The sequence below is a fragment of the Equus przewalskii genome, chromosome 21 (assembly GCF_037783145.1).
Source record: "Equus przewalskii isolate Varuska chromosome 21, EquPr2, whole genome shotgun sequence".
Lineage (NCBI taxonomy): Eukaryota > Metazoa > Chordata > Mammalia > Perissodactyla > Equidae > Equus > Equus przewalskii.
In genome coordinates this window covers 1,543,233-1,687,411 of record NC_091851.1, presented here as the reverse complement: position 1 = coordinate 1,687,411, position 144,179 = coordinate 1,543,233, and positions in this window count along the sequence as shown.

The window sequence follows — 144,179 nt, the reverse complement described above, 5'->3', positions numbered from 1 at the left end:
GAACCTGTAGTTGGAGTCAAGCTGGAGTATCGGACCTGTGTCCTTTCATTTTTATGCTTCTTGAAGATTTTACTACAGTTACTTATTCAAAGTGTGTATGTGTGTGTGTGAGAGAGAAGAGACATAATGGTCAAATGAGCCAACTGTTCCTTAGAAATAGTTCTGGATCTGATGATATCAGGATGGTAGCCTGTTTTGAACTGTGTGTGGGAAAAGTTCTATAGGTATTAAATAAAACTGAGCAGCAGTCCACCCATTTTGCCCGATTTTTAGTATTCTTATCTTTCCTTTTCGGTCACATAGGAGAGTTTGAGCGTCTCAAATGGGTTAACAATGGAAATCTTTTCTCAGGTTTGTATTCTCATGAAGAGATCTGAGTCCCTCATGCCTGACCTCAAGTCTCTGGCACCATTTCTGTGCCCACGCTGCTAAGGACACGAAGGTTGTTTAGAAGCCGTCAGGAACACGCCTGTCTGGTGTGCAGATGCCTGAACAGCTAGAGGTTGGGGGCTGGCCCGGGCTGAGGTGTGCCCTTCAGCAGCAGGAAGTGCATCTGACACCTGAGCTGTTCAATGGAGAGAGTGCTGGTGCCCGGGCAAGGGTGACCCTGTTCCATCCGGGAGCGGGATTCAGGTAACTGATGGGTTTGGGACAGCTGTCTCGGAGGGGACCACCAGCCAGATCCTGTGCAGATGCCTGAGAAGGAGGATCTGACCCCTGCAAACCTTGGGCTCGCACTGCATCTACAAGAACCAAGGGTCAAGAGGACCAGATTGGATTATGAAACATTGCTGCTTTCACTGTCTGGCTCCAAAGAACCCCACTGGCTCTTAAGGAATTAGATTTGGGCTTTTGCAAGATTCCATCCAGTCTTAACGTAGAAAAGTCTATTTTGCTGAACTATTTAGAATCAGGCAAGATATTTTAAAACTTTATTTTGTACACTTATTTTTCACCTTTACCCAAGAAAAAGTCAAATTGAACAGGAAGGAAAAGTTGAAGTGTTTGAGACTTTTCAGGGAGCCTGAGTCCTCTATTGAAGAGAAGGCAGCGGGGTCACTGTGCTACTAGACATCTGATTTCAGCAGCCCCGAGACCACTTAGACTACCAAGCTCTCGGTTGTTAAGATGTTTCTAGAATGTTCCTGGTGTTTGACTAACTTCCAAAAAGCAAGAGGGTCTGGACCTTCTGCTGCAGAGGCACACACTTTAATCTTCGAGTGATGGCCCGACCACCCTTGACAAATATGCCAAATGACATGGGAGCTTCTGCAGTTAGTGAACGAGCAGGGAGGCACAACATGCACAATTTTAGAGAAAACTGTTTATGGAGAGTAAAACTCAGATGGTAGATGGCCTTTGTTTTCAAGGGAGTTTCAACACAGGATCAAACGGGGTTTATGACTCCACTGTAACAAAGAGTACTTAATAATCACAACAGCATCTCCACTGTCCAGTCAGTCATTCAGATCTAAAGATGCAGATATTTCTATCAGTCTAAATATTTGCCAAATTAATCTGAATGCTTGGCCTTATCTTTCCACTTTTGTGGAAGTATTTTGCATAGTGTAGATTTGTTCTCTGAGTGTGTACGTGGTGCTCTGGACGCAGCTTATAGCGGGCAAATATGGACCATCTGTTGTACACATTTCCCTGGGTTTTTATGACAACGACATCAGGAATATGGTTCTCTCTTTGCCAAGATGAAGCTGTACCCCGGCCAGTTGGGCCAGTTGGGATCAACAGCTGGTAAATGGTGTACTACCTCCCAAGGCCACAGTCCACTTGCCAGGGAACATTGTGGCCAGATGCACACATTCTGTATCATGACGAGGGTGGGGGCTACCTGAGTGTATCCAGACATCAAAAGTGTCCTTCTATGATTTGTGCATTTCAGCCACAGTGTGTGATGGTAGCTAATGCCATTACCCAAGAATTTTATCCTCATGGTAAGACATTATTTCTGCTCAGCTTTATTCCAATGATTTGAAATAAAGTTTAAAAACTCATCAAAGTTAAATATTTTTTGAGGAAAATTAGCCCTGAGCTAACTGCTGCCAATCCTTCTCTTTTTGATGAGGAAGACTGGCCCATGCCCATCTTCCTCCACTTTATATGTGGGACGCCTACCACAGCATGGCTTGCCAAGCAGCAGCATGACTGAACCCTGGATCCTAAGCGGTGAACCCTGGACCTCCGAAGCAGAACGTGTGCACTTCACCGCTGCACCACGGGGCTGGCCCTCAAAGCTAAATATTTTTTAATGAGGTGATGACAGCTAGACAAGCAGAGTAGGGGCTAGAAAAGACAGAGCAAAAGTCACGGATGGGGTCAGTTCACAGAGGGCCTGAGACCTGCTCAATTACTAGAGATGGGCTAAACATTTGACTCTAAGCTTTCTAGTAAGAACGCAATAGGAACAACATCCACTCCAGGGGCCTCGGCGTCTGAGAGAAGTAAACCAGACAGGTGCTTAGGGAAAGCCCAGTTATTCCCAGTACCGAATTTAGAGAGAAAGTTTTCTTCTGAGCCCTCATAAAGAAGGCACTCTGTGATGTAGAGAACAGCATAACCTCCATTCCTAGGCCAGTTTTATAGGGCTAAATCTCCTAAACTCTTTTAATATAGGACATAACACCAAGCAGTAAAAATATGAAATTGACGGGGGAGGGGGAGGAATTGGCTGTGTTTGGAAACTAATGTGATCACTGGTTTTCTGTGTTCTGACTTAATCTAGGGTTTTAAGGAATCTAGAGGAAAGTCAGGATGGAAGCTTTCCATCAGTTTTTTCTTACAGCTCAATCTCTGAAATACTTGGCGTGGTAGGGAGAAGGCAGTTGAATTGGCCTTCACGGCTTCCCCACAGAGCCACATGCTTCATGGCTGGACCACCTGGGCATGCTGCTAGGAAGAGTCCTGACAAATTCTGGAGGCAGGGACATTTCCCAGAGATGGTTTATTTGGCTCGAGCCCTGCAATCAGCTGTTTCATATAATTTGAGGGAGTTGACCACAAGCAGATGCGCATAAAGCTGGAAAGAGCAAGATTCCAGCCATCCACTGGGGTTGGCTCACCCTTCATGTAACCATTCCCCAGAATCCACTCCCTCTTAGCCAAACTCATGTCTTCCTTCATGCATGCACCTGAGCGATTTTATTAGTCAACAAGAAGATTATAATTAACACCTCATACTTTACAAAACTCGAGGAAATCCTTTTCAATGTTTGCTTCTGTTTTCATCTCGCCAACCTGGCTCAGACCAATCTGATTTCTTTGGCCTTCCTTCCTTGTTTACTTTGCATTTTTTTGGTTTCTTTTTGTTGTGGTCACTGGGTAATTTAGGTAAAGTGTACTAGTCCTTATCACACTTGGTGCTAGGGAAATGAATCTCATGATTTCTGGGTTTGGGGGTAGGATTTTACATTATGAATCATCCAATGATTGGAGGCAAGAGGAACAGTCTCTCCTTCAGGGCCTCTGGAGACGGGGTTTAGATGGTTCTCAGGGAGTAGCCTGTCACCAACGGAGCCTGCAGCTCTTCCTTCATTTGACTGTTTTCAGCTGTGGTAGATTGCAAAAACAGCCCCAGTTCCGTGCACCTCCTCTCATCAAAGGGCAAGGTCTGGTTCTCCATCCATTGACCCTGGGTTGGTCTTACGACTGGCTTTGGCCAATAGAAGTCAGTGCAAGTGACAGGGTACCAGCCACAAACCTGGACTGCAACAGGCTTGGCATGTTTCCTCTCTTCCCTTTAGAAACATACTGAATCGTCACGTGAACAAGCCCAGGTTAACCCATGGGAGAATGCAGCCCGGTCACCCCCATCACCCCAGCTGACAGCCAACCACTGGACTGGTGGCTGAGGTCATTCTAGACCAGCCAAATTCCAGCCAATATGTCAGCAGACCTCAGACACCTACGTGAACCCAGCTAAGATCAGCTAAGCCTCGACAGGTCAGCAGAAGTGTTCAGAGCACGTAGACTCATGAGCAATAATAAATCCTTATTGTTTTAAGTCACTACATTGTGGGAAGGTTTGTTGTGAAGCAAAAGTGAACTGATAAATCTTCTCACTTTAATGAGGATGCTAGCAGCTACAAGGGAACTCTGCCCAGGGTAACATTATTTAGTCTCAGAATTAACTAATTTGATTGCAAGCGACAGAAATCTAATAAAACCTGGCTTACTCAAAAAGTGGAATCTATTGGTTGCTAGAACCAAGCCACAGCAAGTTCAACAGTGCAGCTGGGACTCGCGGAGGACTGAAGCCAGGAATTGAGCTCCATGTGAGTTTGCTCTTTCAGATCCAAAGTAGTAAAGTACGATGGAGACCCCTTTAGAAAACAAACATGAAAGAGAAAGATGAATCCAGGGTATTTTTACTGTATGTTTTTGGACAGGGAGAGTGAGGTTAATGGTAAGACTTTTTTGTATTTTCCTGTCTCCCTGGAGTAATGCGGCTGCTCCTGGTTCTGCGCTCTGGGAAGATTCCCCTTGCCTCATGACCTTTAGGGCCATGTGTGAGCAGAATGGGGCAGACTTCACCTCTTGGGGGCTCACAGTGGAACTTGTCATCCTTTTTGGCTGCCTGGCATCTGAACTACCTCCCTCAACTTTGAGGATCCTCTACCTACGGCAGCGGAATCTGGCCTCCCTTATTTAAATGGAAAAAAACAGATGTCACTTTCCCAGCCTCCTCTGCAGTGAGGACACAGTCGTGTGACCTGGTCTCTGTGCCAGATCTGGCACAGCATCACTTCTACCATATTTTATTGTTCAAAGCAATCAGAGTCCCCTCAGATTCAAGGCAAGATAACCCCAAATTCCCAGTGGGAGGAATGTCAAAGAATTCATGGCATCTCTAATCTTCTACACGGTGACACAGTTAGAGTCCCAAGAGAACAACCTGGTATCTGTTGTCTCAATTGGGGTTTCCGCAGAAGCAGACCCTGAGGCAAGGATTGTGAGCACAGCGGCATCTGTAGAAACACCACTAGGGAAGTGAGATGCAGAAAGGAAGGAACCTAGGTACACTATCAAGCAGGTGACTGAGTGTGGGTGACAGGGGCTCATGCGGGCAGAGAACTCAGGGACAACACGTGCAGCAAAAATGCATTATACCAAAGAGGGGTGAGGGAACCGAGAGTACGCACTACTCTCACAGGTGTTACCTCCCTGGCACTCCGGGCCTGCCCTGCGCGTGTGTTCCGAGAAGACTTGGGGAGACGTCTGGTGCAGGTCTGCAGGCTTAGAGCTGGGGCTGTGGGTGGGCAGCACTCGGCTGGGGAGTGTTGAGGGGCCATGAGTCGGGCACTGGCCACAGCTGCATCCTCTCCAATTCCACAAATGATTGTTTCTGTAGCAGTCAGAATGTTTTGGTTGTAATATCCAGACCCAAACCCAGGCTAGCTTAGGATAAAAATGGGGGTGTATTGTCTTATGTGTCCAAACCACAGGAAGGGAAGAGACAGAGCCAGGGTTCAGGGATAGCTGGGTCCAGGAAGCAATCAGTGTCAGGCCTCTCACCCCTCCTGTCTCTCATTTCTGTTTTTCTCTGCATTTTAGCATCACTCTCAGATCCCTTTCTCCACAATATAGAGATATGATGGAGGGTGTCTTTGGGGCTTGTATGATCCAAGTATTGTTACCATGGAGGAATTTTAAGTTCCAATTTAAAATGTTCTGTGGAAGAACTCCAACTGACACAGCGTGACTCCCTTGCCTGGCCCTGGAATCAGTCGATGGTGGGGGTGGGGGTCAGGGTGTTATGAGTGATGGTTTTCCTTGGAACCAAGCTGTTGGAGTGGATTTGGAGGTACCATTTCCAAAAATAGACAAGCTACTTCTACCAGGAGTGGGAACAGTGCTGATCAGTCGAACTTTTTCCTCTAGACTAATGGCTTGTGAGGAAACGTTTCTCAAACCCTGGTGAGTCACATCAGACCTTCCAGCCATTGTCTGTAGGGCTTCCTTATGCAGAAGCAGAGTGCTGTCTCATGGAGAAGTAGAGTGAGTAAGAACTCAACATGATCCAAGAGAGAATACGCGCTTGAGAAGATGGTCCGTTCATTGATAAGGGGCAAGGGTCTTCTCAGCCATTTCATCTTCCACCTTCCCCACCCTCAAAGACAGCACGCTGTAGCAACAAAGGACTATCTATGAAGTAAAAGTGTGAAGACAGTGTGGAATTCTCTGCTGGAGGAGCAGGTCGTTTGTGAGGAGGAAATCTAAGTAAGGCCCTGCCTTTGCCCTGACCCCCTGTAGAGATTCCTGGGTGGGCCTCCTGGCTCACAACAGTCCTTGCCTCTTTCAGCAATGCCTCCATGAGCTCCCCATGGTGGCAATCATGGCTGTTCTGCACCATGTGGCATCTCAGTCTGTAGCCAGTTGATCCAGGAATGGACACATTAGCCGAGCGGGGACTATTAGATTCTCTTTCCTAGGAAATCTGAATTTTGAATCTGAGCAAGATAGAAACTGAAAGTGGTTGCAGTTGTTGAAGTCAACATGCATCTCAGCTAAGCATTTCCATTTCGTATTGACAAAACAATATGGTTTTTAGTGAACAAAATCCTGATCCAAGCCAGCATGCTGGGGAGAAATGATCGTTCACCCAACTTCTAGGTCTGGGTCTCTGGAGTGAAGGGGATGCTGGGTATTTCTGAAGAAGGATGCTGCAAAGGCAGAGAAGAATAATCAGACAGGTTGAAGGAAACCAGTAAGGATGTAGGGACAATGAAACAAAATGGAAGAGATTATTGAGACTTAGAAAGAAAAGCTAGATAATGTTTCATGCTGCTGAGGATTCAAGTAAATTGAGGACTGAATGGTTACCATTGGTCACTGGTGACTTGATCAAGAGATGGTCTGCTCCATGGATACCTGCACTGTCCTGTCCCTACCAGCACTGTGCTTGTTCAGTGGGCTTGTGCACAAAGCTGTGGTGGCAAGCACAGCCTGTAGGACTGGGCTCCACAGGCTGCATTTCCCTTCACCTGGATATCAGTCCCGAATTTCTATTTGCCAGTCACAGCAAGCTAATCTGAGCTGGACCTTTGGCACAGTAATTCAAGAGGACTGTCTGTTCTTTGTGCCTCTCTCTGAGACCTGCCATAATTCCCAGGGGTGGCCCCCAGCAGCCTTGCTGGAGCAGCGTGACTCTTCTGGGTTGGTTGTGTGACCCAGGCTTAGCCTATAACCTGCTCTTCAGCAGAGATTGTAATATGAGGAACTGAGAGATGCAGGCGCTGGAGGCAGCTGGAGCCGAGCGAAGCTGATGGCAGCCTTCCAGAGAAGGTTTATGTTTCCTGCTGAGCCTCCTGGCTGCTCTCTGTCTCACTGCTGGATGGCCAGTCCTTCCTCAACTCATGAGGTACCCAGTTACCTTCTCACAAATTCCATTTGATGCTTAGTTTCTGCTCACGTTAAGTAGTTGGTTCCTATTGGCTGCCGACAAAAGAACTTCAGTCGTTACATCTACTTGCCGTGTTACCTGTAATTACAGCATTTTCAGCCATTTGCCTTTAGCCACAAGAGGAAAGGAAGAAGAGAGGGGTGATGGGTGAGAGTGTTTAGGGGGGACTACCAGCTCCTGGATTCAAATATCTAGAGTATTCTCAGTTTGCAGCAGCAAGGCCCAACCTAACCTCTCTGGGCGTCTGAAGCAACCCTAAGTCACTCAGCACAATCAGATGCTCTGTTTCTAACCGGCACTCGATCCTGCAAAGCTTGGTGTCAGCAGGAGGTCAGCGGGATTTAAGGGTTTTAGCAGAACTCTGGAGCTTTAAGATTTTGAACTTCAGAAATTCCACTCATTTCTGACCTTCTAAAAGGAATATCCAACTGTTTAGTAAAGCAAATTAAGTTCTGGTCTTCAGATGCTTCTCTTCAGTGAGAAGGGTTTCTCTTAACCATTTTGCTCGAGTTGCTTCAAGTGCAGGACTGTAGTGTCCCAGGGCTGTACAGCTAGATGACAAATCAGCCTAATGGAGGGCTCTACATTCCCCTGGGGCTGGGCTGGGTGGCAGCACGAAGCCCACGGGGCTCCCCAGCAGCCTTCAGGGGCTCTGCTTGTCTTCACTCCTTGTCTGCAGGTCAAGCCCAGGGGATGTGAAGCCCCTGCTTTTCATGGGGACTTGTGAGATGCAAGAGCAGCTCCAGCAAATGCTGGCCTTTTGGCTGAAGCCTCTGCAGCTGACTGTTCTGCTAGAGCATGGGATGGATCCCTCTGAGGCCATCCTCATCCTTAGAACCACCAGAATGCCCAGGACGTCAGACAGGTGGTGCCTCCCTCAGATCATCCAGAGCAGACCCCTGCTTGACTGCGGGGAGGGTGGGCCCAGGCCTGCACGAATTACCTGGGGCTGCAGCTCGTTAGTGGTGCCTCACAGCTGGAATCTGGCTGTCCCCATCGCTATCTTTCTCCTCCTGCACCTTGCCTGCCACGGAGATGTTGGCGCCACGGGACAAGGGAGTGGGGTGAGAGTGGAAAAGAGAGTTCCTTATTCCTCTCCACTCTGTGTGAATTGATATATCCAGCCACGCCCCCACCTCCCAATGATAGGGGCTTGATGACGTCACTGGTCACTTTAAGCCAATATTTTCATTTGTGCAGATTTCACTCTTTTAACTGGATGTCTACATATATTGTTTAGACTTGAGCAGCCTTCGCTCGGAGGCTGGCACTGGGCTCGAGCCATCCACAGATGCCTCCTCTCCCACCCCCTGGCTCTAGGCCGTGAGATAAGCACTCGATCCTCATTGGGAGGTGAGGAAAATGAGTCTAAAGAGTTTAAGAAATGCACGTGTGGACACTCACCTGACAAAATCCCCTGATTTGGAGTCCACCCCTGGAGACAGGTGTACCAACAAGTGAGATCTGGCAGGGACACAGGAGAAAGGCAGGTCTCTATGTGGGAACCAGCGTAGAGACGTTCCCCCAGGGGAGCAGTCCATGCCAATGCCCTGCAGCAAGAAGGGGCGTGGCCCACCCCAGGAACGGGAGAAAGCTTGTGGAGTGAACCCCAGTGAGCCAGACACTAGGGTGGAGAAGAAGAAAAGTAGCCAGTAGCTGTCCAGGTAGGTCCCACAGGCGTGACAAGGACTTTGCCTCTGTCTTAAGAGCCAAGAGTAGCCACCTGCACCCCAGAGGATGCTGCTTCCCCTGCAGCCCCCTCAGGCTGAACGCATTTCTCCTACAGCCCTGTTAGCACCTGAACCTGGCATGGTGAGACTCTCCTGCTCCTCACTGCCACTTCCGGACTTTCTCCCTCCTTTTCCTGAAAATCCCAGCCCTGAGGCTCAGACAAGATGAACCAGCTGCTGCCCCTCTGGCAGTAGTTGTCTCTAGACTCCCCCGGGGCTGTTTTCCTTCATTCCTGGGATTGCGGCTTCCCAACACCCCATGTCTTCATGTGGGGTATCCACTTGAAGAGGTTCTCCAGCGCCCTGGCCTGGCGGGTCCTGACTGCCTCTCATCACGTGGCCTTGTCTTATACCCACCTCAGCCACCCGTGTCCACAGTCCTGCCCTAAACCTTGTCATTCACAATACATGGAAACTTCCATCAACTTGCTCAGAGGATCCCACATCCCACCACCACCTCCTATCTTGATACAATTTATTTTAATAGTTGCAGATAAAAATCTTGTGCAAACATCAAAAAATAAATTGCAGACACGCAGGACACGGTAGATTTGGCCAAATAGAAAATCAAAATGATGCAAGCCAAGGTAAGTAAAGGTTGTATTAATGGAAATCTTCAGTGTTGGAGCAAAGAAAAGAATCCTCCTGTGACTACACTGGAGAACTCGGTTAAAGTAGTGTGTCCACTTCCTGGTGAGTTTTTAAGAGGACAGTGGTCTTCATGGGTGTTGGGAGAGATGGTCTAAAACCTTTGTGACATCAAGGATACCAACTGGGTGGGGTAAGTTTATCCTGGAAAGATGAAGTCTTAGCGTTGATGTCGATTCTGAGAGTGTTGGCTTGTTATTGTTAAAAAATGCTATTCATGACCAGCCCACTTCTCACTAAAAATCCAGATTTCTGACATCTTTTCAGAAAAACCCGAAAATTTGGCAGTGTTGGTTAGTTTTGCCTGATGGCTACCGCGGGGTGAAGCTGACAGTGGCCTGCCCTGCAGGACAAGCACGTGCTCTCTGGTCACTGCAGTCCTACCACATGGCCCACCCCCACCACTGCCCAAGCCACTCCTGCATAGAGCGGGGTGTGAAGTGAATCACCTCCGGCTGAGGGCAGCAAAGTTGCTTTCAGGGGAGGGGGAGTGGACGTGCATTCACATTATTCCAGATCTACAAGGTCACCCAAAGAGGTTATTTAATGCTAACTCAGGAAGGCGTTTCAGAGAAGCAGGGCACTCTAACAAAGGGATGGGCTAGCTTGGGAGAGAGTGAGCTCCCCATCCTGAGCCTGGAGCTATGCCTGCTTGGGCTGTTGTGGCGGAGCTCTGCTTTAGGCAATGATTGGGACTGTGACTTTTCCACTCTGGAGTCCCAGGCTCTGCCATCTTGTCTTGCATCCTGGCCCAGCAGTGTCGAAGCAGCCCTCTGAATGCAGCCACGACAGCAGCCATGACTCTCTCCTAGTTGGGTCTAGAGACTGTTAGATCTGACCAACTGTGCTGGCTGGCATTTGGCCCTTTGAGCTTCAGAGAAAAAGCCATAATTACCTAGGCAAAGATGATCGTGTAATTATCCAATTTGCTGGCACGGCAGGGTGTGATGCAAATGCTTCTATGATGTCAAGCCGGGTCCATAGAAACGGAAGCCTCGAGCCAGCAACAGGAGGTGGCATTTTTCACACAAGTTTGGTCAGGAGCAGTGGCGTTGACTCAAGGCAGAGAAGCAGGATATGGGAAACTCTAGGAGAAACCATTGGAAACCACCGCTATGGTCTGTTTCCGCTATGGTCTGTTTCCACGGTCTGCTTTGGGCAAAAGTGCTTTGCCTACTTTATTGGTTTTTAATGAATTAAACTTTTGTCTTTGTTGCTCTTCTCTAAACTTTGTTTCTATTCATTGAGTTCTGCCTTTCTCTTTATTACGTCTTTTCTTAAAATTCCCTTGAGCTTAACCTGTACCCTCTTCCTCATTTAAGCTGACTTCTCTGTCTACCAATGTCCCCCATGGACCAGCGTCTGTGCCACATGGCTGCCTGCCCCCTCTTAATGGATGACTCTTTCTGAAATCAAGCTCTTTACGTGTGCAGTGGGCTCCCACCCCCTCACTGGCTCAGGGACACCATACCAGCAACACTTCCCTGACTCTCTCATGTCTCCTTCTCCCCTCTCTGTCCCCACTCCACAGCATACAAGCATGCAGTTTTTTCTCCCATGTTAGAAACTCTCTTGATCCCATTACCTCCCCAGCCACCACCACCCAGTTCTCTGACCCTTACAGTCAAAGCGTTGTCTAAACACACTGTCTCCAATCCCCCTCCTTCCATTTTCTCTTAAATCCACTCCAATCCAGTGTTCATACCCTCAATCCCACCAAAGCTGCTCTCCTCAAGGTTACCATTTATGGCCACTCTGCAAAATATGATGGCCAATGCCCAGTTCCCACCTTCTGGAAGTTCCTGCCATGTTTGTGCTGTGTCTGAGCCAGTCGCTGGTGGTTATAAATGAATATTCCCTTGTCCGAGGAGTTTACGGGAAGAAGCGTAGCCAAGAAAGCTACAGACCACTTCTTGCTTACTAAATACACATTTATTCTCATAACAAACCAAGCAGTAGATAAAGCAATGAGGGTGAATTAGCAGCCAAGCCATCATGTGAGTTAGCTGGGCACAAAGGACAGCAATAACCTCACCCCAGGATTTGGTCACTCCGTCAGGCGCTCGACGGCCCCCAGCCTCCTGGCTAGCCACACTGATATATAAGTGACCTCCACTGGCCAATGTCTTCACCCAGTCTCCTCAAGGGGACACCTTTCAGTCCACACGTCCTGTGGTCTGCTGCTTGCCTCCACCCTCTAGAGAGATGTGGGGACACCAAGGTTTATCTGGATATTTTGGTGGCAGGCTGAGTTTTTATGCTAAGGGTCTGGTGTGTTTGATAAACCTGCCATTCTACTGGTTCAGGGCTACCTCGTTCCTATCAGTGTTTTCACACTCCCAGGAAACAAGGATGTGTTTTCCACAAACACGTTGCCGCTCCAGGTTTTGACATCTCAGCAGGTGTATATCTTTTATGTCCAGGGAACCATATGTCCATGAGAGCCAAGGGGACGTATACAAACAACATGCGCTCACCAGCTCTGAGGTTTACAATGTGTTTAGGAAGGCACAGGGGTGGCACTGGGGTCACACACAGATGCACGGTAAGTTGGAGGGTGAGGAATCCTTCACATGGTCCATAGTTTGTATCACCATTGACTCCATCCACCAGTCCCTCCCCGGAAACAGTTTCCTCCCTTGCTCTCTGGGGGGCGCACTCTCCCGCTTCTCTCTTGCCCCACTGTGGGCTTGGGCTCAGTCTCCTTTGCCCATTCTCCCTCACCAACTCGGCCTTTTAGTGATGCAGCGCCCAGGGCTCAGTCTTGAGTCGCCTCCCTGATCTGAGTGTTCTCACTGTGTTGCCCGTTGCTTCCAGCTCTTCACTGTACCTGTCGTCTGTCTATTGTTTCCTCCCGATTATGACTCTCCAGCCAGGACCTCTTCTCTGAGTTCCCGACTCGTACATTCAGCTACTCAGTATGGCCATCTGCTATGTCCGGCGTGAGCTCCTGACCTCTTCCCAGCCCCTCCCCGCACTGCCAGCCCAATGGTTCCCTTCTCCGGTGAATGGCGATTCCACCCTTGTGGCGGCTGAAATGTTGGAATGATCGGCTACGTCTCTTCTTTCCCTCACCCGTAGCCACTCTGTAGCAAATCTAGGGCCTCCCCTTATGACTCAGATCCAGATTCTCTTTGCTCCTCAGCGCCTCTACCGCTCCCACCCAGGGCCAGACAGCAGCATCTCTTTCAGGGGTGCCCGCTAGTGCCTCCTGGCTGGTCTCTCTGCACCACTTACCACTGTCCCCTCCCAAGCCATTCCAGTGTGATCTTTTAAAAGTGTAAATGTAAATTGTATGAGTTTTCTCCTCTGTTCAAAACCCCAGTTTCAGGTAAACTAACGATCCCCCACCTCCTCCCACCAGGTCACTCCCCACCTTCCCTCCCGCCCCCTTTCACTCTCTGCTGCAGCCACACGGCTCCCTCTGAGGTGCTGTCCTGGCTCCTGTCCTCTCCGTCACAGCGCTTGGCTCCTCAGTTACCTTCCTGCACCATCTTTCCTTCCCATTTTCCTCTGCATGGATTCTTCCACAGCCCTCGCCTTCCAGTGCCCCATGTGACTCAACGAGTGATGTACCTATCCTGTCAGTCATCCCCACTGCAAGGTCAGCTCCACAGGGCAGGGATTTTTATCTTTTTCCCCTCATTTCTGTATCCCCGAGGAAGTGGCAGTGTCAGGCATAAATACTCAAAAATATGGACTGAATGAATGAGGGACGTGCTTAGCTGTCTGGTGTGTTCCTTTCAAGTCTTGGTTTGTGCTTGAACATGTTGCCAATTGGTGTGAAAGCTGTGTCTTTTAGAAGCCAGTGTTCACATTCATGTATGACCACTCATCCCTTGGAATATGGTTTAGAGAGAACACTGGTTTCTGTGCAAAGTGTCCCGGTGTGAACTGGGTGATTTGATGGTGAACGCCAAATGCCCAAGTGGTTCTCTACCAACTGACGAGAAACTACGTACGAAAGTTCATACTAGATTTTAGCCTCTTTTCTTTCAGTCATATGTGAAAGCAAAACCAGTTTACTTAGGCAGACAAAATCCGAAACCCAAGCATGTTTTCTTCTGCTGGCTTCCAGTGTAGTGCTTGGTAATCACTCGTCTTATGGGTTGAGGACTTCAGGAGACCTCTCTAAGTCCCCGGCGAGCCAGGAGCTTACTTAGCATGGCAGACGGCCTCTGGAATGTGGGTTTGGGGCTAGTAACAACGCGTGGCTGCCTGTCCCAGGCTGCTGGCTCCATTTCTGGACTATTGATAAAGTCGACATGCTGTGGTTGCACCTTGGATTTGTGAGAGCACAGGGCCAGGTGTCTTGCACGGCATCCCAGTCATCTGGGGCTCAGGTGTGCATCCCAGGGACGGGGGGCTGATGGACTCACCATGCAGTCAACATAGTCCAGCGAGTGACTCGGATGCAGAGTACCACCATGGACGACACTATGGACGTGCCATGAGCCCTGTGTGTGGCCTTCCTTTGCCTTGATGATTGGGGTGCAGGGACTGCCTAAGCCAGTGGGGGCCGCTACACACTGCTGATTTTCAGTGTGAGAATTCTGGTGTCTCCAAACTTTTCTGATCATGTGACCTCACCGATAGTAGTTATAAACACGTGTATGTGTTTATATATGTGCACGTGTACACGTACAAATTTACTAATATTTATATTTTAAAACATATAGGAATAGGTGATGAATATGACATGAAGGACTTTTTAAACATTTATTTATCAACAGTACAAATTTTTAGTAATGATAATACTTCAGTGAGAGCAATAGGAACAAATATGCTTCAAAAATTTTGAAAATTGTTTTTTAACATTTTGTAATATAGCAGTCTGAGAGTATACTTTACACTGATTTATTTTGATATTTGGTTTCAAAGGCTCTGATAGCAGACAAAAATACCTTACAGATGTAAAATCTTCCTAAGCACTCTAAATCCTAATATTCATTTTCAATGCCATCTACCTATTATGCAAAGATGTTTCCTTTGCTGTAAATTTCTATCTTTCCTGTTGTTTTTAGTGAATGACTTCGTAACCCCGCAGAATGTTTTCATTTGGAAGACTTATTTTACAAATTTTCATAGCATGCAGATGAGAGCAATATTGAGATGATATGCTTCTATTGTTCTTAATAACATTACATAGCAATGAAAATATTGTCAAATATTCATTTTCACAATGCTGTCTCCATAGGGTGGGTTTCTCTTAAAGGATAGCTTCTTTCCCCCTCATTGTCATAACACTGCCTTCACCTGGAAGGCATGGATTGCGTATGTAGAGTTTACTAGGGAGCGCATTGCTGGGAGCTGGCCAGTTTGCTGTTCTTTTTCATGACAAAGCCCCTCAGCGAGGGGAACCTGTGGGGAGGGCAGGCTTCTCCTGTCCCGTTGGGTATCTGCCAGGTTGAGGAAACCCAAGCTTCAGCCCCACATGCTGTGGGGCTGGACCACAGCGTCCTCTGGAGGGTCCCCAGTGCCCCCATCTCTTCTCTCCAGCTGGGGAGAGGAGAAAGCTGTGAATGGATGAGACAGTGCAGTTTTGAGTTAGCTTGGACTGGACCTTTTTGTGCCTAAAAATGAGTCTGATGTAATAACTGAAAGTGATGTGGATTAAGGCTGCCCCAGCTAGAGAAGCCCAAGGTGACCTGGCCTACGTGCCAAACTATACGACCCAGTGGACTTTTTTTATGGTATGAATTAGGACTGCCCCAGAGAGAGAAGCCCGGGGCATCCTCACCTGCATGCCGATCTATATGGCCAGATTCGTATCTAAAGTTACATGACCGCACAATAACCAGACCCCATCTGCAGTGAAATCATTTAATGACTTTTTACATCATCTTTTCTTTTCTCCAGTAAAAATAAGTCATGTACCCATGCGTTATAAAATTAGCCCTAACCCTCAACTCGGGGCAGCAGCAGCTGCTCTGCCTGCCCATGGGCCCTGTCCCCATGCCAGTGGGGGCAGCAGAAGCGGCGGCAGCAGAAGCTCTGACTGCCCATGGGTCCTGTCCCCATGCTATTCCACACTATTCTCTAAATAAAAGAGCACTACTGCCAGATCTTGAGAGTCTAAGAAATCTTTCTTTCGACTCCTCGGCTCACCGACCCCGCATCAAAAGTAACAGGAAAACTAGTGGAATGTCTAGAATTTCAGTCAAGGGATGAGAAGGGGAAACTGACAAAGCATGGTTGAAGGCAGAAATTAGAGAAAAACAAAGAAATTTCCCATGGGGTCCCCACAGCATCCACCCTGTTAAATATACCAATTATAACCCCAAGTTCTGTTGCATATTTATTTTATGTCAACAGAGTCACAGAGAATGCTCTTTTCCCAAAATCATTTTTCACGACAACATCCCAGTGATTCAGATCCCTGTGGTTTGAACACTAGACTCTAAGAATCATTGTCTTGGAAGTTCAGGAATGTCTCAGAAACCAGTGAAATAATGCCCTCTGAGTTTCAGCAGCTTGTCCCTATCATGAGCTATGACAAAGCTGTTTGCGCTTCATAGAGTGCTCCTTGGGGCTCTAACAACTGAGACGCCCACTCTCCCATGATTTCACACTGCACCCTGAATCCTGGCCCCTAAAATATACTCATTCGCCCTCATGACAGGCAGTTGAGGGGGGGCGGGCTGAGGGACGGCCTAAGTTGATCAGCTCTCTCTGGGGCCAGCTGCAGGTTGCACGTCACTCTCACAGATGGACAAATGCGGAGTTAAATGGGTTGCCCACACAACTTTCTCAGGTTCTGTTTTCTCACTGAAATCAGTGCCTCCTTTGCCCTCTGCTTCTAACCTAGCCTGAGGATTTTAGGTTTTATCTTGAAACAGTTTTCCAAGCAATTTAAACATTTCTGCACTGCAGCTTCTCTCTCTGAAGCGCTGTAAACACTGAGCATATTGAGAAATGAAACAGTCCAGTACCCCACAGCAATGATTCCAGTGAAGTAAGACAGGCCAGATGTGCATTTTATGGAGGAACCACTCTGGAACAGCAAAGACGTGTGACTTGCTGGTGACATGGCAATTCAGGACTGATTTGGGGGGCTAGTGCTACATTCACTAATGCCCCTCGTACCCTAATCTCAAGCAGCCTCAGGAATAACTTAATTTTGCATGTTTAAGCCCAAATTAAAAGCAGGTTCTTCAGTCATCTTGCCTCCTCCACTAGGCTGGCATCTCTCTGCTGCATTGCCACTTGAGCAGTCTTCGAGATTGGAAAGAGACAAGTTGGTTGACCCTTTTCCTTGAAAAGAATCTCCCCTCACTGTTTACTGACGTTTATTTTCTCCAGTGCCTTTTACACATGCACCTTCAATTTCACCAACGGGATACCGACCCTGATATCAGTTTTCCTACATTAAACCCAGCATATATGGGGTTAAAACTAAAACACTCTTTCCCTGCTTATTCTCTGGCTTCCTGGCTCCAGAATCCACTATCCTCCGTGGAGACAGATACCACCAAGGACAAGCACCTGAATTCATTATCTCCTCCCCACAAAGAGATACAGGCTGGTGGGAAAGATGCTGACCAGCAAGGTCACGGGCTCCCTCCTCTCTGCAAGTTGTCTCAAGGCCAAAGACAGGCTGGTGGGAAAGCTCCAACCAGCAAGGCCATAAGCTCCCCACCCACCTAAAACTGCAAATAAAAACCCTTCCTTTTAGCTTTTTGGGGAGTTTGGGATTTCAGCATTAGCTGCCCTCTCTCCTTGCTCAGTGCTGTGCAATAATAAAATTCCTACTTTCTTCCAGTACACCTGGTGTCAGAGATTGGCTTGCTATGCGAGTGAGTGAACTCACTTAGGGTCCGATATCAATGAGATGCTCTTTTTTCCCAGTGCTGTCATGGATGGACACACCCGCACACACACACACACACACACACTCTTTGTATACTCTAAGGTTTTGAGGTGAGGAGAGAAGTTTTGAGCAAAGGTGCATTCTGAGATCCCAACCCAAACCCTTCTCATTTTCTGTAAATCTTTCCTGCAAATCCCTTCTGAATCATATCCTCTCTGCCCCAGACAAGGACAGTCAGTGCATCACTGGCCACGGCTCATTGAGCACCACTGGCCAATTATCCGTGTAAAGGTGTAAAGCATTGCATCAATTACATGGTCGGCGTCTGGAGGCCAGAGACCTGGTCTTCTTGCCCCTTCACACTTCCCTCAGCTCTGGGCAATGCTGCAGGTGTTGTAGTTTCTCGGTAACATTTGTCAGGGACATTTTGACCTACCTTTGGGATAGAAGGCATTTCACTTGTTGACAATCTCTTCTTTACACATTCTAGTCTCTTCCTTTCTGTTTTCATGGACTCTCAAAGGAGTGGATTCCTCTTTGAGCAAAGAGGCTGATATCTACTGAGACTTAATCTTTGTCAGGCGCTGGGCTGAGCAAGCTACATTCATTGACTTATTTAATCTTCAGAATAACCCTATAATGTGTACATGACTTTTAATAAGAATGTGAAGGCTTTGACTTGCCCAAAGGCACACAGCTGATAAGAAACAGAGACAGGTCTCCAAGCTAGAGTTGCTGGACACCAAGGTCTTTGCCTTTGAGCCGCTATACTGTGTATGGCAGCTTAAGTTTTTCTGGTGTTTTTCCTTCCTATTCCCTGACTCTATGCCTGCTTAGTAGTGGGTGGCACCCTATTAAACAATAGATATTAGCGAGATGAAAATGCAGCCAATAGAATGCCATTTTCATAGAGTCTGTTTAGGCATAGCTAATGGATGCTCTGTGGAGTCAAGGTAAGTTTTCAAAGCATGATCCTACCCACTAGGGAATATATTTATTGCGTGCATCAACCAGATGCTATTTTCTGTTGCAGACTCTCTTGGTGCCCCATCCACAGGACTCTGGTATTTGCTATTCCCATGCACATAGCCCAGATGGACTCTGCTGCTGTCACCTGCCACTTTTCGCCTGTGGGCAGGTGTAAGCCCCCTGGCCTCATAAGGGTGGGCCAGCACGTCAGTCCAGCCGGGAGCAGCCCTCAACCAGTGGCTGACAAGGATTAATGAGTAAGGACACCACTTCTCCTGACCATCATTTGGGATAATGTGCAAGTCTGCATTGTCTCCCAGGGGTCCCCAGAAGGACTGTCATCCTTCCCTTAGTAAGGACCCTTCTCATCCCTTATATCCCTTACTCCTGCATCCCAACAGTGCCTCCTGGGGTCACTGCCTGCACTTATATCCTTCAGCACATGCTCATGGGAGCCCAGCCTGAGACACCAGTTCCTGAGACAGGACAGGGCCACACGACAGTGTTTGGACTGTCAGCAGAAGCAATGAAAGCACACCAGCTTTATCGTGTCTATGTGGGCATCCAGAGCAGTCAACTTCAAGCCTCTGACAGGACAGGCTGGGATACTATCCAGTGAAGAGAAGTGGTCTGGGGCATGCAGGGGGGACCTGGATTAATTTCACAGGAACCAGAGTGGAAAAGAGGGTTCAGGACCAGGTGGGGCTCCAAATTCTTGAATGAAGAGAGTCTCTCTCTTAACCCCCTCCTTTTCCTCCTCTCTCTGTGTCTCTGTCTCCTTGTCTCTCTCTCTGTCTCTCTTTCTCTCTGTTTATCTTTCTCTCTCTCTGTCTCTCTGTTTCTCTCTCTCTGTCTCTGGATTTGTGGGTTTATTTATCTTCATTGTAAGTACCCACACTACTTCATTTTATCTTACATGGGCTATTATGCATTTAGATTCTTTATTTTCCTCTCCCTTAAAACAAATAATATTAGATTACAGTAATGATAGTGTGTTTCTAATAAAGGAAGACAGATGAGACAATTTTCAACATGCAGAGGCTGCAGCGAACATCTGTTGTCTCCTCTCCCCAGGGCCCTTGGCCCTTGTTCTGTCTCGCCATCTGCATTAACATGTTTCTTAGGCTGCTCAAGAAAGCACTTTGGTGCTCCTTATGAAACCCAGAGAAGGTAATCCTACTTTGTTAAACGCTGCTAATACACACCCATAATTTTGGCATAATTTAGTACCTGGCACGTTGAATTCCATTTTCCTTTGAACTGACTGTGCTATAATCACATTTGATGCAGGTCTGTGCGTCCTAATTATTCTGTGTTTCTAGTGATTTTGTTTCACCATTCACGAATACTGGGTCTGGATCAAATTCATTCTGAGGTTGAAATGTTTTAATTATTTAGAAAGTCAGTGTAATTCGTGAGTTATCTAAACAGTGCTTACCAGTGGGCATCCTTCCAACAGGAAGCCATAAAGTCAGTTCTTTAAAATCTTTGGGCAAAGGAGAAATTACAACCAAAGAAAACATCTAGTGATAAAGCAGAACTGTTTGGCAATGTCAAAAATTCAGGTATGGAACTGCCACCTTGTCTCTCACGAGGATGTGACCTTAAGCAAATCATGCCACGTTTCTGGGTCTTGTTCCCTCAACAGTGAAAAGAGGATATTGGAAAATTCTAAGGCCTGCTCAACTCCGTAAACTCATGATTTTTCAAAGCTCCTTCAAACTCAACCATGCCTCTTTTGGGAAACCCTCGAGATCTTCCTTCCTTCTTTAAGGGTACTTAAAATTCCAAGATAGAACACTGTTGATTCCCGACAGAGCTGCTCAAGGCCAGCTTCTCAGGAAGGACGCCTCTCTGCGTTTGGCCACGCCCCGGGTGTGAGATTCAGGCCAGGCTGCTACCCGGTGCTTCCACATCTGCGCATCTGGACAGGATGAAGGCACGGGGCCAGTGCGGGCTCACTCTTGTTTCCGGAGGACGGCCGTCCAGCCTGCTCACCCTGGTCCTGCTGCCATGGCGAGGCAGGAGGTATTCTGGGGACGCTGGCGGGGTTGCACCGAAGGCAACAAGACACATGATGGGGGTTGAACAAATGTGTTTCTGACTTTACTTTTTTGTTTTGAGCCTCCTTTCGGGGGCTGGCTTTGAAAAAGAACGAGTGCTCTAGAATCTTTGGTTCTAGCAAACGCCGAGAGCGACCATTTCACTTAAGAGTACGCTTCGAGAAGGAAAGCTGAGCCAGAGGGCAAGTCCTGCTGCCCCTCAGCTGGCCGGAGGCTCCTCGCTTAGGGCTGGGCTCCCAGAGCCTCCACCGCTGAGGGCAGCGAGTGTCTCTACAGCAATCCCACCTCTGACGGAAGAGAGGACGGCTCTCGGAGGAAGTTTGCCCTGGGCCGGGTCATGCTTCATTCAGTGGCGCATCACAAATTACTCAGAACAGTGGAACTATGAATTCAGTGTTCAAACAGCTGCTGTGGGTGGAAAAGAAAGGGGTTCATCACACTTCGGGTTTCTTCCTTCTCCTCAGCTTGTCAGAGGATTGCGTGATGTGTAACAAAGCCCAGAGCTCCGGTGGCGGCAGCCTCCGTGCTCCCTGTAAGTCTTTGATGAGGGTGCCAGAGGCCTGGATATTGTTAAAAAACAAAATCTGACTGAGTAAATTTGAAGATTTGTGAATTGGGCAGCATCTCATCTGGCAAGCAGAGAGACACCTGGAGGGGTTACACAGCACGGAAGGCTTTTATAGTAAGGAGGGCGGGATAGGGAAAGAAGTCATTGGCAAGGATAAATGAAAGTTCATTGGAGGACAGTAAAAGTTCCCCTCATGACGGCTTCTCATTGGCTGAGCTGTGGCATTTTTGATCGGCTGGACTTGTTGCTGGGCAAGAAGGAAGTCTTTCTTCCTCCTGCTCGAGTAGCAAAGTAGTCGCATTTCCTGTTTAAGAGTGCAAAGTGTGTCTCTTCCTGTTGGGGTCTGTGACTGATGTCTTCTTGTTTGGGATAATTGATGATGAGTGGTAGGGCATTCTTCACTCCAATTTTGTTTGAGGTTTCCTTTATTAATTTTAACATTTTCCCATTTTTGATCAAGATCTTTCTCTGTAAACATCACTAATCAAGAGTTAGGTTTTCAGGGGCCAGCCTGGTGGCAGTTAAGTTGGTGGTTAAGTTTGCATGCTCCACTTTGGTGGCCAGGGGTCATGGGTTCAGATCCCAGGTGTGGACCTACACACTGCTCTCATCAAGCCATGCTGTGGAAGCATCCAACATACAAAATAGAAGCAGATTGCCACAGTTGTTAGCCCAGGGACAATCCTCCCCACCAAAAAAAGCAAAAAACAGGTTTTCCAATTTGGTAGCCTTTTCTCCTAGGTGCCAGGAAAGTCTGCTCCTGGGTGTCGTGTCCCAGGTCAAAGAAAAAGTGCATGGACCGGGAACCACTTGGGGCCACATTTGAGTAACAAGGAAGGGTAGTAGGGAGAACTCTCAAGCATTTCTTGTTCAAAGTCTATATTCAGTTAAGGTCATAAGCATTGGAAATCATCTCAAAGTACTGAGTTAGCATCACTTTATTAGGCACGTTATTTTTACAAAGGTTCATCAAGCAACAGATACAGAACTTAACAAGTGTACAGAGCAGAATTAAAAACAACCTAACAAACCCAGTTTGTAAGATGTTTCTAAACCACCTTACCTGAAGGTAACCAGCTAAATAGATCAAAAGATCATGAATCATGAGGTGAAATTTGTTGTAGCCAATGTACCTGTTCCCTAAGTTAATGTCATTGAGCTCCCACTTCTCCAGAGGCGTTTATCCCTGCACAGTAGGAGGTGTTTTCTGTCGCACAGATACCTCCTTGCTCAGCAGGCAGATAATCAGGGGATGCACTGTTATTCAAAACTATTTTAGGAAATGAGTCAAGTGATCGTTGTTGGACTGAGACTGCTTTGGCTGGGAATTGGCCAACTGTCCTACTGTTCGGGAGGGGCTTCTGATCAGTTGTTCACTGGCGTTTACTCCAGTCCAGGGAGAGAAAGCTCTTCTTGTGGAGGCAAACCCAGAATCACACACATCTCCTGGAAGTTCTCATTTAAGGCAGTTATAGAGGTTTGGTGGGACTGATCAATGGGAGGCTTCCGTTTTGTTGTGGAGAGAGAATAGAATAGTGAATACAGCAAGGGCATGCTGTCCTTTTATTCTCTAGCAGTCAAGGCAGTGGGTTGTCCAGGCATAAAGGCCAGTACCAAAACCTCCACATATAAAGAGGGTTTCCTCTTTCACAGTAGATTGGGAAATGCAGACAGGGGCACTGTCCTTCCAAGAAAGAGAGGGAGAAAATGAAGTAAGAAAAAATAGTAGGAAAGGGTGTAGAGGCCTGGTCAAGTTATCCTGGGACAGCTGTCTCCTTCAGATGCTGTCTGCTTCGCTTCCTGGAAATCTGAAATTTTAGGTCACCGGGTGGTGTGCAGGTCCGGTTGAGTTTGGTGCCTTCTTTAAGTGCAACACATGAATCCCAGAGTCCACTCTCCGGAGTTGGCAGCACAAGGCTTAGTTAACAGTGCCTGATAGGAGCGGTGATATGTCCAAGTAGTTTGCAAGGCTTTTGTTAAGGCTCCAGAGATTTGCCCAATGAAGTGAATGCCTCAGTCACTGGAGATTGTGGAAGGTATACCCCTATTGGGAAACACATTCTCTAATAGTTTCTTTGCCACCGTGAGGGCATTAGCCTTGTAACAGGGAAAGGCTTCAACCCATCTGGAAAACGTACATACAGTAACAAGAACATATTGATAACTCTTGCTAAGTTGCAGCTGAAGGAAGTCCAGCTGCAGGTGTTCAAAGAGTCCAGAGGGAGGAGATCGGAGGCCTCTAGAGACAACAATACTTTTCCTAGGATTATGGACCTAGCAGGTCAGACATTGCTGGTAGACTTTTTGCAGTTTTTCAGAAGTCTCTCCAGCAATGTTGATTCATAATTTGAGTCATCTTAAATGCACTATGGTGGGTAAAAGAATGCAAAAATTAAAAAATGGGGTTTGCCAGGGAGCAGCCATCTTGGGTTTCCTGTAGCCCTGAGTATTCATTTAATTTACAGCTGTTGTTTGCCCATCCTAATTTCTCTGACTCAGGAGCAGACTGTTGCCATGTTACAAGGACATGGAGATGACAAAAGTCTGGCAATGAGGGGTTATTTATTGCAGAAGCAGAATGGGCTTCATTCACAGGTGCCACAATCTTTATAGATTCTATTGCTGCTGCCTTTGCGTGAAAATCAGCTGGACATTTTCCTGATACTCAGATTCAGTCCTTTTAGTGTGAATCTCAGTTTTGATGACAGACCCAGTTCAGCTTTATGAGTTTTCTTTCTATGAATTTTTTTGAAGATGAAGCATCTTTGCAAAAACATGAGAGTAACAAAATTTGTAAGAAAGTAAATGACAAAGACTTAAAAAAATAATTCATTATAATGAAATAGACAAAGGAGTTTGGCCATTTCTGTGACATACAACATTTTAAGATAAACTAGAATTATGACTGATAACATTATACCAGGACATATCTGGATTTTAGGAACTTCACACAACTCTTAGAACACTTAACTGCCTATTCAGACACAGTGTACAAAAGAATTCCAATCTTAGCCAGTCCTGACCATATATAAAATTCCTTTCTTATATTATTTACAGTAGTTTTAATTACATATGCTAGAATTTTTAAACCTTAGAAATCATTAATTTCTAGTGAAAACTAAGAAGTACGCAGTTATGAACTGTCTTCTATATTAACATTCTGTGGATTGACAGACATAAATACTTTTTATAATTTATAGAAATATGTGCTTTTTCATAGTAAAATTCTAAGCATGACGCAAGACATGTTTACTAATAGACCTGATTTTATCTTTGGCTTCTCTGCAAGAAGAAGTCCAAAGTAGATAAACCTATGTTCAGGAATTAATTTTCAATATTTTGTCTTATTAGGGAAGGATCAAGATATTCAATAAGTCTCTGTCATTTAATTTAACTTAGCAAAACTCTAAAGTTTCAAGTTGCCAAAAATATTTAGGAAACTTACTTGGAAAGTTTACCTAAAAAATCTTTTATTCTACTTAAATTTATTTGGTCTTAATAATTGGGTTTAGATTATTTATGAAAATTCCATCATATGAGTTATTTCTCTTGACAAATTTATGTGTAAGTAGAATAAAAGTATTATATTTAATGCTGATAATTCTAAAGACATGTATGTTTTAATTAAACCAACAAACTTAAACTAGCTTTTCTTTACTAAAGATTATCTTAGATCATGTGAACTTGAAAGAACATTTGGTTAAAATTTTTATTATTATTATTACTATTCCTGTGAACTCTAGAATGCACAATCCTACAAGCACTTGCCTTCAAGACAACTAAATAGAGCTCTTTTACAAATCAATTTTAGCAATACCATCTGGAGGTAGAAAAATGTCTCACATGTACAACATATATATATGGACATATGCACAAACACATGCGGAGATCTTACAGCTTTTGATTTTGCTAGTATTTGTGGAGAGGACATTTAAGGTTTTTTTATTAGCCCAATTTCCAAATATCTTCCCTCTTTCTGATGAGAAACACTTGCATTTCAAAGAATGTCTCTTAGGTCCTAGAGAAGATGAGGATAGAAAATTTATGTCACAAAGGCACAGATTAAATGCAGGACACTTTTATTTCCAGTGTCCTGATCTTTCTAAGCATTTTGAGAGAAATAGATGCGTTCTGGGGGACTGACAACAGGGTGGGTAAACTTTGAACTTCCAGAGCCACACCTCAGGCCACACCTCAAGTCTGGCAGAGATTTGCAAGACAAAGACAGCTGTTTCCAGTTCCCCAAATAACTGAATCATAGACAGATGACAAAGGCTGATCACCCCTTCCAATTACCTTGCCTCCAATTTGCTTCTTTCCCTCTGGTACATTGTTTTATTTTAGCACAAGGCAGAAGGCCAAATAAAAGTCCCATCGGGCTCTGAATATCAGTTTCCAATTTGGCCGAATTTCTGATCATAATGTTATTAAATCCTTTTCAATATCTTGTCAGGTTTCAGCCAGGATAAACAGTAAATATTTCTGGCAGATCAAATAACCCCATTAATTTTAATTTTTTTCCCCTTGGCTGTTTAAGGGCATAGCATAGCAGTTTTCCAAGGATTCCATCAGATCCGGCCAACTTTGGAGGGGCTCCTGTGGGGGCATCCCCTGGAGGTAGATGTGAGGGCATCTGAGAAGAATTTATATAGGACCGTTGAGGACAATCTCTTTTCCTTTGTCCCAGTTGATCACAATTGAGATGTCAATCTTTGGATCAGTGTTTTTTTCAAAGTTGGACCCCTGGAGTGTGCAATGCAGGAGGCCCAGGTGTTATTTTGGGTCTCCGCCCTTGGAGCTGTTGACCTTGCATCCTGTTAGCCTGGTGGATTTCTGTTTGCCATCTTGCTCCAGGGCCCTTTCAAAACACTCACAAAGTCATAAGCTCAGCCAGGGCTGTGGCCTCCCTACGTTTAGGAAATTCTTTGACTATGAGATCTCAGTTCAGTCTTTGATCAAAGGCTGCAGCCTCGGGTAGTTTTATTTTAAACAGCAACTGTTGTCTCTTCAGAGTAGAGAGGCAATACAGACAGAGAATTAGTAAAACATGAGTGCCCAGGCAGAAAAGACAGGACAGTAGAGTCACGCCCCTAGTCTCATCTGTCCTAGTCTTTTGTTTTAGGTACCTTTTGTCTCTTCAGTTTTTTATTAGCCTTTTGTAACGATAACGAAGCTATTCTGGAATCTTGAAGGCTTTTGTAAGCTTCTGCATACCAATTAAAGTAGGCATCCCATTCTCTCTGTCCAATTTGGGATCTTTTGCTCTCTAGTGTATTTCTTAAATGAACAATTTGTTCTAACTGGAACATTCCTCATAATGGCCATTGTAATTCTCAGACAATTTTAGGAAAATTTTGACATTTTTTCAGATAGCTACAGCTTGCGGAAGAATAGTTCTTACGCATAAAATAAGCAGAAGTGCTGCGTTCTCTTCCTTGGGTATAAAGGACCCATTTCTCTAGCCTTTGTCTACGCACAACAAGACAAACAAACCTGTGCACTTAACGTGTCAGCAGGAACCAAGAGATGTTACTACGTCCTGGCCGAAAGAAGGCGCTGTGAGCATCACCAACAATTCCCCTGGAAGCTTGGACTGGGGATAAGGACTGAACCAGGAAACTGCAAGGAATGGGGACGGCAAACTGATTCCAGACAAAACGGAGAACTGCAGCTGCCAACAACACTTCCCAGCGTGGAATCTGGGGGCTGAGTCCAAACAGAATCTGGGGACAGAATTAAGGGCTTGGGTTTTCCACTTAAAAATTGACAGTAATCAGGAGATGTTACCAGGTCCTGGGAATTGCGGTCTGAAATGAAGGCCCTGTAAAGGAAAGCCTGTAGATCAGGAGCCTGAACACAGAGGCAGCGGGGCTCAAATCGAGAAGAGCTTACAAATGCGCCTGGAAATGCTGAGAAAGGTGGAACTTGAAGAGGACACAGGCGCCACGCTTGTGTTTTGTTGTTGTCCCTGAATATCTTGGCAGTTTGCTTTGATTCTGTCACTGCTACCAACCTGTTAAAAATGAGATTCAGCTGAGCAGATTCGAAGATCTAATTGGCTTTATCAAACAAGCTATGAATCAGGCAGCATCTCATCTGGCAAGCAGAGAGGCTCTCAGAGGGCTTACAGCATGGAAGGCTTTCATAGTGAAGAGGGTGGGACAAGGAAAGGAAGCCATAGCAAGGATGGATGAAAGTTCACTGGAGGAAAATAGAAGTTCGGGTGACAACGGCTTCTCATTGGCTGAGCTGCAGTGCTTCTGTTGGCTGGACGTGTTGCTGGGCAAGAAGAAAGTCTCTATCCCTCCTGCTGGAGCAGTGAAGTAGTCGCACTTCCTGTTGGGGAGTTCGAGGTACGGCTCTTCCTGTTGGGGTCAGTGACTGATGCTTCTTCTTGTTGGGGGTCATTGATGACAAGCGGTAGGGCATGAGAGCTCCCTTTACAGGCCTTCCCTACTCCAATTTCAGTTGAAGTTTCCTTTCTTAATTTTAACAATACTTAGGGAATCTGGACTGTGAGTCCAGCTCTGTCATGGAACGTGTAAGTCTAGATGGTAGAATCAACCCAACAATTAGGGGACTGACAAATACAGGGATTTTCCTCATCTTCACAATGAACACATCTACACAATGTATTATGCTCCACAACTTTAGCATTAATCTGGCTCGAGGAGGGATCCCCATCACTGCCTGTGCTGCCATAGGGAGTGTCTACACTTCACCCCACAGTGGTGTGACAGCCATGGACAGGGGAGACCCTGGCCACCACCCACCACCATTGCCCACATGCCCTCCCTGTCAGCCTCTTGTGGATGTCTGACACCTGCAGGTGTCTGCGTGCTTTCCCAGAAGCCTGCTGCTTGCTTCCATGGAGGTACCAAGGGGCTATAAGACAACTTCTAACGTTAAGACCAACTTGACTCTTCTCCTGAAGATATTCCCCTCCACTTCCTTTCAGCAGCACCCTTGCATAACACGCTGTAGGTCTTCACCTGTGAGCCCGGCCTCTTCACCTGCCAGATGGCAGGGCTCTGGGCTGCAGGAAGAGCACCGTGCCTGTTAAGGTGAAACATGTCACTGCTGGGCCTGTGCTCTTTTTGTGGACAATGAAGAGACCAACTAAAACTCTTCTGAGCAACTGTTCTCTCATTTCTGCACAGGCAGACTCAGAGAAATCCTTTATGCAAGATGAGAATTTTTTTTTTGGTAAGGATGATTGGCCCTGAGCTGTCATCAAACATTTCTTTTCTGTCTTATTATTGATTATAAAGTAAATTTTGAGGGTCACATTTCAAAATCATTGATTTTAGTTTTAGTACAATTGATATGAGGGTATTCTCTCTGACATTAGATAGAAAAATGAATGGCTGATTTATATGACTCTTTATGACAATAAAACTTTTCAAGAACTTAAGAAAAAATAGTCATGTGTCTGTTTTCCACAGTAGGAAAACATGTAGCCACATCATTTAATAGGAGCATCAAATATTTAAGATATGTTTGGAAGATGTATATATATACACGCAGACACACACACACACAGACACACATATATTTAGAATGAGACAAAAGACATCTGTCTTTTGTTTAATGTTAATTTATGTTTTTTAAAGATTTTATTTTTTCCTTTTTCTCCCCAAAGCCCCCCAGTACATAGTTGTATATTCTTCGTTGTGGGTCCTTCTAGTTGTGGCATGTGGGACGCTGCCTCAGCGTGGTTTGATGAGCAGTGCCATGTCCGTGCCCAGGAATTGAACCAACGAAACACTGGGCCGCCTGCAGCGGAGCGCGCAAACTTAACCACTCGGCCATGGGGCCAGCACCCGCCCCTTTTAATTTTTTATCTGATAAGCTTGGAGATGATTCCCACTGACTGTGACTATAAAGGTTGTGTTTGGATTCAGATTTTTCTGGAAACATCCCACCTGGATGTCTATACTGAGCAACTGAAGGCTTATCAACATGAGATGCCTTTTCTACAACAGCAGGGAGGGGGTCAAAATGTGCCCATAATCACTTATTATTCTTGGTGATTTTCTCCCAAGAATGATTAATAAATGCAACAGTGGCCAGTTCGAGCCACTGAGTCTGAAACTCACTTCCTCCCTGTGTTAAGGATCTGTTTTAGAAACCCAGGACATGGTTTTTTATTTATTTATGTATTTATGTATTTATTTATTTATTTACTTATTTATTTTTTAAAGATTGGCACCTGAGCTAACAACTGTTGCCAATCTTTTTTTTTTTCCTGGTTTTTCTCCCCCAATCCGCCTAATACCTAATTGTATATTTTAGTTGTGGGTCCTTCTAGTTGTGGCATGTGGGACACCGCCTCAACGTGGCCTGATGAGTGGTGCCATGTCTGCGCCCAGGATCTGAACCAACAAAACCCTGGGCTACGAAAGCAGAGCACGCAAACTTAACCACTCGGCTACGGGGCCAGCCCCAGGACATGGTTTTAAGGGGGACAGAATAAAGTCTGGAAAGAACAGAATAGGAAGTAAGAGGCTGTAGATTTGGGGATGTGTAAATTATCTACTGAGGTAGTCTGAGAAAAAGCACATGTGTGAAGTAAATGAATAGACACAGGTTGTTAAATATTGGAGCCCACCCACCCAAGAACATGTGCAGGAATTGTGGGGCAGCCATGTGTTGTTACCTGGCATTTTGCATAACTTGTTCTTTTTGTTTTTAATAAAATGCACTGTAAGACTCAATAAAGACTCAATAAAGTTCTACTAAGCTGGTCTGAGTATAATAGAAATATGCAAAGAAAGCATTGTGGGTAGCAATTTGAATGTGAACTTCCTAGTGGATAATGTCTTGATGTCTCCAAATCTACCCAAATTATAAACGATAATTTTTGCCTCAAATTCCCAATCATCATTACCCCCTATCAGACAGCATCCAATCCAGACAAACTCGGCTTCCTGCCTCCCCAGATCACCAGCCTGGACCCCATCACAAGCTCCTCTAGGCGCCCTCTTACTGTAATGTGCAGGGCTCTCCATGGCCTTGGTCTCCTGAGCTGGAGCAGGTAATAAGTCTGACTCTGACCCCAGGTGTGGCCCTGGTGGTCTCTTCCTGGGACATGGTCAGCGTCAACCTGCAGTGACAGTTGGGCTGCCCAGGGTCAGAGGGGCGACTATCTCAGGAGAGAGGACCTGGGTGTGGTGAGGGGGACAGTGGGAGGAGGGAGTTAAAAGGTCAGGCAGAAGGATGCCCAGGCTGACTGCCATACCGTCGATGGTTAATATCCACCATGAGGAGGGGAGGGGGCACTCACAGCACTCCTTCCTATGCTGTCAAGTCTCCAAATGCCCACTGCCCGAAGAGAGTTTGATAATTATTTACTAACTGAATGAGCCATTGAATGAAAGAATTGGTCTTGCAGCCAAGGACTAATACCTGCTGAGGGTAACAGAGCTGGTACATGTCTCCTAGTCTAGCCTGGAAACCTTGCCTCCAAAGGGTCTCCTTTGGTTGGGTGGCATTCGGGAGCTCCTGATGTTTTCAAAGCCCCCAACGACCTCTGATGGGACCATCACTACGCCATGGTATGTCATTTCCCCAGGGATGCCACTGGGCAGTAAAACCAAATTCTACGTCTACAGACTGTCCATTTGGTCTTAGAAAGGCACAGGAAGATGGATCATATTCTACAGGATCTTAGGAGCTAACAGGAGAAGCGTAAAAACATCATCTCTGTCTCTTAGTGAGGGAAAACCATGTTGGGAAAAATTTATGGGATTTCTTATTACTTTTCTAAAGCTTATATCAAAATTTCTATTGATTTATTTGCTGTTCAAGTCGTGATGGAATCCATTGCTGGGGACATGTGGGGAAAAGAAGCCTGCATTTGCAGCTGGTGGAGACACGATTGTTCAGGTGTTTTCCAGTGTCTTTTAACTTATAGAAAAATCAATGACCCTGAAATTGCATGCCTAGGAATCCATACCATGGAGACTTACTAAATTTCAAAACTTACTAAAAAACTTCAATAATTAAAACAGTGTAGTACTGGCATAAAGACAGACATGTAGACCAATAGGATAGAATAGAGAGATAAACCCTCATATAAATGGTCAAATGATTTTCCACAAATGTGCAAAGATCATTCAATGGGGAAAGGACAGTCCTTTGAACAAATGGTGTTGGGAAAACTGGATATCCACATTTACTTCAAAAGAATGAAATTGGACCCTTGCCTTATACCACAAACAAAAATTAACTAAAAATTTAACTCAAAGACCTAAATCTAAGAGCTAAAACTATAAAACTATTAGAAGAAAGTAGAGAAAAACTTCATGACATTATATTTGGCAGTGATTTCTTAGATATAACATCAAGCACAGGCAACAAAAGAAAGCATAAATAAATTGTACTTCATCAAAATTAAAAACTTTTATGTATCAAAGGATGCTATCAACAGAGTCAAAAGACAACACACAGAATGGGAGAAATATTTGCAAATCATATATCTAATAAGTGATTAATATCCAGGATATATAAAGAACTCCTACAATTCAACATAACAAAAACAACCCAATTAAAAATGGTCCAAGGACTTGAATAGACATTTCTTCACAAGAGATATACAAATGACCAATAAGCACATGAAAAGATGTTCAACATTGCTAATTATTAGTGAGATGGGAATTAAAAAACAGTGAAATACCACTTCATACCCATTAGGATAGCTATTATAAAAAAATCAGAAAATAGTAAGTGTTGGCAAAGATGTAGAGAAATTGGAGCCCTTGTGCACTGCTGGTGGGAATATAAAACGGGGCAGTTGCTGTGGAAAACATTATGCCAGTTCCTTAAAAAATGAAACAGAATTGCCACATGATTCAACAATGCCACTTCTGAGTATATACACAAAAGAAGTGAAAGCAGGAACTTAACAGATATTTGTACACAAGCGTTCATAGGAGCATTATTCCCAGCAGCCAAAATATGAAAACAACTCAAATGTCTATTGACAGATGAATGGATAAACAAAATGTGGTATATACATATGATGGATTATTGTTCAGCCTTAAAAAGGAAGGAAATTATTTTTTTTTTTTTGAGGAAGACTAGCCGTGAGCTAACTGCTGCCAGTCCTCCTCTTTTTGCTGAGGAAGACTGGCCCCGAGCTAACATCCGTGCCCATCTTCCTCTACTTTATACATGGGACGCCTACCACAGCATGGCTTTTGCCAAGCGGTGCCGTGTCTGCACCCGGGATCTGAACCGGAGAACCACGGGCCACCAAGTGGAACACACCCACTTAACCGCTGCGCCACCAGGCGGCCAGGAAGGAAATTCTGACACATGCTGCAACATGGATGTACCTTGAGGACATTATGCAGAGTGAAATAAGCCAGTCACAAAAGGACAAATGCTGTATGATTCCACCTCTATGAAGGACCTAGAGAAGTCAGATTCATAGAGACAGAGAATGGAGTGGTGGATGCCAGGGGCTGGGGGAGGAGGAATGGGGAGTTATTGCTTAAACAGAACCGAGTTTCAGTTTGGGAAGATGAAAGCATTCTGGAGATGGTTGGTGGTGATGGGCACAACAACGTGAATGTGCTTAGTTCTACTGAACTGTGTACTTAAAAATGATTGAAATGGTAAATTTTATGTTACGTGTACTTTGTCACATTAAAGAACAATAGACAGAGAGGGATGCCTGGGCCCTGCGTGCCTTGAATCAGGACAGGGTCTGGGGGCAATGGGCTGCCTGCCGGAGACAATTGTTTTTATATATACAAGCTTGAGTGGTTTCATTTGCCATAACAAATCTTAATTCTTTTCATATCTTAGAAAATGGAAAGAGCAGCTTCTGTCCTGTGCGCAGGGCTACCAGGCACACAGACCTGCTGGGCAAGGGGCGTTCTTCCTCCTCTACTGCAGACGCCACTTTGGGAGCCTTCCTAACCCAGAGACTGACTTGTAGAGGAGGCTCCTTGCCAGGTGGACTCACCAGCTGAGGGCCGATTGCACAGCAGACGCCCCCGGTCTGGGCTGGTGGAGAATGAAGGCAGAGCAGGCAGTTCTCCATTCCTGCCCATAGAGACGGGCCCCGTGCGCCTGGCTGAGGGCATTCTCACCTCCACAAGACAGAGCAGCGTTCCCGGCGCTCACAGGCGAGAAGAGGGGGCCCCAGAGGTCCCAAAGCCTCCGGGAAGACAGACCCCACCATAACCGGCGATTAGATAAAGTGAGAGGAAAGTCCGAGGTTCGTGAATAGCTGGAGCAGAACGCAGCGCCATACACGTTCTGGGATGCCCTTTGGGAGAACCAGCCATCTGTGCTCCAAGCAGAAGGAGCCTTGGCAGGCGGGGCCGCGGACGGGAGAGCCATGGGAAGCCAACGGGACTGAGGCTGCAGGACCGGATAGAGTCACGTGGATTGAGATGGAAGGGGAAATCACTTAAATAAGAACAGCACGATGGGAGGCCAGGCGCTGAGAAGCGTGCTCTTGGTCAGGATGCTGTGACGAACAAGAACCACTCTGGGGAGAAGGATGGAATCAGGCCGTTGTCATGTAAGGACTTCTGGAAAAGCCGGACCCAAGGGGCCCCCTCAGACACTGGCGTGCCAGCTCCCTCTGTCTTGAGCTGAGAGTTTCCGAATGTGCTGAGAAGTCTAGCAGGAGGTTATCTCAGAATGTATAGAAAAAACAGCTTGAGGGTAAAAACTTTTAAAAAGATTTACTTAATTTCTAATAAGCTTTTATTTCGTTCTGCTCTTGCTTTATCCTTGCTATGGGTAACAACCAATTTAGAATAATTGTCCATAGTTATGAAATACAGTATTCAGTATCGAGGAAAAGGAAGCTACAAGGATATGAAAAAATATGGCATACATGTAAAAAGCTAAGATTTGAAAACATAAAGGTAACGATTATGCCTGGAAACTAAAAAGTGTTTCTCTCACTTGATTGGAATTCGTAAATTCTGAAATTAAAACAAAACTATAACCAGGAAAAAAGTCACATTTATTACAAAGTTCTCAGAGGCATAGTTTGCTTTCCCGTTATTCTGAGTACTGAGCAGGACATGATGTTAAGTTCCCACAGTGCAACATTGACAATGTTTTTCTTGATGTGAATTTTAAGAAATCGCATATTTTTTATGCTTCATGATCTGTCGGGTTTATAATTTCACACACAAACATTTGCCGATACTTTACATCCTGTTAGGTTCTGTGAGATGTACAAAGAAAGTGTAAGACTGTCACTTCCTCTCAAGAAGTTCAAAATTTAGAGAAGAAAAAAATCACAAATAAAACCCGGCAAGTTTGTTGGGGTGAGGACTTGGGCGGAGACCCCTCCCTGCACAGGCGCTTCTCTGGTGCCCACCCCACAAATCCCTCCTCCCAGACATCCACAGCCACCTCCAGGTTCCCAAAGCGCCCTGCGATATCCCTGGGCCCCTCCCCTCCCCTTCTTCCGTCACAGCCCCTGCGTCCCGGCTCCACCCTGACAACAGCACCGGCAGTTTTCTTCCCATCTTCCGCACTCTGGACTTATCACAGTGGGTACTTCCGAAGCCCATGGGTCTTGGCCGATACCCATTGCCTCAGCCAGGGGAAACCCTCAAGAGCATACAGGTAGAGACAGGTGACGGCTGGGGCCTGGGGAGGGCGCAAGCAAGCCCTATCCTACTCTCTGACAAGTGGATTTGGAAAGTTCATTTGGGCTGCAGTTTGTTGAAGGAGCTGCGTGAATGGAGGCTTGAGACATTCCAGGGATAAATACTGAAGAATACCCACAAAACCATCCCATCTAGGAACGGTGGTCTCCTTCCTTCTGAGCAACTGGAGCATGTGCAGAAATACCATTGTTTCAACGTGTTCTTGCTTTTCACTTCTGGGTACTGCACAAAGGTCTTCATAAATCCTGGATTCTCTTTTCCTAGTTTCCCAAAGTTTTAAAATTGTTTTTGTGTGTAACTTTTTATTTTCACACAATTCAAACTTTCATAAGAATGGCAAGAATAAAAGGAACTTCCACTGTTCCCGTTGCTCAGATTCACCCATTGTTTACATTCTGCTTCATTTGCTTTCTTATTCTCTCTCAATAAATATGGATTTACATATTCATATATTTTATGTATGAGATGTAAATGAATACGTATCTACAATGTATGAAACAAACATATTTACATCTCATGTAAATATATGTTCATTATATATCTATAAATGTTATCTCTATATAGATGAGCATGCGTATATACACACAATTTTTTCCCCTGAACCACTGGAGAGTGAGTTGGAGACTGTTTACTTCTAATGACTTCAGAGTGAAGCTCCTAAAAACAAGGGCGTTCTCTTACATAGATACAGTATTGTTATCAAAATCAGAAAACTTGATATTGGTACAATTATCTCATCCACAACTTGTTACATTTTTGGCCAGCTGCTGCCAATAACTGTATTAGTCTCCTATTGCTGCTGTAATAAATTACCACAAACTTAATGGCTTAAAACAACACAAATTTATTCTGTTACTCTTCTCGAGGTTGGAAGTCTAAAATCAAGATGTTGGCAGGATTTTGTTCCTTCTGGAGGCTTCAGGGGAGATTTCATTTCCTTGCCCTTTCCAGCTTCTAGAGGCTGCCTGCATTCCTTGGCTCCTGTGGGTGTCCTCATATCACGTCACCCTCTTGCTTCCATCATCACATGGCTTTCTCCACCTTTGAACTTCCTTCGCCTTCTTACAAGGACCCTTGTGATTATAGTTAGGACCCATCCAGGTAATCCAGGAGAATCTCCACCTCTCAAGATCCTTAACTTAATCACACCTGTAAACTCTCTTTTGCCACACGAGGTAACGTATTCACACGTTCTGGGATTAGAATGTAGACATCTTTGGGGCCATTATTCAGCCTACCAGAGAATCCTTTATAGCTATTTTTTCCTTCCAGATGCAGACTGCCATCCAGGATCCTGCGCTGCATTTTGTTGACATGTCTCTTTAGTCTCCTTTAATCTGGAACAGTTTCTTAGTTTTTCTTTCTATCTTTTGACCTTGACATCTTGAGAAGTACAGATCAGTTATTTTGTACCATGTCCCTCAATTTTTAAATTCTGGGTTCAAGGGAAAAAATTCCTAATATACTTATGCATCTTTAAAAGAGAAGGTGTAGAGAGTTTAGCAGATCTCAATGGGTGCCAAAACTCCAAAACTGTTTAAATCCATTGGAATGGGGAATAGTGGGACTTACTCAATATTGTATCTTAATCTGTGAATCTATATATATAAATAATATATATCATATCACTAGTATGTGTGGCAGTTTACAAAAATGGTGACAGATTCTCTCCTCTGTGCTTCCTTGCCATTACAGTGTGACTTTGCAGCTCCTCTTGTCACGAGGCAGAGTTTATTCCTCCACCCCTTGAGTCTGGGTTGGCCACGTGACCCGATTTGGCCAATGGAATATTACCTAGTGTGATGCGGGCAGAGGCTTGAAAAGTGCTTATTGCCTTGCTGCTCTTGGAATTCTTCGACTGCTGCCCTTTGAAGAAGCCTGGGCTGGTTTGTTGGATGATGAGAGACATACTGGCCAGTCACTCCTGTTGCCCTAGCCAATAGTGTGCCAGGCATGTGACCATCTAAGGCCACCCTGGCTTCTGTCCGCCAGCCAGAAAGCTGATGACAGTATGAGCTAGCCTAGTTGAGGCTGGCCAAGCCTATATGGACCAGAAGAACCACCCAGCTAACTCAGAGAGTCACAAGCTAAGTAATAGTTGTTTTACTAAATTTTGGGGTGGTTTGTTACACAGCAAAGCTAATTTATACAGCACGTGTAGTTTAATATTATGCATAATTTCTACTATAATCATGTTTTTTGGTTGAAGTGTAGAAAACCTTCTCTCTGAAAGACAGAGAGGAACAGTCTTAAAAGTTAAAATTGTTTTTAGCAGCTGAAGCAATAAGACTAATACACTTAAGTTTATCAAGGATAGCATGATTTCTTATTAAAATGAAATACTGTGGGTTCTGGTTTCTTTGTATGTAAAATGACTTTATATAACTACAACTTAAGGTGTATTAAAATTACAACTTAATGTCAAATAGGCGTTACTGTTCCGAGGTGTCCACCCATATTTGAGAGTCAGCTTCTGTAACCCTTTGGTGATCTGAAAATGCTGGCTAGTTGAGGGTTAATCTACTCCTTTTCTGCACCCACAACACCCCCTCCGTCCCTACTTTCCTCCACACACAGAGTTCTGTAGGGATGAGGGGCTCTTGTAGGAGTGAGGGGCTCTCTTGATAGCAGCTGGAGCTCCAGAAGCTGAAGCTGAGCCATGAGGTCCACTCTTCTCTCCCCTGGCTCAGCCATTTCCTCTCTGACCCTGGATCCATGTCTTCACTTTAATAATATTTCAATACTCCTTTCATGTCCATAGGTCATCCTTTTGACACGATGCACGGATTGTTTGTTGGAATCTATGGAAGCAATTCTTTTAGTTGGCATCTCCTCCTCCTCTTTCTTCTTCTCCTCTTCCTCATCTCCTCCTCTTCCTCCCGCTCCAAAATGTGGATTAATAAAACGACTTAATTCTCTGGCCTCAAAATTATTGAGATTGGATTAAGAATAATATGTCTAAAGTTTTAAGTGGCTACTATGTGTTAGTTGTTGCAAATCTACAGTCTCGTGTTTTTTATTTGTTGCACTATCCTTCTGTCTTCACACTCTGAGCCAAAAGATACCCAAAAAGTAAATATTTAACTCATACAATCATCTTTCCATCTATCCATCCTCCTTTCCTCAGTCCTACCACCTATCCATCCATCCCTCAGTCCCTCCCTCCTTCTTTCCTTCTCATTCCTTCCCTTCCTCTATCTGTCCATTTATTCCTCCCTACCCCTTCCTTCTTCCTTCTCTCTCCTTCTCTCCATCCATCCTTTCTTCCTCCTTCCTTCTCTCTCTTCCTCCATCTGTACATCTACGCACTCATCTATCTATCCATGCATGTGTTTGTGCATTCATCCATCTACATATTTCCGTCTATCAATTTTGATCACTATATACCTATATCTGTTATGTACACATACATATTTGAAACATTTTAATGTAAACACAGAAAGGAAGCATGTAGTTAAGAGCAGGATGCTGAATACAGACTGACTGGATTCAATGCCCGGCTTTGCCACATACAAGCATTATGATCTGGGAAACTTACCTGTACTCCATGTGCCTCAGTTTCCACATTTTTAGTATGGAGATAGTAATAATAACTACTCCATAAGTATTATATTCAATAGATTACTTTCAATAGATTAAGCCTTGATAAATTGTAAAATGCGTAGAATGATGACAGGCACATAATAAGTGCAATGGTGTTTGTTAAAATAATAGTTAAAAAATCTGATCTGGAAATGTACTTACCCATGATCTGGTGACAACCTGCCTGTTTCAGTTGTCTGCCCTTTTTGTTCATGTTTCGTTGCCCAGATTTGATCCACAGGTTCACAGGGGGCCTTTGCATTTTGCTGGAGGGAAGATGCAGACTAGATTGACTCTCCTCCCACCGTGTCTGCAGACAGATCTCTCTAGGGGACTCCTGGACAGTCACAGGTCCAGGGCCCCTAGCTAGGATCTTTGTTCTCATTCTTGTATCCTCTCCATCAAAAACCCCTGCCTGTGGGAAGGTCTGATGATCAGCACACCCCTTCCCAGCCTCCTGGATAAACTGTGAACTGGCAACTCTGACTGAACAGAGATGAAGCTTTCTGTGTGTACTCTCATACTCACGACTCTCTAACCTCATGAGGCACCAATGTGACACCTCATGCTGAAGAATGGGGCTATTAATATACCTGTCTTTAGTTTTCTTCTCTTGAAGTGAAAAGCTGTTAAAAGAAATAGTTCTTGATAAGGTTTATTACATACTTTGCTGGGAAATAGAATCTAAGAGGGTGGACTTTCAGGTCAGAGCTCCAGCGTACGGTAATGAAGGCTTCCATTCGGATGGGAGGACAGGCACTGGTGTGTTTCCTGGGAGGATGTAGGCAAAGCCCCGAGTCCTGTGCTCTCAGACGTGGATTATCACATTCAACGGCTAACCTGGCTCACACCTTACAGCTCTGTCTGTAACCCACGTGTGGGCCTAGGATGTCAGCAGTTCAATTTTTTTTTCATCAGGTTTATTGAGGTATAATTTGCATATAGTAATATCCCTTTTTAGTGTCTAGTTCTATGAGTTATGACAAATGCATTCCATCAGATAACCATGACTATGATCAAGACACAGAACATTTCCATCACCTGAGATAGTTCCCTTGTGCCCCTCCCTTCCTAGGCAATTTTTCTTCCACCCTCCTGCAAGCTGACAACTAGGGATCTGCTTTCTGTACCTATAGTTTTGTGTTTTCCAGAATGTCACATGAATAGTCCAGGAGCATTTCTAACAGCTGACCTGTCTAATAAATAGCATCACTGCTTTTTAAAATTACAGTGTCCACTGGTGCAGGCATGGGCATCTTTGCCTACCTCCAACACTCATGGGCTGATGTGGTTCAGCAAATATCCTTTTCTTCCTCTTAACAGACTTTCTGGGTTCAAACTCTAGTTACTCAATGGATTTACCTGTTCCAGGTACTTCATATACAACGAATCATACACCATGTGGCCTTTTGTGTCTGGTTCACTAACTCAGCATGACATTTTCAAGGTTCATTCATGTTGTAGCATATTTCAGCACTTTATTCCTTTCTATAGCTTATTAATAATCCATTGTATAGGTATGCCAGGTTTGGTTTATCTATTCTTCACTTGGTGGACATTTGAGTTATTTCAATTTTTGGCTATTATGAATGAAGTGGCTCTGAACATTTGTGTACAAGTTTTTGTGTGGGTATAAGTTTCAATTTTTATATATCTATATCTATATCTATATCTATCTAGGAGTGGAATTCCTGGGTCATATGGCAACTCCACACAGTTATGTGCTGCCTAATGACATTTAAGTCAATGACAGACCACATATATGACAGTGGTTCCATAGGATCAGTGCCATAGAGCCTGGGTGTGTAGCAGGTTGTACTTATCTAGGCTTGTGTAAGTGCACTTTATGATGTTTGCACAATGACGGAATCATCTAATGATGCACTTCTTGGAATGCATCCCCATCAAGTGATGCACAACTATAGTGAACTTTTCGAGGAACTGACAAAATGTTTTCCAAAGCAGCTGCACCATTTTATATTCCTACCAGTAATGTAGGAAGGTTGCAATTTCTCTACACCCATTCCAACACCTGCAGCTTTCTATATTTTTGATTATATCCATCCTAGTGGCTATGATGTGGTATCTCATTGTAGTTTTAATTTGCAGTCGCCTAGTGACTGATGTTGATCACATTTTCATGTGCTTATTGGTCATTTGTATATTTTCCCTGTGGAAAATGTCTGTTCAGTTATTTGCTCATTTGAAAAATTGGAATATTTCTCTATTTATGGTTGAGTTGTAAGTGGTTTTCAGTCTGGATTCAATTCCCTTATCAGATACGTGGTTTGCAAGATTTTCTCCCATTCTATGGGTTATATTTTCTCTTTCTTGTAAGTGACTTTTGAAGCACCTGAGTTTTGAAAAGTTTAATTTATCTATTTCTTCTTTTGTTGTTTGTGCTTTTGCTATCATGTTTCAGAAACCATTGCCTCATCTAAGGTCATGAAGATCTACACCGATGTTTTGTTCTATTTTCTTCTAAGAGTTTTATATTATTAACCATTACATTTGGCTGTTTGATTCATTTTGAGTTAGTATTTTATATAGTGTAAGGTAGGAAGGATATCCTGAACGTGGATATCCAGTTGTCTCAGCACTGTCTGTTGAAAAAACATTTCTTTTCCTACTGAATAGTTTTGGCATTCTGGCCAAAAATCACCTGACCATAAATGTGAGAGTTTACTTCTGGTCTCTGAATTTATTTAATTTCTTTATATGTCTATCCTTTTGTCAGTACCATACTGTCTTGATTATAGTAGCTTTGTAGTAAGTTTTGAAATTGAGTCCTGCAACTTTATTCCTCTTCTGTCTAGTTGTTCTATCAAGTATTGAAAGGGGCATAGTGAAATCTCCAGCTATTGTTGAATTGTCTATTTCTCCCTTCAATTAAATCAGTTTTTGCTTTTTGTGTTTTGGGGCTGTGTTGTTTGGTGCATACATTTCTCGAATTATTATGCCTTCCTGATGGACTGAGACATTTATCAGTATAAAATGTCATTCTTTATAGTAACAATTTTTGTCTTAAAGTTTATTTTGTGCATTAGTACAGGCACTCCAATTCTCCTCTAGGTACTGTTTACATGGTGAATCCTTTTCTATTCTTCCATTTTCAAATGATTTATATATTTGAATCTAAAGTATATTGCTTCTAATTGAATTATTTTTTTCATTCATTATTTTGATGTCTGCCTTTTGATTAGAAAGTTTAATCATTTATATTTAATGCAATTACTGATAAGATAGGATTTACATCTGCCATTATGCTATTTTTTTCTGTATGTCTTATGTGTTTTTTGTTCCTTTATTCATCTATTTCTTTTTTTGTGTTAGATATTTTGTGATGTACCATTTTAATTTTCTTGTCACTTCTTTTTATGCAACTTGAGTTCTTTTTTCTTGCTGAGGAAGATTCGCCCTGAGCTAATGTCTGTGCCAATCTTCCTCTATTTTGTACGCAGGTCACTTCCACAGCACGACCCCTGGTGAGTGGTGTAAGTCTGTGCCTGGGAACTGAACCAAGGCTGCTGAAGCAGAGAGTACCGAACTTAACCACTAGGCCATTCGGCCAGCCCCTTGAATTATTTTCTTAATAGTTGCTCTTGGGATTAAAATCAGCATCTACTCTTATAACAATCTAATTCATATTAATACAACTTAATTTGAATAGTATACGAAAACTTTTCTCCTATATACCTCCATTCCCTCTTCTCTACTCTATGCTATTATTGTTACAGAAATTGTATCTTTATACATTATAAGCCAATCAATATAATTTTATAATTATTGTTTAATGTAGTTGTTTTTTTAAATCAAATAGAAAAAAAGCATTACAGGCAAAATTATATTTATACTTTCTTTTATATTTACCTATGTTGTTACCTTTGCTGGTGTTCTTTATTTCTTCATGTGTATTTGTTATTGTTCAGTATCATTTAATTTCAGCCTAAGGATTCCCTTTTAATACTTCCTATGAGACAGATACGCTAGTGACAGATTCCCTCAGTTTTTTTATTTTTTTAAATCTGAGTATGTATTAATTTCTCACTCATTTTTAAAAGACAGTTTTTCTGCATAAAGAATTCTTGGTTGACAGTTTTTTCCTTTGAGCGCTGTGGATATATCACCCCACAACCCTCTGGCCTCCATGGTTTCTGATGTGAAATCAGCCATGAATCTTACTGAGGATGCCCTATATGTGATGAATCACTTCTCTTTTCCTGCTCTTAGGACCCTCTGTCTTTGACTTTAGACAGTTTGATTATGATGTGTCTTGGTATGAATCTCTTTGAGTTTATCCTACTGAGAATTCATTGAGCTTCTTGGATGTGTAGAGCCATATTGTTCCTGAAATTTGGAAAGATTTTGGTCATTATTACTTCAAATGATGGTTGATAATCTTTCCAAAAGACTTCAACAGCCTTTTTGCTCCTTTTGCTCTCTCTTCTACTTCTGGGACTCCAAATATGTGTGTGCTAGTGTACTCAATAGTGTCCCACAGGTCTCTGTGGCTCTGTTTATTTTTTCTCATTGTTTTTTCTTTCTATTCCTCAGTCTGTGTAATTTCAACTTACCTATTTTCAAATTCACTGATTATTTCATCTGTCAGCTCACATCTGCTTGTGAATTCCTCCATGAAATTTTCATTTCAATTTTTCTGATTTTCAACTCCAGAATTACTATTTGATTCTTTTTTTTTTTTTTTTTTTTTACAATTTCTCTCTCTTTATTGACATTCTCTATTTAGTGAGACATAGTCTTCCTACTTTTATTTAGTTCTTTAGACCTGATTTCCCTCAGTTCTTTGAACTTATTTAAAATAGGTTATATAGTCTTATGGTAAGTCCAATACCTGGGCTTTTTGAAGAACAGTTTCTATTGATTGATTTTTTTTTTCTTGTGTGTGGGTCAGTTTCTCTTTTCTTGCTCTTTGCCTGTCTCACTTTTTCTTTTTTATGTTTAAAACTGGACATTTTAAATAACATCATGAAGTAACTCTGAAATCAGATTCCCCCTTCTCCAGGGTTTGTTTTTCTTCCTGTTATTGTTATTCCTGTCTGTTTGTTTAGTGGCTTTCCTGAACTAATTCAGTAAACTCTGTAATCTTTGTCATGTGTAGCCTCTGAGGTCTCTGCTCATTTAGCTTAGTGGTTAGCTAATGATTAGACAGATTTCTTCAAGTGCCATGAATCAATGAGTCTACCAGACTTTGCAGAATGACCCTATGTGGGTGTTGGGGCATCCCCTTCACACTCTGGCAGGGGACTTACAACTCTGCATTAGGCTTTACCTCATGGTTGCATATATTCTCAAAGTCAAAAGTCTGGAGTCCTCTCAGGTTTTTCCTGGGCATGTACACAGTCCTAAATATGTGCATAACCTTCTAGATTCCCCGGATGTGTTGAAGTTTTTCCAAATTCCTCCATAGATATCTCATTCCTCAGCTTTTCCTTTTAAGTTTTATGTTTAGCTTCTGGTTTGCCCCAACTATATCACCACCTCAGCCAGTGTTGATGTTAAATAGTTGCTGCCAATTGTTTTCAACAAACACTCTGGGGAAAAAGCTGTTCACAGGGAGTTAAGTCTGAGTCAGGTCAGGTAAAGACAAGCACTACAAGCTGGGATTTCCAGAGAACTGCCAGACCTGTCACATAATGATAGTTCTTTGGGGATGGGACTTTTGGGGAGCTCCAAAACCATTCTATCCCTGTCAGTCACACCTACTATGACTGCAAATCTGTTGGGTTTCAAGGCTACTGCAGAGCTGTGGAGAAGGGAATAGGCCAAGTTAAAATTCCCTAAGGATCACTGTTCTTAGCAATATTCAATTTTTTTTTTTGAAGAAACTCTCTTTGGATTTCTACAAGCCTTTGGTTAATTTATTGAATTCTGAAAGTTGATTTTGACAATTTTTGTAAGTGTTCACCTTGCTCTTATGGAGAAGCAGATTTTTGGAGGTCCTCGTTCATCTCATTGATGTCACTCCACTAATTTAATTGCATTGTCAGTGAAATAAGGATCACCATATCTGAGTTATCTGCACTTGCTTTTTAGGAAAGTCACACTGAAGAAGGCATGGAGGAAAGCTTTGTATATTGTATCTTTTTCAAAATCATCTTGAACCCACAACAATGGGTTTAAGGAGTTATGGTGTCCCTTTTGCCAGGAATCACTGGAGATACAGGGAAGTGTTGTGGTCCCTGCCCTTGTCTCTCAGAAGCACACAGCCTGTGAAAAAGATCTGTGAGGGGCCCCATCTATGGGCACAGAAAAGTCAAGAAAAATTCCTCATATGTTAGGGCAGTCATAACTCAACTCCTAAAGCCCTGGGTACTACAGAAAGAAGAGCTCTATCAGTCATTATTCTGAGATTTTTTTTTTTTACTTTGAGTATTTTTTAAAAATTACTTTGAGTCATTAGTGTGAGCCTTATTAGTCATTACTTTAAGATGACTTGAAAGAAAATAAATTTCTGTAGAAATAAAATGAGTAACAATTACAAAGATGATAGATCCTTTTAGTCCATCTTTTTCCTTGGAAAACCTTCTCCTTCAAATTTCTAAATAATTTTCATTTCTTATGTGATTTTTATACATTCTGGAGCAAATTTATTTTTTTCCAAAAATGCCTGCATTTATCAAAAGCTGTATCATTGCAAGTTTCCCGAAGAATGAGATTCAAGGAGATGCAATGTGTTGTTTCTCCCTTAACTTCTTTGTGGCCCATCTGGTGCATGATATTGAAACAAGGAAAAAAAAAATCACAAATGGAAGTGTGCAAATTAATGCTTCTTTGCTACCTTGGAAAGAAATACTTTAAATATTCTCTTTCCCATTCACTTCTGAGGAGGTTTTCATATCTGTTCTCTGAAACCATGGTTGTGTCCTCTGAATGGGCACCCAACAGTGGGATCCAGTTTCTAAGTTTCCTAGGTCTTTGGCATGAGTAGAGGGACTACCATGACTTCCTTTAAATGAAGACAGAATCAAGGAACAATGGTGCAGTTATGCCAAAACCTGTTCAGAGCATCAGAACAGACAGCCAGGGAGTTTTATTCATAGCCTCATTATTTTTAGGCTGCTTAATATTATTTTAATGGTGAGAATCAATGAGATTGTTCTACTTGTATTATCAACAGTGCGGAAAGAAGAATATTTTTAACATGAAGGTATGGTCATGGTGACTTCCTCAGGACACTTACCTGCCATTTGAAATGTGTCTATTTAAATAATTGACATAAATTGTGCACACTTCCTGGCACGGATGAGTCCTGAGGAGGAGAGAAGGAGACTAGGGCAAAGACGCTCTGACTTTGTGTGAAGTTCCTTTGTGAGCCTCTTTCTTTTCACTTAGGCTTTTTATCAAGAGCTCTTAAAATGCTAATGAATTCTTAAGCTCAGGGTGAACCAGCTGCTTAAATGCATCTATTTCTATTTTTACCTAAGGTACCGTGACAAGGAAAGAATCATACAGAAGCACATCTGTAGGTGCCATATCAAGTGGTTTGAGATCACAGAGAACCCCACTGGTGGCAGAGCCTCCCCATCTAGGGGCCATTTTGCTATGGTACGGCTCAGAGACTGATGATGCTGTTGGGGTCTGAGTGCTCATTTTCTTAGATCAGTAGAAAGCAATCAGTAACCTAGACTTTTCCACTTTTCCTAAGGATATACTTAGGAATATACATACATACATATATATATATATATATGTACGACATATATATATACACACACGCACACTAAATAATGCTGTCCTAAGAATTTACCTTGCTTTATGTAGTTATTTTGGCTTTCTGATCTTATCACCAAGAATATTATCTTTCTTATATAGGAAAGAAACTGTGTCAAGACTTCCCAGTAAGTACTTCTAAGGAAATAAGATGGGGAGTGAATGGAATGACAGGAAAATAACTCTCTGTTCCTCCATGGGCCAGCATCACCCATAATGATGTCACATGGGTCAGTGGACTTTATTATATCCTACTGGCAGTGAACACAGGCAGCTGTTTCCCTCATTTGTTCTGTGGCACAGAAAGGGATGCAAATAAAGGTATGTAGGAAATGTCTGACTCTTTAAGAGAATCAAGCTAAAACAGATACCTTAAGTGTCACTGTCAAGTCACATTGATGTGAAGCCTCAGTAGGGCCATCTTTGTGTGTGATGAAGAGAACATTTGAAGAGCAATGTACACCTTTTGTGTTATTTCGAGGTAATTCTAATTAAAGTGTCTCCTCATTGTCTTTGAATCTCTTTGATTCTGAAAGTACTTGAGGTAGAGTTGTTCATGCACATTCGTTCTTCCTTTGATTGATCAAATGTCTGTCGAGCACATACTATGGGCAACATGCCCAGGAGATGACCCCTACGTCCTATAAGATCCTAATCTAACTCACAGGCTGCATGTGAAACAAGCCACGCTGCTGCAAAGCCGCGTTTCAATGATATATGTGAAATGTGCTATGGGAAAGCAGGTAAAGGGCTCTTTTCATCTGGTGGACCTCATATTCAGGAAAGTCCTTATGGAGAATGAAGGAGAGAATGGGAACACATGTCTTTTCAGTCTGACAGTCTGGTGTAAATGAACTCACAGAAGTGAAAATGCAAGGGACGTTTGGGGAGTAACACATCTTCCCTGTGTTTGCAGGCACCTGAAAATTACCATCGGTGGCAGGTATTGGTCCCCATATGGATCAGAGTCAAGCCTAAAAAGATAGAGAAAGGCGAGGACAGCCTCCAGCCCCCTCCCATGATCGCCACCTCCTGATGTTTCTGTCCTTGTGCAGTCCCTACCCTCATGGAGTGACCTGCGACTTAATCCTAACCAGGAGAATGTGGCAAACTTGAAAGGCTCTACATGATTACAGACGTTAGAATAGAGCACCTGCTCGTTTTGAACAAGCAAGCTGCCAGGTTGTGGCTGCTTATGTTAGGAGGCCACTTGGCAAAGAACTTCTGCTGGCCCCTAAGAGCTGTGGGTGGCCTCTGGCTAACATCCAGCAAGAAACTGAAGCTCTTCATTCTGCAGCCTCCAGGGGCTGAACTCTGCTAACAACCTGAGCGAGCGGGCTTAGAGCAGATCGGAATGCAGCCCTGGCTGACACTCTGATTGCAGCTTTGCGTGATTGTAGCAAGAGGACCCAGCTAAATTGTGCCTGGACTCCAGACCCACATAACCTAAGACAATAAATATGTGTTTTAAATCTGCTAAGCGTGTGGAGATTTGTTATGCAACAATTGAAAAAGAATGTGTGGCCTCTCCCTTATTCCCCCAAGTAACTCCTTGCTAAGAAGACATTGACTACTAGCCTTTTCTCTCTCTCATTTATCTTCATGTGTAGCAGGAGTTCTGAGCAACATGGTTCCAGCAGCATTTTTCTCCTGAGATTCTTTTCAAACTTTAGTCTAGATAAAAAGTGAGGTGGGGGCCGGCCCGGTGGTGCAGTAGTTAAGTTTGCACGTTCCACTTCGGCAGCCCAGGGTTTGCCGGTTCGGATCCCAGGTGCAGACCTACACACCGCTTGGCAAGCCATGCTGTGGCAGGCATCCCACATATAAAGTAGAGGAAGATGGGCACTGATGTTAGCTCAGGGCCAGTCCTCCTCAGCAAAAAGAGGATTGTCAGCAGGTGTTAGCTCAGGGCTAATCTTCCTCAAAAAAAAAAAAAAGCGAGCTGTTTTCTTAAAATAAATGTTAGAAATCAATTCTTCCTGGACGCCTGGTGCAGGGAATGGGGCTTAGGTACACGTGCAGAAAGTTTATGTGCTCCTTCGGACCTGTGGTGTGAGCCATGGCTCAGCTCTCCACCCACAGCACTGACATGGCCCAAAGCTCCTGGCCTGGGCCCGTTCTCGCCGTCATTTTGATTGCTTCCACTATCTCTAAGGGTGAGGAGGCCTTTAGAGGCGGCACCCTGGGGCAGATGGATTGACCTTTTAGATTTCTGAAATGCGTACATCCCTCAGGTTTATTATAATATACGACCATCCAATTAAAGGTGAAAAGGAAAGACCCCAATGGGATGGTTTAGGCATTTCTAAGTTTTCAGCCTAATGTTCACTCATCACAGTGACCAGACGTTGGCCTCTTCCTACTTTCAGAGGAACAGAAGACACTCCTCTAATTCCAGCCCCTCTGGTTGGCTGTCATTTTACTTCATCATTACTTGGTAACTAACTCGGCTTCCGTTCTCCATTACTGGAATAATTTCCTTCTCCTCCATCAGTTCCTTGGGGGCTCAGGCAAATCCTTGCCTGAGGATTCGGCTTCAGATTGAAACTATTTTTGTTTGCTATCTCATGACCCCTGAACTGAGTCCCCTTCTCCAAGGCTGGGCCTGCTGGAATTTCAGAGCAAGTAGAGTATAGGAGAGGCAGTGGACCTCCAGTCAATGGTCTGAGTTTCTCCCTGGCTACTCTTTGATGCTCTGAATTTGGGCATGTTGCTTAATCTTTCCAAGCCTGGTTTTTTCATTTATAAACTGGGATAATCCTAATGATTATGAAAACAATAATAATAAACTCATGTCCGCATGCTTCACAGGCACAGGGTGAGATCCAAGTGTTTTGGAAGCTACCAAGTGGCATCCAACTGAAAAGCAAACTCCTGTCTTTTCTTCGTTTGGGGTCTTGGCAACTGAGACAAATTAAGCTCTTGCCTTTCTGCAGTTTGTTAGAAATAGACATACAGACTGAATGCCCGGGGAAATCATGCCCGGTGCTGTTGCTGGCTTCCTGGTTGTACGACTCAGCTGGGGAGCCTGAATTTTGATAAACTGATTGATCCAGTTTAGGGTCCAAATCAAGTGTCTTTATCACTGCTCAATCTTCCCAAGGGAGATGATGTTCTGACCTCAAATCACAGCAGGTACCAATGAACTAGCGTTTAGGACAATAAAGTCTCTAATGACTGTCCCTTTACCAGGACTCCTTAGATTGTGAGTTAGGAGAAAGCTAACACTATTAAATTGTTTCCTCTCTGAACTAATTTGCCCACTTCCAGAGCAATGAGGAAGTGCTCCCTACGTCTCCCCTTGTGTAGACTGTTTGATTTACGGCTCTTGGCATTTGGACTTTCTATGATTCTGTTCTGGAATTTTATTTCTCTCTTCTCTCTCTGTCCCTATTAACCTCGTGAGACACTTTTCTCACTTTGACCAAGCTTGGTGTGCATGTGTGTGTGTGTGTGTGTGTGTGTGTCTGGCTCCAGTTCAAGCTTTCTTCCCTCTGGTTGTTGCATTTATGGGCCAGGCATAGTTCTAAATGCCTAAACTCATTGCCCCATTTACTTATCTAAAGGCAAAGGCTATTAATGTCCTCATATTACAGGTAAGGAAATTGAAGCACAGAGAGGTTAGGGAAATGCCTGAGGTATCATAATTCATAAGTAGAAAGTCAGAATTCAAATTTGGGAGATGGAGTTGGGGCCCACATTCTTGACCATGTCTCCAGTGCTTATCAAACTTTGGTGAGCATCAGAATCCCCTGGAGTACTGGTTTTGCATTCGCTTGTTTTTGCATTTCTTTAATCCTTAAACATGTCAATGGAGCCACTGCAGGTGTGGGAAGGATGCTATTGAAAACACATCTTCATGGACACCCTGGGCCACCACAAAGGCATATTGGTATACACCTATAAACCATATACTTTAAAAGAAAAGCTTATGCATCTGTCTCTACGTGGTCTGTATTTCCCAGAGCTTGAGAACTATTGGCTTAAGAAAAGAGGTGTTAAAGAGGAGTCGTTCACTGGATACTTGTTAAAAATAGCAGGGAAGACTTTATTCAGGAGTATTGCAGTAGGGGAAAGGGATGGGACTCAACTCTGAATACCGCAAAAACAGCCGGGTCAACGGGTGGAAAATTACAAAGAGGAACTTGATTAGATATCAAGGGTAGAGGGAGGCGCCTGACCTGAGTTTGGTCAGAGGGGAGCCTTTGTAAGAAGAGAAAGAGGTGAGGGAGCCAAACCTGAGCAGGCGCAGCATATTTTCTGACAAATGGGCGTCTTCAACAGTTTTCAGTCCTGGGTTCAGGAAACCAGAGGCTATGCTAATTTACCTTAAGGAGCAGTGTAAAAAATTTTAGGTCAAGATTAATTTCAATGTGCTGTACAATAAATAAAGCAAAACTAACTTTTCCAGAGAAATCTTTTGAGACTGGTGGCAGGTGTGGTTTAATCAACCAAATAATAAGTAGTTAAAATTCCAAGAAAAGTTTGAAATGAGTAAGTAAGAGTGGAACTCAAAAGTGTGTGGAGGGATCAGACTGCAAGGGAGATGATGCCATCTGAGATACTGTGTCAAGCGAGACTCACTCCCAGGCTGTTTCCAGAGTCTTCTCATGAATAGTCTGAACAATACAGAAGAAATCACCTAATGTGATTTTTAGATAAGACCAATCTGGCCATGACGGCTGCTGCTTTGGGAAACTGAGCTGGCTTTCATGATGCCCCAGGGAGAAAACAGCATGAGGTCCAATCAAGAGAAATGACGTCTGATAGGCCTGCAGTGGAGGCTTGCCCTTGGGAGAGAACAATAAATCTCAAAATAACATTTGGCAGACAATGATCAGTTATATTGGAAGGAAAAGAAAGATGTGTGGGTCCTAACAGACCCCACACGTCACTGAGATCTCCCCAGCTTGTGCCGACAATGGATTTGATCTGGGGGACCAAGCATCCTGCCTCCCACTGCCTCCGGCCCAGGACCCTCAGCCTCTGGCTGCCTTTGCCGCAGACTGAGTTTGCTGGTGAGCAGACTCTGAGATGGAGTCTAGTGTGCAGATCATTGGTTAAGGAGCACCCTTAGGACTGACTCCTATGGAAAGGTGGAAGGAGAGGCAGAATAGGCAGATGGAGAAGTCAAGGCACAGGCTGACTCTAAAGGGAGCTCTGGAGCCCTTCAGAGTTGTGCTGAGTTAGGCCGGTGGCCTGACCTTCATTCTGCTCCATCAGTGCATCATTTGATATGGGTCCTGAGCAGGCCAAGCAACCCTGATATCGCTGACCCTAAAGGCATCTGTGGTGAGCACTCTTGGCAGTGGGCCACAGCCTTCATTGACTGGCGTCTGGAGGGGCCCCATGGTGTCCACCACGGCTCTCAAATCCCCCTACTTTCAAAGCTGAACTGAGCTCTGTCAACTCCAAATGCTACTTATGTCTGCAGTAGCAAGCTATCTGTTTTTAAATTTTCTCTGACATTTGCATGAATGTGAGTTGTGTCTGTTTCGTAGGCCCCTTCTCTTAGCTGGGGGGATACTGAAACATGATTTGTTTTCTTATCTGTTTCTCTCTCGTTGGACTGTACACTTCTTGGAGAATGGGGCTGGGTTTGTCCACGTGGATTCTCTCCATCTGGCACAGTGCCCGCTTGGTGGAGCGTGGACCCGTGAATCTATGTCTTTGTTAACTCCCCACACCCAGTGCTGGGTGAAGCTCCAGCTACGTGAGTGAAGTCCACGAATCCCTGTGACTGCCTGGAGGGGCCGGTGATGGATGTGCACAGAGGTACCCGCAGGGGCCAGCGACTTGGCTCATGCGAGAAGAGATGTCTGCAGGAATATGGATGACTTCTTACTGTGAGTCCTGGCTCAGGAGAACATTTTATCATGATCTACGAAATGCCCGCATAACAGGGAGGAAGTCTTGATTAATAAGTCACATAAAACAGAAACAATGAACATCAGCAGGGCCTTTCTTCAGTGCTGAAGAAGATAAAGCACTCTGAGCCTGCTTGCCAAGCAGTGTCTTCAGCCTGCAGGCTGGTCAAGCTGTGTTCAGACAGGTGATGGGCTGCCACGGTGGCGCCTTTGACAGACTCTCAGGCAAATGCATCTCTAGTTCAGAGTTAGGGAAATGACTCCTGCTGATGCCTCTTCACGGTTAAAGGCTGTGGTCCACACTTTGCATTTTCCCACAGACTTGAAGTTGGGGACTATTCCACCTCTTGGTAACGTAAGGCACACCTACAAAGCAGGACGAGGAATAACAAGTCTCCTGCGCGCCCCACCTGTGTCTGCCCCAAGGCCCCTTGTCTGCTTCCGGCGCTGCTCGTCTCACGCGGCCAGAGCATGTGAGTGTTCTGGTCCAGTCTCTTGTGCACCGGCTTTGGGGCTCCAGCTGTGTGGTGTGTGAAGTCCTGGCCAAACCTGTGCACAATACTGCTTGGCAGCTGTTGTCCTATTTCCGACCTTGACTGTGCTGGAAACGCCCGGAGTTCCTGATACCTGGGGTCATGGCATGGTCCGAAGCACCCATACAGCCAAGAGCTTTTCTTAGGCAAGGGGCACACTTAACTCGATCTGTATATCAAACACACACAGCATTTCTTGATCATCCTGTTAGTCCTACGTTCACCTGTCCTACTACAAAATGTGTGCAATGGTACACCCGAACCTTTCCCCTGCACACACCAGTGACAGGGTTTACCCTGGGAAAACATGGCACCGCTGTGTGTTCCTCAGGACCATGGTTTCTGACCTGCCCTGGTGAGGCTGTGCAGAGCCCCCATAACGTTCCTCACATTCCTCCTCCGGGGATGAGCAGGGCTTCTCAGAAGGCGACACTGCCCCATGTGGCCGTGAGAACCAATGACTTTATCCTTCCTGCTCATCCATCTGGTACTCCCACTTGGCCTTCCCATTCCCTGACCACAAGGGACCAGATAAATCTACATGAGGCACACAGAGTTTCAAAAGTTGTTAATTGTGGCCCATCTAAGTATAGAAAACTCTCTGCCATTTGGCATCTGTTAAGCAGAGTTTCTGTCAGTGAAGTCTTCTGTTTAGCAACCAACCAAGGATAATTGATGTTTAAATAATAACCCTGAGGACTGTGAAACTTCAAAGTGCATTATGAATTATCAGACAAGATTAATATTTCTATAATGTCGCTACAATTCATTTTTACCGAGCAGCACAAAGCAGAGAATAAAGATAAATGGGAAGAATTCTTAAGACACAAAGATTATGCTAATCATTAGATTCAAAGGTTTAGAATTGGAGAAGGGACTTTAGAATGAATCTTATGTAATTTTACAGATGGGGAAGTAACACTCACAGTTAGTTACAAAATAAAGCCAAGTTGGACCCCCGACTTCCAATGCTTTCTCTACAGTGATGCATGTATGTTACTCAATGAACTCTTCGTGGCAAACTTGTAGGGAGTCACATTTGCCCTCGGCATAGCTTTGGGTCCTCCTTCCCTCTTGTCCTTCTTTCAGCGATTGCCCAACTGGGCTGAAAAGGTCAGCTGGTGCATCCATTACTCTCAGAGTATCGATGACATAGAGCATGGTAGGGAAGGACAGGGCCTCGGAAGTCAGTCTCTCCAGCTGTGTGACTTTGGACGAATTATCAGCTTCCCTACATCTTAGAGGATTATTAGAAGCATCCAAACAGCTTAATATTTATAAAATAATTATAACAATGTTTGACATAGAGAATGATCCATATTAGTGGTAGTTCAATAAATACATCAAATTGCCAAGTGTTTACTTTCAAAATAAGAAGCTGGCAAGAAATGACTTTACATTATTTAATGACTATTGTGGTATGAATCCTGGCTTGAGTAGGGAAAACTTGGGGCCAGGGTGCCTTGTTAGCCACATCTCAACCACACCACCCTCTGGGTCCGGGGTGAGGACATTGGTGATGATGGTTTAATCGTGGGTTTTGCTAGAAAGAAGAAGAAATCACAAGAAGAATCACAACCATTGGAAGGTAGTCACTTTCCTGCCTGAAAACCCTCAAAGTGAAGCCAATCAATCGATGCCATCAATATGTGGTTGGAGGCGCCAGAGTAACTGTCCTCCTGTTGTTTGTTACGTGCAGATGTGATTCATAAAGTCCAAACAAGCGCATCTGGCAGTTTTCTTTGGGGCATTTGGATGGATGAGTGCCATCTTGGGGAAATTTTCTTTGTCCTAGTGGTGATTGAATATATGGGCCTACAGAACCTGTAAGTCATTGAAATTCTAAGAGGTTTGGCCAATATACATACATTTGGCAACTCTATTCTTCTGTGGGACACAATGGATAATAAACAACTTGATTATTATTTATAAAGAGTCTAAGCAATTTAATTAAGAACTGTGGGGTTTGGAGTTCAAACTTCCCAGAACTCTCATTAAATGCCCTTTTTCTATGCCAGTGATTACTCCTCCTGATGCCCACAGGTGCCTTTGGCATCAATTGATAAGATTAAGGTTCCTAGAAGATACACAAATCCACACCAGCTCATGGGCAAAGCCAGGGGCCCTGTCGAACTCCACCCATCACACACCCCATCCAATGCAATCATCCTATGTCACATGGAATATCGGTAATCACTCCCTTTGCTATCTTCCCTTTGAGAAATCATCCGTTCTGCTTGCTGCATTCAGAAGGATCTTTTCAAGAGGCAAATCCTATCTTGCCCTCAATCCCAGCCAGGCTCCCCCTCTCCTCTCACCTTGGCCTTCCCTGACCGTTGCTGTCCCTGCTGGTGCTGGTGTCCCCGTGCCCTCCTGACTGCCTGGTTGCCTCCATCAGATCTCAGCAAGCCTGCCCTGCTACCCAACCTCATCACCTGTGCTTCCTTCCAGATCTGGCTGCATTTGCCATTTTCCTTTGATTTAGGTGAAGGCATGAGTTCATCTCTCTTACTGGGCCAGAAGCCCCATAAAGGCAAGATTGCAGTCTGTTTCGTCAAAGCTTATAGCACTCTATTAGCGTGGGTTGAAAAGATGTAGGAATATGTATGAGTGTATCTATTTGAAGTAGGGTTATTGGACCCACTACGACTGACCTGGAAGGATAACATACAGGCAAACATTCTGTGCCGATGGAATTGGTTATGCTGGTGTCAGCGTGTGGAGTGTTCACTCTTCCACTTATATCTTGAGGCCTACTATTCTTTAGTTTTTTGTGTGAAGAAGATTGGCCCTGAGCTAACATCTGTTGCCAATCTTTCTCTTTTTGCTTGAGGAAGATTATTGCTGAGCTAACATCTGTGCCAATCTTCCTCTATTTTATGTGGGATGCTGCCACAGAGTGTCTTGATGAGCTGTGCTAGTCCGTGCCAGGGATCTGAACTTGTGAAACCTGGGCCGACAAAGTGGAGCACGCGAACTTAACCACCAGACCACCAGGCCACCCCGAGTCCTACTATTCTTTGCATCTTTAAATGCCAGCTAGAAGCCTCCTGATAAGGCTTCTCCTAAAAGGCTCCTGATAAGAGCACAGGTTCCTTCAGGAGCCAGAGGGCCTGGTTCACATCTCAGCCTTGTCACTTCTTGGCTGTGTGATCTTGGGCAGATTTTTCAACTTCTCTGTGCCTCAATTTCCATCTCTGTGAAAGGAAGATAATAGTATTTCTTACTTCATGGAGTTATTTGGAGAAAAATGTGTTAATACATATAAAACACTTAGAGATACCTGGCACAGACTTAGCACTCTGTAACTGCTTGCTATCGTTATTAGGACTTAGTAGTTCTTATTTAGCTTCTATTTAATCAGGCATGTTCCTTAGCTTTCTTCCTAGTGGTATTCTTTTTGAAGACATCTTGTATGTATATAAGATTTGTTCTTGGATCCAGTAGATAAACATATATCTCCTTACTTCTTGTAAGAGAAGGTTTGTCTGGAAGGTACCTGTGGTTCCTTCCGGCCCCAGGATGCGACAATTTCATGCCCTCCTCCACTGGAAGGTATTTTCACCACCCAGTCCCTCTAGTTCTCATTGACGTGAAATATAAAGAGGAGAGAGAGACATGACCCAGCCTGCCTCACTAGACGGCACGAGAGAAAGGAGCCACTCAGTGCTGAATTGGGAGATGGAGAACAGGGGCCCAGAGCGAGTTTGGAGAAGAAGGAGATATTTGTGGTGATGCTCATGAGGCTTAAGGCACAGTCCTTAGGAGGAGCCTTGGCTCACCTCACTAAGGAAAGTAGTTCTCCACACAGGCCACTGCTCCCACCAGGCGCTTGTGGATGCTTGTGAGGATCTAAGTGACCTTCTCCCTCATTGGACAAGGCTAGGGGCCCTGTCTGATTTTGGAGGTTCATTCCCTTCAAGGACTTTTTGTTAAATCTCAAAATAGGAGGTTTTGTTCCCAAAAGGTTAGCTGGGCTCTCCTTCCTAATTCGGGGCCAATATTTTGTGATGATGAAGAAGAAACAAAAACGATCCTTGAGGTTTTCTCTTACAAACCACCATGACGGAATAGACAAAAAAAGAATGCTAACAATGTTGATGATAGATGAGTGACTTCATCGGAGAACCGTTCCTGCTGCCATCGGGATGGCGGGCTGCCCAGCAGGACGGTCTGCTCCCGTGGCCAAACAGGCATGGCTCCCTTCCCTCTCTCTCTTCTTCTTCAGCTGACCAGGGGTGGAGGATGATGCTAAGACTTGTGATTCTCCTAGGTTGTCACTCAAAGTTTTCAAGGAGACCTATGTCCCCTGTCCTTTAAGAGGTCAAAAGGAAGTATAAATAAGAATAAAGACAGACTTTGGAAAGCATTTTCATTACTCGGTCCTGGAAAATTACATGACACAATTGTTTTAGGCCACACTAACTAGGGAAATTTGTGTTCAGAATAAAGTGACATTTCCTGATGTTTTCTACTAATAAGAACCACCTTGGAAGTTTGCTAAACAAGTGGTTTCTCACGTCCTTTCTCAGCAGATTCCAATTCCATTGCTCTGTGTGTAACCCAGGAACCTGAATTTTTATAAGCATCTCAATGATTCTTATGAACAAAAAATTCTGGAAAAATAGCAAAATGGGTTAATCTAACAGGAATGAAACAAATGCATTTATTATTATTTTTTCTCACTAAATTTTTTTTTATTATGGTCATAATAGCTTATAACATAGCAAGATTTCAGTTGTACATTATTGTTTGTCATACACTGTATAAGTGTGCCCCTTCACCCTTTGTGCCCACCCTCCACCCGCCTTCCCTTAATAACCACTAATTTATTCTCTTTGTCCGTAAGTGTGTTTATGTTCCACATATAAGTGAAATCATATGGTGTTTGTCTTTCTCTGTCTGGTTTATTTTGCTTAACGTGATGCCCTTCAGGTTCACCCATGTGGTTGCAAATGGGACGATTTTGTCCTTTTTTATGGCTGAGTAGTATTCTATTGTATATGTATATATATATATATATATATATATATATATATATATATATATATATATACACTACATCTTCTTTATCCAGTCATCGGTTGATGGGCACTTGGGTTGCTTCCATGTCTTGGCTATTGTGAATAATGCAGCAATGAACATAGGGGTGCATAAGGCTCTTTGAATTATTGATTTCCAGTTCTTTGGGTAAGTACTCAGTCATGAGATATCTGGGTCATGTGGTAGTTCTACTTTTAATTTTTTGAGAAACCTCCATACCGATTTCCATAGTGGCTGCACCAGTTTGCATTCCCACCAGCAGTGGATGAGGGTCCCTTTTCTCCACACCCTCTCCAACATTTGTTGTGTTTTGTCTTGGTGATTATAGCCATTCTAATGGGTATATGATGGTATTTCAGTGTAGCTTTGATTTGCATTTCCCTGGTGATTAGTGATGTTGAGCATCTTTTCATGTGCCTATTGGCCATCTGTGTATCTTCTTTGGAAAAATGTCTGTTCATATCTTCTGTCCACTTTTTGATTGGGTTGTTTGTTTTTTTTGTAGTTCATTTCTGTGAGCTCTTTATATATTATGGAGATTAACCCCTTGTCAGATATCTGATTTCCAAATATTTTCTCCCAGTTGGTGGGTTGTTTTTTCATTTTGATCTTTGTTTCCTTTGCCTTCCAGAGGCTCTTTAGTCTGATTAAGTCCCATTTGTTTATTTTTTCTTTTGTTTCTCTTGTCTGAGTAGATATGGTATTCGAAAAGATCCTTTTAGGTCTGATATCAGAATGTACCACCTACATTCTCTTCCAGAAGTTTTATGGTTTCAGGTCTTACCTTCAGGTCTTTGGTCCATTTTGAGTCTATTTTTGCGTGTGGGGAAAGATAACAGTCTACATTCATTCTTTTGCATGTGGCTGTCCAGTTTTCCCAGCACCGTTTATTAAAGAGGCTTTCCTTACTCCGTTGTGTGTTCTCGGCTCCTTTCTCAAAGATTAGCTGTCCATAGCTGTGTGGTTTTATTTCTGGGCTTTCAGTTCTGTTCCATTGATCTGTGTGCCTGTTCTTGTCCCAGTACCATGCTGTTTTGATTGCTATAGCTTTGTAGTATGTTTTGAAGCCAGGGATTGTGATGCTACCAGCTTTGTTCTTGTTTTTCGATCTTGCTTGGGCTATTTGGGGTCTTTTGTTGCCCCAGATGAATTTTAAGATTCTTTGTTCTATTTCCCTGAAGAATGTCATTAGGATTCTGATTGGGATTGCATTGAATCTGTAGATTGATTTGGGTAGTGTGGACATTTTAACTACATTTTCTTCGAATCCATGTGCAGGGAATATTTTTCCATTTCTTTATGTCATTCTCTATTTCTTTCAGTAATGTCTTATAGTTTTCATTGTATAGGCCTTTCACCTCCTTGGTTAAATTTATTCCTAGATATTTTATTCTTTTTGTTGCAATGGTAAATGGAACTATATTCTTGAGTTCTTGTTCTGTTAGTTCATTATTTCAGTATAGAAGTGCTACTGATTTTTGTAAGGTGACATTGTACCCTGCGACTTTGATGTAGTTGTTCATTATTTCTAATAGTTTTCCAATGGATTCTTTAGGGTTTTCTATATATAAAATTGTGTCGTCTGCCAACAGCAAGAGTTTCACTTCTTCAGTGCCTATTTGGATTCCTTTTATTTCTTTTTCTTGCCTAATTGCTCTGGCTAAAACCGTTAGTACTATGTTCAATAAGAGTGGTGAGAGTTGGCACCCTTGTCTTGTTCCTGTTCTCAGAGGGATGGTTTTCTGTTTTTTACCCATTGAGTATGATGTTGGCTGTGAGTTTGTCATATCTGGCCTTTATCATGTTGAGGTACTTTCCTTCTATACCCATTTTATTGAGGCATTTTTTACTATTAATGAATTTTATTTTTTAGAACAGTTTTAGGTTCCTGGCAAAACTGAGCAGAAAGTAGAGATATTTCCCATATACCTCCTACTCTTAAATGTGCATAGCCTCCTCCATCATCAATATCCCCCACCAGAGGGATAATTTGTTATAATCGAAGAACCTACACTGACACATCGTTTTCACCCAAAGTCTATAGTTTACAGTAGGGTTCGCTCTTGGTGTTGTGCATTCTATGGGTTTAGACAAATGTATAATGAAATATATCCACCATTGTAGTATCAAACAGAATGTTTTCCCTGCCCTAATAATCTTCTGTGCTTTGCCTATTCATCCTTTTCTCTTCTCCAACTCTTGGCAAACTTTAATCTTTTTACTGGCCCCATTGTTTTGCCTTCTTTGGAATGCCATATAGTTGGAATCATACGCAATGCAGCCTTTTCAGATTATCTTCCTTCACTTAGTAATATGCATTTACGTTTCCTCCTTGTCTTTTCATGGCTTGATAACTCATTTATTTTTATTTTTTAACCTTTTGACCCACTTCACCCAAGTCTCTCACCCTGCACCCCCTAGCCTCTGGCAACCACCAGTCCATTCTCTGCATCCATGAGCTTGAGTTTTTGTTTGTTTCTTTCTTTTTAGATTCTACACATAAGAGAGATCACATGGTACCTGTTTTTCTCTGTCTGCCTTGCTTCACTTAGCATAATGCCTTCCAGATCTGTCCGTGTTATCACAAGTGGCAAGATTTTATGGATGAATAATAGTCCATTGTATGTGTGTGTGTGTACATATATATATATCTCAATTTCTTTATCCATTCATTCATTGATGGACACTTAGGTTGTTTTCATATCTTGGCCATTGTAAATAGTGCTGCAATAAACATGAGGGTGCACACATCTTTTCAAGTTAGTATTTTCATTTTCTTTGGCTAAATACCCAGAAGTGGAATTGCTGGATCATATGGCAGTTCTATTTTTAATTGTTTAAGGAACATCCATACTGCTTTCCACAGTGGCTGCACCAGTTTACATTCCCACGAACAGTGCACAAGGATCCCCTTTTCTCCACATCCTCGCCAACAGTTGTTATTTCTTGTCTTTTTGATAATAGCTATTCTAACAGCTGTGAGGTGATATCTCATTTGGCACTAAATAATAATTCTATTGTCTAGATGTACTGGTTTATCTATCCATTCACCTACTTGATGAAGGACAGTCTTAGTTGCTCCCAAGTTTTGGCAATTATGAATAAAGCTGTGATAAACATCTGTGTGCAGGTTTTTTGCGGACATAAGTTTTTAATCTATTTGGGTAAATACCAAGGAGTGCAATTGCTGGAACATGTGGTAAACATATGTGTTGTCTTATAAGAAACCGCTAAACCGTCTTCCTACGTTACTGCACAATTTTGCATTCCCACCAACAATGAATGAGAGTCCCTGTTGCCCCCCATCTTTGTTAGTATTTGGTGTTGTATGGGTTTTAGATTTTGGCCATTCTAATAGGTGTGTAGTGGTTTCTCATTATGGTTTTAATTTGCTATTCTCTAATGATATATAACATCGAACATCTTTTCATATGTTTACTTGCCCATGTATATATCTTCTTTGATGAAGTGTTTGTTCAGGTCTGTTGCCCATTTTTTAATCTGGTTGTTGCTTTTCTTATTGTTGAGTTTTAGGAGTTCTTTATATATTTTGCATAACAGTCCTTTATCAGATATGTCTTTTGCAAATATTTTCTCCTTGTCTGTGGTTTGTCTCCTCATTCTCTTTACAGTGTCTTTTGAAGATCAAAAGTTTTTAATTTTAACAAACTCCAGTTCATCAGTTATTTGTTTCATGGATGGTGCTTTTGGTGCTGTATCTAAAAAGTCATTGCCATACTTAAGGTCAGCTTGGTTTTATCCTTTGTTATCTTCTAGGAGTTTTACAGTTTAACATTTCAAATTGAAGTCTATGATACATTTAAAGTTAATTTCTGTGAAGAATCTAAGGTCCACGTCTAGATTCATATTTTTGCATGTGGATGTCCAATTGTTCCAGTACCATCTGTTGAAAAGAATGTCTGTTTTTCCATTGTATTGCTTTTGCTTCCTTGTCAAAGATCAGTTGACCGTACTTACGTGGGTCTATTTCTCTATCCTATTCCATCGACCTATTTGTCCATTCTTTTGCCAATACACATTGTCTTTATTACCAATGCTCTTTTTAATTTAAGCAGAGAACCTATTAATGATTTATAGCAATCCTCAAATATTTGAGGTTTGGAGGTGTGGTATAAGTATTATACATGTTTTCTGTGGTCACAGTAGTTGGAAGCTAAGATAGATGGATACAAATTACAGAAAGAAGATAAACTACATACCCCTTTGTCCCACACTGTCATCCCAGTTTCACTATTAATCATTAGAGTTAAAATAAGGAAATTAGACAATACGTTAAATGGCAACACCTCTGCCATATCTGAGTCTGGTTCTGATGCTTGCTCTGTCTCTTCAAACTGTGTTTTTATCTTTTAGCATGTCTTGTAATGTATTGTTGAAAGTTGGACATGATGTGCTGGGTAACAGGAACTGAGATAAATTGGCCTTTAGTGTGAGTTGTTATATTTATCTGCTAGGGGTTAGGCTATGTTTATTGTTTGCTGTAGATGATGGTGTCAGAGACTAAAATTTCCTTGGATGTCCCTGTTTTTGTCTCCCTTGATGTCTTTGGGTTTCCCTAGAGACTTCTTCTTAAATAAGGTCTGAGGCCCACAGTTCTTTTAGTTGTATTGCCCTGTTATTATGCAGGAGCCCTATTGATGTGGTGATAAGTTTTAGGGAGGGGGAGCATTCTGCATTCTTATCATAGTCCTATGATTAGTGCTTTAGTGAACATGTGCCCTGTGCTGTGGCCTTCACAAGTGCTTCTTGGTCACTCTCCTCACATCCCACCTCCCCTTGGGTGAGACAGGAAGGCTGGAGGGGACTTGAGTTCAGTATTTTTCTTCCCCAGGTTGATTATGCCCTGATAAAACCGTTTTTCTTGAGGGAAGGCTTGTTCAGAAGAACAAGGTGCTATGGTATATTTCAAAATGCTTTTCCCCTCCCCCTGCCAGAAGCATGAGAAGAGTTTTCACCAATCTTCACTCTGAGAACCCAGTAGGACTCCCGGAGGTAAAACTCACAAAAATGTGGGGGCCCCCCAATGATGGGGTTCCCCCCACGCTTTTTAATTCTCAGGTTTGTCTTCACTGAACGTCCAGCAATTTGTCAATTACAGTTCAGGTTTCCCTACCCTGGTGCTGATTCTTACACAGTCTTCTGATGCTGGGCTTCAGCTCTGGTACGTTGTGATTCTCTGTATCTGCCTATTTCTTCAATTTGGGGGCAGTGGTTTGCCCTGTGACCTCAATTCTCTAATGTATTTAAGAAGAGTTGCTGATTTTCAGTTTGTTCCCCTGTTTTCTTGTTGTGAGGATGGAGTGATGACTTCTAAGCTCCTTGCATACTGGGCCAGAACTGTGTTTCTCAGACTTTCCTTGTTTTTGATGACCTTGATATTTTTGAGGACTATTGGTCAGACTTATTGTAGGTTGTCTAGCTAGTGTAATTTGTCTGATGTTTTTCTCATGATTAGGTTGGGTATGGGGGAAGAAAACCCCAAAGGCAAAGTACCTTTCTCGTCATGACATCATACTAGCAACATAATTTATGACTGTTGGTGTTGAACTTGATCAGCTGACTGAGGTTGTGTTTGTCAAGTATCTCCACTGTAAAGTCCTCCTCTGCTTTCCATACTGTCCTCTTTGAAAGGAAATCACCATACACAGCCCACACTCAGGGAGTGGAGAGTTATACTCCCCCTCCTTTAGGGTGGAGTGACTACATAAATTATTTGAAATTCATCTGCACGAGAGACTTGTCTCCTCTCTCCCAATTATTAATTTATTCAATCATTTATTATATATGCATGAACTTGTATTTATATTGTACCTTGAGTTTTAATCCAATACTACTTTGTTTTTTTGTTCAAATTGTTCTCTTTCGGTTGGCTGCTGTGCCCCTTTGAGCTACTCCCCATCATTGTGGTTTTTTGTTCATTTGTTTTTAGCACCTCTTTACTTTCTGGCACTACAAGATTTTCCAGGTTCATTTTGTAGATTTCCTGGCTCATTCCTAGGATCAGCCATTTGTCCGAGGCTCTCTGGTTCTTTTGGTGAGAATAGTATTGGAAACCAAGATCTGAGCACTGGGTGTACTCACTGCTACTGAAGCGTTATTTTTAGGCTCCTTTTTGGCTGACTGAGCAAGGAAATATATATGTGTATACTAACCCATATATAAATGCATAGCTATGCATACCTCTGTGTGTAAACATCTGTATCGAGACCAGTTCTTACTGAAGTCTCCAACTCTAATCTATTACCACACAGTGCCCCCTCTTGCCACTAATTTTTAATAACTTTTATATATTTAGAAGAAATACAAATTTTGAAAATAAAAAAGAAAAATCATATTTTATTTATATAGTTATATTTTTTACATTTCCATCATTTACATTCATGATGAAAATCTATCTAAGTTTTGTACATTTTGAATACAATTACATCTAACATATTAGTCTTTTAGAAAATTCTATCAATAGAACACAACTTATATGACAATATTATAGACAGGGAAATCCATAATTTTGCTGAAATGAAGACAAGAAAAATAAATTTTATGGACTATATAATAGTGCATAAATCACATGTATTTTTATTTTCTTACTCATCTAAGCGTCACTGTCCATAAACAGAACAGAGACACATGCAATAACTTTGAATTCAGCCATTTTTGGTATATTGCCGATTTTTAGTCATGTAAAAACCATGGCCTTATAGATATTTTTCTAATTTGTTGTTATGGAGATATATCTGATGAGGTTGGAGGCTAGATTAGAGTTTATTAGCAGTTTGTGGTTTTGATTCACTACTGTTAAATGTTTCGACATGTGGGCTGAGGACCCCCACCTATGCTCTCGCCTGAAGTTCTCTAAGTGTTAGGAGTGAGTTTGCTGTCTCCAACTGGGAGTGGCAAATCCACCCTTGTGGCCTTGTAGAAACCTATCCAAATTTATAATATCAAACGTTTCTCCTTTTATTTGGCCCAACAGCACAGAGCCTCCTCTGCCCTCCCTTCCTTGTGGTCTTGGTGATCACTTTATCCATTCTGACCACCAGCCCCCTCGCCTCTCTGAAGAACATACATTAGCCCTGAGTGTCCAGCGAAACCCCAGAGAGAGCACTGCTGGTACACAGCGGGGATGGATTGGGAAGAAAGTCATTAATACTATGACTATTATGTTCTTATAAGATAGGATACTTACAGCCCCTAAATGGTCCCTGGGCTACTTCTCCCAGCTTTGTCTTAATGCACAGCCTTGCCTTTTGTAAAAATCCTAGATACCTTTCGTTCTGAGACCTGAGAGCAACTCCTATGTAATCTGAAAAAAAGCCTAAACCGAATACCTAATGAAGACCTTGCCCCCTCCATATCCGTTCTTCGTCCATCAGTAAGAAAGCTCTTTGAGAAAAAATTGTTTTCCCACTTGAAATTCTCAGAAGCTTCCTGCTGGGTTTAGAGTAGAGGCAAATCCCTCACTGTGGCTTCTGAAGTCGCCAGCCCTGTTGCCTCTATTCCCACCTCCGTCCTTCTCCACACGCTCACTGTGCTTGTCACACTGATGTCCCCTGTTCCTCTCACATCAAGCTCATTGTTGCTTCTCGGCCTTGGCTCATTTGTTCCCTGTGTCTGGGACATTTTTCTTATAAAAGTCATCACATAAAAGGGTCTTTCCCATACTCAGGTTTCCAGTAAAATTCCCTATGCTGAGCAGTCCAATCTGAATTAGGAAGTTACCCCATCACTGTCATAACAACATCTACATCCTTAGTAGCACTCAGCATCATCTCAAATTATATTTGTTTATCATATAGGGTTTTTCCTACCTCCTTCATCATTATAATCTTAGCACCTATCCTAATTTTAGGGTATCAAAAACCCAAAATACCTGAGCGTTCCATTTTCAAAAAGGGAGCTTTTTCTACTTCGATACTCAAGCACCATTCATCCCATTGAATATTCTGTCCGTTTGGTTCTGCACCATTGGCTGGTCTCAGGGGGAAGACCCAGGAGAGTCTTGCCATCTTTGGTATGAGTTGGGTTCCCCAACATCTTACTGCAAAATTTGTTACAGCTAAAGAAACATTTTTTGTAGCTTGAATCAACCCTTCCTTGTCCTTTGAGTCTGTGTCCAGGTTAAACTGAACAAGGAGAGGCCCCTAGTTATTTATGCTCCTAAAAGCACTCTAACTTAAGAATTCAGGCAGCCTGCAAGTCTGCTATGAAGGCAAAAGGCAGGCTTATAGGTACCATCACACCCTGAGACAGACAAAGTAGGGCCTCCCTTCACTCGTAACCAGTATCTTAACTATGCATAAGATTATCTGGATGCCCCTCACATAGCGACCCGGCAATTCCAGGTTGCATGTTGAAAATATCTTCTCGTTTTCATTAAGTAGGAGAACCTACAATCTAACACGTGTCACAAAGAATGCCAAAACCAGTGATTCCAAACCAGAAGCAGAATCGTCCTCCAAAATCCAGTTGGTATATGTTCACTAGCTCTCGTATGCAGGTTAATTAGGCTAGTTATCTGCAGATATACAAGCTCAGTTATGAATTCATTCTACGAGAAGTGACATCTCTCAATATCAGACTCTCAGTAGAAGCACCATTGAGATTTTTCTGTGGTGTCTGGCACATGAAAATATCTACCCTGAAAATTTTCTAGGCTTTCATAATCGCATTTGTACTGTATAGAGTCTTAACTGATGCTTCTGTTCAGTAGTTGGAGCAGGCAAAGAACAGCTTTTTGAGACAAGCTTCTCTTTTTTGTGACATCCCACTTTCTTAAGAAGGTTACGTAAAATCTCTACCCAGATGAGCCCCTCTCAAGAAAGAGCTTTGGCTTCCCCACCTCATTTCCTGTCTCCTAAAGCACGTGAATCAGGTCCCAATTCTCAGTGCAAGCTCCATCTTTTCCAGATAGATCAACTGCAAATTATTAATTGATGGTGCATATACAAAGCCTGGTTGAAAGGATATTTTTGGAGGATGCTTTAAAAACTATGCAGTTCATCTGTTTCTCTGATATTCTAAGCACAAATTTGAGTTGGGTTAGGTCATCAGACTATTTCTTTTGCCCTTGCCAAATTTCCTCCACTGAGCCCTGCTTCCGTGCTCTGCCCTTGGCTTTATCGAAGGAGAGCCCAGACACGGGTCTGTTACAGCATTTGAAATGGATATGCCCCTGAAGGCAGACACTGCTGAGGCCTCCACCCTCTCCCCGGGAAGTCGCACAGGGACCAAAGGCTCAAAGACTCAGTGAGATGAACCCTGCCCCTGGGGAAGGCCTGGTCCCCTCTCTCTGTAACTGAAATTGTGCCCCACCCCTGCTTTGACTGCCAGGAAACCCTAATGGATGTTAGCTCCAATTCCGCTTCTCTATTAACCATTATTCTGGAACTTATATAATCTTTGATTTAAAATTATTGCGTATTTTGTGGCAAGTTATTGCAAAACCTTGTATCTTGGTGAGGATATCAATCATTTAAACAGATGTTAAAGAGGGAATTCTAGAACAGAATAGAAAAATGATTATCAAATTTTCCTCTTAGCCCAGAGATTTCACAATGTAGTAATTTTATCAATTTGTACTGAACTGCCCTCCCTTTCCCATCAGTTCTGCTAAAAATATTTGTGCCTTTAAGATAGGCCTTGACCACCAATGGCTGCTAACTAACTTTTTCTTCATAAAACATCACTGATGATGAATGTGCTCGCTGCTTCACTGTTGGCGTTCCTTCAGTCATCGAGCTCAGACATGAGAACCTGACGACCCCTCCAAACGCACTGTCTGAGTGTGTGAGGCGAACTTCTGGGTTTTTGGTTAAGGAGACAAAGTACCCAAGAACACTTCTCAGGAGGTGCAATAAGGACACAGCCTGTTACACACCTTTGAAAAGTCAGTTCGATAACTCTGTTTTCACACTCATTTCTGTTGAATTTCTTTCTGCTTTGCCCCTCTCCACTCCTGCCTGTATCCTGTTTACTTGGCTCTGTTTTTAAAATGTGCTGTCATTTAAATGGAATCTGCAGCTCAAGTTGCAAATGTGGCACCTGGTGAAAAGCAGTGTCACGATTAATAGAATTTGTACCTAAAAGGTGCCACCCTCCTGGAAGGTAGCCGGTCACTCATCACAGTAATAATCCTCAGACTGAATGTAGGCCACCAAAGACCTGAGGGAGCACACGTTAATTAAAATAAAACCAGTTCTGCCAGGCTTTTCAGATGTGGAGAGACTTGCTCACAGCAGGACAGTGGGGTGGAGCCTGTTGGACTAGCTCAGATAAGAGGCTGGGGGGTGGGGCGGGGGCGGGGGGACAGTAAGGGGTGTGGGGGGTTGTGGGATGTGCTCAGATTAGAGGCCAGGGAGCAGCAGATTGAGGGAGCCAGTATGTGTTCCTGAGAGAAGGCTACCCCAGCCACAGGGCTGTCCCCATTCTCAGTCTCTACCATCAGAGGCACCCCCACAGTGGCCGTAAACCATGACATGGAGCTCAGGGGACATGTAGCTGCCCTCACTGCTTCAGATGAACATTTTACAGTGGCGAGAGGGCTGGATTTTGTGTCCTGAGGGGTTATTCTCCTGCTGATACTGCTAAGGAAAGAACCATAGAGTTTTCTGACAAAAGATTAAAGAATTCCACTCTTGCTGTGCAAAGCCTGTCATCTGGAGCAGACAGGAGCAGTAACTCTGCAGAGTGGGCAGCGCTAGGGGGCACTGAGGCTCTGGTGCCCTGGGCAACGTGATCCCAACAGGTCCCTTCAGTCCATCCTTACCTGAGTGCACTTGAAAAGTGCAGACTGGCCACCACACCCACTTGTGTGAAGCCCTCTGCGCCTCTCCACTGTTCTGAGGAAAGAGTCAACTCCCTTCACAGGCTCCATCAGGCGAGCTCGGGGTCCTTCCTCAAGTCTCACCTGGCGAGACCGTCAACTTTTCTCTTTACGTGCCAGGAGAGTGCCTCTCTTTTCTCCCTCGGGGTGTCTACACCTGTTCCCCTACCTGCCCGGAACTCTCTCTGAACCTCCACCCTCTGGCAGGACACGCCTCAGGCATTCTCCAGGCTCTGTCCTCAATGCCCATGTTCCCACTTTTCTTCTCCTTGCTCTTTGCCTTTGTGCTAGGTGCTCTTACCAGTGTCCCCATCTTATTCAGGGCTTAGAAGAATATTTGACATACAATATGGGTTTGATATGTGTCTGTTGATATGGGGTGTTGTATGGATTCAGCTATTACCTACATGCTGTGAGTCCCAAATCCTTATCTCCAAAACTTTTCCTCCAGAGCACTAAATTTGAATATTTGTCTACTTCCTAGATACCACCACAAGGTACTGAGGCATCTGTCAGTCACTACGCCCCCAACTGAAGTCATTCTAAGTAGTACAGTTGAAGGAGCATAGATTCCTGATACATCTCACTTGGTTTTGAATTCCAGTTCTGACGTTATATATACTTGAACAAGATGCTGCATTCTGCAAACCTCATTTCCTCACTCATACAATGGGATAATAACGCCCACATTAAATTCATGAGAATTAGGTGAGACTGTGCATAGAATGACTAGGATAGAGTAACTGCTTAATGACTTAGTTTCACATCCCAATCATTTCTGCTCCTCCTCGCATTTTCTAACCAACTATTGCTTTCACCTTTAAAACCTTCGGTCCAACTTATCCCATTCATTCATCACTCATCCACTTTCCCAATCACCCAGCCACCACCCATCCATTCATTCATTCTTCCCTCTGTCCGCCCATCCACTCATTTAGTTATCCAAGTTAGACCTCTAGAAGTGCATTGGGTACAACAGGAAAGATGAATGATTAAGGATGGCTAAAGTAAAGGCTGAGTCATGAGTAAATAGATAGGAGACTGATAATGTAGATGAGAAACAGAGATGACTGACCTTCTTTTCTATGCTAATGAGGGTGGGCTTTATTCTAAAAACAGTGAGAAAGCATCTAATTTTGCATACAGATTATTATTGATTCTTATGGCCAAGCCTCTAGAGAATTGGGAATGGTTAAATTAGCAGCCAGGTGAACTAAAGCCTGTTGAGTATGGCTGTGTGAGTGTAGGAACTTAAGATCAAAGAATGATGAAGCAAGGAAAGTGATGGTTTAAAACTTATAGAAATCAGTAGTTTGGGGAGAAAACTGGCTTGCATAGAGACAGCGAGGAAAGTGAGGAGGACTTCACGACAATTTATGTAAGGAGTGATGGGGCCTGAACTTAAACTGAGGCAGAGGGCGGAAATGTGGATTTGAGAGTTGCACAAGAGGCTAGAGGGTGCATGGGAAGGGATATCTGGGTGACATGTGGCAAGTCATTCAAACCCACTGTGTCTTGACCGTCCGTGTGCAGAGTGAGCACACCTCCACCATGAGCACCTGATGAGTTAACACCTGGACCACGCTTAGACATGTGCCTGGCACATCGTAAGCCTTCAGTAAGAGCCAGGTCAAATTAAGGTTGTTAAATAAAATATGAAAGTTTCCTGAGAGAGTATTTCACAGATCACAATGAATAAAACAGCAAGGGGGTTTACAAGTACAGGTGGTTTCAGGGGCGGGGCATAAAGAAAGGAGGGGCGGAAGGCAAAGCTACCTGGCTGGTAGCTCCCATCACAGGCTGACCTTTAATATTTGCTCAAGGTGGGAACCACCAGTGCACCTGAGCCATAGAAAGCAGTAGAAAGAGCTTCCCTTGCTTGACAAGTGACACTTCATTTCCTCTTCCCACAGCTGCCTCTCCTGTCCCGAATTGAGCTCCACCCACTGAAATGGACTTTCCGTTATTACCGATGGTTTGGCACCTCCTTCTGGTTCTTTACTCTAACTCACTCCTCTCCTGCCCTCAATTTTGACTGACTCTTGGAATCTTCTTCTGTGAAAAGAAGATATTGGAGACCAATGGATTTTAAAGTGTACATTACAGTAACTTCCCTAATTTGGTTTTATGACAGTATTTTACTCAATAATTCATCCAAGATGTCTCCTTTAGCTGTATTAGCATGATTTTCTGGGGCATTCCAGCCCCTTCCCAAAGGATTCAAAGGCAGATTAGCATGCAAGTTTGGGCATTTTGATGAGTGGCTGGAGGGGTGTTGAGGAGAATAAATGAAAACACAAATACCAGGCTGCTGAATCAGACATTCTAGGGAATATGGCTGAGTAGTTTTATATTTATTCCTAAGTGCTGAACATTGTGGTACAGAAGGTAAACGTAAGCTCTGGGGAATTCAGAGAAGGGAGGAATTTTATGACACAGAAAGAAGAAAAAAAGAAACTGCACATACAGTCCCAAGGGCAGTGTGGCTCTGAATTCCCTGATGTCCTGGCCAGCTCATGTTATGATTTTTGTAATTACGCCTCATCACAAAGATGGATGGATGGATCGTCACAGAGATGGATGGAGAGACGCATAGTGCTGACTACCTCGTAGCCATCATTTCATTTAACGCCTCCCAAAGTCCATGAGGGGGGTCCATCATTATCATCTCCATGAGAAAATAGAGGCACAGAGAGATGCCTAGAGCGGTGTTTCCGGGAAACTGAGATTGGTGCAATGACAGAGCTTATTCCGATATCAGCAGCTTTACGTCCACGCATTTCTGTGTGCATGTGACAGCTTGTAGGTCTATGCAAACTGATCACTTGTGTGAATACCACGAAGATACTCAACTCTACCATCGCCACATCGCCACAGGGCCCCCTCCTGCTGCCTCTTTATAGCCACACCCACCCCTCCCTAAGCCATCCCTAGCCTAGCCCTTGGCAACCACCTGTCCATTCTGCATCTCTATAATTGTGTTAGCTAACAAATATTACATAAACGGAATCACGCCATGTGTATTCCTTTGATGTTAGCTTTTTTCATTCAACATAATTTCCTTGAGGTTCATCCAAATTGTTGCATGTATCAGTGGTTCATTCTGTTTTATTGCTGAGTAATTTTCCACGGTATGCCGCACTGACTTTTTAAATCACAGATTTGTTAATTAAGCAAATTAACAAATTAATTTTGTCAGCAAAATTCTGTATAATTGCTAATCCACTTGACATGAGTTAAAACGTTGACAGCTCATAAAACACGGAAGCAGTCAATCAGAAGATTTGTGTGAGTGATGGCATCTTAGTGCTCAGTGCTGTTCCCAGCTGGGGGCCAGGGCCTGGCGTGGCAGAAGCGCTCAGCAGTGCTTGTTGAGTAAATGGGGCTCTGTGGTTTCAGAGCTTGGCATCACATGTGTGCTAGGCTTGGGGGCCTGTCCCAGCTTCTGAGGATGAGTCAATAAAGGCAGCTGCAGCCCAAGCACAGTGACTGAAGGAGTGGAGTGGTCTCATGCTCAATTTCCAAGTGTTATAAGGATCAGAGCACGCAACTGGCTTTCAGACGAGCAGCAGGAAACTAGACCGGAGTCAAACACTCAAGTGTCAGGCGATGAGGAGAAGTTCATTCTGTGAAATTAGGGGGCACCCATCATCAGGGTCTGACTTAGAAAGTAAATTGGCAAAAGTTAGCAGGGCCTCTGGGAGTGGTTGTGCTTCTTACGTACTGCACAACAGCAGGGGACAGCATTACAAAGTGCCGTGGTGTGCAGGTGCACACTGCGCAGCGATGTAAACCGCTCTGAGGAAGGACGAGGCCTGGTGTGAGAACCGCATCAAAACGGCCCTGGTTTCACTGCAGGGTTCCCGTCGTTCAAGGGGAAGACAAGGCCTGAGAAGCCAGTGGGGGACGTTGGTCAGCACTAAGTCCGGCACATCTAGGCAAAGTCAGCCTTCTGTGGTTGCAGCCACAGTGGTTGAGAAGCTCTAAGGGTAATCCGGGCTCCTCCTTTGCACGCCCTTCTCTGGGGTAGGTCAGCTGCAAAGGAGACACGGGATCTGGGGGTCGCCGGAATCCTCGATCCAGGTTCAGGTGTGTGACTTAATTCTAAGTCGCGTCTGATGTAGCGGAGGAGGCCGGGCAAGGCGGGCGGGACGGAGGCCCATACGTTTAAATCCTGCTTGGGTCTACCAGGGGGTTGGAACTGTGTCATTTGTAGGGAGCTGAGACAGGTAGAAAATGGTTAAACAGGGAGAGTTGGAACAAAGTATCTTTGCTGGTCCTGTCTCATTGTAGTGAAGTCTCTAGGGGTGTCTGGAGCCCCCAGAAAATACGGCCTCATTGCCTCACTAAGTGCCCTCTTATTATCAAAGGAGCATTTACCACAAAAATATTTCAAAGGGAAAGCAGTGTTGGGGACTAAAGTTCCTAAGATAACAAAGATGCAATTGCTGCAGGAATTGCAATTACAAGGTGCTTTATACCTTTACGTGTGTCTTTTTATTGCAAATTAAATTGTAGAGGTTGGTTTACCTACAGCTGAAATAAACAGGCAAACCTACAATTCCCTCCTTATACCCACATGCTCAACAGCTTGTCAGAGTCTTGCCGTCTTGCTGATTGTGAGATGTGACACGAGAATACTGGAGGGTTAAAAACAAAGAATAACAATGACATCTCAGGGCCAACAAAAGCACAGCGGCTCCTTTTTTCCTCCTCGTTCAGCTCTATTTCCAGGTCCTAATCGAGTTAGGGCCAATCCTGGGCAAGTCTTAGCAAACCCTGTTATCTAATTCATGAATCTCATTATACCCACTTCACGTTGTGACAACTCAGGCACTGGGCAAAATGTCCAAATTAACAAAATAGGAGAACCATCTGTGACGGTCTGAACTTGCCATCAGCCCGGAGTGCAGCGTGGCCTGTGTTCGTGGGGCCTGCCTGCGTGGAGGCCTCCCTCCATGCTGAGGGGCCTGTGTGTGCAGAGATTCTAAGACACAGACACCAGAATAGGAAGGCAAAGCCATCGACGTTACTGTAACGAGGTGAACGCGTCACTCCTGCAGGGCTGTCCTTCGTCTTTGCCGGGGTAGACTGAGGCTAGTTTTGACTGTAGCCAAGCCAGGCTGGGAAGTCCTCCACAGCCTGGCTCAAGAACTTGTCTCAGATCGGATCCCTTTGTCCAGACATCATCCTCTCCTTCTCTCTCTCTCTCTCTGCGTCTTCTCCCTCTCATTCCCCACTCTCCTGTTCTTTCTTGTGACAAGCTTTTCATCTGTCGTGCCTTTGCCCCCAAATATTCTTTTAGGACTGCAGGACTGAATGTGTTCATGAACTCCTCAGGACCCCTCCCCCGCCTCCCCGTGGCTGCACGCTTTGCCTGTCCTGCGCATTTCCATTGTAGCTTTCAGCACAGCAATATCCTCTCATCACAGCAGTTCTCAGACTCTTTTAATGATCTGTTTCCCCAACTGGACTGGCAGATTCTTGAGGACAGGGAGCAGATCTTATTTAAAATTGTTTCTACAGACTCTACCACTCTACTCAGGATATAAGTACACCAAAAATGTATCTGTTAAAATGAATGAATAAATGGATTCTCTAACAGTAATTCTGTATTATTTCAGTAGTGAAAATTCAGGGACAGATCAGGAAATATATTTTTCATACTGTTAGGGTTGTCTCTGGAAAATTTAAAAGAAAATAGAAATCAGAGTGTGGTATAGGAAAAGAAAGATGGTAAAGACAGTTGTACGCTCCTATGTTAAGGCATGTCTGTGTGTAGAATTTTTGAGATGTGTTTTCCCAATTAAGGATTATAGAGAAATAAAACAAGAGCCAAATTCCTATTCTGCTTTTAGCCAAATATCCCAGGTTCTCCATCTTAGATGACCTCAAGTTTACCTGCCTCTCAGTATATTCAGAAACGAGGAGTTTGATTTATTTTGTCATCGATGAGATGGCTGAGATTGATGACATGAAACATCCCAAATGTGGGCATGGGACTTGACTCCCAGCCTAGATCCTTTCTAAGTGGATCAGAAGACCCGAGTGACAAAGGAGAGCAAGATATCTTGAAAACTCTTTGTGTATTAAAAGACAATTAACAAACCCCCAGTACTTAGTGGCTGAAACTCATAATTACTCATTTCTCGCAGTCTGAGGGCTGGCCAGCAGGGATGTTCTTCTGTTGGTCTGCCCAGGCTCACATGTGTGCTGCAGTCACTGATGGCCCCACTCACAGGCCGGGAGGCAGTATGTGCTGTTGGCTCGGGCACCTCAGTGTCCCCCAAGTGGTCTGTCACCCTCCTGGAGGCGGGCCCCGGCCTCTTCACGATTCGGTAGGCCCAGGGCTGCAGGAGGGTGAGGTGGGAGCTGTGGGTCGTCTTGAGGCTCTGCAGCCTGCAGGCACCACTTGCCCCATGCTCCGTCACTCAGAGCAAGGCACCCGGAGTGCCTGAGTTGGGGGGGCGGGGAAGGCTCTCGACAGGAGGAGAGGCAACCTCGCATTGTGAAGGGAGGCGGATTCACTGGGCCTGAATTAGACAATCTACCACAGCACAGACCAGATGAATACAAGCGGCTTTTGGGCTGATCTAGAGTCACCCCAGCTGGGACCTGAGACAAATGAGAGAGCTTCACAACATCCTAGTTGCTGCAGTGGTGACAGAATTGCAATAAAGTGGTAAGGAGAAAGAACTCTCCCTCTACTCCGGCAGCATGGACCATCCTGAACGTGTGCATGGGAATGCACCCATGGGTGAAAGGAGACTTGATTTGACTCTAAGCCTGGTGTTGAAACCTGTGACTTCCCAAGTGCCCTGGGGGAAAGGGCTGACAGCAGAGAGAACCGTGATGGAAAAGTTCAGTGCTGGAATCAGTAAGGCCAGGACAGAGCAAGGCTGTGACATTGTACTGAGATGGAGAGCAACAGCAAGGGCAACACCCATAGCTGCCATGAAAGGGAGTGTTTCTCTATAGATCCACGAACAGAGCCATCAGAGGGAGGGGTCCAGACCATTGATTGTGTTCTGTTGCAGTGACCACTCGTATACTCCAGCTTCTCTCTGTGAGCTCATTCAGTCTGTAAAACTGGGAGTAATAAGCACACAACGAGTGCATCTTAATATGTTAGGCAAAAAACCAAAAAAAGCCTTCTAGATTCTAGAAGCACCAGGAAACCAGTGGCTCATAGTCCAGAATCACTTGGTTTTGATGATTTTGGATTGGGACATCTTCCTGGATGTATAGTGTATTCCTTGTATGTGGAGTAGAGACAGCTTCCTTTGAGAGACTGATGACGTCATGACGCTGGAACAGGGCAGCAGGTAATAACAGGCCATGAGCTGCTGCTCTCTGGCTGGACTGAGACCAATGGGGGAAAGACCATGAGCTCTCACAGAAAGCCTGTGGGGTTCCAAGATTGGTCCTTCATGTTACATGGTGACATATTTATGTGGTGCCCACATGCTGTGAACCTGCTAGCAATATGAACTTGGGCATGGAGAAGTAGCAGTTTGTGTCAACAAGCAGGCAACAGGTTTATCCTGGGAATCCTGGGCCAACTTCAAATCCTAGTAAACCCAAGTCCTGCCGAGAGGCCCGTGTCTCACAGCTGGAAACCTGGCATTGGTGAGCGGGCTGTGGTGGGGTAACTGAGCTGCGTGCTGGGTAAGCTGTGGGCTGGAACCTTCCCCGAGACCAACGCACAGGCACAAGGCGCCTCTCACAGACAGCCCTCCTAGGAGCCATTGGTACTGAAGGGGTGCTGGAAGCATTGGTGGGTGAAGGGACCTTCCTGCTGCTGCCTTCAGATGGCTGAGCAGCCATCTCTTCTCGGGTGGAGGACTGCCGAGGGGTACAGCAAGGCTTCCACGGGACCACACATTTTGGGCTCCTGAGCCAGGCAGGCCATTCTCACAGCAGCTACAGCAGTGATGAGGCAAAGAGGTCTGGATGACAGAAAGATGAAAGAGCAGCCTTAGCAACGCCGATCGAGCTACCTACTCTGGGAGCTATGAAACAGACTCATGGTGACAGATACCTGAAAACAGCTGTGAGGATATTAGGACTACTTCTGCAGAGTAGAACTTTTGTTACCAAGAGTTCTATTAACACAATCTACATATTCACCAGCCATTTCCCCAAATGCCTTGAGAGGAAGGCTGTCAGAGGATATTCTTCGTTTGAAATATTAAAATGTGTAGTTTTTGCTACAGTCCCAAACTGATTAATAGTTGCCACGGCATGGCTAACATCAGCCAGCCATGGGACAGCATAACACAGTGAAAGCCCTGATCTAATCGTGAGCTGATATCAGCAGGGTAAACCTTGATTTGGTGATTTCCCCACTTTATTTTGAGAATCAGCCAATGAGAAGGGTTGATGGAGAGGCATCAATCGCAGTCAGGACTTAAGCCATATAGTGTATTAATAACATACATTAAGAGATTCTAAAATACATTTTCTATCCTAGTCTATGGGATTAAATTATATATGAAGATACCGCTGATCTATCTGATTCGTTTGTTAAGGGGATCTGACTTGTTTGAGTTTTGGTAATGTTCTATCCGTTAAAACTCTGACTAAAACTGACACCACAAAAAAAAGATACCTGAATGACCAATAAACGTATGAAAAGATGTTCATTATTTCTTAGGGAAATACAACTTACAAGCACAAACAGATGCCACCACATCCACAGGAGAATGGCTAAAATTTAAAAAAACAAAGATTGACATAACTGGCTAGGATTTGGAAGAACCGGAACTCAGACACTTTGGAAAATAGTCTGGAGGTTTGTTATAAAGTTAAACATCCACTTACCATAAGAGTGTGAAAGCACATACCCACACAGAAAGTTTTACACAAACGTTCATAGCAACTGTAATTCATGACAGCCAAAAATTGGAGGAAAACTAAGTATCTACTTGTAAATAAAAATGAGCGACTATTGATAGTGCAACAACATGGCGATCGCAAAAACATTACACTGAGCAAAATAAGCCAGACACGAAAGGATACACACCGTATCATTCCATTTATGAAATCCTAGGAAATGCAAATCTAAACTTGTGATAGCCAGTAGATCAGTGGTTGCCTGGGTCCAGGCTTGGGGAGGTATTGATCATAAAGGAACGCAAGGGAATTTTTGGGCTGATAAGAATGCTGGCGACCTTGATTATGAGGATGATTACACAGTATATACATTTGCCAAAACCTATCAAGCTCTGTGCTTAAAATGGATGTGCTTTATAGTGTGTACATTTTGTCTCAAGAAAGTTTCTTTTTAGAGGTTCCCTAAAATGTACTTGATACTTCTATTGTTCATTAAACAAAAATAGTAAGACGTGAGTTCAGTGTTCATGCACTGCTATGCTCTGATCAATTAGTGAGAGCGAGGGGTGCTGCTCTGGGGCTTCCTGGCTCCACTGTGGCTCAGTCAGGCAGTGACGCTCCCTCTGCACGTCATCTCTGCTTCCTGTCCTCTCAGGGCAGACAGCACTTTGCTAATGGGATTAGGTCTTCTCAGTTAGATGCCAGCAATGATCAAACAATTCCCCAGAGGGTAAATCAAACTCAGTCTCCTTCTGAGCTGAAATATTGATCGTTGCCAAGTTCATTTCTGCTCAGTCCCCAGAAGATCCAGTTCCTGACAAGGAAATGACATTAGCATTTTCCACTCGAAAACAGAGATGGTTTTTCCCAAAGTTGATAGAAACGATGTCAGTTGAATCATATTTTTTAGAGATTAGCCACAGACAGAGTTGTTCTGTGTTAACATATTTTGCCAAATATCAGAAAGCACTCTAATAGGACAGTACACGCTGTTTGCCTCTCTGACTATGCGACAGGCAATGATTTCAGAAAATATTCATTAGATGATAAAATACTCTCCAAAATCTATTAGTTACACACAAGAGATAAAACTATGTCCTTTTTAATGCATCTTCTGATGAAATGCAGGAAGGAAACTTTGTGAAATTTCCTTTTTGAAAGGCACACTCTTTGGGCCATGATGAAATGACATTGCAAAATATAGATTCCTCCAGGAAGAAAAATGACCTCTCAGAGCAGATTTTATGTTCTTCACCATAACCTGAGGCCAGAGGTGCCTCCTGTGATGATGTCATTTCAGACCAGAAATAGCATCTTATTCAATCTTGTCCAAGGTTGTCCCTTCTAAACTGAAGCCAGCAGAGAGAGCCAAATCTCTGGAACAAACAGCCTCTCCCTCTGCCGTGGTCTTCTCCAAGATGGTCCACGTTTCACAACACAGAGCTCAGGCTGATATCACTGGGGGCATTTTTCAAAGCAGATGGCATCCTTTTTTTTCCTTTTGATTCTGATGGCAAGTGGCATTGTGATGCCAATTTCCAGGTGCAGAACTTGAGTTACCCCAGCAGGTATTCCTTGTGAAAGCACCAATCAATAGAACAAGAAAGAGGCCCCTGCTGTCTAGAGGGCGAGGCTGAAGCCTGGTGTCCATCCTGGACCTGCGTCCATCTCTCAGGGCAACATTGGAGAAAGACGAAGAGGTGGAGAGAGAACTATATTGTCTTTTAGACGGAATTCTAAGGTCCAGGTTCTGCCATTCTCCTCTCCCACACTGAAACACTGGTGTCGTCTGAAGCAGAATCGAACATCCCAGAGGTCTGCTCCCTGGTTTTTATTCTACAGATTTGAAGCACCTCAGCCACTTTCTCCTCTCACATAAGAACAGTAATTTGAGTAACAGAGATATTCTTCTCCCAACAGGAAAGGAGCTTCTTGCAGGCCGGGCTGGGGCTCCCTCTGTGCATTGCTTACACCCCGTGGTCTGATGGTTTAGCTTCTTGAAGTAAAGGCCAAGGAACTGACAACAGGGGTTTGTGTTTAAGCATCCTAGAGCTCTGCATTGTCCAAGATGACAGACCCCAACCAGATCACGACAGGCCCAGCTGCCCCGAGGACTAACTTGTTGTCATGGCCAGGCCTCTGGAAGTCCATGACAAGCTAAGGGATTGGGAACAGGATTCATGCTTTGTGACCTGGGAGCCTGTCATCCTAGGCAGGATGGATCCAAATCTAGCCTAGCCCAGGTAAAAGGAGGCCGGCGGCCATTGAGATGGCATGTTACAAAGGCTTGGTACAATCATGATTGAGATGGTGGCAGGGAGAGCAAACCAGAGCCCTGCTTACCAGGGACTTGTCAGGGCAGATGACAGCGGAAGCGGAAGTGAGGGAGGAGGAAGAACGTGGATCAACGAGCAGGGATGCAGGATGCCCTGGAGGCCTGTGGGGCTGGAACCACCTCTGCGACCTGGGAGATGATGAACGTTTATTCCAGAGGACAGCCAAGACTGATGCCCTGGTTTCCTATGAACCCTCAGACTCGATCTCCCATCACCCTGAGCTCACTTGAGTGTTTCTGTATCGTGCAGCCTTCAACCTCCGACCACAGTGGGATTCAGTTCTACTTCAATGATACCACCATGGCTAACATCCCTCCAAAACTACTAGAAATAATAACTTGAAAAAAATGTATAAGTAACTTATGAAGCAAAGAATAAATGAAAATGGAAACTCAAGAAATGCTACAACTCAATGACATATCCACATACATACACAGAACTCTGATCCTAGACCACTGGGAACATAACTGAAGAGAGACTTAGAGGGCAATGCGTGTTAGACGTCTATATTAGAAAGAAGTAACACTGAAAGTTCAAACGCTAATCATAGCACTTAAGATGTTACAAAAGGAACCACAAACCAAGCCCTAAGAAAATAGAGGGAAGGAATCACAAGGATAAGAATAGCAATGATAGAAAATCAATGTATTCAAAAGTTTGTTCTTGAAAAGACCAACAAAGTTGAAAAGCCTCCAACAAAATTGATGGAGGAAAACAGAAATGTCATAAGCAATATTAGGGACGAAAAGTAGGGGGACCAGCCCAGTGGCACAGTGGTTAAGTTTGCACACTCTGCTTTGGTGGCCTGGGGTTTGCCGGTTTGGATCCTGGGTGTGGACCTATGCACTGCTTGTCGAGCCATGCTGTGGCAGGTGTCCCACATATAAAATAGAGGAAGATGGGCACAGATGTTAGCTCAGGGACAATCTCCCTCAGCAAAAAAGAGGAGGATTGGCGGCGGATGTTAGCTCAGGGCTAATCTTCCTCAAAAAAAAAAAAAAAAGAAAGAAAGAACAAAGAAGGAAAAGAAATACATAATTACCAATTGAGCAAAGAATCAAAACTTGTAATAAAAGAAAATATCAATTTAAAAACTCAGGCAAAATTGACAAATTCTTAGAGAACTATAAATGATCAAAACTGAGTGGAGAAGAAGAACCCTGGACTAAATCCTATCGCTTTGTCATTAAATAAGTGGAAGAAGGATTTAAATTTCCCCACAAATGAATTTCTCTCCTTAGTTCCCCAGGTAAGGTTTTTAGGGATCATAATGGTCCTTTTTATGTACATTTACCAAGTGTCAGGCGTTATTCTCATCAGCTTGTACATATTAACTCATTTCATTGTCACAATGGCTCCCCCTTGCAGGTGTGTGCTATTCCAGCCCGCACGTGAGATACCGCAGGCCTGGGGAGGTTAAGAGACCTGCTCACGATCGCACGAGAGGCAGAGCCAGGGTGTGAACCCAGGCTGCCTGAGGGCACAGACTCCAAACCCCAAAGGCCCTCGACCAACAATCCCCATCTCACGCAAACCCTTGCAGAGACGGTGATCCCCTTTCCTCGAGACTGGTCTAACTGATGTCAAACCCAGAAACAGGAAAGGAAAATCAGATCAATCTCTACCAGGAACATAGGCGCAAAATGTTTAAACAAAATACTGCATTGTATAAAAAAGACAATACTCATGAATAAGTTGAAATTATTACGGAATGCAATATTGGTTGAACGTAGGAAAATTAAATAATATAACTCACCACTTTAAAGGAAAATGGCAATAGATGCAGTTAGCTCAATGAAAGTAGAAAACTCATTTGATAAATTTGATAAAAATTGGGAGTGAAAACTCTTAGCCAACTAGAAGTCAATAAAAAAAATTTTAGTTTGATAAAAGATATCTGCCAGAAAGGTATAAAAAAGAAACCCTGCTTCAGTGTGAAATACCAGCAGCATCCCCTTTAAATACAGGGACAAGACGGGGGCGCTCAGCAGCAGGGCTTCTATCCACACTGCGCGGGACCCTCCAGTCCCGGGCCCCAGGGTCACCTTCGCGTGGGTGCTCTGTACGTGCCTGAAGTCTCCTTCCAAAGGTTTGAGTCGGCGGCTCTCTCACTTCGTAATCAAGCTAACAGGCTTCACGACTGCATGGTCAGTGGCCGAGGCCGCAGAAGTAATCGCCGGGAAATTGGCCAGACAGGCCCAGACAAGACATCCCAAGTCAGCCTAATTTACACGTGGGTGAGGATGACTAGAGTAGAAAAAGAAAAACCAGCTCACGGACTCTCGGTGAGTGAATTAAGCAGACTTCAGACTGACAGTGTCACAACTGTCTAAGTCCAAGTCCACGGCCCCCAGAGACGACGTGAGAGGAGTACAGGCAGGTGAGGATGAGCTGGGAGCATGGGAGCCAGGGCAGGATGCTCAGCTCCTCACACCTAAAGTCGCCCCCTGTGGTCCACACCGGCAGTGAGTGCGTGCCGTGTCCACACTTCCCCTCCTGTGAGTGACGGGGAAGTATGTCGATGCGCGAGGGCCTCCTGGCCCCGGTCAGCGGCCACAGGGTGGACAGCACTCTGGCCTGTTGGTGGTACTGGCACGAGGGTTCCAGCCAGGAGGGTCTCAGGCACCCAGTGCCACATTTGCTGATGCTTCTCTTTCTTAGACAACTGGAAACCAGGAGGGCTGGATTCTGGTCCTGCCTCTGCCTTATTAGCTGTCTGCTTTTCCTTAAGTCATTTTATTTCTCTGAGCCTCTAGAGACTAATTTGTTAAACAAGGTAACAAAAAAACTGTCCTTTTGAGCATGAATAGTGTACAATCTGAAATATTCATGAGATCTTCTGAATTAATCAATGGCATGAAATTCTCTCTTTAACATGGAATAAAAAACATGGGGCTCAGGGCCGGGTCTTGTCTGTCCTGGAGCACACAGCATGGTGAGTTCTGTGCAGCAAGAGCGCCTGCATGCCCCACCACTGGTCCACTTCCTCCAGGCCCATGATGATATATTACTTGCCTTTTTTTCACTCATTCCTCACAATTTCACAGTAGTCCCTGGACGAGCAGCATCAGCAGTACCCAGAACTTGCGAGAAGTGCAGATTCTCAGGCCCCACCCAAGGCTCTCAATCAGAGACTCTGGGGTGGTGCCCAGCCCTCGGGGTGGTTCTCATGCCCATTCAAGTTTGAGAGCCACAGGGACCAATGGTGCGGGACAGCCCTTCCTGGTCTTTGCTGTCCAGCCAAGTCCCCTGAGCTGTTCTTTGAGCCCACATGTCCGGCATCCCAAGGCTGGGAGGCCTGGGATTTTGGGGTTTGAAACCCCACAGCTGATGCTAGTGCACACCAGCAGCGGAGACCCTCAGAGCTGGCTCCTTCAGGCCCATTCTCACAGGTGTGAGTTCTGGACCTCAGAGGACTTTCCAGGTCATCCTCGAGTGTTTTGTCAAGGAGAGGTTGGCCCTGTGGAATCAGGATTTGACCTCAGGTCTGTCCAGCTTTTTCCACTATGCCAGGGGCTTTCAACCCCAGGTTGTGGAATCAAACCCACCCGGGTCTCCACGTCAACGTGGCCTCTCACCCACCTCAGTGCATCTCCTCCTGGATGACGGCATGATTTGGTCCCGTGTGTAGGACTGCTGTAAAGAACAGAGGTCACAGTTCAAAGTTAAGTAATAGGCAACTAATAGAAGCTTAAGATCATTGCTAATAATGCAGGGCCACCTCTGGAAGAGTTCATCTGTGCTAAGTTCTAGCTGAGTTAAGAAATGCTCACTCCTGGGGACGTTTGACTTTTTCTCTGGAACAAACCAGGGGAAGTTTACAGGTGCCAAATGGCCCTGCTGACTTGTGTGATGTTTGGAGGAAGGGAAAAGAGTTGGATGGAAGCGGCAAACAGCCATGGCTGCTCTCTCTGTTCAGTTCACTCAAGGCTGATACAGCCCGGGGCTTCAGGGAGGGTTTCAGGAAGGAAAAGATGCTCACACGCTCACCCACCACCGCACTCGCGCCTCTTCACTCCCGCACACATCCTGCCCCCACGACAAAGCCCCCTGCGCACACATGTGCACACACACACACATACACACATGCCTCTTTGGGCTTCTTGTAGCCATTATTTTTCTTTAGTTTATTTTCTCCCTCACAAAGCAAAGTAGCATTCTGATACAAGGTCAGAACTGAATGTAACGTATTTTCTCTAATAAATATGATTTCTGCATCCATCCAGGCAGACTAGGCTTCATCTTCCTAATACAGTAATGCCACTTTGTGGCAGGGCCATTTGTTTGAACATCAGTGACACCCAATGGGCTGCCTCCCCTCGCATTGTCCACTTCTGGGGTTATTAGGACCTCGTCAGGCTAACTGTGGGATGAAATGGCACAGCACCGCAGGACACCGTGGGCAGGGACAGCCACAAGCAAAGGGGGAGGGCTGATTGTGTGAAAACTCGTGTCCCCACTGTGCTATTTTCCTCCTTTAATGACACTGAGGATGTGGGGATCCAGTGCTGGTGTCTGCGTCTGAGGTTGGCCGTTCTCTTGTTATCTGCTGGGTGCTCTCCCTCTGACCTTCAGGATTTTCTCATCTCTGAAATAACAGGAATTAAGTTAGAAAACTGCCAGCATGGAGAGTCTGTGATGATCTGAGAGGGAGGGGACAGGCACGCCTGCTTGGGGACACCATGCACGCCTGTTGGCAGCAGGCAGAAGGGACTCTCAGATCTTTCCTTTTTTCCTTCTGGAATTACTCTAGTTTCTCACAAGATGAAAAGAATAGGGATTAGTTCATTAGGTCCATCTTTTGATTTTTGTCCTTGACTGGTAGTGTGACCCTGGGGACAGTACTTCATTCTTTTGAGGATTGTTTTCTCATTTGAGAAAAAAAATGACGTCTGGATCTTTTCTGTCTCTAACATTCTTTGATTCCATGAACCAAAAGTGCTGTGAGCAGTAGGGCAATCCATGATGCTGCCCACAGCAGAGGAAAGGGCCCACGGCTCCATCAAGCAAAAGCTTCTCACTACCTGAGACAATGAAAACATTTCTGGGAACAGAAGTCTGTGATTTACCAAGGTTTTCAAAGCAGCTTTTGACCCACGGAAAGGCTCAGGGAAGTCTTTTCTGATATCTCGGGCCCCTTCTGTCCTCCCAGTGCTCCTTTCCCAGAGCTTTGGTCCCAGAACAGCTCCTGGGCGGCCCTGGGCGGCGGACGCCCCTCTGTGCTCTTTGGACTTTCCAGCGGGGAGGGTTCAGATCCCGGCTATGCTCTCCCGCCGCCTCCTTCCTCACAGCACGTGAACCTCCAGCCCTGTTCCTCTCCCCAGTGCACGCTCTGGGGACCCTCGGGGGAAACCAGTGGGAGCAATCATCTCATGGGTGAAGATGATTGGCTAAAACTGGTTCTTAAGCTTAAGTGACTACAGTTCACGTTTATCCTTTTCATCAGTTCTGGATGCAAAGCACTTAGTACACTTTGTGGCAGTACTATACTTTTAAGTTGAGCAAATAGGAGAAGTTACAGACCAGAGGGTCTTTATTTCATGGGCTGCTGGCTGGGGCGACTGCGGGCAGAAGTGTCGAGTTGGGGCTGTACGTACCTGGGAGTCTCCTGCTGGTTTCCTCAGCTCTGATTCCTGATTTCTTGTGTTTAATGGGCTTCTGTCTCTTCTCATATCCTGGGTCCTCATAGAAAAGACGAACTTAAATGCGAGTTGGTTATGCTCCCTCCCTCATTTACACGTCTAGATGCTGTTTAACTTTTGGTGTTGAGATATCCTTTAGAATTAGCTGAAAAAAATTAAAGCACATGTTTTATTTCTCCAAAGTGCCAGGTACTGAGATAGCGACTGAGGCGTGGAGACAGCGAGCATGTGCTTGTCCATGAGGCCCCACCGAGAGTGTGCAGGGCCAGTGCAACGGCGGCGGGGGAGGTGGGTGCAAGGAAGCTTCTACAGACCCCCCGGCTCCAAGTGTGGTCCTGGACCAGCTGCCCCAGCCTCTTCTGGGATCTTGTTAGAAGCGCAGCAGCTCAGGCCCTGGCCCCACCCAGCAGTCAGAGGCTGAGACCCTGCATTCTAACAGGCTCCCTGGGTGATTTGTGTGCACGTTAACGTTTGAGAAGCTCTGGTCCTGACGGGAGACGACAAGGTTCATGGTGATGAACTGATTGTAGATGACTTCCCAGGAGGTGAGGGAAGAGCTTGCCAAGCCCAGAAAGGGGAGAGCAACGTTTTAGTTGAAGAAAACATCGTGTGCAAAAATATGAAATTGCTAAAGGGCTTATTTTTTTCTGGGAACTGAAGGAGCTTGGGACCAGGGAGCAGACGCTGTCTAAGGTGACACTGGCAGCCCAGAGGCAGAGGAGTGAGCAAGTCCTCAAGTTAGCAAGAGGTGAGATGCGGTATGCCCAGGCTTGGGAGTGTAGCTCTGCAGCTAGACAGCCTGCTTTCCACTTCTGATGCTGTGGCCCACTGGCTGTGTGAGCATGGGCAAGTTACCGAGCCTCTCTGTGCCTCGGTTTCCTCATATGTAAAATGTGGTCATAGTAGCACCTACCCAATATGGCTGTTCTGAGGATTTGCTGAGTTAATGCATGCAAACTCTCAGAGTATCATCCTGCACACAGTAAGTGCCATACGGGTGATCAGAGTTATTATTGATGAGTGAGGTCTGGAGGTAGTGAGTAATCTCACCATGTGGAGATTTTGTTTCTCATTTGTTTCTGTTTTTGTTTCTTTGGAAAGGAAGTTCTGGCGGTAATGAAGAAAATGGGATGGAAAGAGGAACAGATGCTGCTTTAGTGGGAAATGAAGAGCACCATGAGCCCTGGTACCTCACTCTGCAAAGGAGAGGCCACATCCAAAGGACCACGCGCACCTGCCCACTCTTCCCACGGCAGGACTGGTGAGGACATTCCTGGGTGGGGCGTGGCCTTGCCCCAACTTGTCCCCAATGTCAGGAGATGCAGGGCCATGAGTGAAGATGGGTTTACTTCTATGGAAGACAGTGATTCTCAAACAGGAAGTCAGCAGATCGACAGGGTAGTTTAGGCAGAGCTGAGAGCCTAGCCATCGGACAGGACAAGGGACTGGCCGTTTAGCTCGGTCTCACATTGACCAGTGTCCAAGGAGAATGAACGACCGAGAGGAGGACAGATAAGAGGCATGGTAGGGCCGTCACAGGCTTTGGCATCCTAAATCTGCCACTTGCTAGCCACATAACTGTGGTGGAGTCCCCAAGGCACTCTGCCCTCAATGTCTTCATCTGTAGAATGGGGACGATAATGAGCAACTTGATATCGTGAGTATCAAATGAGAACCCAGGGGTCAGGCGCCGAGACCAGATTCTACATGGGTCCGTTTAGGGCTTCAAAGCAGGGTTTGGTGACCCCTTATGACTACTCATCCCTCAGGTTTTGTACCCAAAGAGCTAACTCACAAAGACGAGAGCTGGATGGGAACTACAGTGCCATCTGTTAACACCCAGCAAGCACCAAATGGCCTTCCACGTGGGGCAGCTCAGCTATTGGGGCGAAGTCTTCCTCAAGGAGCTCTAAACGGAGCCCCCTGCTTCCTGCCCTCTGCCCCTTGAGCCAGAGGCAGTTCAGGCAAACAGCGAAATGAAAGAGAAGCAGAAGGAACGTGGGATGGGGCACCTCCCCAGACCCTCAGGACAGCACACCTCAGGAGAGACCCACAGAGAAGCACAGGAAGGCTCCTCCTAACCAGTCCCATTGCTGCCGCTCTTTCCTCTCTGAGGAGGAGCCAATGAGATAAGAGCATTTGCTTCAGGGCCATCCAGACCCACCCCACCGCCACCCCACGGGAAGGGGGAACCGCTCTTCTCCCCAACGTGGCACTGGCCATGGTGGCCACCACATGGGTACCACGACCGGAACCACTCAGAGCGGGGTCAGAAGGAGGAGGAGGAGGAGGGAAGGAGCACAGCCTCCTTATGGCCCAGGTAGAGCCTTCAGCGGGAACCTTCCCCGCAGAGTGAGTCTGAAAGAGTAGCCGAAGTTTTGTGGGGCCTGAGGCGCTCTCTGTTATCCACCAGGTAACACAGAACTCAAGGAGAGGAAGCCATCTCCATCCCTGAGTGGAGAATGTGCATTTCAGGAAAGCAGCAGGTGACGGGATCACGCGGCCCCGCGAGGCAGCCTCTGGGAAGGACAGGGATGCTCCGAAGAAACGCTCAGAGAGTCAGCTCCACAGACAGGCAGCGGACTGGGGACTTAAATCTGTTGCAAAGGTGCTTTTTCTGTCCCCAAATGTTTTCTCCATCACAATACAATGTTTTACAGTTTGGGCTGAAATTGTGATTATTATAGTCACTAATAGCTTAATGACACGAAAGCTGGGCCTTATCTCTAGAAGCCTCCACTAAATATGCGTTTGCTTGGTGCTGACCTTTCCCTTGCGTGCTCTGCCATCCAAACACATTGGCCGGAAACTTGTAGCCACAAATGTCCACCCGTGTCCCAGGCAGAGGTGCAGAGTGGTTCCTGGGGCCGGCAATTGTTTTATGAATTAGAAAAACATTTAAAATCAGGCTGTTATAATTTATTTCCTTAGACACCCAGCAGAAATCCTGGAGAAAGTGTGTTTCTTTTAAACTGGAGTATTTTGGGTGAGTTAGAGAGTTTTTTCCTGACACTCACTGTCCAGTCCCCTTGCCTGCTTTGGCTCCATCTGTTTCTCCCCACTGCCTTGTTTGTAAAGAAAAGAAGCAGGCTGAATTTTTAAACACCGCTGCAGACAGGCTACAATTTCCCTTTAATTAACTTCTCCCCCCTCACTGCAGATTCTTTTAATCTCTTTGAAATCCTGGTTCTGTGATTCTCTAAAATTGGAGTATTTTTTTCATGATAAATTCTCGGCAATAGTGAAGATATGTTCTCTTAAATATGCCCTTGTTTCGCAATAGTATTTATTGGTGTGTTTCATTATTCTTGACAATAACTTCTACAGTCTTATTTTATTGCTCATTAAGAAGATAACTATGTACATTGGAAATCAACAAGTGAATAAAAATAGAATCAAGTGGGGACAATTCTAACCTGCAAAACGTCACAGTGAATTTATGCAGATTTCTAACTTAACCAGAGAAATCAACGCATTGAAAACAAAACAAAAACAACCACTGTCGCAGAAAATATTACACTGATAGCACCTCCACTCTAGACTGGCAGTTGTGGCAATGAGGAGAACTTGAGAAAAGAGAGAAAGCGCTTGCACGTGAGTTTTGGGGGGGCTAGTTTGTTCTCAGGCTGCAGAACGTGACTCTCCCAATTGCCATCTGAAGCGACAGTGCTGGGTGATGCCACCTGAGGGGAAGTGCTGCAAGTCAGACTTCCATTTCTGAATATATGGCAGACAAGAGATCCTGAGATGCTCCTGCACCATAAACTACCCAAGAATTCTTGCCAGATCAAATCCAAGAAACATTCTCTTCATGCAAAGATAGATTATACAAAAATAAGGGAAATCCCCAGGTGCCAAAAACAAAGAAGCAGGTGAAAAATCAGGGAGAGGAGAAAAGGGAAAAGCACGTGGAGAGCCGTCCACTGTACTGGCCTGGTGCTAACAGCTAGGCAGGGTGGACCCAAACCCTTTCACCAGAGCCAATGTCAGGAACGGCCATTCAGTACCCGTGGTGGATCGAGCAAAATCAAGGCCCCTCCATACTCCTGTCTGAGCAAGGACAAAAACAAGAGCCGTGTGCAAAGCACAAGCACGGCCACACACTCCCCTCTCCATCCAGCAGGAGTGACTGCTGCTTTTTTACCAATTCCAGCTCCTGTCCCGCTCTGTTCTTCCCCCGCTCCCGCTAAATATCACTAGATACCCAATCAGAGAGCCACCTCACTTTCGACAGCATCCAACCCACACACTCCGGCTTCCTTGACCCCTCCCAAGTTACCTAACACCTGCCCAGACCCATCCGCAAGCTCCTCTCAGCGCCCCTTGCTAGGATGTGCCAGGCTCTCCGTGGCCTGTGGTCTCCTTTGCTGCAGCAGGTAACAAGCCCGACTTTGACTCCAGGTGTGGTCCTGGTGGTCTCCGACTGGGGCATGGGCAGTGTCAGCCTATGTTGACCCTCTGGGGGCTCTGGCGCAGCCTGGCGGGTATCTCAGGAGGCAAGCCTGGGTGTGGGGAGGAGGCCAGTGAGGGAGGGGCTTGAGACTCAGCCGACTCCGTTGGACTGCAGCAGAAAACGAACATTTGTATACTTTGCACAAGAGTGTGTTTATATTTTTTGGGATGGAGGTCTCAAAGGGTTTGGATTTGCATCCTAAGGGGCCACTTGGGCTGCAGTTTTGAGAATGTGTAAGATGTAAGGCACACTGTATACGACAATCACTATCGTCCAGGGAAGAGAGGATGGTGACTTGGAGGCGAAGGAGTGGACTGGAGAGGAAGCATAAAGAAAAAGCACAAGATTCAGCGTGGGGCTGGCAGGGGGCGAGGACCAGAAAACCCCCAGGCTCCTGGGTCTGGCACTGGGTGAACGTTGGCGCCATTTGATTAGAGGGAGAGACGAGAGGATCAGGGGTTCATTTTAGATGAGGGATGTTTATTATCATTTGAGACACTTGCAGTCTGGGGATAACTGGGGCTTTTGGGTGAGGACCTCCTCAGGAGGGCTTTGGGCTTGGAGAGACTAAAGTGTGTCGAAAACTGGAGACTGACAGCGAGCGGGGCGTGGAGCGTGGGTGTGAGCGCTGAGGCGCGGTGCTTGGCTGCGCAGAGGCGGGCCTAGCATAACACAGCGCAGACGCGGAAGGGAGTAAGTTTGGCCTCTGGCCGGGCCGTGCAGGTGAGCAGAGCGCACTTATGCAAGTTTCCCCGAGTCTGTTTTTTTTCTCTGCGTAGTGCAAACAGATGCCTGCGTCTTGCTAGTTGTTCTCAGATTGAACAGCATTTCAAAGGCTCCTCATCGTCCGAGTTCTGTGCTCTGATCCCCACAGTCACACGGTTTCACAGGGAAGCATCAGGCACGAAAAGATTCCCGCATAGGCTTGCAGACACTTGTAAAATTAGTCTCCGGTCAGTCGTTCTCTCCGTTTAACCCTCGTGTCTATCCCTCCTAATCCAGCAGCATTTTTTGTCACTCTCTCTCTGTTGATAGTTGTTAATTTCGGATAAATCAGAAAAAGTGCAAATCAATTGTCAAAGTGAAAGGGTGGCATTTGAAGAAGCTGCAGGATTTCTGGGAGCCGGCCAAGCGGACTTCTGGGCTGGACGGAGGGCCGGAGTCCGCTGGCTGTGCGCAGCCAGCCCCGCAGTTCTGGAAGGAGAGCGCTCCCGGGACTGGCAGCCCGAGGGTCTTTGGAAGAGAATATCTGAATACAAAGGGATAAGAGAGACTCTCGGGAAAGCTGGCGAAGTTCTGGAATATTATCCCTCACGTCCACCCCCAGCCGTCTCTCCTTGGGGTGCGCTGTGGGCGTCCAACAGAGGGCGAGAGGGTGAGGGGCTTCGTGCTGGGCATTCATGTTATTTTTTGGAAAAATTTGATCCCACCCCCCATCCACATTTGATTCAATATTTGCTCATTCTATGAAGTAGAATATGATGATAAAGAAATGGAAATTTTGCCTAACATAAACCAAGATCAACCTGTTTTATCAGTTTTACTTTCATTATTCGATATAGTAAATCACACACGCTTTCTGCTTAAACTCTGATCGCCTTTGAGAGGCAGCTCTTCTGATACGAATCTGCCTCCAGTGACAAGTGCCACGGCGGAAGGAGCTGCTCTGTACCCGGCTCTCCCAACAGGGGCTGCGTGAATGACAGTTCTTTCTCCTGCTGCCTCACTTTCTATGAGACAGGAGGGAGGCGTCGATGACAGATGTGGAGGCCTAGGTCCCGGGGGCTGGCGAGAGATGAAGAGGCGACACGTTCATCAGTAGGCCTGCACATGGTCAGCCGAGCATGCTACAAGGCATTCATTAGCACCAGAGAGACGCTGCTTTCCTTCCTACCAGCCTCTTAAATGGAGGTTGGTGTCCAATGAATTTGGCTTAGAGGGAGATCTCGTTCAAACTTCGAACCTGCTGTACCAACCTGCGCCCTTCAGGTAAGCCGACGGGTCTGATCTTAGAATTTGGCGATCCTCTCCCTTTTAAGCCATGTGGGTGGAGGGTTTTTCTTTCCAGATTTGCCCAAAGAAAAAGTAATACTAAATAACTCATCATTTAAGAGGGGATGAATTACTTTGAATAAATTAGCACCATGTTTTTAAAGTAACAGGATAGTAATATAGTCATCAGCCAAAGATCAAGTCCACACTGTGTTTTGACAAAATGAATGTCATGTCTCTCTCCTGTCACTACTGGAGTGTGGACAGAAGAGGTTATCTGGGGTGCTACTCTGGTGGCAATCCAAGCAGGGGCTACAATTGTTTTCCCAATTTCTAGAAAATGAGGACGGGATGGTGAAATCCTCAACTGGCTAGAGGTAGCAAGCAGGAGGGATTCCAGGACTGCTCCCTGCTGGACGAAGTCACTGATTCTGTATATGGGCGTGGGAGGCCCAACGAGGGCCAGAGACAAGAGAACTTGGATCCGTCTTCCGCTGAGACTACACCCTGATGTTCGTGTGGATTAGGAATCGGGACCATCTTTGTTTACAAAGTCTGCTTAACGCGTTGAAGAGAGGATGCAGCGATGTGCTAACCTGCTCATGCAAAGAACAAAGTCAAAGGCCAGTTGTAACTGTGGGTGGGTTAGCAGTTTATCTGAGCAGGTGCTGAACATTTGGAGAAGGCCTTACACATGACCTGGGGGATGGGAGTGGCACAGGGGAGCTGGATGGGTATTTAGAAAGTCTGAATGACTTGGAGAGAGATCAGTGACATAAACAGCTAGAAATGAGAAAGATGGTGGCCAGGTATGACTTTTTCTGAAGGGCCAGGTCAGTCCCATTTCTTGGTTACTATCTGAAATGATGACAGCCTTGTGGACATTTGTGTGGGACCAAGCCCCAAGCTTATGCATACTTGGCTATATAAGGACTGCCACCATCAACTCATGGTTTTCGACGGACCATCGGTGCCATGTGCTGAAAATTAAGAGAGGAAACTAGAAATGAGAGGTCAGGAAAGGAGGAAAATCCCAAACTTAGTTTTCCTTCAAACCTCAGAGTATTGGGTGGGTTCTTTCTCACTCTGATGCTTGTGTATGTTCTGGGGCACACTCTTGAATGTCCCCGTAGCCTGTTTAATCAGTAGGAAGCCTGACCAAGACTGTGTGTTACCATGGCGACTGGCACAGGACCTCCTGCGGGATCCTGAGCCCTTCCCTGTGAGGTAAGAAGACTGTGGGGAGACAGATGGACTTTACAGAGCAGCTCCCCTCTCTGTGGGCTTCGCCCTGTGGGGGCCTGCCTGTAGAGAGAAGCAGGGTTTGTCTCAATGAGTGCCTGAGAGAAGAATCCCACACGAGACTCCTCAGCGCTCCCCATGCCTTTAGGGAACCATTCTGATCCCCCAGGGGCCATCCAAGGAGTAGAGGTGCTCCTCTGCAAGCAGGGTCCTGAGTGTCATTGCTCATGCCACGAGGGAGCCCTGACGATTGCCCTCTTGTCAAGAGCAAATCTCTCTTTCTTTAAATTTAAGCTCAAACTCTCCAGTACTCTGCTCTAAAGATAAAGCAAAGGGTTGGCACAGGCCATATGTACAAACTCATGTTTAAATACCCTAAGACAATGAGTACATACCTTAGCACCATTTTCTGTACAATAAATTTTATCTTTTTGAACTGTTTACTGATTGTCTCTATTTTTTACCTTCTTCACTTTGGCCTCCTTTTATGCAAAATCTTTCATCTCGTATAAGATGTAGACACACAGTTGATCTCTCTGTTTTATAAAGAAGTGACTTATTGCCAATCATAGGAAATGGCAGCAAGATTCCTCGCGAGATCTTAGGTCTTCCATATTTTTATGCAGAGGCATCAGGCAAAATGATAATAATAAGGAGCAGTTTAAGTCCCTCTAATATTCCAGACGCTGTACTGGACACCACACACATATTGTCTTAAATCTGCAAAAAACTCTACAAGGCAGAAGTTGCTCGTGTGGCACAAAAGCAATGGAGTCACCTGGGAGTCCCTGTCTCTCTAAGTCAGCTCCCGGGCTCAGTGGATGTTCACATCCAGACATCACAGGGTCTCCTTGGCGTCAGAGCGTAGACATGATTCTGAGCCCCTAGGTGAGTATTTAGTGGCAGATAAGCCCTCAGCAAAAACCTCTGACTGAATATGAGTGTGTGAATGATAAAGTCATTCAAGTAACCTTATTATCAGGTGTGTAGTCTACCTAGGCATTTCCACATGTTAATACGTATTTTAAATGTTATCACATTTTTGACGGTGCATTTTTTTGACACATCAAGGGCCTTGGAGCATCGCTCCTGAATGCACCGGCTCTGGCCTCTGTGATGAGATGTATACACTTGCACAGTTCGCCGTTGTGTTCACCCAGCAGGTGCAGTTGGAGAACTTGGCCGACCCTGGTTTGCTCCTCAGGGCCAAGCATGGCCTCTAGCCTTGTGTGCTGCCATAGTTGGCTTTGAGAAAGCAAAGGAGTGAGAAAGAGAGATCGTAAGAATGAGAGAGACAGACAGACAGACTTTGCTTGTCATACAAAGCAAGCAAATGGCAAAATCAACGAAAACTAAAAATATACTGTTTGATTTTCAGCATTGAAAGAACATGTAATGAATTATTTCTATGTTGGTATACACTTATGTACTTACCTAAATAAAGGGGTGTATGTGTGTATGTGAATGTGTGTAGGTAGTAGATGTCTATGCACGTGCATGTGTGTGGAAGTATGTAGATTGTATGTATATGTGTGCATGTGTGTAGATGTGTAAGTGTGTGCATGCATGTGTGTGCGTGTCCACCTCTGGCTGACGCTGTTAGTTGTCCACTGTGGAATATGCCGTTGATGCCCCCCAGCTGCTGGGAGGATTGCTGCCTAGTCCCTGAGCTGTACCCTCCCTGGACAACTGCCCTTGGCTGGTGGGAAATGCCTCTCCTGCAGCTTCCCTCTGCTGTCCCTGCACCACAGGGTCTTCCTGTTTGCAAAGACTGCCTGATCCTGGGGCACAAGGGCCTGGCTTCCTGTCTCAGGCAGGACAACTCTCGGATGTCATTTGTACTTCAGAGGAACCCATGGATTCCAGTTTTCTATGTGGCATAACAGCCACGCTCAACTAAGTGGCTTAAACACAAACATTTTATTATATGTCATGATGTGTGGGTAAGGGCTTCGGGCAGGGCTCAGCTGGGCAACTCTTCTGTTCCACGTGGTGCTGACTGTAGTTTCAGTATTGTTTAGCTGGCAGCTGGACTGGTCCTGAGTGTCCCAGACAGCTTCACATACCTGCTGCCTTGGTGGGGACAGTTGGAAAGGCGGGCCTGGCTGGGCAGCCCCCACTCCCTGGTATCTGAGGTATCTCCTAGTGGTCTGTCTGGCAGGGTAATCGGGCTTTTTACATGACAGCTGAGGCCTCTGAGAGCAAGCTCTCCCAGGGACGGGGACTGGGAGCTGGCAGTGTCTTGAGACCTGACCTGGAAAGCAGCGCAGCATCACTCCACCATAGTGTCTTGTCAGAGCAGTTGGAGTCACGCCCAGCTCCGAGGGAAGGGCCACAGGCTCACCTCTGGATGGGACGGGTGTCAGAGAACATGGTCCTCAGAATGAGGCGGAGGCTGGACTTCTGATGGAATCACATGTTGCTGGCCGCATCCTGATTCCTTCACTTCTTCACGGATTCTCCAGTAACTACTCACAGACAAGTGGTAGGTCTACACCCGGGAACTGAACCCAGGCCACTGAAGCAGAGCGTGCTGAACTTTAACCCCCAAGCTGTCAGGGCTGGCCCAAGAATCTCCATCTTTGGCTCTGCTTCTAGAGAACCTGAGCAAGTGTCAACCTAACACCCATCCCTTGTCCTCCTGGTGATCAGAACCACAATTTTACTGAAGTTTATTGATGTAACCCCAGGCAACAGTTACCCTGTTTCTAGCTCTCCCAGCTTCCTTTGCAGCTGGGGGGTCATGTGACCCAGGTCTGGCCAATGAGAGCCCAAGGAATTCTGCTGTGGGGCTTCTCAGAGATCTTTGCTTTCTTGATAAAAAGGGACAGAGGTGTTTGACACTGCCCTTCCTTTGCCCTCTTTTTTTTTTTTTTTTTTTTGCTTTGAGTATGGTTATAATGGTTGGAGCTGCAGCAACCATTTTGCAAATATGAAGAAAAGAGAATATGAGGGCTATCAGCTTGGACATTGTTAAGCCACTGAACGAATGGCACATGTACTTATCTCTGACTTGTCACAGGAACCCTGTTTTTGTTCATGGCATTGTGTCATGTTTTCTGTCACTTGTCATGGCAATCTGAACTGATTATTGATGGAATATAAACCAACCAAACTAATAAATAAGGCACTGGGCAGGCTACTTTTTTGTAGTTAAAACTGTTACCCACTGAAGACGGTATCTTTGCAAGATGACATTGAAGACACAATTTGAATAACTGGCTTCACTTTGGGGACATTTCCCCTTGAGTTTATGTTTGAAGTTAGTATAAATGCTAAAAAGGAAACCATCTGATCTACTTTCCTTTGCCAATTGTGGATTTTTTTCTGTGTTTAAACTACAATTAGTGATTGTCATTTCTATAGATGTATCAGAACCTAGATGTCACTTTCAAAACATGGAAGAACGAATGAAATTTAGTTTGAAACTGATTCATTGTTCTCCATTCAAGTCTGTTCTCCACCACTCTGTCTGGATGAATTTTAATACGGCCCAAGGTCAGTGTCTAAATCACTCACATTCAGCCTCATCACCGCTCCAGCTGTTTTCTTTCAATATGCAAGCTGCTGAGGAAGATGTTTCCTTCTGTGGGAATAACTTGCACCAGTGTAGAAATGAACTTGGGCTTCCCTCTATCCTCCCGAGGGAGGCGGTGGGCCGGGGCCTGGTCACACAGCTGCTAACTCTATGCCCCTGCCATTGGTTGTCTTCCTACCCAGTCTGGTTAATAAAGCCCTCTTAACATTGTGCAGACACCCTGGGGTCACCAGACATCACAGGACGGCATTGTCTTAGCTTGGGTTCCTTGCGTGAAACAGATGCTGAGATGAGAGTTTTCCGGAGGAGAGTTTATTCAATGAAAATGATGCTAGGGAGAAGGAGTGAACACCGGGAGCGCACAGGTAAAGAGAGACAATGCAGGCTTGCAGTTTGAACAGGTTGCCTCCGTGGACAGCTGGGGCTCACTCTCTTTGGGCTTCCTTTGGGAAGTCATGTGGAAGGTGTCTTAGAATCATCCACATGAGGCATAGGGGGCTGCTCTCCACCAGCTCCATGACCCAAATCCTCCAGGATGCCCCCTGGGGTGCAGCCTGCACTGTCAGGCAACGCATGTCTGAGAGCCAGGCAGGTTCCACAGGTGCACTTGCTGTGGCATCAGGGAAGCCCCGGGCACAGGGAGCAGGAGATGTAGGGTTTGAGGGAAGTGGGCTCTACCAGGGCAGCCCTTTGAAAGGGGACCAGGCAGCAATGGCTGGAGGAAAGGCGAGCTGAGAGGATATGAGCTGGGACACAGAAAATGCTCGAGAAAGCATCTAACGGGAGAGGTAGAAAAAAGCTTCATGGTGGAAACAAGGACAGACAGAGCATGTGTAAACTCATGGAGAAGTGAGCAAGTGACAGCACAGCTGGAACACCTCATGGCACATCTGGAAACTGGGAAAGACCATCAGGAGTTAGACAAACAAGACAAAGAGAGGGAAAAGAGGTGGGGAACAAAGAGTTCTGAAATCCATCAGAACTGAGAGAAGAAACTAAACGATTCCCAAGAGAGGAAGGAAGAAAAGAAAGTTTACCGCGAAGGAACAGGAGTCATCAGGCCTAGGAAGTGTCAGCAGCTATGGATGGCAGAAAATAATGGAGCAATGTCTTCAAAATTCCAAGAGAAAGTGATTTCCAACCAATAATTCCACTCCTAGCCAAACTGTCAACAAACATAGTATACAACATGTAGGTCTTAAAAATTATCTGCCAAGTGTCCTTCCATAAAAAGCTGCTAGAGCATGTGCTCCACCAAAACATGGGACTAAAACAAGAAACAGGAAGACAGAGGGGTACAACTTGAGAGAGGTGAAGGGGTTCCCAGGATGAGAAAGTGACCCCAAGATGACAGCTGTGCTCCAACCCCAGAGAGCAATCAGTCCTGAATGGAACAGGTCAGAAAGACCCTGGAGAGACGTCATCAAGAAAATGGAATTGGTGGCAAACTTATTATTACCTTTGCATGATTTACACCAGGTGCCCACAAATTTTTTTTCTTAAAGGACCAGATAGTAAATATTTTGAGCCTTGCTATTATGGGGCGCCCAACTATGCCACTATAGGGCAAAAGCAGCCGTGGACTAAACATAAACAAATGGGTGTGGCTGTATTCAAGTACAACTTTATTTACAAAAGTAAGAAATAGGTCAGATTTGACCCACAGGCCATAGTTTGCTGAGCCCTATTTTGGAGAACTGGGGTGGAGTCAGGGTATGAATTAGTGATGACAATTCAGAAGATGTTTTAACTTCATGAAAAACAAATTTTTTTAATGTACCCCCAAAAAGCAAAAGAATTGTGTATATTACATGGTTCACCTATGAATGATCTTTATATAAGCACATTATTGGAAACGTTGAAAGCTTGTATACCCCAGTTTATGATATAACCATATATGGAGCATGGGAGGATGGAAATTACGTATGTGAAGGGGTGGGTGTGGGCGAGGGAACCCTGTCTGCTGTGGTGGGAAGCCGATGGGCGATGCCTGGAATGGAGAATCCAGAAGAGCAATAAAACCATGTGGTTTAGATCCACGCCAGGACACCTCAGTAACAAGTGGCTAAGGTTGGGAAGGTGGGCTCTGGGAAGAGGACTTTGGGGAGGGTGTGGGGGCCAGGAGAGGATGTCCAGTCTGCCTGAGCCCGCCTCCGGGGCCCCACAGGCACCTTCCTCAGAACAGCCCTCCTGGGGGCATCAGACACAGCCAGTAGGTGCAGTCTTACAGCAGAGGGCTAGCCCAGCGTGAGGACAGAGCTTGGATATGTGGGCAGGGTGTCTCCTGCGTGTGGGCGGGGCAGCTAGCAGAGCGGTTGTGGGTTGTGGGGGAGGTGGTCCTGGACTGGGGCGGGTGAGGGGATGGTTCTTCTGGCAATGCCACATGCCATCATGGAACTCCTGGGATTGTAACAATTGTGGGACATTTGAAGGTGTTTTTGTCAAGGCTGGAGGACAGAGATATTTTATTTACCAGTTTGTTTCATTGATTTATAACCTTTATTTAAGCCCGAGGTAGGCGAGCTCTTGTCCCATGCCCTGCAATGACAGGGCACTCCTGGACGCTTTGCCCAGTACACGGAGCGGGCTATCAGGTGGGGAGAAGGAGGCGACTGGAACAGAATCTGGAGGACTGATTCAAGCCCTGTGCAGGGCCTCACCTGCGCTGCCCGCTTCAGGGCAAAGGTCCAGCCCAGGGGGCTGTTGATGCCTCTTTCTGTCTCGGTCTTGTCTGAGGTTGCTCCGAGAGGTCACTGCTGACTCAGGGACAACAGAGCAGAGACCTGGAGGAGGGTGGGGTGCGTCTGGGGGGTGGAGTTGACTGGGGTGGAGTTCTGGACCAACGCAGGCACAATTTGGGGGTGCTGCAGGTGTGTCTGTGGGTGTCACGAAGCGGAGGCCAGCAGCGTGGAAGGGTGCGGATGCACACGGGGCTGGGTGAGCTCCGGTCCTCCGTGTAAAACGGCACCAGCTCCGCTTCAGTGGTGTCTGCAGGTCGGGCCTGGCCGTGCATCTCCTTCATTCTGGACCAAAACCCCATGCGGTATTTTGTCCCACTTCACCTATAAGAAAACTCAGATCCAGAGGAGAGCTCTGGAGGCCGTGGGAGCTGCTCTGGGTGACCCCATGGTGAGTCCCAGGGCCTCCAGGGGGTCTCCGAGCCTCAGGGCCTCACTGGGTGTCGTTGGACAGAGCAGTTCCTACATGAGTGCTGCACCTCTGGGCAGGAGCTACGAATCACACTGCACCCTTTGGAGGAAGGCTGAAAAAAGAAAAAGGAATGAGCTTCTGCTTGTGCTTCATGTCTTTGATCTGGGTTTCAGTAACCTCCTTGGTAGTCAGGGCATCCTGACTTGGGTAGTAGCTTGGGGAATCTTTATAGTACAGCTTTGCTCAGAACCTCGAAGAACTCATTTACACATTCTGGATCCATTATTATGGGAGATCTGGGATAAATTGATGCCCAGTATCACTGAGGGCAATCAAACTACAGAAATATCACATATCTTACCCAGATTTAAACAGCCAACCAGGGAGCAAATGAGCTGGGTATCCAGAAGGTGGACAGTTGAACCCTACTGTGTGCCTGGGCACGTGCCAGCTGCCCCGTGAAAGACCCACAGTCTACGTCTCTGTCCTCAGTGAGCAACTCTTGGCTGGAATGTGTCAACCCACAACCTCCTGCCAAAGCAGAATTATTGAGGACAGAGCAGTAGCCTGGGAGGAGAGCCCTACTCAAGTATTCAAAAGTCCCAGGGTGGAGACGGAACCAGTGCCCAGAGCCAAGCGGATGCACTTGTTCCGCTTGGCAGATTCGCTTTTCTAATCTCTCACACAGGACAAGCAGCCCCCGCCGTGAGGATGCTGAGAGATTTGCAGGTGCTTCAGGCAAAGTGCCTCTCACTGTGCAGGTCTGCGCCCTGCAGGCTTCACGCTGCCCTTCACGCTGGAATACGGACAGGCCCTCTTGGTGTGGACAGCACCCACGTGAGCCCAAGAACCTAGCGAAGAAGAGCACCTGAGAACCACAGCTCAGGGGGACCAGCGCCGTCCAAGCTGCTGCGAGGGACATTTCTGTATCTGTGCTGTCCAAGACAGCAGCCACAGCTACACTGAGCACTTTGGATTTGGGACAGCGGGACTGAGCAGCTGACTGTAATTTAATTTAATTCTCATTTTAATTTAGCCCCACACGGGTAATGGCTTCCTTCCTGGGCAGTGCTGGTCTAGACCACAGAGTGTAAATGAAGGGATGCTTGTTCACGCTCAGTTTCATCTTCCTGGGACATGTTCTCTGCATCCTAGATGCCATGCCAGCCCCTCACCCAGGCTGTCCTCTGAAAACCCGGTGCCACGCCGAGTTCCCCGGATCAGAGGCGAGAGCCGCCTTGTGCAGCGCGCCCCCGCGCCGCCGTGTCCCAGCTTGTGCCCTGCGCGGAGGAGGGAGGTGTGGAGGTTCCTGAAAGTGTGGAGTGCGGGGAGCACTGGTTACTCTGAGGCGCTGTCCTCATCACAGAGGCCTGCTGTTGCGCCTTCCCCATCGCGTCTGCTGGCTTTTCGCATCCTTGGCCGGGGCCTGTCTCCAGTCAGGGAAGTGAACACCGGCTCAGGGGTGAGGACTGCCAAGACACACGGCAGTAGGTGCAGGACTGGGGGGCCCCAGCTCCTGGTCCCCAGGGCCCCTCAGCTGCTTCATAGGGAGGGGACGCCGTGTCTCCAAGTCCCGGCCGCACTCTCCCACTTCTCGTGCTGTCCAACGCAAGCCGTTCTCTCTCGGGGCAGTTAGCCGGCAGCCGACTCATTAAAATTTTTTTTTTAATTCTTTGAATGAATTTCTTCTAATTCCCTAAGATCAAAAAAATATTATATCGTTTATTTTTAAAAGGTGTTGAAAGTGAGCATGTAGCTCTTCATGTTTTAAATGATTAAAGAAATTAGGTTAAAAAACCACTAATTAGGAAAGCAGTCCTAAGCATGTGGTTGTTCAGAATCTCTTTCCAAGGGACTGGGTTGAAAGGCCGGCATTTTTCACGGTGCGGGTAGGCGCGCCTTCCCAGCTGCATTTCACTAAACTCCCAAACCCGCTCGACAGCTCTGCAGGCGCGGTCCTGACACCGGGCTGGTGGGAGAGGAGCCTGGGCTGCATGGTCAGGGGTCGTCCTGGGTTCCTGCTGTGCGCACGCGGACAGCAGGAACAGGGCAGAGCTCCTGCTGGGACACCTGCTATTGTGCTCCATTTTTACATGAATGAAATGGCCATTTGGGCGACTTGGGATGGCGCCTGCCCTACAGTAATCTCCCCCTTTTCTTGGCTTGGTTTGCTCTTGCGTCCTGCGGGTGTTTATTCGCAAGGCCGTGAGGTTGCCTGCCCTCAGCGCACCAGCAGCGCTGGGCACTGCGCGCCCAGGTCCTGCGCCCAGGGTGGTCCTTCACCTTCCTTAGGCTGCAGCGCCCGGGACAAACGTGTTCATTTCACCTCTTCTGGTTCCCACCCTGGCGGCGGTGGGCTGCTTCCAGGACCCTCTTCCTGCTGGCCACTCAATAGGACCTCACTGTGACCACGAGGCCCCCTCCCCCCAGATGAAGGTGGGAGCCTGTGCCCCAGGTTGGGTTTTCTTTTCCTTAAGTTTATATTCAGGAATGTCCTCAGAATTTGGCAGATGTCCACAGGGAAACAGTGTCCACTGTGAAAGGTGTGTTTTTCCAGCAGTGGCAAAATTAGTGCCTGGAAGGAGGGGCTGTGAGGGAGGCAGGGTGGAGAGGGAGGTAGGGGGAGAGGGCTGGAGGTTCTTGCCTCCGGAACACAGAAAGCAGCCTGCTCTTGGGCAGTGGGTCTCCAGCCTGGCCTGCGGGCTTGCTAACACACTCCGGGAGCTGTGGTGGGGGCTAAGGATTGTCTTTCCGCCACCTTCGCTGGTGTTGCTGCTGCCTGCTCTGGGAGCCACTTGGAGACCCAGCCGTTTAGTTTGATGCTCTCGGGTAACATACTCCACAGCTGGAACTTGTAAAGGTTCCCAACTGATTGCTGGAAGGTGAGCCTGCCAGTGCAGAGAATGGGAGCAGCAGAGTGCCAGTCACCACGGCCTGGCCCTCCACGGTGACTTAGCCATGTCCCCGCATCAGGGTTATCGCATCCTCCTCTTCCTTATCACTCAGTTAGGAACATCGGTCCCTTCTCTGGGCCCCACACTCAGGAAGCAAACTCCTTGAGTCCGACTGCAGCCCTCTGTCCAGAGCCCGGCCCTGAGTCTGTTTCTGTCCTACCCTCTGCCTTGTTTCTGGGTCCAGCATCTCCTCCCTGGACTATTCAGGAGCCGCCTGATTCCCACCCTTGGCCAATTTCCCATTTCTTTTTCTCCCCTCCCACCCACACCACCAGGAGAGCTTTCTGAAACGCAGATGGTACCTTTGTTGCTTTAAGAGCTTCCACAGCTCCTTCGGCTCTAGGGACAAGCCTTGGAGTCCTGTGTGTGCCCTGGAGGGGCCTCTCTAAGAGCCTGTACTTGAGACCCCCGCCACATCTCCGCGGCACAGCAGCAGCAGACCCCGCCTGCCTGGGCACAGCCCCTCATTTGGGGCCTTTTTGCTTGGAAGTACTCTTGCTTCTCCCCATAGAAAATGTGCGTTCGCCTGCCAGGGTCTGAGTCAGATGCCCGGGATGGGGAGGCTCTGATTCAGTGCTCCAGAGAGGGGAGTGGGCTCTGATCTCCCTCCTCCCCGAGGTGGGGCGTTCGCCCTCCAGGCAGTAGCAGATCTAACTGTTCATGGTGAGGGGCTTATCAGCATCCCAAGCTATTAAAATGTGGCATTCACATGTCGTGGGCAGGATGGGGCCTGAGCAGATTCCCAGGTCACAGAGGCCACCAGTCCTGTGGGATGATCCAGGGGCCTGCCTGTGCCGGCTGCCAGTGAAGGGAGGACCTTGCCCCTTGCCCAGCTCCTGGGCATAGCCAGGGTCCTGCTCACTCCATCAGGAACATGAGCTCTCCTGGCCCCATGGGCTCCCTGGTGCCAGACCTGGAGAGGGAGCACTCTCAAAAGGGCTGATCCCACCCCACTCCATCCTCCTTAGGCTGGGTTCAAGGTCACATAGTTTATTTTGGAGGTGAGGGAACAGTGGCACAAGAGGGGCAGGGAGGCAGGGGGAAGGCGGCCAGTGAGGGTGTGTTGATAAGCCACTTACCATGATGGCACCTGGGGCTTAATCAGGCAGGGAAATCTGGAAAAGGCAGAGATTCCGCTGCGCCTTGGGGGTCTCCCACTGGAGGATGCAATGGGTTGAATTGTGCTCCCCAAAAATTCTCTGACAAGGAATTGAGTTGAAGTTCTAAACTCCAGTACCTGTGAATGTGACCTTCTTTGGAAATAGGATCTTTTTGGGTATAATCAAGTTGGACGAGGTCATTAGGGTGGGCCCTGATCCAACATGACTGGTGTCCTTACAGAAAGCGGAGAGAGGCACAGAGACCCAGACACAGAGGGAAGAAGGCCGTGTGAAGATGGGGCAGAGCTGTGGCGATGCTGCCACCAACCATGACACCCGGGGCCACTGGAAGTCGGAAGAGGTGAGGAAGGACCCTCCTCTGGAGGGAGCGTGGCCCTGCCAACACCTTGATTTCAGACTTCCAGCCTCAGAACTGTGAAAGAACAACTTTCTGTTGCTTTAAGCCACTCATTTGTGGTACTTTGTTACTGCCGCCCCAGGAAACTGATGCTGAGGGGTGTGTGGGCCGCACTGTTTGTCCACATCTCATCTTTATGCTCCTGTAGTTGGGATTCAATACATATCTTATTGTTTCCTTTTTAGAGGAACAAAACCCTAGAGTTGGCCTGGGGAAGGCAGGGCCCCGCAGTCGATCAGGCCCAGAGCGCCTGGGGTGCGGGTAGGAGGCAGGTGCAGCCCTGCTGGCTCCTTAACGGGTCTCCCCAGAGCAGGCTGGGTGCCACAGGGAAAAGGGGGCTGCTTTTTCTGGTGCGTGTGGCTGCAGGTGTCCTGGGCCGTGTGGCTGCCTGGAAAGAACTCCTCTTCCTCATTCAGGCGGGAAGCACCAAGTCCCTCTCTCCTGTCCTCGCTCAGTGAGGACGAGCAGCAGGTAAGCCAGCTCCACATATGCAGCTGCCGGACCTGGAGGGGGAGATGCCACTGCGCAGGGCCAGTTCTCCCTGTCGCGCTGGGGTCTGCGCTGTCCAAGGCGAGCGTGTGGCCTGCCTGGGGTGGGAGAAATTTCCACAAAGAAATCGTCTATCTTCATGGCTGTGTTTTTCCTCTCCCATTCAAATCGTAAAGTTCTCTCACATTTCTTTTTGGTCACTCAGGTTCTAAGCCCCACAATAAGATATCTCTCCCTAAAGCAGAGATTCCCCCCCAACTCTGTCCTCCGACCCTCGGAAATCACTCACGATGGCCCTCGTGTTGCTGGGTTAGATGTTCCTGAACTGCATTTAGGGGAATTGGGTTTCTTTCACATTCTCACTCTGTCTCCCATTGTTTTTTCTTATTTCACAGCTCCTTATGTTCTTCTTTCTTTAAATCATAGATCAACTTCCACGCAAGCATCATTGTTTACGAAGCCCGCCGGCCTCCGCCACAGAAGCAGCACAGAGTGATTGAGAAGTCTCAGGCTGGGGTTCCGCCACTTGGGGAGCCTGTCCCACTGCAGGCTGGCCACGTGGCCTTCGGAGAATCACCTCCCCATCTACACCCAGCATCTTCCCCTGTGAATGGGGATAAAGATTGTGTTTTGAGGACTGAAGGAGGTCATACGTGTCAGGGACTTGCAGCAGTGTCTGGCATACAGAGGATCCCATCAAGGTCATCTACAAGAGGGACATAATTAGGCAGAGCCGGTGTAACACACACCTTCACTCACACGTGCATATGTGTGGGGGTCGACGGGGAGACGAGGGAGGGGCAGACCCAGCTACAAAGATCTTTGATCCTTCAGAGCCAGCACTAATCCAGTGAAACAAGACCTATGTGGATGTTACCTCTGCTCTGCATTTTACTCCACCTCAGTGGAAGTTTGTTAAAAAAAAAAAAAATCAACTGAGCAAATTTTAAAGGGCTTATTGGCCTCACTCAGTGGGTCAGGAATCAGGCAGCATCCAGTCCAGCAGACGGAAAGGAGCCCCAAGGAACTGGACAAAATGAGAGATTTTTAAATTTTTTCTTATTGAGGTCGTAGTAGTTTATAACATTGTGAAAGTTCAGTTGCATGTTATTCTTTGTTTGTCACCATGTACACATGCCCCTTTACCCCTGTGCCCACTCCCTACCCCTTTCCCTCTGGTGACCAGTAGTCTGATCAAAATGAAAGCCTTTATAGGCAGAAGGGAGCAGGAACGAGGAAGCTATTCCAGGCAAAAAGAGGGTTGGAGATTGCAGGTCCCTCCCCTTTAGGGGATGGCAGAGGTCTCTCAGGCAGGTCACCTGCCTAACGCTGATCAGGCAGCTCCTGACTGGTTTAAGATTCCATTTCTGGGAGAGCCGGAACTGTGGCTAAGTCTTGGTTTGGTGATGTGAGGCTTAGCGTAAGCAAGTCCCTTTTGGGTTTGTTGTCTTGTTTTTGACAAGTTCATAAATGTTACATGGCTACAAGGACACCAGAAGGCCCTTGAAGAAATGCTCCTTCAGGAGAATGACTCGGACCCCTGGAGTCAGGCGCAGCGGTGAGAGGGCGCCGAGTGAAGCTGAACCCGTCGGGATCCTGGGCTCTGATGTCAGGCAATCATGGGTTTTATTGCTTTTGGCAACCTATTAACTCTGGTACCTCAAACAAAAGGCTTCATTTTTCTCTCCCTTAGTTTTCTCAGCTTTAAAATGGGGTTAATCGTGGGTCCTGCCTCACAAAGAAGAGTGAGAACTTTCGAGAAAACAACATCGTATCGTTCGCTCCTGGACCTCAGCATCAGGACAGGTGCACCGGGGCCTGTGTGCCCACAAAACCTCACTCCCCCTGCCTCTGTCACCTGATTCCACAGGAAAGACTACACCTGCTCCCGTCGCCCCCTGCCTCCCCCCAGATCCCCCCTACTTCTGCCCTGGCTCCCACCTTACCTGTGAGTCCACAAGGGCAGGGCCTGTCCTGGGGCCTGGCAGGCCCTGGAGAAGGTCTTTGCACACAGCCATCAGGCCACACTCCGGAGCCCTGCGCCCCTCTCTCCCTGCTCCCGGCGGGCACTGCTGGGGGCTGTGGTCAGGGAGGGGGCTTCCCTCCCAGCTGCGCACATCTGCTGGTCCCAGCATTTCTCCTGCAAGCGGGTTAACAGATCTTCCCCGGCAGGTTATTCTGACGGCACAGAGGTACACCGCCCCTGCTTGAAATCTCGTGTTCACTCATCTTTGCTCAGGGCCCTGAGGCGTAGATCTGAGCCAGATGCTGCTTCCTTACTGCTACAGACTGGGCGTTTGGGAGGTGATTCGGTCACGAGGGTGCAGCCCTCATGAATGGCATTCGTACCCTCAGGAAAAAGGCCTCAGAGAGCTCCCTCAGCCCTTCCACCAAGTGAGGAGGCAGCAAAGCTATGAACGAGGAAGAGGGCTCTGACCAGACCTGGAGCCTGGTGCCCAGCCCCAGCATTGTGAGAGGCGACTCTGCCGCCATAAGCACCCAACCGGCGGTGGTTCATTTCAGCAGCCAGAGCCTGACACCTGGCCCCATCCTCACCAGGGCAGTGGAAGTGAAGGTGGCCTTCTGGAACATGTTTCTGAACATGGGCACAAGAACACGTTCTTGGAGAAGAGCGGGGGACCCGGAGCGGGTCATGGAGAACACACCAGAGCCGAAGGTGCCCAGGGCCGACCTTACTGTGCGCTCTGTTTGAGGACAGCTGGCTGATGGGACAGAGGGACACGACCAGGGATGGCCACACTGGTCAGTCCAGAGTGGGCCTCCTGCACTCTCCAGGACAATGTCTTCCTTTTGTCCACAAGAACTACCTTCAAACTACCTTCAAAAGTGAGTTTGGTTGGGGCCGGCCCCATGGCCTAGTGGTTAAGTTCAGCACACTCCACTTCGGTGGCCTGGGTTTGGATCCTGGGTGTGGACCTACACCAGTCAGCAGCGACCATGCTGTGTTGGTGACCCACATACAAAATAGAGGAAGATTGGCACAGATGTTAGCTCAGGGTGAATCTTCCTCAACAAAAAGAAAAACAAAAGAGAGAGAGAGTTCAGCTACTTTGCAAGTGAAGACTTAGATCAAAGGATACTCAAATAAGAGTGATAATAATACCATGAAAATAATAATAATACCCACGCTTCTCCTCTGTGCCAGGCATCTCCTCTAACTTCACGCATAGACTAATCATTTGGGTCTCACATTCTCTGTGAGTAGTTACTGCTCTCAAGTTTCCTCCAAGCAGGAAATTCTTCTCCCAGACTCCGCACGGCTCCCTCCCCACTGCACCCGAGGGGCACCTTACCAGAATGCCTGCCTTTTCTATGTCTAAAATGACACCTGCCTCCCACCCAAACCCAGGATTCTCTACCCTCCTCACCCCTGACCAACTGCACTTCAATGTATTTATTTATTATTTCTCCAAGGTCCCCCCGCCGCAGGAAGTAAACTTCACCTGTGTGGTCACATCCTACTCCTCCACCCACCCCCCACATTTCCTGCTCTTCTGGGGCCATCCTTCTTCATTTCAAGATATGTTAGTCTCTGTTAGTTATAATCCGACCTCCTGGCACCGTCTGGTTTTCAGAATGGTCTCTCCTGTGATGGTACAGGCTTGAATTAGGGTTTTAAGGAATCTTACTTTTTAAAAAATTTTAAAACCTCTCTCTGAGAATATTTTTATTTGAATGAGTTTATTCTCCAAGCATCCAAGTCAGGCTTCAGATTCCATTAATTTGTCTTCTAAAATAAAAAAAAGTTTTTAAAAATAAATCACCAATTAGATTATATGTCTTGTGATGTCGTTGTTATTTGTGTTTCTTTCTTTCTTTCTTTCTTTTTCCTGGATTGTCCCTTTTCCTACTGATGTGTGTAAAGACCTATTTTTCGCAGAGTGGCAGGTCCCTGACAGGTGATGATTAAAAATTCCACTGAGCAACCTGATGAGGCACGAGGGTTGGTACACAGATGTGTTGATCAACACGGAGCTTGCTTCTGTAAGAAGCTGGGGCGAGGGCGGGCAGTGCTGTCCACAGTGAGGTGGGAAGAAGATGGGAGCAGAAGGTTAGGAATGGAAATGATCTTTCTGCAGATGGGGATGTTGACACAGGATTATTGAATTCTGCCTTGCCGAGGGAGGCAGTGACTGTGTCCTTCTGGTCCACAGACTAGATCACAGGATCATGAAGTGATCTGCTGGATTCTTGCAGATTCTCTAGAACTCATCTGACAGGTAGCTGGTCATTCAGCTAATGTTTGAACCCTTCCAGCCATCCTGACCTTCGATGCTTCAGAGCAAGGTCATAGTGGGCCAGTGACACCAAGGACTGTGGTCAGTAATGACTGATAATCAGAGGAGGAGGAAATCTCCCATCCTCAGAAACCAGAGGAAAGGAAACGAGGATGGGTAGACTGTGGATAAGATTTGGGGTTGAGGGTTTGGAAGTTGATAGAGTTAATACTTGGGTGTCTCGACTCATTAGTGAATTCAGAGTCAGGGTTGAACACTGGGAATGGATTGGGCCTGGTTGAGTAGGGGGCTAGAGGCAAAAAATGAATGTTTAGAAATAACAGAGGAATCTAATAAAGACAAAGGAGTGCGCGGATAGCTTTAGGGACCACACTGAAGTTGGGGGTGGTTTCATGGCTTTCATCTGCACAGTTGTGATTTTCCTCCAAAATTGTGGCCCTAAATCAGGGTAATGATTTTCTTGGAGTAGAAGGGAAATGGTACCAGAAAATCAAAAGTGCTTGAGTTTTCCATTTAAATGATCAACCTGGAGTACAGTCTTCTTAAGAGGGAGGAAGTCGGGGGTATTTCAGGAGGGAAAACCCAGCATATCAGGTGAGCAGCGACCTCAATGAGATCATGAAACAGTATCGAGGAAGTTGGGGAGAAAAGCCAGAAAGAGAGATGATTCTTCAAAGAGCGGCATGTTGGGTTTATGATTTCTGAAGTAGAGCCATGCTGGGTGAGAACGTGTCGTGTTCTCTTCATGTCACTCAGGGGAAATACATTTGAAATATATTCGGCTTCTTTTCTCCAACAAATGACATTCCAAATTGTTTTTTAGGGTGTGTTTGTTTGGGGTTTTTTCCTTCTGAAAACTGTCTTTCTAAGTTGTCTGATATCTATTTGAAAAAGTGCTACCCACCCAAGGGTTAGAAATCGAATGTTTAGAAAACAACATCAACAACAACAGTAGTAGTAAGAGTCTGGATGAAATTATTCCCCTCCCTGAGTGGAATGTGGAAGTGATCACTTCCTAGGAACAAGGGAAAGGTGGAGACAGATAATGTAGCTCAGGTCACCTCCCACCTGGGACAGGAGGAACACCACAAAACAATTTAAAAAACAAGTCAACTGGATTTTCTTGGTCATGTTCATCAGGAACAAAAACAAAAAGCAAAACCCTGAGACCTCAGCCTTCCCCCAGGGCCACTTTCTCATCTGACCCTGGGTGTTGAGGACGTGCTGACAAGTGGTCAGTACTGGCCGCCTCCTACTCCTTCCCTGTACTGACCTGAGCCTGGGGTGACACCCAGATTGCCTCAAAGATTGTCCTGATCTGGCCCCCAGAGTCACAGTGGGGTATGGCTGTTGTAGGCCTTGCTCTATCCCTTCACAACAGAGGGTAGACACACCGTATGGGGTGAGACTTCCCCACATATTGCTTGGTTTGACTCTTTTCCTCCATTGCCCCATTTTCCTTGAGAACTTGCCCAAGGTTTCTGAGCTTATCACTAGACAATCTAAGTTTGCCTGCACTGGCAATTGATGAAAAATCTGTCCCTCTGGTTACCTCCAGCCAGCCCCTGAAAACCAAGGCTAGACTCCCAGGTGTGCCATTTCTCCTCTGAGAGTAAATGCATTGCATACACAGGCATCATTCCTGGCTGGCAGGAGTCCTTTTCCTGAAAACCTGAATGTGACTAGGCCTTAGTTGTTGAACCCAGCCATCAGCCCCAAAGTATCCAGTCATCCTGACATGAAGCTCAATTTCAGAGCAAAAATGTGAACTGTAGGAGTGACATCAGCATCATGGTGGAGTGAGCTCTTACCCTGGACTCTCCCTCCTAAGATATAACCAAAAGGACATTCATACACCAACAGAGGACATATACACATCACAAAAGGCATCTGAGAGACCCATGCAGCCATATGCCTGAAGGTGGTGATGGGGCTGGATCCTCCAGAGGAAGTGGAAGCTGATCTGCAGGAGCTCTGTGGAGAGAGACAGGTAGTGGCGGTGGGAAGTGCGCAGGTGGAAACAGCATCCCGTCCTCACCCAGTACTCCAGCCCCAGAATCATCCAGAACATGGTGAGGTGAGCGTGGCAGTGGCGGCGGGGAAGTGCACAGGTGAGGGAGGTGCCCCATCCCTGCCCAGCACTCCGGCCTCAGGATATCTTGGAGCAAGGCACAGAGAGCTTGGTGGTGGTGGTGGTGGGGAAAGTGCACAGCCCCAGAATTGTCCAGAGCGCAGTGCAGAGAGTGTGGCAGAGGTGGGGGGGAAAGCATGCAAGTGAGGAAAGGTACCCCATCCCCACCTGGCACTCCAGCTCCACTATCACCCAGAGCATGGAGCAGTGAGCAAGGGAGTGGCAGCTGGGAAAAGGGAAAGTGCACAGTCCTGCAATTTCCCAGAGCTCCATACAGAGATACAAGCAGGGGGTGGGGGAAGCACTGGGGAAGGAGAGTACCCCTCCCTCTGCCTGGTGCTCCAGATCTGCCATCAATCAGTTGCTCAGACAGAAAAGCAGTCAGTGGCCAGAGCTGGGGAGCCCTGGTTCATGTTGGGCCCAGAATACACAGCGCCTGATCTCCACCCAGTGGTGGTACATGGCAGCTGCGACAAGATAAGAGCTCCATGAGGAGGCAAAAATCCACTCCATTAAGCAGTATGAAAAAGTATGTTAAATCTCCAGACCAGAAAGGAAGTAACAAGTACCCAGAAACAAACCCCAAAGTCACAGAAATCCATAACCTAAATGACAGAATTCAAAACAGCTACCATAACAAAACTCCATGTTTACAAGAACACGCAGAAAGCAAATTAGCAAATTCAGGAGCTTCTTCACAGAGGAGATTGAAACCATAAAGAAGAACCAGTCAGAATTGTGGGAGACGAAAACCACAGTGGATTAAATACAGAAAAATCTGGATTCCCTAAACAACAGAGCTGACAATATGGAGGAGAGAATCAGCCAGTTAGAGGATAGAACTATAAAAATGCTTCAGATGGAAGAGAAGAGAGAATTAAGACTAAAAAGAAATGAAGAAGCTCTCAGAGAAATAGACTCAATCAGGAAATGCAACATAAGGATTATAGGTATTCAAGAGGGGGAAGAGAAGGAGAATGGAATAGAAAGCCTGTTCAAAGAAATAATAGCTGAGAACTTCCCAAACCTGGGGAGGGAGATGGAAATCATGTGAAAGAAGCCTTCAGATCTCCTAACTTTGTCAATGTAAAAAGACCCACTCCAAAGCATATAGTAGTGAAACTGGTAATAGGCACAAAGAAAATATACTAAGGGCAACAAGGCAGAAGAAAATAATTTACAAAGGAACTCCTATCAGGCTTTCAGTGGATTTGTCAGCAGAAACCTTACAGGCTAGGAGACAATGGAATGATATATTCAAAATCCTGAAAGACAAAAACCTTCAGCCAACTATACTCTATCCAGTGAAAATCCCCTTCAGATATGACAGAGAAATAAAAACTTTCCAAGATAAATAAAAGTTAAGGGAGTTCATTGCCACAAGATCCTCCCCCTACAAGAAATCCTCAAGAAGGCCCTTATACCTGAAAAAAAAAAAATAGGAAAGGGGCTACAAAGCCCTAAGCAAAGAGATGAATAGGCAGGCAGTAATCAGAAAATGGCAGCTCTCTATCAGATCAGCTTAGTAAACCCTCAACTTTAACATCAAGGATAAAGAAAAGGTAAACATCAAAACAAAAATGATCTCATCATTTTAATCACAAACTCACAACACAAGATGGAAAAAGATATGACAAAGATAACTTAGAAGAAGAAGAGGAAAGGGGTGGAATCAGTATAGGATAAGGAAATGAGAGGCAGTCAGAAAATAGATTATCTCAACTATGAGACTTTTTTATATGCACCTAAGGGTAACCACTAAACACAGAACCAGAATAGAGACATTTCCGATAAACAAGGAGAAAATGAAGAAAACCAAGAGGGAAAAATGCCTAATTAAATTGGTAGTCCAAAATACACGGGATGAGAAATAAACGAAGTACAGAAAAACTGGGAAACGTGATAAGATGGCAGTATTAAGCCCTCATATATCAATAATCACTCTAAATGTAAATGGATTGAATTCTCCAATTAAAAGACACAGAGTGGCAGGATGGATTAAAGAACAAGACCCAACAATCTGCTGCCTCCAGGAAACACAGCTCAGCTCTAGAGACAAACATAGGCTCAGAGTGAAGGAGTGGAAGACAATATTTCAAGGTAATGGCAAACAAAATAAAGCCGGTGCTGCCATACTTATATCAGACAAAGGAGACTTCAAGATAAAACTGGTAAAGAGAGACATAGAGAGGCAGCATACAATGATAAAAGGGACTCTCCACCCATAAGACGTAACACTTATAAACATATATGCACCCAACACAGGAGCACCAAAATACATAAAGCAACTATTAACAAACCTAAAAGGAGGTATCAATGACAACCCAGTAATAGTAATAGTAAGGAACCTCAGCACACACTTACATCAATGGATAGATCATCCAGACAAAAAGTCAATAAGGAGTTAGTGGACTTAAACAAAAAACTAGACCAGATGAACTTAATAGATATATAGAGTGCACTCCATCCAAAAGCAGCAGAATATATATTCTTCTCAAGCACACATGGAACATTCTCAAGGATAGACCATATATTGGGAAACAAAGCAAACTTCAAAAAATTTAAGAAGATTGAAATCATATCTACTGTCTTTCCTGACCATAATGCTTTGAAACTTGAAATCAACTTCAAGAAAAAAACTGGAAAAGGAACAAAAATGTGGAGACTAAATGACATGCTACTGAACCACCAATGGGTCATTGGAGAAATAAAAGAAGAAATCAAAAAATATTTGGAGGGGCCGGCCCCATGGCTGAGTGGTTAAGTCCATGCACTCCGCTTCAGGGGCCTGGAGTTTCACCGGTTCAGATCCTGGGTGCGGACATGGCACTGCTCATCGGGCCATGCTGAGGCTGCGTCCCACATAGCACAACCAGAGGCACTCATAATTAGGATATACAACTATGTACTGGGGGGCTTTGGGGAGAAGAAGGAAAAAAAAGGATTGGCAACAGATGTTAGCTCAGGTGCCAATTAAAAAAAATATATTTGGAGACAAACAAGAATGAAAACACACCACACCAACCCTTATGGGGTACAGCAAAGGTGGTCCTAAAAGTGAAATTTACAGCAATATGGTCCCACATCAACAAACAGGAAAAGCTCAAATAAATAATCTCAAACTACACCTAACAGAATTAGAAAAAGAAGAACAAACAAAGCCCCAATTCAGCTGAAAGAGGGAAATAATAAAAATTAGAGCAAAACTAAGTGAAATTGAAACAAAAAAAGACTGTAAAAAGGATCCATGAAACAAGGAGCTGGTTCTTTGAGAGGTTAAACAAAATTGACAAACCCATAGCCAGACTCACTAAGAAAAAAGAGAGAAGGCTCAAATAAATAAAATTAGAAATGAAAGAAGAGAAATTACAACAGATACCACAGAAATACAAAAGATTATAAGGGAATATTACGAAAAATGATACTCCAACAAACTGGACAATTGAGAAGAAATGGATAAATTCCTAGACTCTTACAACCTTCCAAAACTGAATCAATTAAAAATAGAGAATCTGAATAGATCAATCACAAGTAAAGAGATTGAAACAGTATTCAAAAACGTCTGCAAAAATAAACGTCCAGGACCAGATGACTTCTCTGGAGAATTCTGCCAAACATTCAAAGACAATTTATCACCTATTCTTATCAAACTATTCCAAAAAATTGAGGAAGTCGGAAACATTGCTAACACATTCTACAAAGCTAACATCACCCTGACCCCAAAGCCACAGAAGGACAATACAAAGATGGAAAATTACAGGCCAATATCACCTATGAACATAGACGCAAAAATCCTCAACAAAGTATTGGCAAACCCAATACAGCAATACATTAAAAAGATCATACACCATGATCAAGTGGCATTCATATCAGGGACACAGGAATGGTTCAACATCTGCAAGTCAATCAACATGATACACCATATTAACAAAAGGAGGAACAAAAACCACATGATTGTCTCCATAGATGCAGAGAAAGCATTCGACAAGATACACCATCCATTTGTGATAAAAACTCTCAGTAAAATGGGTATAGAAGGAAAACACCTCAACATGACAAAGGCCGTATATGACAAACCCACTGCCAACATCATATGCAATGGGGAAAAACTGAAAGCCGTCCTTCTGAGAACCGGAACAAGACAAGGGTGCCCACTCTATTCAACATAGTACTAGAGGTTTGGGCCAGAGCAATTAGGCAGGAAAAAGAAATAAAAGGAATCCAATTAGGCAATGAAGAAGTGAAACTGTCGCTGTTTGCACATGACATGATTCTATAGATAGAAAACCCTAAAGAATCCATTGGAAAACTATTAGAAATCATCAACAACTACAGCAAAGTTGCAGGATAAAAAGTCAACTTAACAAAAGCAGTGGTATTTCTATACTCTAATAATGAACTAACAGAATGAGAACTCAAGAATACAACCTCTTTTACAATTGCAACAAAAAGAATAAAATATCTAGGAATAAATTTAACCAAGGAGGTGAAAGGCCTATACAATGAAAACTATAAGACATTACTGAAAGAAATTGAGAATGACATAAAGAAATGGAAAGATATTCCATGTACATGGATTGGAAAAATAAATATAGTTAAAATGTCCATTCTACCTAAAGCAATCTATAGATTCAGTGTAATCTCAACCAGAATCCCAATGACATTCTTCACAGAAATGGAACAAGGAATCTTGATATTCATATGGGGCAACAAAAGACCCCGAATAGCCAAAGCAATCCTGAGAAAGAAGAACAAAGCTGGTGGTATTGCAATCTCTGACTTCAAAACACATTACAAAGCTATAGTAATCAAAACAGCATGGTACTGGGACAAAAACAGGCACACAAATCAATGGAACAGAATTGAAAGCCCAGAAATAAAACCACAAAGCGACGGACAGCTAATCTTTGATAAAGGAGCCAAGAACATACAATGGACAAAGGAAAGCCTCTTCAATAAATGGTGCTTGGAAAACTGGACAGCCGCATGCAAAAGAATGAAAGTAGACCATTGTCTTTCTCCATACATAAAAATAGACTCAAAATGGACCAAAGACTTGAAGGTAAGACCTGAAGCCATAAAACTCCTGGAAGAGAATATAGGCAGTACACTCTTTGCCATCAGCCTTAAAAAGATCTTTACAAATAGGATGTCCACTCAGACAAGGGAAACAAAAGAAAAAATAAACAAGCGGGACGTCATAAGACTAAAGAGCTTCTGGAAGGCAAAGGAAACCAAAATCAAAACAAAAAAACAACCCACCAACTGGGAGAAAATAGCTGCAAACCATATATCCGACAAGGGGTTAATCTCCATAATATATAAAGAACTAACACAACTGAACCACAAAAAAACAAACAACCCGATCAAAAACTGGGCAGAGGATATGAACAGACATTTTTCCAAAGAAAATATATAGATGGCCAATAGGCACATGAAAAGATACTCAACCTCACTAATCATCAGGGAAATGCAAATCAAAACTACACTTAGATCTTATCTTACACCTGTTAGAAAGTCTATAATCACCAAGACAAAAAATAATAAATGTTGGAGAGGTTGTGAATAAAAGAGAACCCTCACACACCGCTGGTGGGAATGCAAACTGGTGCAGCCACTTTGGAAAACAGTATGGAGATTTCTCAAAAATTAAAAATAGAATCACCATATGACTCAGCTATCCCACTACTGGGTTTTTGTCCAAAGAACTTGAAATCAACAATACAAAGAGACTTATGCACCCCTGTGTTCATTGCAACATTATTCACAACAGCCAAGACCTGGAAGCAACCCCAGTGCCCATAGACTGTTGATTGGATAAAGAAGATGTGGTGTACATATACAATGGAATACTACTCAGCCATAAAAAAGACATGATTTTCCCATTTGCAGCCACATGGATGGACCTTGAGGGCATCATCTTAAGCGAAATATGCCAGACAGAGAAAGACAAATACCGTATGATTTCACTGACATGTGGAAGATAAACAAACTTACGGACAAAGAGAACGATTTAGTGGTTACCAGGGAGAAGCGGGGAGGGTGGATGCAAGGGGTGTAGGGGCACATTCATATGATATTTGACAAATGTTAATGTACAACTGAAATTTCACAACGTTATAAACTATTTAGACTACAACAAAAAATTTTAAAAACAGAAAAAACTAAAACAAAAAGTAACAGAATAATAGACACAAAATTCAGAACAGTCCTTACCTAGTGGGAGGAAAGGGCCATAGATGGATATGCTTGGGAAGGCTCTCATGGAAGACTTCAGTGACGTTAGTAGTTGTAGGTGGGGACGCATAAGGACTTTTACTTTTCACTCTACACCCTCATACAATGTTTACATTGTTTATTCATGGGTATACTTTAAAAACAGTTTTATTCAGGTATAATTGACATGAAATAAATGGTTTAAAGACTACACTTGGACAAGTTTTAACACATATATACACCCGTGAAACCATCAACACAATCAAGATAATGAAGGTGAAATTGAAATCCCTAAAATTACCTCCTGTCCCTCACTCTGGTCCAAAATGGTAAATCAGAAGTAAAACCACACTCTAGGAGAAATTAGAAAGATTAACATCCCTGTCAAGAAGAGCATGCAGGTCAGAAGATGACGGCACAGCTAACATCAGTTGGGTGTTCATCAGCTATCAGGCATTAGCCCAATAACTGCGACTTCTCAGCTCTTTTTCTCCTCGTGCATCTGGGCCCAGCCTGGACTTTATAGCTGCTCTCGGGAGCCCCGTTTCACAGTGGGGTTGCTGAGCGAGAGCAGGAACGCTTAAGAACCCTGCCGAAGTCACACAGGAAGTTTCAGTCTGGCTCCGGAGCCCAGAACTGGTACTTGTAGCCCCGATTAAACATAGGGGGCCTGACGTGGCCCCGTCTGGGCCCTGGAACGTTGGCTGATGTGACATGTGCATTTAGGGGTAGCTGAGCCTCTCAGATGTTTGCTTTAGAGGAGGTGGACAGGGACATATTTCCGCCGGGCCACATTGGCCCCCCACATCCACCCTCTTGTGTGTGGGTCCTGAGAACCATGCAGGCTTCCATGGAAAGCAAGGATCTGGGGATTTGTCTGCTCAGGGCTCATTCATCCTTAGTGCTTAAAAGTCAGACCGCACCCGCCGCTGTCCTAGAGTTTCGGAAGCCCAGGCCTGCCCTCCTTCTGGAAGGAGTGGACAGTGAGTGGAAGCAGTGCAGGGACAATACCAAGCATGGACCTGAAGCTCTAGCGAGGACTCAGTCTACCTCTGTGTAAATCGTACTTCCTGCTCAGAGGGGCGACAGAGCCTCCCACTCGGAGACACAAAGGAGGCACCCAGCTTCGCTCACTTGTGCTTCCCAGCCACGCTTGATTTAGCTCGGAATTCTCTGGGAAGGGACTAGGCTGGCCGGAAGAGTGTGGTTAAAGGAAAAGTGTCTCGTTGAACTGCCGTGAGGTCGGGAGAGAGCGTGTCCCAGGGCGGGCCTCGCCTGGTCCTGTCCCAGGCAGATGTTCTCCCGGGAGCCTGAACTCTGCTCCCTGGAGTTTCAGGTCTGGTTCCCTGAGGAGCAGATGTGATGCAGGACGTGCAGGGGGGCCTGGTTCTCAGGAACAATCCTGAGGGTTGGGTGTCCAGTCCCACAGTTGGACAGAGGGAGACACTGACCTGAAATACAGCTGGGAGTGACTCTCGGCTGACCTCACGGGGAGCTTGGAGCTGGGATGGACCTTCAGAGCTGGGGTCTGTGGGGGCAAGTCTTCATATGCCTGCATTAGTGAGTGAGGCATTGGATGCAGGACACCCTCAAAGTGGGCCATGACCTCGAGCGAGGCAGTTCCCTCATCAAGGGCAGTTTCCAGATGGCCTAGTCTGTGAGCCATCAGCGTCCAATGCTCTAGCTAGTGAGCCACTGTCTTGAATGGAGCCTGGGTGACACCCAGCATGCAGGACTCCTGCCAGTCTCAGGAAGCCCTCTGGGGAGATGGAAACAGGCAGACTTTGGCTCCAACCCAGACCCAAGGCAACTTGATCTCTCTGATGACCTTGAACTCACCTTTGGGCTTCTAGAATGCACCAAAAGCATGATGCACAATTGAGACTGTGATTCATTTCAATACTCAAGAAATGTTTTGCCACGTTCTGCAGTAGGCAGAGCAGGTGTAACTCGGAAGGACCTGTGTACTTTGCTGCAAATGTGGCTGAGGAGGGTGTGTTCCCAGTTCCTCCTTGTCAGATCTTTCTGGGATCACACACGGGCACACACCCCCTCATACACACATTCCTTTCCCTCTCCTTCTACTTTAACTTTTATGCACTCTGTCAAAAACTGGCAAAAGACACATGGGGTCTGTGGGATGCTGTGGTTCACAGGGGCAGATCTGTACCCCCTTCCCAGATCACACGGTCCTGAGAGGGCAGGAAGGGCACCCCGTGTCTACCATCTTGCATCCATCCTTCTTTGTTCTCTCCTCCCTTCCTTCAACCTCACAGCAAATTGCCTCACCTGCGTAAGGGGGCATCCACGCAGACCCTCAAACTCACCATCAATAGGAGCCAGCCAGCACCTGTGGCTTCCATTGGGGTCTTTCTCTTGGGTGGGGTCTGGGCAGCCCAGAAGTTCCAGGGGAGTTAACAACCAGGGAACAGCTCTCAGGCAGTGATGGGGAGAGAGAGGACAACGCACAGACCTGTTCTACACTGTCCCCGGGAGTGCAGCTGGACTGAGCCCCCACCGCCGCGGTGGCAGCGCTGTGAGCACACCCACGCCCGTACATGTGCTTCCCGGGAGTGCCTCCCCCAAATCGGCTATTCCACACATCCCAATGCAGGTCCAGATCAAGACAGGTGTGCTTGGGACAAACTGATGCATCTATTATGGCCTTACTGTTGAGGTGTCTAACACGCAGGAAGCAGATAAGGTGGCACAAACTTATTTCTATTGTAAAACAAAAACATTATTAAAAATAACAGAATCTGAAAGGAAGAATAAATTGCTGCAATTATGGTTACGTAGGATTCCTTGAAACCAGAAAAGAAAACTGTGAGTTGTGTGAGTGTGTCATACTGACGTATAACAAGGGCTCACTGTGTGCAGCAGAGTTCTCAAAACGATTTCACACCTTTTAACGAATTGGGTCTCACAAGAGCTAGGATAAGCAAAGGGACGTTATTAAGCCAATTTCACAGATGAAGAAATGGTGGGCCAACTGGATCTGTACACCACAGCTCATCATCCCAGCCCATCTCCACATGGGGTCTGGATCAAAGCCATCTCTTCTGCGAGACTTCTCTCCCTCCCCCAGAGAAGCACCTTCTCCAAACCTCCGCAGCTTTGCCCCCATACTGCTATTCAGGCATTTTCTCTTTTCATTTTGAACACGTGTAATTCAAGAATCCCTTGGCGGGATATTCTCGCCCAATAGTTGTGGAGCCTTTCCTTCCCCAACCAGCAGCTGGCTCTACTTTCTCCGGTGCGTTTGCGCCAGATTTGCAGGTGAGAGGGCTTATTTCCCATTGGCCCCTGTGTTGCCGGCGCCCAGCCTGCTTCCCCGTCACGTGGCCTCCCGGCCTGCTGGCTGTTCTTCATCCTACATCTACCCTCCTTTCTTCACCTTGCCCCACTCTGCAAACATTCCCTTCCTTATTTCATTTCTCAAAGCAGTACCAACACAATGCAGAAATGTGTAACAAGTGTTTGGGGATAAATGACGGTGGTTAGACTACCTGCAGAACAGGAAAATAATAACAAGTAAATACTAGCATCACTGTTAACTTAAAATTTCTCAGCTCACAACCCACAGAGATCTCCCAGACTTGCCTTTGAGGACCTGGGGAGGCGTTTTCCACAGCTGGGCCTACTCCTTTCTCCAAAACTTCCTTCCACCTCCTGAAAACCTTCTCTTTCTCAAGCTGCTGGGAGACAATTCCCAAATTCCTGCCACGTTATTTCTCAAAGCATGTCATCTCTTTGTGTCTCTCTCCTCTCCCTTCTGTCAGTGCCACGCAGTCTTTCCTGTTCCAGCTTCCAGCATCCTTTGGGGGGGTTCTCCAGGTGAAACAACAGGCTCTCTCGCTAAGCAGAGCATTGCAATCCTCCTGGACCGTTCCAGTCATAACCAGCTTTCCAGCAGCATGTTGGTCTCTGCAGCACCCACCTGCCAGACCACCAGGGCGCCGTCTGGGCCATGGATGCTCTCTCTCCTTGTTCAGCACTTTCAGTTCACTGTGACTGCTTACCTAGGTTAAGGTCGTGGGCTCTCACCTTGCTTGCCAGGTGTAAGGTGCTCCCATGGCTCGGGTGCTGGCGACCTTCCTTGGAAGATGGGGAGCTCTGGAAGGCAAGAGCACATGGTATTTGCTGGTGGACCTCAGCAGCCCCAGCCAACACTGGGCACCCACAGAAGGTGCTGAGTGAAACTGTCTGCCAACCTCAACCTGAGTAGAGAGCTGGGTCTCCAAAAGCCACATTGCATGTCATTCCACATTATTCCTCTATAGGCCACTGGCTACCAATCTCCACAGTGTTTCTGAAGATTCCGGCAAGAACTTTGACCTTAATTGCTGCAACGATCTTTAGTAACAAAAATTCTGGAGTGCCACTCTTCCCAGCCCCTTCACCCTCAGAGGGGGTGCTCACTGTGTAGCTCCCCAGGAGCCCACTCAAATCTAATAAAAACAGAATCCTGCTCCCCAGACGTGAAGCTTATTTCTCATGCATAGGACAGCGAAGATAAGGTCAAATTGGAAAAATAATAACCAAATTCCTTTGAAAAACATCAAAGCCTCCCAAATCAAAACACAAACTTTAAGCCATGCTGTCCATGTCAGCAGCGCTCTGTCATCAGCATTTGTAATGCGGGGGGCAACAACAGTGCCAGTGCAAGCATCGGGTTCTCCAGGTTCTCTGGAGTGCGCTAATATAAAAATAAAACTCATGTGATCTGGGAGAAAAGAGAATTGAGATTTTCCTCACGCAGGCATTCTAAACCCTATACATCTCCTGACGACGCAAAGCAGCCTGCCAGCGCGAATGCCACTGAGCCCCGGGGGCTGGGAGCCGGGGGCGTGTGGCAGGAGCAGGCCCCCACTGCAGCAGGCCTTGTTTGCAACCCCTGGCACCTTTGCCCTGTTCTCATTTTTAATATGCTGAGATCACACATGTCTTATTCGTGAGCCTCGGTTGTAAAAGTATAGAGAAAATATCTGTCTCTCCTCCACTCTTTATCAGTCCACCCGTCCGTCCACCCATCCAGAATGAGAGTCATGCATTCTGTGGGTTTGTGACAGTCTCGTGTGAAGTAGGGCTGGGAGCACGGACTGGGGAGTCACTTAGCCAAACAATGAAGAGGACTTCCTACCCAAAGCCCACAGATAGGACTGACACATCATCAATCTTACAGGACTTACAGGGTTTTCAAGGTATGGGGAGATGGCAGGTAGATTCTTGGGGCTGTTGAGTAACACGTGGTCACCTGCCCAGGTGGAGCTAACGAACAAGCCAGGGTTTTATCCACCCCGGTAGGAAACCCAGGTGTTTTTAGGACTTTATTTCACTTTTTATTTACTTATTCATGCACTTATCCAGTCACTTAACACACACATATGTTAAACCAGGTGCTGCGCTGAGCCCCAGGAAGGCAAGTGAAGGAGACAAGCCGGGCGTTGGTTACCTGTCACTGCTGTAACCAATTGCCACAAACGTGGTGGCCTAAATGGAGCTCAGCTCGAGCTCAGGAGGACGGAAGTCTGAGCCGGGACTTGAGGCGTTCAAATCGAGACGTCAGCAGAGCTGCCTTCTCTTCTGGTGACTCCAGGGGAGGATCGTTTCCAGCCCTGTCTGGCTCCCAGAGAATCCTGCATTCCTGGGCTCAGGGCCCCTTCCTCCGTCTTCAAAGCCAACAACATTGTGTCCCGCTGAGTGTTCCTCCGTGGGCACACCTCCCGCTGGTACGCTGACTCTTCTCCTACTCTTAAGGGCCCTGTGACCACCCTGGGCCACCTGGATCATCCAGGGTGCTCTCTCCTTCTCAAGGTCTGTCACTTGCCCACACCTACAAGGTTGCTTTTCCCTGTAACATACTCACAGAGTCAAGGCATTAGAATGTGGGCATCTTAGAGGGCATGTGCCTCCCGGGAGTTTGTAGGTAAATGGAGGTGACACCCAAAACTGTGATGACAGCAGTATCTCAAGATAGGTGTGCCAATAAAGGGGTTTCCAAGGCACTGTAGGGCCCCAGGGGTGGGGCACTCAATCACCCCCGTGGAAGCCAGGAAAATCTCCCAAAAGTAAGTGGCACTTGAGCCAAGTGTTGAAAGACTGGGAGGGCTGACCTGGCAGACCTAGGACAAAATAAAGGAGGAGCAGGGGCAGGCGCAGGAGTGTGTTTCAAGCAGGAAATTGATGTCTATAGAGTGTGCAACTGCTCAAGAAATTCCAAGTCATTCAGGGGGCCTGGGACACAGAGGCATATGGGGGTAGTGAGGGATGAGGCTGGAGAGGAAAGCAAGGGACAGGCTGGGCTGGGCCTGCTGTTGCTGTGTCTGTGCATTTGTGGGGTGCCCTGAGAACTACTGAGCGCCACTGCAGCTTTAACGTTGGGACCAACACCATGTGAGTTACAGGCAGTTTAACAGTTCCACCGGGAGGCAAGCAGGTAATTGGGGGACTGCCAGTGTGGAGGCAGAGACACCAGCTGGTGGGATGCTGTGGGAATCCAGGCAGAAAATGATGGACCTCTGTAAGGCGCACAGTGAGAAGAGAGAAGGAGGGATGTGTACAGGAAATTGAGGAGGCAGATCTACATGGTTTGGGGACTGAGTCAGTGTTGGAGTGAACAGAAGGAGGAGACTGTGATTCTCTCAGGTTCTGGCTTCAGAAAAAAGAAGATAAATTGTATCTTTCAAAGAGGAAAGTAAGCTGGGTAAAGAAAATAAGTTTACTGTTTGGCATGTAGTGTCTGGGGCAGTTCAAGGATGTCAGTAGGTTGTGCAGATGGTTCTGGAGCTTGGCAGAGAGCTCCGGGCATGGCCAAAGCTCTAGGAACGTCCGCCACCCGAAGGGCTGCTGCCTCTGTGGTGTGGTGAGGCTGATCCCAGAAGGCAGACGGAGAGAAGTGGTGGGCCAAGGAGGAACCCTGCAGACCAGCACCAGTGAAGGCTCAGGCAGAGGAGAGAGAGCCCACGAGGAGACAGGGCCCTAGGGACCCTGGGAAGTCCAGCCAAGCACATCTGTGTTGCAGTCCCTGGGATGAGCACATTCATTGAAGGCCAGAGGGATCCCTGCTGTCGGAACCACAGCAAGGTCAGACGAAAGGAAGGCCGCAGCATGGCATTGGGTTTCCCAGACCACACTTCCTGTGTGCCTTTCTTCCAGACACAGCCCTACGGGAAGGCGGGGTGGTGACTAGTGACTGGAGGCTTATGTGCGTGTTTCTGCTGCTTGTGTGTTTCAAGGGAGAGGTTGGAACAGGTTTAGATTCTCAGGTTGATGATCCCGTAGAGATGGAAAGGGAGGAGATAAGAAAAGAGGTGACACTCAAGTGGACATGGGGTGCGCTGTGATGGGACCTGGCACAACTGGCAGAGGCCTGTGCTCACAGGGCTGCGCAAACCTGCCTCTTTTGTGTTGCTCGTTCCTGCATTCCTTTTCATCACAGGGCCTGGTCTCCTGACGGTGGGACAGCATCAGTAGGATCCAGCATAGCCCAAGTTCTGTGATTACTCTGGGGGAATTTTGTAATCTTGTTATTTGTGTCTATTGATCTTTGGCCTGAGAGTGTGCAGTCTCGCTAGTGCTGAGATCTTTAAGGATCCTGAGAATGTTAAGGATCCTGAAGGACACACCTATTGATTGAACAGTGCCCATCATTAGGTTGCCCCACAGATGCCCATCCATTGTGGGCTAAGACCTCCTTGCAGAAACTTCCCTCCTCTCTTCCTAGTAAACGTCTTTCTTTATGATAGAATATGGGTTGTTATGGGCAGTCAGTTCTGAGGGGGCTGAACTGGGAGGAAAAGGGGACAGATGTCACAAGATGACAGATTTCAGAGGGTAACTTTTTGGGCTGGCCTTGAGCTTTCCTATTACCTGTTCTCATGATGCAGATGGATATCGAAGAACCAAAGAATTTTCCCCATGTCTCTTGCAGCCATTCTGACTTAGGCCTTTTCTGTTATTCAACAGCCAGAGAGGCCAAGGTTATGAGGTGCGAGTGGTGCAGGATTTTCAATGTGCCCACACATCTGAGTTCTCCATCTGGGGCAGCTGAAGTTAGGGAAAAGAGAGGAATCTCATCATGTCCCAAAATGGTTCTTTAAGGCACCAGGTGTAGGCGTTCACAGGTGTCTGTGCCATTTTTAAAGGCTGCATTGGAAAAATTCCAGGATTAGGTAAGAAATGGCAACTCTGCAACACTTTAACCATCTTCCATTCCTTTAAGACCTTAAGCCTCACTCGATGTTTCCTTACTTCTTAAACCTTGTAACTCTCTTGGCCTGGGGGAGTAAAAACACAGAGAATGCAAGCTTATTGTACATAGAGGCACTGTTTGTTTAGGGGGAATCCCGCCTCAGTGGCACCCAGGATTTCTTCAAATAGAAATAGGATATTTAAACAGTCTTGCAGAAAAGGGCATCATGATTGTGTGCAGGAGAGGAACAGCCAAGAGCTGGACCATGGGGCTCAGGGAATTGAAAAAAGCTGTGAGCATCCAATGGCAAGGCAGACATACTCTTTATTCACTCCGGCCGACAGATGGTGGGATTGCAGCAACTCCCCTGTGGCCGTTTTTATATGACCACTAGACAAAAGTGGCACACAGCCAGCAGATGACATACAATGTTTACATTATTCAGGTTACATGAGGTGTTTACATACATGGTTGATGCATGCGCTGCCTGCAGCAGACATGCTGAGTGACATCTGCCTGGAAGCTGCTCTGGTCTGATTGTCCATAGTACCTCCATTTCCCTTCAATGACTGAGGAGTGGCAATCCAACTTGGGTCTGGGTTCTCCATCCTTAGCAAATAGCACTGGAGTTTGAATAAAAATTCCAGGCTCTGTACTAGGTTCTGCCATCTGTACGCTGTGTGTCCTTGGGAAGGGCACTCAACCTCTCTGAAATTTATATTCCTCCTCTAAATAAAATGAACTCTTGATATCCCCACCAACACTAAATTTCTTTAATTCTAATTCCTTCAGTTTGTGTCATCCTGTTTCTGTCAGTGGAAAGAGATCTGAAAGACCTCTGATTCCTAATGGAATCATCAGGGCAAGTGCACCAAGGGCAAGATTTCAAGTGGCTTTTAGTTGCTAAGACTAAAACTAATGTCTACTTGATGTGACTGGATTTAGGCCAAAGGTAGAAGTTAGGACAGACTATTTCCCAACAGCCATTCAAAATCATAGATGGTTAATCATGACTCCAAGATTCAGAGACAAATATTCAGGATTCTAAATGAGTTAAAAATTAGTATGGAGCTGCTTGGAAAAAAAGAAAGAAAGAAAGAAAGAAAGAGTGAAAAAAAAAAATATGAACTAAGTAAGAAATCTCTCCAGGGAACTGAAGAAAACCCAGCGTTCCTTCGGGTTTCTTGCAAAGCTTGAGAGAAGTCTTCGAGGACCGTAAGACAGCCAGAAGTATCAGTCACCAACCTGCTGTCTCCTTCCAAGTGACACTAGGCAGGTTGCAAGCAAGAGAAAACTGCTAAGCAGTCCACGGTGGAAGGGTCCTTGCAGCTGCTTGTGCTGGTTAGCTGTTGCCATAATTGTGCTGTGTGACGGACGCCTCCAAAACTCAGCAGCCTAAAGCCACAGCTATGCAGTACGGCTCAGTGCCAGTGGGTCAGCTGGGGTTTGGCTGACCGAGGCTGCGCTTAACTGGGCAACTCTGCCCGGACTACAGCAATCGAGGCAGCTCTGCCTCACATGCTTCTCCTCCTCCTTGGGCCAGTAGGCCGGCGGGGCTGTTCTTCCATCGGCAGAGGCATGCAGGTGACTGAAACATCCAGGGCCTCGAGGCAAGGCCGTGGAGCAGGCAGTTCTCCTCAGTTCCACTGGCTGAGGTGAGTCCCGGGGTGAAGAGACACACCTCTCCAGCAGAGGCACGACAATGTCACAAGGCGAAGAGCACAGATAAACGGAGAGGTGAAGCATCAGAGCCAGTAAGGCAATCTACTCAATGAGCTTCCCTGTATCACTGATTCTTCGGGAACCCTTCTGCTCTGGTCCCAGATCCATCTTGATGTCCTCATTTGTACCTTTCCCTGGATTCCAGCCGTCTACCTCAACCTCACACTTCTGACTACTGGTCTGTCTCCTCTAACTTGCCCTGTGGACAAGCATCCCTGGTGAGTTCGGTCCGAAACTCCCCACTCAGGGTGCTGGCACCTTCCCAGGGGGCCCAGGCACTGGAGCCAGGCCTTCTCTGGCCTCTTGGTCTCAGGCAAGGATGGACGAGAGCTGTTCTGGGACAGGCGCCAAAGTGCAAGGGGCAAAGCAGGCCCGATGGCACACACTCTCACTTATTGAACAGTAATTGCCGAGCTCGTCACTCTTAGCTGGATCAGTCCCATGTGTTTTTCATATCTTTGATGTGTCTCTGGAACTTTATAACCTACAACGTCTGTATCATATGAGATCATAAAAAGAGACTTTGTTTCAGAGAGGAAAGTAGGAGGCCAGGCCCCCTGCTGGCACAGGCTGCTACCACAGCGTCTCTGTGTGCTCACTGTGCCTTGCGCCCTGCCTCCACGTGCTCCGTCATCTCGTCCTAGGATCGAGGTTAATGTGGAAGGAAGCATAACGCTTATTGGTTATCAGCTCCTCTAATTAATAATGAGAAGTCTCAGGAAAAGCAAGATGAAGTCATACAGCTAGAGCAAGAGCTCCAGAATGCTCATAAATTAAATAAAATCAAAGTGAAACAGGGTATTTGCAGTAACTTCGCATTTTCTTTTGTATTAATAGCAAATCTCCTGTTATCAACATAAAGCTGTCTCTCTGGCCTTCTTCCTGGCTTTGTCTGTGGTTATTTTGCATTTGATAAATTTCATAAATTACTGCCAGATGTTCTCACATTTTGTTTATAGTGTTGTCCTTTGTAAGGCAGATTTTGTTTTTCCCTTGTGCATATGCAGTGGGTGTGCAGTGGGGTGGGAGAGAAAGGACAGCGTGTGTGTGTCAGTGAAGCACCCCGATTATTTCTTCAGCGGTCATTTGCTTTGTGTGCTCTTTCAAAAGCAAGTTCCAAGGTTTCTCTTTGAGTCTGACTGACTGACACAGTATTCGGGGGCCCAGCCCTGTAGTCTTGAGGTGGAACGAACTCTGTGATGCAGTTCAAGCTTCCTCGCCCCGCAGGATCAGCCTGAAGCTGCGGTCTGCCTGACGCCCCATCTGTCTTTGCTCAGCTCCTTCCTCTCCAGTGTCCTGCTCCGCTCAGGACCGCGTAGGTTTCTCCTCAGTCTTCCCTCAGTAGATCATTGCCCATGAGCCCCCATCCCAGACTCTGCTGCTGGGGAAGCTTTCTCAAGTCAGTTAGGTGCTGTTCCTTTTTGCTGATCAGAAAACAGTTTATCATCAGTTTGGGTAAATGGCTTGTCCAGTTACAAGTAGAAAGTGGTAGAACAAGGGTCCACCTCAGGTCCTCTAGCTATAAGTCAGGTTCTGTTTTCAATCTTCCGCCATATTTTTCATGACCCGTTACATGGGCTGCTCCACTCAAGGCAGCAGTGGCTTCAATCCGAGGGAGCTGGGCTCTGATCCAGCCTGCCCCTGATGTGTGTAGGGCCCCAACCAAGAGCACAAATAGAAGCCAGCATGCCATGTGTCCAAATATTTAAAAATTATAAATGAAGTTAAGCAATTGCTAAATAAAATACGTCCTATCATCTCACATGGTTGAATATACCTTTACAAGAACCTGGAAATCCAGGTTTAATTTAGACTTCTAGGACTCCTTAAAGCTTCACGGCAGAAGGGGTGATGTGGGTGAGCAGGCTCTGGCCTCTGCTCCCCCTACCCCTTTCCCACTCTGGCTCAAGTGCTGTTCTATCATGTGAGGGAATTGTAGACACACATAGACACTCTAAATGCTCACACCTGCTACCAACAGCCGTACCTGGGTCACACCTTGACCTAGAGGTGCACACAGATGTGGGCTATGGGCCACTGAGCAGGGGTTCAGGTGATCTGGGTGCCCAGATGTGGGTACAGGCTCCAGCTAGGCAGCTCCCTTGGGCACATGGACTTCGTGAATTGTGGGGCGGGTCAGCCACCCTGGGAGGCCCTCTAAATGATGGAACCTAGGCAGAGCCCCCTGTGCCCCAGCCAAGGTGGTACTGTCTCCTCTGGCTACAACACCTTGGTCAAGTCACTCTCCCTGGTGGCCAGTTTCTACTACATCTGTGAAGTGAAAGTTGTGGGTTATACAACCTCAGTGTCCTTTTTCGCCACGCAAATGTGTTGTTCTGTCATCCACTAGGCGTGAGGCTGACTGTGTAGGAAAAGAAATAGCTCTCTGGACAAACTCGTATATACGAAAGCAGTGAGGGAGGTCTCGTATGCGATAAGGAAAGGACATAGAGAAGACCCCCAGCCAGTGCCTTCCCTGTGGAGCCACGCCCTCGGCATCGTGCGGTGAAGACTGTTTTCAAAGCGTATGTTTTACGTTGAGTACCTTCCACCCAACTGCTGCCCTGCAAAGAGCCTGTGAGTGTTTGGCTGCATGCCCTGTGTCCCCAAGACAAGAGTGAAGGCCACGTTTTGAAAGAGGAATGCTGGTTTCAAAGCAGAACTAGAATACAGGGTTCTGGTTGGAGCACTGCGCTTTAATATTTGAAGGCACACCTATCAGTATTTCACGTTAATACACTAATTAATATTTAAACCTGTTAAATTCATCCTTAGGTAAAACATTTTTATTTTCACATGGGTTCTCCAAAGCCAATGTCTTTGCTTTACTGAAGCCTGTTGTATGCGTCAGAGCAGACTTTGCCAGTTACTGGGAACTGATGTCAGCAGGGCCACTGACCAGGGAGGATGATTTGATGCGGCTCTGAGCGCTGGGCTTTTCTAAGTCCCGGGACGTGGATACAGGCAGGAGAAATGGTGGTAGACGGAGAGAATAAAGCCTAGCATGTAAGATCCGCTAAGCTGTGCCTGCTGTGGTCACCTGTGGTCACTTGGCAGAAGAACGCCATGCAGGCTGCGCAGGGGTAGCAGGGGCCTACACGGGAAGTCTGGTGGATGGCAACACAGCTTTGCTCCCTGTCGACTGTCCCAGCACTGCCCTGGATGGCTCCATTGACCGGAAGACAGTGGAAGGGCATTTGGGATAATCTGGTTCAGGAGTGTTCAGCCCTCCTCCAGGGAGCTGCCTCCAGGGCAGGGCCAAGGGACAGAGAGTGGGGCTGGAGCGGTGGGAGACGCTAGGTACGTTCTCAAGCAATGCCACTCCGCTTCCATCAGTTTCAAGCATTTATTCGACATCCTAATGGGGGGCATCCTTCTGAAAAAAGGGTTTCCACTGCTCAAAATGGAAGTTTGGAAGTTCCCTAATTTTATTTTCTCACAAGACCATTGAATCCCAGAGAAGGGAAATGAATTGCTGGTCATGTAGCAAGGTTAGAATGCAGGTTAGAACGTCTGATCATAATAAATGAATGAAAAGGCCCGATTCCGATGAAGAGATTTTGTGTGTTCCTACGTGTTTCAAAGTGTGTGCATACACAAAGGAATCTCTGTGGTGATCTTGGCAAGCACTGGTGTTTCTCTTCTGTGGGGCTGTTGGTTTCTCAGCCTCTGCACGGGTGGTGCAGACGCACTGGAGGATGTGATGGCAATGCCACGAGCGGTGTTCTTTATCACAGCCCGTTTTTAAGGAAGCGACTGCAAGGACTTTACAACCTGGTTAGGAGGCCACCTGGTCCACCCACTTCAGGGAGGCTGTCTGTGGACCGCAGGAGACGGGGGCTGACAGTCCTCCCCGAAAAGTCCCCCACTCGGGTGACGGGCCACGGCTATGGGCTGGGCTGAAGGCTGCCGCTCTAGTGCCCCTGCTGTGGGCCATCAGCGGGCCTCTCTCTCCTTCCAGAATGAAGGGTTAAGATTTCAATTCTCTCTTCACAATGCTGGAGGCTGCAGAAAGGAAAGCAAATGCACTCCTGAGAGGCCACATGCCTTCTGAATGTGCTTCCCGCTGTGGGTGGGCTGAGGTCACAGTTGTCTTTTACTTTTTTGTGTTTTTCAGTATTTCACAAATAAGTAGACAACAAAACAAAGACAGAACGCAAAGGTATTTTCAATGTGGAATGTGCATATTCAGTGGCATTAGGAGGCCTTTGCACAAAGCTGCTCCAGCTCGATGCCGTGTCTCCTGTGAGGACCCACTGGACGCCCAGCAAGCACCCCCAGTTCGGATGCAGGCACTCGAACTCCCAGCTGGAAGACAGCAGACCATGCGGTTCAACACAAGTGTTTGATTTCTGATATTTTCATTTTCCTTGAATTTCAGGAAAATAAATGTATGATGATATATCCATTGTTTGCAAAGTCAAAGAGGTGGCACTCTTGCCCAAAGCATGCTCCACATGTCACCACCCCACGACTTCAGTTGAATACTCGGATCTGAAAAAAACAGAGGAGCTGCGTCCTGATGGCATGAAATGAGACACTAGCGTTAGGCTTCTTTGCCTCATCTCTTGTCTGCTGGGGTCAGGGGCATGAGGGGTGGGGTATGTGGGGTCAGAAAGCAAAGTGCCTTCTTAGGGAAGGATAGAACTTGAGTTACAGACTTTGTCATTCTTCCCTAATCACAGCCTAGGCCCAAAGCCAGCCTAGGGGACAGTTGATAAGCCTCCTTTGGAGCATCAGGGATGAGAAACTGGACTCAGGCAGGGAGCAGCGGGGAGAGGTCAGAGGTGGGAGAAGCAGGGAAGTTTCACAATAAGGAGCTTGTTTTGCTGGAAAAGAAAAGCTTGCGAGGAGATTGTTTTGCATCTTGACATGTCCCTGGGAGGTATCCTGGGCCTGGTTGTGTTTTATTTCAGAGCTTGCCAAAATGAAATACAAACAAAAGCAATGAACCCCCAAAAAAAGAAACAAAGAAGAGCAAGGAAATAAATTTCTGCTCCAGAGATGAGAACTCCACCAGGCCTACAGCACAATCTGTTTCTGGTACTCCGATTTCCCCAGAGATAAGGCAGAACCTGGGGGTTCAGCCAGCTGGGCCCTTAGCATAGAGTCTCAAAGCCAAGTACTCAGGTTGACCCATGGCGGTACACCAAAATAATAGAACCTCTGTTTACATTTCATCTCAACCTTTTAAATATTCCATTACAATGCATACTTTATAAGGTACTCCAGTGTGCAGTGTACTGTGTGCAGGAATTCGTGGTCCTTATTTATAAAGAATGTAGTGGACACACATTAGGGTGTTTCATGGTCAAGGTACCTGACCAAAAGGATTCTGGGCCTTGGTTTGGAAGATCGCCCAGAAAGCCATGTGTGGTCTTGGTGCTTCTCCAGTAGGTGGCAGCACATGGAACTGGCACAGTATGGGGTTGCCTCTGCCTAGGCCCAGGACGCAGACTCAAAGATTAAGAAGAGGAAACGATTCCAAGTGGAAGTGCCAGGAGGCAGGGCTCTGTCTGTTGGGGCCACTACAGATAATAGGGTCTGGCACGGGGCAGGCAGGCAAAAATATATTAATTAACTTGTTTATTGAATCAATATGATTCCCCACCAGCAGTCTTCCATACCAACATCTAAAAAATGAAAAAATGTGAGTATTACTTCAGTAGGAAAGCTCTCACCTGTAGTGTTTGGCTGCAAGATTCATAAGTCACTTGCAATTAGACTAATCAGAAATGTCGAGTCGGTCTGTCTCTGGAAACTTCCCAGTTGCTCTCCACATCCACGGCCCATTACTGCCCCATCACGCCCCACCTGGAACTCACTGTCCTCACTGTGCCCGTGGTGCCTCTGGGTCTTCTCAGGACTGTGCCTCTTACCTCTGACCTTTGCTCCAAGGTCAGGGGTCCTTAAGGAGCAATTCTTCTGGGAGGCAGAGCCTAGGGGGAAGGACCTGAGACAGCGATCACTTCTGTCTGTGTGGAAAGGTGGCCCCTGGGCCCACTGCTCCCTGCCTGTGGTGCTCACACCTTTATGTAGCAGGAGCCCTGGGCAGCAGCCTGCAGGTGGCTTCACCTGGCATTTCAGATGGAAAGGGAAGGACACTGGGCTGCATGCAAGCACACAGTACCAGGAGGAAGGAGCCTATGTTTGGAGAAAGCGGGGTTAGAAGGGTAAAGTTGAAACCTCTTAATCCATGGCTGTGAACCCACTCCTCTAAGGTCTCCAACCCCTCCTTCTCCTTCCAAAATCGGCCTGCTCCGCTTCCCTACCACTGGGGAGTTCGCTTTGTGGTAGTTTCGACTCCCTTGCTGAAGCTTTCTCCTGCCTATGTGTTCCTGTGATCTTTTGCTGTTCTCTTTAGTTTTCAGACCACTCCATGATTTCATTCTCCAGCCCTATCTCCTCTGCTGTCCATCCTCATGCAGCCAGGTCCAGGGTCAGAATCCTGACCTCACTTCTTCCCTCGGGCAAGAAACTTAAAACTGTGCCTCGGTTTCCTGGTCTGTACAATGAGAAGGATAGTGCCGACGTTGTGAGGGTCTTAATACAGACTTGCATTCCCAGCCACCAGTAAGTATGCCCACAGGCTGCCGGGAAACGTGAGACAGAGCCAGCCCCTCCCCGTCTCCCCCTGCAGCACTGTGCAGCCCAGAGCAACAACCCGCCCACAGCTGACGGCGGGAGGCTTCTCCTTTCTGGTCTTGTTGGTGGGATTGCTCCCAGCACAACTGGTCCAGGGACCTCATAGTAACCTTGGACATTTCCTCTTAATCTGTCCCCACATTCAGTTGATCCCCAAATCTTTTCAATTCATATGACTCTTGACCTTTGAGCCCTGCCCCCACTCTGTCAGAACCTGATTATCTCCAGCCTCACCTCCCCACCCAGTCAGTCTGGCGGCCCTGGGGTCACCTTTTACACTTGTTGGTCTGCATCCTCAAATGGCAAATCTGACCATGGCTTCTGTTACGGGCCGAAAGTTTGTGTTTCCCGAAGTTCACGGGCTGAAGCCCTAACCCTTCTTACTATTATTATCATTACTGTTGCACTATAAAATACATACAGCGTGCCTGTCTTTGGCGATAGGGCATTTAAGGAAGTAATTAAAGTTAAATGAGGTCATAAATGTGGCGTCTAATCCAGTAGAATTAGTGTCCTTCTAAGCAGAGAGGCAGCAGAGGACTCTCTTCGCCGCGTGAGGACGCAGGGAGAAGGCAGCTGTCTGCAAGCCGGGAAGGGTGCCCTCAGCCGAAACCAAACCCTCCCTCACCAGACCTTGATCTTGGACTTTCCAGCCTCCAGAATTGTGAGAAGATAAGTTTCTGTTGTTAAGCCACTCAGCGTCTGGTATGTTGGTGTGACAGCCTGAGCAAACTAATACGGCTTCACTGCTCAAAGGGCCTCTATGGGTTTGCACTGCCCATAAGACTCCGTCTCCTGAGCACAGAACACCAGGCTTTCCCCACCCCAGAAACCCTCTCCAGCCTCACCTCCAGCTGTTATCCCATTCTCTGCCTTGTTCTGTTCCATGAGCATGCCGTATGTCCTTGCGTACCTCCAAACCTCACACTGGCAGGTCACCTAGAGTGGCCTTCTTGAGCACCCATCAATCCTCAAGACCCACACTGATGCCTCACTCCAAACTTCTCCAGGAGGTTGTACCAGCCTCTGTGCTCCCAGATCCCGTGGGATCTCCCCTCCCCTCCGTTACTCTGCACCTGGAGCCCATTCTCCACAGTGTGTTTCTCACCAGCTCTGTGTATCTCAAGACAGGGGCTTGATCTTACCCTTCTTTTCTCCATCTGGGCCCTACATAGTGTGTGGCACAGGATATCCAGGCCCTCAGCCTGTATTTAATACATGAATCAATGAATTGTCTATGCCTAACACTGAGAGGATGAGAATGTCCCCTTCAAAGAAAAATCACTCTAAAGAGTTTTAAATAAGTAGATAAAGAACAACCATGTGGTCAGTGAAAATCCCAGGTGAGGGTGGTTACTGGAATGGAAAGCTCAGGAGCCCAGAGGCTGGGGCAGGGCAGGGTGTGGGGCAGACGTGCGGCTGCAGGTGCTTGAGAGCACTTCCCAGGCTCCTGCACTCGGGGATCGGTGGGCACGTGCGAAAACGTGGCTGTCCTGACTTTCCTCCCTAGAAAATAGCACAAAATCTTGCTGTTTCAACTGATTTATACCTGATTTTGGGTTTTAATTTTTATTGCACTATAAAATACACACAGGAAACTACAAAATCCAGAGTGAGCTTGATGGGAACAAAGCGAACATAACCAGAGGTATCAGCCTCTCCGAGCCCCCATGTGCCCCCTCCAGTCACTTCCCACTTAAGGGGTGTCCTGACATCTGTCCACAGCACATTCTGTGACTGTCTCGGAACTCTCTGTACATAGAACCATACATACGTGCTCTCTCGTGTTTGACTTCTTCAGTCCAACGTTGCGTCTGCGCGATCATGCATCTTGTCGCGTGTGGATGTTGATTGTATGTTATCTTGCTCTATAGCATCCACTGGGGAAATGCTCCATTGCTAACATCCATTCTCCTGTGATGGGCATCTGCATTGTCCCACATTCATATATGATAGACAAGACTACCAGGAACATCACAGTGCAGGTTTTGTAGACACAGGTGAATACCTAGAAGTAAAATTGCTAATTCATAAATTTCAGCTCTCTAGACACTGCCAAACAGTTTAACAAATACGGCACCAGTTACCCTCTTAGCACTGCATGACAGAGCCATGGCTCCATATTTTCATGAATACTTGGTATTTTCCATCTTTTCCATTTTAGCCATTCTAGGTAATTTTTAAATTAAATATTTATTTTGAGATAAGTATAAATGCATGTGAAGTTGTAAGAAATAATATAGAGGAGTGCCACGTACCCATTACCCAGTTTCTCACAAAGGTAACATCTTGGAGAACTCTGGTACAATATCACAATCAGGATATTCACACTGATACAGTCAAGATACAGGACATCTCCATCATCACAAGGATGTTGCCCTTTGGGGTGGTGGCTCCCACTTCCTTCTCATTCTCACTCCCTCCTTAACGGCTTACAACCACAATCTGTTCTCCGTTTCTATAATTTGTGGTTTTGAGGATGTTATAGAAATGAAATTATACAATACATGACATTTTTAGATTGTTTTTTCCTTCAGCATCTTTCTCTGAAGATTCATACAGGTTGATGAATGTATCACTACTTTTTTCCTTTTTATTGCTGAGTGGTATTTTATGATATGAATGTACCAGAGTTTCTTTAGCTAGTCACCCACTGGAGGACATCTGAGTTATTTCCAGTTTAGAGTTATTATGCTTAAAGCTGCTGTAAACACTCATTTGTGAAGATAAATTTTCATACATCAATGCCTACCAGTGCAATTGTTGAACCATATCATAGTTGTATGTCTAGTTTTTCTTAAAGAAAATACCAAACTTTTTCAGAGTGGCTATACCATTTTACTTTCCCATTTGGTATGTATGAATGATCCAGTTTCTCTTCATTCTCACTAACGCTTGTTGTTGTCACTACTTTTTTAAAATTTTAGCCATTTGATAGATAAGTAGTGATAACTCATTGTGATTTTAATTATCATTTCCCTAACGACTAATGAGGTTGAACATCATTTCATTTGCTAATTTGCTGTTTCATGTCATTTGTCCATTTTCTAATTGGATTAATTGTGTTTTACTATTGGGCACTGAGAGGTTTCTCTTTGTAATATATAGTTAGATACCACTATTTTTTTTAAATATATGTTTTGCAAATATTCTCTCCTAGTCTATAGCTTAACTTTTCATTCTCCTTACAGAGTATTTTGAAGAGCAGAAGTTTTAAATTTTGATGAGGTCCAATGTATCAATTTTTATTTTTATGGATTGGGCTTTGGTGTCAAATGTAAGAACTCTTTGCCTAGCCCTGGATCCAGATGATTTTATTTGTTTTTTTTCCCAAAAGTTTTATAGTTAATTTTTATTAAACATGGTAAACAGTTAAAGATTTTTGGCTCTTTCAGTTGCATTGGAAAAATTATTATATTTGCACCCATATTGGAATTTAATTGCTAGATTTTTTTTTTACCAGTTGTGTAACTCTAGTAAGAAGTTGGCTAACTGATCTCTGGTCACTGTAGTACCTATAATGTCATAACTAAAATTAGAAAGAGCTAGCAACTGAGATTTGATAAGGAAGGCACATAAAATACAAGAACTAGAGAGTGAATGATGGATAAGAATATGCAAAAACTAGTGCACAGGATTCAAAAACAGACTAACAAATATTCCATGTGTAATAATAGTAACTAATAATCATGAAAATTTTATGTGCCCAAAGTTTATAGTTTAATGTTTTACATTTAAGTCTATTTTGATCTATTTTGAGTCACATTTTGCATAAACTGTGAAATTTAGGTCAAGGTTCTTTTCTCTGTTCTGTTCTCTTGATCTATGTTTGCATTCTTTCACCCACATCGCACTGTTTCTATCAGCGTAGCTGTATAATGAGTTTTGAAATGGGCAGACTGATTTCTCCCACTATACCTACTTTTTCAAAGTTGTTTTATCTTTGTCTTTCTATATAAATTTAGAATCTTGTTTATATTATAGTATAACAATGTACTATAGGAAAAGTTATATAAATTTTAGAATAATCCTATCTATATCTAAAAAACTTTCTGGGATTTTTATAAGAATTGTGTTAAACGTATATGTCAATTTGAGGAGAACTGACATGTTTACTATATTGAATCTTGCAATTCATGAACATGTTATGTCTCCCCATTTATTTGGGTCTTCTTTGATTTTTTTCGTCAGTGTTTTATAGTTTTCAGCTTACAGGTCTTGTATATGTTCTGTCAATTTTATGTCTAAGTATTTAATTTGTTGAGCAATTTAAGTGATATTGTATCTTTAATTTCTGTGTCCATGTGTTTATCACTAGTACATAAAAATAAAATAGATTTTTTTATGTTTATCTTGTATCATTTGACCCAGATGAACTCACTTATTAGTTGTAGGAGGGTTTTTCTGTAGGTTTTCTTTGATTTTCTACATAGACGCTTATGCCACCTGCAAATAAAGATAGCTTTATTTCTTCCTTTCTGATCCGTATGTCTTTTATTCCCTTTCTTGCCTTATTGCAAGTGCTACAGCTTCTAGCTCTCTGTTTAATAAGAGAAGTGAGAGCAGATAGCGTTGCCTTGTTCCTGATCTCAGGGGAACGGCATTCAGTTCAGTTTTCTACCATTAAGTATGATGTTAGCTGTAGGTTTTTTGTAGATGCTCTTTATCAAGTTGAGGAAATTTCCCATTATTCCTATGTTTTTTTCTGTAAGTTTTAATCATGAGCAGGTGTTAAATTTTGCCAAATGCTTTTTTCCTGCATCAGTTAATAAATCATGTGATTTTCCTTCTTTAAACTGTTAATATAGTGGATTGTGTTGATTGAATTTTGAATATTGAACCAGACTTACATCTTTGGAATAAACCCAACTGGCCATAATGTACAATTCTTTTTATAGAAGACTAAATTTTATTTGCTAATATTTTGTTAAGGATTTTTGGTGTATATTCATAAGGGATATTGGTATATCGTTTTATTTTTTTTTTGTATATCTTTGGTTTTTATATCAGAGTAATATTGGCTTTATAAAATGCATTGGGAAGTGTTCCCTCCTCTTCTGTTTTCTGGAAGAGATAGTGTAGAACTGGTGTTGATTTTTATATAAACATTTGGTAGACTTCTTGAGAGAAACCATCTGTGCCTGGAGATTTCATTTTAGGGAGTTTTAAAATTATGAATTCAATTTCCTTAATAGTTATAGAACCAAACAAATGATCTGCTGCCCATTGGGTAAGTTGTTGCAATATTTGTTTTTCAAGGAATTGATCCATTTCTTCTAGTTATCAAATTTATATGAGTAGAATTGATCATAATATTCCATTATTATTCTTTTTTTTTTAAAGATTAGCACGTGAGCTAACAACTGTGACCAATCTTTTTTTTTTTTCTGCTTTTTCTCCCCAAATCCCCCCAGTACATAGTTGCATATTTTTCGTTGTGGGTCCTTCTAGTTGTGGCATGTGGGACGCTGCCTCAGTGTGGCCTGATGAGCAGTGGCATGTCTGCGCCCAGGATCTGAACCAGTGAAACCCCGGGCCGCTGAAGTGGAGCATGGGAACTTAACTACTCGGCCATGAGGCCGGCCCCCCCGTTATTATTCTTGTGCTGTCTACAGATTCTGTAGTGATAGCCCTTGTTTCATTCCTTATATTGACAATTTATATCTTTTTTCGTCTTTGTTAGTCTTGTTAAAGGTTTGTTAATTTTATAGAACTTTCCAAAAAAACAGCTTTTTGTATTATTGCTTTTCTCTACTGTTGTTTTTCTGTTTTCATATTCATCTATTCCTGCTCATATCCTTGTTGCCTCCTTTCTTCTACTACATGTTTTGGGTTTATTTTGCTCTTGTTTTTTGCTTTTTGAGTTAGGAGCTTAGAGTTTTGATTTGAGAGATTTTCTCTTTTCTAATGTATTCATTTAATGCTATAAATTTCTTTTTCACCACTGATGTAGCTCTGTTCCACAAGTTTTGATATGTTTTTTAAATTTTCACTCAATTCAGTATATTATTTATTTCCTTTGAGACTTTATCTTTGACCCATGGATTATTTAGAAGTGCCCTTTTAGCTTCCAAGTGTCCAGAGATTTTCTTGTCATCTTTCTGTTATCAATTTCTAGTTTGATTACATTGTGGTCACAGAACATACTCTGTTAAATTTTAATTCTTTTAAACTTGTTGAGATTTGTTTTATGGCCTAGGATATAGCCTATGTTGACATGTGTTCCATGGACTCTCGGAAGGAATCTGTGTTCTGCTGCTGTTGCATGAAGCATTCGATAAATGTTGATTTGGTCCTGGTGATTGGGGTAGTGTTGAATTCTTCTATAAGCTTGCTGATTTTCTGTGTAGTTATTCCATCTATTGTTGAGAGAGATGTGTTGAAGTCTCCCACTATCACTGTGTACTTGTCCCTTTATCCTTTCATTTCTATCAGTTTTTGCTTCACCTAAAAGCTTTGCTGTTTGGTACGTATATAGAGAGAGTTACTATGCTGTCTTTGTAGATTAACCCTTTGATTATTGCACACCATTCCTCTCTGTCTCTGGTGATATTCTTTGCTCTGAACTCTACTTTACATGATATTAATATATCCACTCCTGCTTTCCTTTGATTACTATTTGCATGACATATCTTTTTTCGTTCTTTTAATTTCAGTTTGCTTATGTTATTATATTTGAAGCAAATTTCTTTTAGACAGCATACGTTTATGTAATATTTTTTAATCCACTCCACCAATTTATGTCTTTTAGTTGATCTATTTAGACAAATTACATTTAAGGTAATTATTGATATTTGGGACTTAAATTTGACATTTTAATTTATTTCTATTTTTGCCTATTATTATCTATTTTTTTATTGAGGTAACATTGGTTTATAACTTTTTATACATTTCAGGTGTACATCATTATATTTTGATTTCTGTGTAGACTACATGTTCACCACCCAAAGACTAATTATCATCTATCACTGTACACATGTGCCTTGTAACCCCTTTCATCCTCTTCCCTCTCCCCTTTCCCTCTGGTAACCACCAATCCAATCTCTGTATCTATGTGTTTGTTTGTTGTTGTTGCTTTTATCTTCTATTTATAAGTGAGATCAAATTGTATTTTACTTTCTCCATCTGATTTCTCTCTCTTAACATAATTCCCCCAAGGTCCATCCATGTTGTCCAAAATATATAAAGACCTCACACATCTCAACAACAAAAAAACAAACAACCCAGTTAAAAAATGGGCAAAAGACCTGAACAGACATTTTTCCAAAGAAGATATACAGATGGACAACAGGTACCTGGAAAGATGTTCAACATCACTAATTACAGTTTTTGATGAGAAATACACTGTTATTCCAATTGCTTCTCCCTGGTTGCTTTAAAGATTGTTTTCCCTGGATTCAGTTTTCGGAAGTTTGACTCTGATGTACCTCAGTGTAGATTTCTTTGACTTTAGCCTGTTTGAGGGTTCACTCAACTTCTTGAATCTGTAGGTTTATGGTTTTTTGCCAAATTTGGGAAATTTAGGTCAGTATTTATTTGTCTGCTTTTTCAGCTCTTCCCTCTTTCTCCTTTTCTTCTGGAAAATTGATGATATCAAAGTTAGAGCTTTTGTTGCCGAGTCCCACAGTTTCTTCAGGTTATGTTCTTTTATTCAATCTATTTTCTCTCTGTTGTTTAGATTGGTAATTTCCTTTGTTTTACTATCCAATTCACTAATTCTCTCTTCTTTCGTTTCCATTATGCAATGGCTCATCCACTGAGCTTTTTATTTCAATTATATTTTTCAGTTCTAAAATTTTAATTTGGTTCTTTTTATCTTCAATTTATTTGCTGAGAATTTCTATTTTTTCTTTTGTTTTAAGCATGTTTGTAAGTGCTTGTTGAAGTATATTTACAATGGTTGCTTTAAAATATTTTCCAGATAATTCTAACAGCTCTGTCATCTTGGTGTTTGGGTCTATTGGTTATATTGTCATTCACTTTAAGATCTTCCTACTTCCTTGTCTGAAGAGTGATTTTAATTGACATTTTGACCAGACATTTTGTTATTATGTTATGACACTCTAGATCTTATTTATATCTTCTGATTTAGTTGACTTCCTTCTTGACTACTACAGAGAAAGAGGGTGTGCTTCTGCATTCCTGCCAGGTGAGGATAGAAGTCCAGGTTCCACACTGACACTTCAGGGAAATGGGCTTGGTTACTGTCTAGCAAGGGTAAAAGGACCAGCTCCCTGCTCAGCTTTTTCTGACACCATCCTAGTTGCATGTGTCTGTTGGTGAGGGGGAGAGTATAGGAGATAGGTGGTCCTTTCCTGGATCTTTGGCTAAGAGCAGGCATTTAAAAAACATTTAATTGTGATAAAATACACATAAGCTAAATTTATCCTAACTATTTTTAAGTTTACAGTTCAGTATTGTTAAGTATATTCACAAATTCACATTGTTATGCAACCAATCTTCAAAACTTTTTTATCTTGCAAAACTGAAACTCTATATCCATTAAACAACAACTCTCCATCCCCACCCCCCTTACGCCTGGCAACCCCCATTCTACTTTCTGTCTCTATGAATATGATACCTATATAAGTGAAACCACACAGTATTTGTCTTTTTGTGACTGGCTTATTTTAGTTATCATAATGTCCTCAAGATTCATCCATGTTGTTAGATGTGTTAGAATTTTCTTCCGTTTAAGGCTGAATAATATTCCATTGTATGTATATAACACATTTTCTTTATCCTTCCTTTGTCAACAAACAGAGGGTTGGCTTTTGTTGGAGTTTTTCTTGTCAGCACTGATTGACATATTTAGGTTTCTAACTTTTTCAGCTCCAAGTCTGCAATATATGAAGCAGAAAGGAAACCAAGAGAGCTCAGAACCATGTCATTCCTTGGGTCTCAAGGTCTCTAGCCAGTTTGTCTTCTTTTCTCCACCTTTATGAGTCTTCTTATGTTTGTTTCACATGTAGTGTCCAATGTTTAGTTGTACTTATTGAAAGGAATAGGGCCAAATAAATCTACTCCATCTTCCTGGAAGTAGAAAGCTTGCAATTGATATTTATGTTAGTTTATAATGAGTATACTATTCTTTCTGAAAATGTTAATGTTCAAAAATATTCTAAAAATCTGATTTTTTACTAAATCAGACAAGATTTCCTTTCTTTTTTATTTAAAGTCTATGTAGTTTTACTTTTTTGACTTGCATTCTGAATAGTTCTACACTTCTTCATTGGAAGACATGAAATTAGTTTATGAGGATTATGTAACTCAGAGTATTCTCTTCTGCTATTTGCAAACTCAGCTTTCTTTGTCAATACCAACTATCTGGTAAGCATCTCTTAGTCTTTCTTGGATGTTGCACTTGAAACCACCAACACAAATCTATGTTATTGGATGGTGACTTTCAGAATGGCCAGGGGATAAATTCTTTCAAGATTCTTCTAAACTACTTAGGGCCATAAATTTTATTGACTTTTGAAGACTTCATAAAATTTAAACTTGCTGAGAAAATGATTTTTATTTATCTTTAGAAAAAATGCTGGGTTTCTCTACAGTAGAGATATGACCTCATATTTCTCTGCCAACCTGCATGGAAAATAGAAAATAGGGCATTTAGCTGAATTAGCAACCTGCTCTGACCTAGCATAGATCTTTTGGGAGCCCAAATAAATTCACTTCTAGTGAAAAACTTGCTATTTGAAGGACTGTAGGTATAAATAAACCCTGAATCTACAGATCCTATTTTCCATAAAATTCACATAAATTTAAAAAAAAAACACTCTTAGACTTAAATATATCATTTCTAAGGTAAAAAAGTTTGAGACATTCCTGAACCACAAAGACCTGCACATCTTCATGGATAGTATTTTATGATAAAACTACAAGGGAACAGGCATTACAATGGCTCAAATGAACAAGTGGCTGACTTGCTTCATTTATCCTTTAAAAATAAAAACAAAATAAGAAATACAAAAGCCAGCATGGTTCAACTTTTATTCCTGTAGTGCTAATGTGAAATGTCTTCGTGTTTGTAAGGACATCCTTAACCAAGGCAAAGGCCATTGGGAGTCCACGTGTCTGACTTTGAGTGGAGAGATACTCCTACACACAGAAATTAAAAAGCTCCCACCTGATCACTCCTCTTAAAATCCAGTGGTCTTAAATAACAACGCCTGATGACATAGAATAACAAATAGGTGTAAATTCCAATGCTTTAGTATATGGAGTTAACAATAGAACCTTTTCTGATTTGTGTATCATCCGTAAGTGCCATCTATAAATTCCAGCCAGATGACTGAGAGTCTGAGCTAAGGCCTCAAAACCTAAATGAGCCAATGCAAGGCACTGTTCAGTGTCTTCTGGCTTGCAACAAACATTTTATTATATGGCACAATTTTGTGGGTCAGGAAT